The sequence below is a fragment of the Tachypleus tridentatus genome, chromosome 13 (genome assembly GCF_004210375.1).
Source record: "Tachypleus tridentatus isolate NWPU-2018 chromosome 13, ASM421037v1, whole genome shotgun sequence".
NCBI lineage: Eukaryota > Metazoa > Arthropoda > Merostomata > Xiphosura > Limulidae > Tachypleus > Tachypleus tridentatus.
The window spans coordinates 111,751,384-111,890,778 of record NC_134837.1 but is presented as its reverse complement, the minus strand read 5'-3'; the positions used below and the strand labels follow the sequence as shown (position 1 = coordinate 111,890,778).

The 139,395-nt window shown below is 32.2% G+C and overlaps 3 protein-coding genes and 1 long non-coding RNA gene across 9 annotated transcripts; 1 reads left to right on the top strand and 3 right to left on the bottom strand.

Annotated features, from left to right (window-relative positions):
• Nucleotides 1-25,337: 25,337 nt before the first annotated feature.
• Nucleotides 25,338-75,117, bottom strand: LOC143237577 (uncharacterized). Of its 3 annotated transcripts, XM_076476998.1 has the most exons (8): nt 74,701-75,117; nt 71,172-71,296; nt 69,218-69,861; nt 40,691-40,850; nt 29,896-29,963; nt 27,996-29,711; nt 27,125-27,556; nt 25,338-25,742 (listed from the first exon to the last, which is right to left on the bottom strand). In XM_076476998.1, the coding sequence occupies exons 7-8, from the start codon at nt 27,281-27,283 to the stop codon at nt 25,383-25,385; spliced, it is 519 nt and encodes a 172-aa protein (XP_076333113.1). In that variant the 5' UTR covers nt 27,284-27,556; nt 27,996-29,711; nt 29,896-29,963; nt 40,691-40,850; nt 69,218-69,861; nt 71,172-71,296; nt 74,701-75,117; the 3' UTR covers nt 25,338-25,382. The 3 variants fall into 3 exon arrangements, with proteins under 3 accessions (XP_076333113.1, XP_076333114.1, XP_076333115.1); XM_076476999.1 differs by lacking the exons at nt 69,218-69,861; nt 71,172-71,296; XM_076477000.1 differs by lacking the exons at nt 69,218-69,861; nt 71,172-71,296; nt 74,701-75,117 and adding an exon at nt 51,371-52,190.
• LOC143237579 (uncharacterized) lies at nt 31,535-55,761 on the top strand. Of its 4 annotated transcripts, XR_013020146.1 has the most exons (7): nt 31,535-31,717; nt 34,762-34,863; nt 39,187-39,266; nt 44,329-44,464; nt 47,509-48,180; nt 51,222-51,257; nt 52,183-55,761. It is a non-coding gene; the product is annotated as an uncharacterized LOC143237579 (long non-coding RNA). The 4 variants fall into 4 exon arrangements; XR_013020148.1 differs by lacking the exons at nt 31,535-31,717; nt 34,762-34,863; nt 39,187-39,266; nt 44,329-44,464 and having other exon boundaries at nt 46,788-48,180; XR_013020149.1 differs by lacking the exons at nt 31,535-31,717; nt 34,762-34,863; nt 39,187-39,266; nt 44,329-44,464; nt 47,509-48,180 and adding an exon at nt 49,890-50,266.
• LOC143236243 (protein FAM200C-like) lies at nt 63,569-65,545 on the bottom strand. Its single transcript, XM_076474521.1, has one exon. It carries the CDS (start codon nt 64,946-64,948, stop codon nt 63,569-63,571), a length of 1,380 nt encoding a protein of 459 aa, XP_076330636.1. The 5' UTR covers nt 64,949-65,545.
• Nucleotides 75,118-116,466: 41,349 nt separating the features above from the next.
• LOC143236688 (uncharacterized) lies at nt 116,467-120,701 on the bottom strand. Its single transcript, XM_076475100.1, has 2 exons — nt 120,473-120,701; nt 116,467-116,605 (listed from the first exon to the last, which is right to left on the bottom strand). The coding sequence occupies exons 1-2, from the start codon at nt 120,681-120,683 to the stop codon at nt 116,580-116,582; spliced, it is 237 nt and encodes a 78-aa protein (XP_076331215.1). The 5' UTR covers nt 120,684-120,701; the 3' UTR covers nt 116,467-116,579.
• Between the last annotated feature and the right edge of the window lie 18,694 nt (nt 120,702-139,395).

Genomic DNA, 139,395 nt, shown 5'->3' with positions numbered 1-139,395 from the left:
GTCTACTCATGAACATATAGTTAAATTATTTAATACGTCACTAAAAGTCACATAAAACTATACGATATCTATCTGCTATAACCGTCTCTAACTCTACAGAAGAACGACTAGAGTGAAGGCAGCTAGTCATCACCACCTACCGCCAACGCTTGGGCTACTTTTTTACCAACGAATACTGGGATTGACCGTCACATAATCGAGTCTCATGCTCGAAAGGGCGAGTATATTTGGTGGGACGGGGATTCGAGCCCGCGACCTTTATATTGCAAGTCAGTGACCAAACGACCTGGTCATGCCGGGCCTGGTTTAATAGAAATACTTCTGTTGCAAATTATTCCGCAATGGCTGACGTTGTCACTGCTTATAATCGTTTATTACCTTGTTAACAAGTAAAATATCAGAAAAAATAGAAACAGAATTAAATATGAGAACATAAAATGTGGAACATAAATGTGTCAGAGAGGAAAGGGTATAAACGGTACAACGATATAAATGTATTCTAGTGACAATATCTCAAGACAAGTAGTGTTTATTATGACAGCGTATTGTTCAGTCTGATGATAAAAAGAGAATTGTTTAGTTTCAAATCACCAACAGAGAGCGGGTGAACAATGATCGACGTATTTTTATATTTATTTTCAATTGTATTTACAACTGGAAAATGGTAGGATGGTGAAGCATATTTTTTGTTTTTTATTACCAAGTCGTTTACTTCTGTTATGTGTTTCTGTTTAACATTAATTCCACCAACCTTTAAACTTTGGTCACCTTCTTCCATCATCCCAGTGCACGCACTCTGTGTTTTATTATCTCATCCGGGTTACGAACTATACAGAGACGTGTTATATATATAGAAGGCACTAAAATGAAGTCACACAATGAATGCTTGTTTGTTTGTTTGTTTTGAATTTCGCACAAAGCTACACGAGGGCTATCTGCGCTAATCATCCCTAATTTACCAGTGGGAAGGCAGCTAGTTACCACCACCCACCGCCAACTCTTGGACTACTCTTATTTCAACGAATAGTGGGATTGCCCGTCACATTATAATGACCCTTCGACTGAAAGGGCGAGCAAATTTGATACGACGAGGATTCGAACCCGGGATCCTCACGAGTCAAGCGCCCTAACCAACTGGCCATGGCGTTCTTATTCTTTAGGGTCAGTATCTTTCACACGTTAATACATTTTTAACTCTATGAGGTTTTATTTCAATACATTTCAACAATTTCCAAACATTGTTTCACCCTAAAAATAGAACGGTACTTTTCTTACCATCATATTAAATATTAATATGAATAATTTAAAAATACAGGATTTTTAGAATAATACGAAATATTTTAATTTCACATACCGAAATACGCATGTCCGCTTGCATTCGGTCTACCAGTAGTTAAGACTGTATTTAATAAATTCCTCAGATAAGTTAACACTGACTTTTGTACGTTTTTTGTTTTCGTTTATTGAGGACAAAGTTTACCGTACGTTATACTATCGACAGGTAATCTTATATTATTTTACTATCTTACGTTAGACCTTTTTAAAAATAAATTAATATATCATACAAAATGTATACTAAATTATATTTACACTCGTGTACAATAAAATAGAAATATTGCTGGTAAAACTATAAGGTATTTAAACTCTGATATGTTTGTAAAAAAAAAAAATCAGTAAAACGTAATCAGGAACACAATATTTTAAATGTTACATTTCAGGTATATTTTGAAGTACAATAATTATAAAATAATCAGTGATGTCGAGAAAACCCACTTGTAGAGAAATTTATATGCAAAAAACGGCTCGTTTGGGTTGAGAAAATATTTTACATAGAAGAGCGAACAACGTTTCGACCTTCTTCGGTCATCGTCAGGTTCACAAAGAAAGAGGTAACTGACCGGAAGCTGACCACATGTTTGAAAGGGGTTGTGCAATTGAGTGTCGGAACGTAGAGAGAGGTGTTAGATGTTTGAATATATAATTTTATTTATTTTATTATATTAATATAGGTATAAAGGCGTTCCCTTATATTGGTTTATTTTGGGTTTAAGTTGTTATATAAGTAAGGCTTCTTTAATTTTGCGTTTGTTTATGTTTGTTTCTTTATTTAGTATTTGAGTGTTTTCTATGGTTATGTTGTGTTTATTTGACTTGCAGTGTTCGAAAACGTGTGAAGGTGACTTTTTATGTTCTTTGAATCTGGTTTCCATTTTTCTACTTGTTTCTCCAATATAGAAGTCGTGGCAGTTATCACATTGTATTTTATAAACAATGTTGGTGTGGTGTTTGTCAGTGTAGTTTTTACATAGTATAGACCTCAGTTTTGTGCCTGGTTTTTTGAATAAATTTGGTATTAACTGGAATGTCATATTTTATTACTAGTTTTTGCCAAATGTTGGTTATTTGTCTGCTGATGTCAGGAATATATGGTATACAGCAGTATATGGTTTCGTGATTTTGTGATTCGTGAGATATATTTACTTTTGTTGGTTGATTTTGCTTTCTGTCTAGGTGTGTGCGTATAATGTTTTCTACGGTTTGTGGAGGAAACTTATTGATGTTGATGAAGTATTGTTTTATTTTGTCTAATTCATTGTTAATTTTATCTGGTGAGCATAGTTTTATGGCTGTGTTTATTTGGTTTCTTAGTATGTTGAGTTTTTGTTTTGTTTCATGTGCTGAGTCCCAAGGAATGTATAGTCCAGTATGGGTGATTTTTCGGTGGATTTCTGTTTTGAATTGTGTGTCGGTTCTTGTAATTTTGAGGTTAAGAAATGATATTTGATTGCTTTCGTCCTGTTCACATGTGAAGTTAATGTTGGGATGTATAGAGTTAATGTGATTGAAAAAATTAAGTATGTGTTCTGTAGATTTGAATCCCGCAACCGTGTCATCTACATATCTGTACCAGTATAGTGGTGGATGTAATGCTGTGTTAATTGCTTGTGTTTCAACTTGTGTCATAAAAATATATGCTAAAACTGGTGATACTGGGTTGCCCATGCTTAGGCCATTTGTTTGTATATAGTTTTGGTTGTTTTTGGTTGTTTCTTTGTTTTTGTTTTTTGTAGAAAGTATCACAAGTCTCCTGGCTAGATCTTCTAAACATGTTTTGATTTCTAAGGTTGGAGTGTACCTAGTTGCTATTGCGAAGTTGAGTCCTTTGTTAAGTAGATGTATCTCGTCTGTGTTTAATTGTCGGTCGGATCTGTTAATTATGAGTTTATCAACGGTTTGTCATGTTAATGTCTTTTCTGTTGTTTGCATCTTAGTTTTTCTGGTTTTTTGTTGTGGCAGATCTTTTTGTCTCTGTCGTTCTTAGTATTGATTTGGTTTATGTTTCGTTGTATAAGTCCGTAAATCTCTGGATTAATGCAGCATGCCAGTTGATGGTCTAGGTTCATTTTTTGTTTTTGTAAGTCATGTAGTTCTTTGTATTTCGTGTTCAACATGGCTTTAAGTAGTTTTTTCTGTAAATTTTGAATAATGTTTGTGTATTTATTAAAATTTTTTGAAAGTTTTACATTTACAAAATTAGGTGTTAGTTGTCCCTTTCTACATTGTTGAATGAAATAGATGTCATTTCTTCTATTGATAATTCTTTGGTTTAAATTTCTTAGTTTCTTAACGATCGTGTGAGCGTGTACTGTTAGTAGTGGTGTACTGTATGCTAGTTCAGACATAATGATAACAGGTAAGTACAAATACACTGAGAAAAACACAAAGACTTACACTTCTCGTACAATCGCCGTGATGAAATAATAATCAGTGATGTCGGGAAACTCACTTGTAGAGAAATATATATGCAAAAACGGCTCGTTTGGGTTGAGAAAATATTCCTACCTACGTAAAACCGACTCACGCACACCACAAATATACGGCATCCCCAAACTTCATAAACCAGATTGTCCATTACGACCAATAATCTCCACATATGAATCGATTAATTACAATCTTGGTAAATACATAGCATGGGCATTCTCCAAATATGTAACATCAGCCAGCTCATTCATCAAAGACTCTTTTAATTTCAAGTCTAATCTAAATCAACTTAATCATAAAGCCTTAATGGCCAGTTTCGATGTTATATCCCTCTTTACAGAAGTTCCAACCACTGAAGCTTGCAAGATAGCCTTAGAACTCTATAACTGAGACCCTAACCCAACCATAGAAATTCCCAGTAACCAGTTAGCAACCCTAATAGAATTCACCACGATAAAGACAAACTTCATGTTCAACAACCAAAACTATATACAAACAAATGGCCTAAGCATGGGCAACCCAGTATCACCAGTTCTAGCCAATATTTTTATGACACAAGTTGAAACACAAGCAATTAACACAGCATTACATCCACCACTATACTGGTACAGATATGTAGATGACACTGTTGCGGGTTTCAAATCTACAGAACACATACTTAATTTTTTCAATCACATTAACTCTATACATCCCAACATTAACTTCACATGTGAACAGGAAGAAAGCAATCAAATATCATTTCTTAACCTCAAAATTACAAGAACCGACACACAATTCAAAACAGAAATCCACCGAAAAATCACCCATACTGGACTATACATTCCTTGGGACTCAGCACATGAAACAAAACAAAAACTCAACATACTAAGAAACCAAATAAACACAGCCATAAAACTATGCTCACCAGATAAAATTAACAATGAATTAGACAAAATAAAACAATACTTCATCAACATCAATAAGTTTCCTCCACAAACCGTAGAAAACATTATACGCACACACCTAGACAGAAAGCAAAATCAACCAACAAAAGTAAATATATATCACGAATCAAAAAATCACGAAACCATATACTGCTGTATACCATATATTCCTGACATCAGCAGACAAATAACCAACATTTGGCAAAAACTAGTAACAAAATATGACATTCCAGTTAATACCAAATTTATTCAAAAACCAGGCACAAAACTGAGGTCTATACTATGTAAAAACTACACTGACAAACACCACACCAACATTGTTTATAAAATACAATGTGATAACTGCCACGACTTCTATATTGGAGAAGCAAATAGAAAAATGGAAATCAGATTCAAAGAACGTAAAAGTCACCTTCACACGTTTACGAACACTGCAAGTCAAATAAACACAACATAACCATAGAAAACACTCAAATACTAAATAAAGAAAGAAACATAAACAAACGCAAAATTAAAGAAGCCTTACTTATACAACAACTTAAACCCAAAATAAACCAATATAAGGGAACGCCTTCATACCTATATTAATATAATAAAATAAATAAAATTATATATTCAAACATCTAACACCGCCCTCTACGTTCCGACACTCAGTTGCACAACCCCTTTCAAACATGTGGTCAGCTTCCGGTCAGTTACCTCTTTCTTTGTGAACCTGACGATGATCGAAGAAGGTCGAAACGTTGTTCGCTCTTCTATGTAAAATATTTTCTCAACCCAAACGAGCCGTTTTTGCATATATAATTATAAAATAAACATATACTGAAACTTATCATATGTTTTATTGGTCCTTTCTTTCTCCAAAACTAGTTCAACATAAATATGTCACTTCCACAAGTGAGACATCAAAATTAACAACCTACAAAATTCCCCAAATAAAGAACAGCTACAAAAACGAACTTGTAACATAAATACAAAGAATGCAACAGTAACTGGACAATTTTAAATATGAGAGACGTGAAGTACGACTGTAACATTCTCAGAAATATACATTATATTTACGAAATTCACACAGCAAATTCAATATTGTCTCAAGGACTACAACAATGGTAAAAGTGAAAAAAAATTAAATCCATTCGTGTCAATTAGATAATCCGTTGTGACTGAATATTGTTCTAAAGATAAATTATTTAAGCACAGCAGAGGCAATAGGTTTAATTCTGTGAGAATTTTGTGGGTAGAAGTAAAACGTGGCTTCATTTCCCTATTCTAAGTATGATATGGAGTTACATTCAAACATAATTTATTCCAACTTTTATAAATTACAAATTCATGAAAAAGAAATGTTTCAAAATCTTCATTAATTAATTTATAGGTACATATACGAATCATATTAACAGAATGAACTAGGTTACAAATTTTCATCAGTATAAGGTCCCTTACTGAAAATGTAATTTAATATCACTCTATCACCATACATAATTATGATACAGAATTTTTACTGCAGCAGTTACACACTTGAAAAAATAATTTCTTTTACACCTTGTACTGCATATTACTGTATTTTTTGTCATACTACACATGTGGCTTCATCAGTGTAACACACTGTGACATGAACAGAGAAAACGATTTTTTTTTTTTTTTACGCAATTCATTTATGCACTATGAATTAAATAATTAAACAGGCGGGTGCAGTAAGTTAACTATAGGTAAATGCATCATTAAGATTAAATCTGTTAAAGAAGACAGAAAACAAATATTCAATGGATCAATATTTGATTGAATTTATTTGAATACAAGAATGTATATGATAATAATAATAAAGTACTATGTACTGGAAAATATAATATACTGAACTTGTATCGACCAGATACTGGAATGTGTATGATACAGATTTCACCTGTTAACTTTGTGAGGTTCATGTGTATCTCTTAATTATCAATCATTTTCTCCCACCCCATAAGAAATGGCTTGAGAAAATATATAAATAGATTATAACTTACATGGATGAAATAATTATATTATTGTATGCTTAAACAATGCAACATGTAACGTAGATATTAATTTACAAACAGCTTAAAATTTACAACAAAAACCCTTTTTCTGACATTTGTAATAGAAGATATGATCTACATGTATACTACCTTTAATAAACCAATAATAGCAATAATAAAAGTTTTTGGACTAAATCTTCAAATATAAATTTAAAATAAATACATTTCTTTATCACCATACTTTTCTTACATTTTCTAAGACCCAATGAATACCTAAACTTTAACATCATATTAAAGACATTTCAATTTCATTTAAATGTGTACTCATATCTTAACTTACCTTTATATATATTACCATTTTAAGATATTAGAATGATACTGAATAGGCTTCAACCACTACTTATAAACAGATGTGCAAAAAAATATTACACATAAATATTCATACACAACAAGCAATGCTTAAGATAAATACATGTAAAAACTGTTATATAACAAACAACATTCTTCTGGTCACATTTTAAAGTGTTTTTTTTTTCTCAATTAAAAATAACAACTTATAAAACTGTGCGTTTACACCTGGTAATACAGCAGGACGTGCATGCCTGGCTCACTACTTTACTGATACCTCCGAAGACCACACATGCCTTGCTAGCAACTTCACAGATATCTCTGAACAACATACTTGCCCAGTTTACTACATTACTGATACGTCTGAACAACATACACGCCTGGTTGACTACATTACTGATACATCTGAACAATATACAACTTTAAATAAAAATAATAATTATAAATCTGTACGAACAGTTTTACTCGGATATAATTTAGACCTGATAATTTTGTAAGATTTATTCAGCGTGAGTCACAAAGAAGTGAGAAACCAATCCCGACTTTGGTGTTTGTTTAAATGTGAAGTCTGATGATATTCCCCAATATACAATTCACCTATTGTTTTTAACCCTTAATCTCAGAGCCTATGGATTTGTTTTTAACAATAGACAATTTACCTGTTGTTTTTAAACTCCTATTCCTAAATCCTATTGTTGTATTTGTTAACTAATTATCATTTCTTGACATACTAAATATCAAGCCTCGTTTTTCGTACAATTTTCTTAGTGGTGTACTTTCTACAGACTTTTTATCTTACCATTTTATGATATTACAGAATTCGATCTCAACAACAATCAGTGAAGGTCAGCTTTAAAAGTAGCTGTAGACAATATTTGAATGTGATTGGACAGAGAACATTATATACTACTTGTTTTTTGTTTTATATACATCGTGAACAGTCTCCTGTTTATCGTATAATTTTCTCCCGCTGAGTTCGAAAAAACGAACGAAGTGAAAGTTCAACATGAACTATTTAAATAACGAAAGAACAGGTATGAATAATGTTGACAACAAACAGAATATTCTACACTAACTTGTTATGAATTAATAACACTATCATTCACATTTTAAAATGTGACGTAACGGTCTGTTATTGTTGAGTGTTTTTTTTTATAGAACAATACACCACATGGTTTGTTTGTTTGTTTTGGAATTTCGCACAAAACTACTCGAGGGCTATTTGTGCTAGCCGTCCCTAATTTAGTAGTGCAAGACTAGAGGGAAGGCAGCTAGTCATCACCACCCACCGCCAACTCTTGGGCTACTCTTTTACCAACGAATAGTGGGATTGACCGTCACATTATACGCCCCCACAGCTGGGAGGGCGAGCATGTTTAGCGCGACGCGGGCGCGAACCCGCGACCCTCGGATTACGAGTCACACGCCTTACGCACTTGGCCATGCCAGGCCAACACCACATGGAACATCAAACATAGAAAATTAAAACCCTTTTTGACAAACTTACTCTAGAGTAACACAAAATCTCACAATTTGTTTTTATCACTAGTAGTAAATTGGGTATCCTTTCATCTATATTATTTGTTTCTTAGTAGTATCTATTTGTGTAATTTAATGATAAAACATTTTATGGTTTTTCTATTTCACATAATACGACTGTATAATACATATATATTTATATTCATATACACATATATAAACCTAAAGACGACATGTATGACTTTTCACATCTCAAACTTTTTGTTCTGATATACACACCAACAAACTGTTATACGCGTAATCGCGAAGAACAAACCTTTATTCATACTCTCAGTATAATTTGTTAAATAAATTTAAAGGAGAAATTGTCTTTTTTTGTAACTCAACTTTGAACATCTTCTGTTTTTCCCACTGCTATCCCTCACTTATCTGTTTTATATTTCTGTCTTCATTTTCATTCTGGCCTGGCATGGCCAAGCGCGTAAGGCGTGCGACTCGTAATTCGCGGGTTCGCGCCCGCGTCGCGCTAAACATGCTCGCCCTCCCAGCCGTGGGGGTGTATAATGTGACGGTCAATCCCACTATTCGTTGGTAAAAGAGTAGCCCAAGAGTTGGCGGTGGGTGGTGATGACTAGCTGCCTTCCCTCTAGTCTTACACTGCTAAATTAGGGACGGCTAGCACAGATAGCCCTCGAGTAGCTTTGTGCGAAATTCCAAAACAATCATTTTCATTCTCTTTCGCTTACGTCATATTTTTACAACAATTGATTGACAAGTATTGCTACGCTTTTAACCAATACAAACTGAGAAAGACAACAATATAATGGAACTATATTATTATTGAATATTTGCATACAGTAAATAAGGGGACAAGATATTAAAGTAGGAACTGAACTGTGCAAATGAAAAGCACAATTTTGTGGTCGAATTTACCTTGCATTTCATGGGTACTTTGGCTAGTACTATTTGTAGGAATAAAGTTTTGTATAATAATTTAAATGTGTATTCACATAGGATCATTCTATAAATCTGAATTAAATTATTGAAATGAAAAAACAAAAGATAGACAGCATGTGGGTAACGTTGACGTTACTCTATAATCTGTGAGAGGCTCAGTAATTAGGGTTAGCAAACATTAGGCTGTTTCAGATAGCGCCGTGCTGGAAAATTTAGAAAAAGTGAACATTTTCTAAGAAAAAAAAAATTCTTTTTACGGTAAGTATAGCAAGGGAAAATTGTTCGGACCGTATTGATAGAAACGGTCATTTTCTATCTGTTAAACGTGCTACTGTTTATTGAAAAAACAAGTTTTTTCTTTTAAACCCCATTTCTTAAAACTATAAATTGCATCAATAAAGATACAATCAAACCTTCAGGTTTAGTCCTAGTGAAAGCTGGGTTCTTATCACAAGTAGAGTACTTAACATTCTATCTATGATAAACAAAGGAATGTTATACGTATCGTATTTTTATAATTATCTGAAGCTAGAATACCAAAAGTGATAATTTTTAAACAGATTTTTGTTTGTGTCGCCATTTGATAGATGTGCCGTAATGTATTTATTGTTTCGGTAGACAGATACAGATATAAACGTCATATTATAGTAAGATTAGAAATTATGACGTAAATTTATATATTGGATTTACCAAAAATATATATCTTCAACATTATATCGTGCTACAATTGTTAATACATAGCTTGTACCATCTTGTTGTATTATTAATTAACTTTGCTTTTTGTTCGTGATTTTAGTTAAGTTTGATAATTATAATTGTATAACCCACAACAGCAACTTCATATAATGTGATGGTTCACTCAGTGTCATATTATCATTACTAAAATGTTTACGACATTTCTAATTTTAAGTTCTCTCAGCTGTGTTTGGAACATTTTCCACGTTCGGTGACACTCAGTTAAGTGGCATTGATAATGTGGCAGAGTTTACAACAATAAGCAATATTTTTAACAGATAGTTATTCTAGTTAAAATAACAATTTTAGGAAGGACTAATTTACACTGATTATTTATGTTATAATTATATAGGTTAACAATCCGGTCACTAGGATGAAACTAGAATTGAATACTGTTAGTCAGTTAATTCAATCTCAAATTTTGGACATGTTCACGTCGAACAATTTGTCTTCATTCCATTGGTTCCACGTGTTTAGTACATCGGTGTAATCAACTCTGTTAACAATGATCATAAGGTTAGTAGAGTACACATTGAACTGTTTCAATAAGTTATCTGTTCTGTCGATGTTTCATTCGAAGTTCTTGATCCAACGTTTGCGCCACCAAACATGCTTTCACTTTATGACGTGTAACTGGGCGGTATATTGTTGCGGACAATCCAATTATTTCCTTGTAAAAGAGTGGTTGGTGAGTGGTGATCACTAGGTACCTTTCCTCTTTTCTTTCTCTGCTAAATTACCGATGGCCATAGCAGATAGCCCTCGTGAAGCATTTAGTCAAATTCAAGCAAACCAATAGTCTCTTTAGATAAATCTGATAAGCTAACGAATTTTTCAAAGTTTGATTCCGTTCATTAAAATGGAAAAACTTTGGAATGATCTATCGAAGTTTGCATTCTGAAAGGAAGCAAATTTCAAGGTTGACTTGTTAACTTTAATGCCCCATTTTTCAGGGTCACAGCATACAGGAAACAGTTTATTTACATATGTTCATATCAAGACATTAGCAATCAGTGTATCGAAGGAAAGCGATGTTTAACGATTAATAGTATAATTATATTGAAGGTGGAAAAACAGTTTCATATAACAGCAAGGACAGAAATAAAGTTTTCGGAATTCTACAGATTACATCTTCATCTCTGTCCCCTGTTTATGGGAAGGCCCGGCATAGCCAAGCGTGTTAAGGCGTGCGACTCGTAATCTAAGGGTCGCGGGTTCGCATCCCGGTCGCGCCAAACATGCTCGCCCTTTCAGCCGTGGGGGCGTTATAATGTGACGGTCAATCCCACTATTCGTTGGTAAAAGAGTAGCCCAAGAGTTGGCGAGGGGTGGTGATGACTAGCTGTCTTCCCTCTAGTCTTACACTGCTAAATTAGGGACGGCTAGCACAGATAGCCCTGGAGTAGCTTTGTGCGAAATTAAAAAACAAACAAACAAAACCTGTTTATGGTGGTTTTTTCTCGCGCTGAGTTTGAAAAAGCGAATGAAGTCAAAGTTCAACATTAACTATTTAAATGACAGTATAACAGGTATGAATAATGTTGACAACAAACAGAATATTCTACACTAACTTGTTATGAATTAATAACACTATCATTAACATATCAACATGTGACGTAACGATATGATATTGTTGAGTGGCTCTTAGCAGAACATTTTCTTTACAAACATGGAACATCAAACATAGAAAACCAAAAATCCATTTACACATTCACTTTACTTATATTTTATTCTAAGTTATAGTTATTCTTACTTGCATTATCTGGATTTAGAGCCTTTGGAATATTTGTGGCATGTTTGAAAAGCTGACCAATTGAGTTCAGTTCAGCTGCTCAGCACACAGTTATCCTGCCTGTTCCTAATCCTTCGGGCCCGGCATGGCCAGGCGGGTTAAGGCGTTCGACTCGTAATCCGGGGGTCGTGGGTTTGAATCCTGGTCGCACCAAACATGCTCGCCCTTTCAGCCGTGGGGGCGTTATAATCTTTCGATCAAAACCACTATTCGTTGGTAAAAGAGTTGGCGGTGGGTGGTGATGAATAGCTGCCTTCCCTCTAGTCTTACACTGCTAAATTAGGAACGGCTAGCGCAAATAGGCCTCGAGTTGCTTTGCGCGAAATTCAAAAACAACAAAACAAACCTGATCCTTCACTGTATACCTCCTTACCTTTTGTCTCACCAGAACACTACAAATATGAATTTTCAATAACCAGAAGTCCCACCAGAGAACTACAAACATGGATTATCAGTAAGCAGAAGTCTCACCAAAGTCATACCAAATCACGAGTTATCAACAACGAGAAGTCTCACCAGAACACGACGAACATAATTTTTCAGTAACCAAATGTGTCACCACAACACGACAAACATGAGTTATCAGTAACAAGAAATCTCAGCATAAGACTACAAACATGAGTTTTCAGTAACCAGAATTCTCACCAGAACTATTTAAACATGAGTTATCAGTAACAAGAAGTATCACGAGAACACTATGTACATCAGTTTTCAGCAACGAGAAGTCTCAGCAGCATGCTAAAACAGTGATAAAACAGTCAGTGAAATTGAAGAACAATAGTGTTGACACAAAGAGACAAACGTTACACCAACAGTGTTGTAACACACAGTGAAATTGAAGAACAACAGTGTGAAAAGAGTCAGTAAAAAGTGAAGATCAACAATGTTGAAACACTCAGTGAAAGTGAAGACAAATAGCGTCGAAGCAGAAGTGAAAGTGAAGACCAACAATATGAAAACAGTCAGTGGAAGTAAACACCATTTGTGTTGAAATGGAAGCGAAAGTGAAGACTAACAGTGTGAAACAGGCAGTCAAACTAAAGACCAATATCGTCGAAACACACCATAACTCAAATAATGAGAATTTAAGATGGTAAATGAATATTAATTATTGTTTTATAATCACAATCCAGTATTATGTAAATTTCGATTGCTTGGTATAAAAGTTGTGTATTCCACGAACTCTACAGTAAAAGTGGTTGATGTGAAAGAGAACGAACCAACAGGGATGTTCGCTGGAATTTAAAAATGATCATTGCCAGGGGGACGCGAGATATATACTCATAGGATTATATATATATATAAATTATACTAACCCATGCACATACATCATATGCATAAGACGAAAACAACGTCACACTCACAAAAAGTATCAAAGTTAATGTGTAGTCCCTGGCGCTGAAGAAACATTCTAAATGAATACAAAATAATAAAAAAGGATGGATTTCATTCACGAAAACGTACTGCTAAAGTTAGGTTTTGTAATGAAATAACGTTAAATTCGTGAATAAATGAAAGCTCATAGATTATTTAGAGATGAAAGAGATTTATATGAACTATTACTTAACATGCTGCTTATATATAAGAAACAAACATGTCCCTTTTTTATCATTTATTTGACACATTAAGAAATCAACCGTAGAACAATTACTTAAATCAAATACGAGTTGGAACCTGTAGGTTGCAGTTTCGTAATCCATCATGGAAGCCGATGGAAGGCTATCACCATGGAAGGCCAATGACGGTGGAAGACGTTTACTACTTTTAAAGGTAAGAAGTCTTGGGGTGTTAGGATTCAAGTACCTTTGCATTAAATTTAACAAACGAATAACTGCCCTGTTTAAAGTTACCTTAATTAAATTCTTGCTGATCGCTTAATATAAATTCAATAATAATATATATGTTCATGAGTTTGTTGTTGTTTTTGTATTAAACACAAAGCTACACAATAGGCTATCTGTGCTCTGCCTACCACGGGTATCGAAACCCAGTCTTTAACGTTGTAAGTTCGCAGACATACCGCTGAGCCACTGGGGGGGCATGTTCATGAGAAAACAAAATCCAAAAAGTAACGAATACTGGTTTTAACGTGGTACACAAACCTAACTTTACGAGTCACCTGTTATGTATTTCCATTACGATATTAAAGTTTTCGCTTTAGTATAAATAAACAAGTAAAGAACTCAAAAACCGTGAAAATAAAATCATATCCTCAAAACCATGTTGAAAGTTAGGAATTCAAAATCATAATGAAACTTTCAAATAAAAATTAAAACTTTCAGTTTAATTTGTAAAAAAATGTCCTGCAGAGGCTTCCGTATCTCTCAGTTTTTTTAAAAAGAAAAAGTGCTTACGCATGAAGAAATGTTCAATATGAATAGCTATCACGTGCGCTACGAAAAACTCGTCGTTTACCCAGAGCAAGAGCTAATTATAACGAAATATATTTCACCCACCCACAGAGGCTTCATCTTACATCGCCTGTAGAAAAACATCTCCAGATGTAGGTCATCAAGATAATGATGCATAAGTCTTGTTAAGCAGGTTGAGACTGCAAAGTGACCTGGAATTTATATTTAAAAAAAACAAAACGTCTTCATGAGTCTGACGTCATGCTTCCGTCTTTTCTACTTCCGCGTTCATAACTTTTAATATATAGAACGACATATTGTCGTATCAATATTGACAGAAATGTAAGTGGATTGTATCGGTATTTTGCTGATATTGATAGAAAGTTAGAAAGAAGAAATAAAAGAAACAGTGAAAGTATGCTGTTAGTTATCAACTTCACCGATAGCCAAATGTGTCATTTAACAAACAACACAACTTTCATCATTAAGAAAGCCTTACCACAGGGAGTACTGTATATACTGAACTGAACTGGGTGACCACAAAAAAAAAGATTTAAAAATAAATAAAACGAACAAAAAATGGCAAAAATCTGTTGTTAACTAAAATTTAACAATAAATTCCGGATGTTACTTTTTTCTATTTTTGAGAAAGCCGAACAGCATCAAACCAAAATAAATGCCTTACGTAAACGTGCTGAAAAACATTTCTGACCATCTGCCATTAAAAGTAAACAGTAAAAATCAGGGTTAGACTCCAACAAACGATAGTAAGTAGACTATAGATTTATCTCTCGTAGGGAGAAAAGAAGGAAACATGAGCTTTATAAAACAAACAAACAAATAACAACAGCACAGAAAACTGAGTTAATTCTAGGATTAACAAAGTGTTTTACTGGAAACAATAAAATGGTTACTTTGGCATTTGCCTTCAGGCTAATTTTATTTTTTCTGGAAACTTCGATTCCCACCAGTGAATTCAGCAGATAGTCCGAGGTGGCTTTGTTATAAGAAAACACCCACTCACTCACTCACACACTCACACACACACACACATTTATAAGTAAAAACAATGTTACTGATGAAACATCCGTACATGAAGTGGTTAGGAACAGAAGTTAATTTGTTTATATTATGTCCTCGATTTTATTTACAGTTAGACAGAAATATAATGTCGTCAAAACTCGTCTCATTCTGCAAGGTTTATATTTGTTTACACATGCATACATACATATTATAATCTGAAATTGTAACCCTTCCTTTTAATGATGAATGATTAAAAACACACACATGTGTGTGAATAATTCTTACCCAGGATTTACGAACAATCCAGTTAAGTGAAGTTTATTAATGACGCTTTTGTTTATTAATATTTTATTATCAAAACAGATAACTTCAAAGAAAGGGGTGAAGGCTGGGAAGAAGAGAATTGGGTTGGACAACTGCCAGCTTGCCATTTGCGTTTCATTCCAAAAGCCCGTTAACCTTGAACGCTAATATTAGCTTTAATCAACTTATTCAACTGCTCGAGGGGTAATAAAGTACACTTGTGAAGCTTAGAAAATGGGTGAAGACTAAATGATAACTGGTATAAGTTATTAATAACACTAAAAAGTGTAAAATGTTTAAAAATTTAAAGCGGTATAGAAGACGACTAAAGTACAGACGGTAATAAGCTCGAAAACTTGCACTTTATAATACTAAGTAGAAGCGGGTCAATTACGATAGACAAACAGTACAGGAAACGTGCAACACTGTCCAGCACAGGCCAAGACTAAAGGGTAATTAGTACAAATAACCTGTATCATGTAACAGAAACACCTTAATTTTGAAGAATAAATAGTGTAAAAACTTGCAGTACAGTCCGGAGTAAATAAGATATCAAATATAAAAACTACAGGAAGCTTATGAAGCTAAGTGAATACAAAAATCTAAATAATAACTGTTATAACTGACTTATTCATTGTTGTTACCCGCACAGCTATTTATTTGTGTATCAGAACAAAGTTTTTAACTTTATAATACCTCAGACTTTCAGCTGAGCTACCAGGGGCTGATTCACTTCTAAGTATTGAAACAAGTAACGTTCATAAAAGCGTTCTGTTTGTTTTGTTTTTGAATTTCGCACAAAGCTACTCGAGGGCTATTTGTGCTAGCCATTTCTAATTTAGCAGTGTAAGACTAGAGGGAAGGCAGCTAGTCATCACCAACCACCTCCAACCCTTGGGCTACTCTTTTATCAACGAATAATGGGATTGACCGTGACATAATAACGCCCTCACGGCTGAAAAGGCGAGCATGTTTGGCGCGACGGGGATGCGAACCCGCGACCCTCAGATTACGAGTCGCACAAAAACAAATGCGTTCTAACAAGTAGTTTATAACATTAAATGAGCGAGTAAGACTAAACTATTATCATCACAGATGACTTTAGCGTAACTACAAAAGAGTGACCCCCACATAGAAAGTAATTGGATCCTCTATTTTTATTTTCACATAATTATAGTTGTGATTCTGGCTGATTGATATCGCTAACCTAATGAAGTAGTGCGAACACTAGTTCAATGAAATTAAATTGTATCTTCACACTTTCTGGAAAATTCTTAAGAAAAAAAACCCAACAAACATTAATTATATATTTTTCTAAGTTCTCCTGTTTTGTTTAACTCTCTATAACAAAAATTAACTTCTATTAAATAGTATGAAAGTAATTAATGAAAAGTCCACATGTTTCAAATTTCACCTTCTCCACAAAATCAGTTAAAGCACGGAAAGTGTTTAGTTTAATCAAAACTGAAATTCATAAAGTTTGAACATTCTTAATGGGTAACTGAAAATAATTCAGTTTTCTAAATTCGAAGCATAGTTAACTTTCGAATATGAAAACATATTATTGGTAAACCATATATGGTAAACAAAATACAGTATAAACGTTTATGTTAACACCGTTAGACGAAGTTATTTCATTTGCTTTTATATACCATGATTTCACGTGATTAATTACTGTCCGTTAGTTATTTCTTCCAAATTATGATGTATTGTTTGTTTTTGATTTCGCACAAAACTACACGGTTATTATTAATAGTAGTTACGAATGATGATTTACATACAAGAGTTTTACAGACTTATAAAGAATACTGAGTTTTATATCTGGTCTAGAACTGAATCTTTTATCGACGTTCATAGAGAACGAATCAACTCTTTGTTGATACACCTGTACACTTCTCTTGACGGCAAGCTGAGCTTGAAACTTGTTTTCTTTTTAATTTTGCACATATTTAGCAGTCGCTAATTTAGCAGTGTAAGACTAGAAGGAAGGCAAATAGTCATCACCACCCATCGTCAACTTTTGGACTACTCTTTCACCAATAAATAGTGGGACTGAGGGAAACGTTATAACGTCCCCACAGCTGAAAGGGCGAGCATGTTTGATGCGACGGGGATTTGAAGCTTGAAGCACACGTAAGTTTCATCGGTGACAATATTTAACGTTGTTTTAGAAATTCTAACGTGGGAAATTTACTGAAGTTAAACAGTTTCTAAGGTTCGAAATTTGTAAACGTTTCTGATCAGTTTCTGTAGTTTTCCAGTTAATAAGCGTTAATCACAATTACAGCTTCCGAGGCTTATTGTATACTGACTGTAGCTGACCGACAATAATCTTCTACTATCTCTCGGTTAGCTGCTATTATACGATTAACACGAGATTCTTGAATGTTTCAAAATGAGCTACTGTTTTCATGAAACAAATATCGTTGATGCTTATTCTAAAGAATATTGTAAAAAATTAAAGAATATCCAGGATTTGCGCGATCCACACCCATCAATATACGTCACATGCAAAAAAGAAAACTATACTGAAACAAGCGTAAGTATTAAATTAAAAATATAAAGTTAAATCCATTATAATTTCCTTCCCATTTTGATATCTCTATGTTGTCATACAAACTTTTAATTATCTCATTCTTCGCCATTACCACCGGTCTCTTCCCTCCATTTTACTTTTTGTACGCCATTCTTGAATAGCCACCATTCCTCATCTTTTGTTCCTTGAAGGCTTTTTTTCTACTTGATAGTTTGCTGTTCATTTTCGTTCCACCACCATACATCCCGCTGTTTGGGTCCGTTTGTTTTCAGCTCTTTCTGTATATCTCTTCATTACTCCTTCCACACCTTAATATTCTCGACTCCTTTCCTCTTTTCCTAATTCTTATTCTTTGTTATGTACATTCGATGTTGTTAGAATACTGTTACTCCTGGTATCACTTAACATTCAACGTTTTTTTCTGTCCTCCATTCGGACTATGATGTAACCAATCTGAGTCTGGTACTGGTACCTTCTGTAAGTGATAAGGTATCACTCCCATTCGAAATCCGGTATTTGTCAGGAACACATTTCACTTCCTGTCATTTTTAGTCATATCTCTCCTTACATGTTTTTTATTCCATATATTCTCTTATCGTGTGTCCCACTTTTTATCTTATCCAGTTATGCTTCCACCATCAACATCCCACTTTCTGGCATCCCTACATTTATATCCTGTGTTTTTCTTCAACTTCTCGACGGAGCATTCTATCTGCAGACGATAACCAGACACTAAGTTCTTCAACCAATTCTCAGTTGCCACCTTCACGCGCATGAATCGGTCCGTCGTTTTATCTACTCGACCACTTCCATCTTAAATTATTATCTAGTTCAATTCCAACATTGCTCTTACCTTTTGATCATCCGAGTATAACAGCTTTTAGCTTTCACTTATGTTTTTTGTACTCTGTTTTTTCCACTTCATGTCTTTAATACACGTAATCTCTACCTTTCTTCTTTCTAGTACATCTGTTGGTTCTCTGCTTCTCCCAGTCATTCTGTCGACATTCCATGTTACTATCCTTAGTTTCCAGATCTCTACTTTAACCACTTTCGGTTCAGCGGTATCCGTATTTTTCATACCCGCCTGAGGAATAGGGGGCAGCATCGACTAGAGGAGGATATCCTAACTCTCTGGCATACCACGTGATTCTTATCCATATTTGTTTTATAATGTTCCAAGGTGCCAGTCTTGATGACAAACACCATCTTTTCTCAACTGGACTTGGAACCGACTATGGAGAAGTTATAAATAAAATGTATTATTCCTTATTTCGAAAACTAGAGCACCAGAAAAGGAAAGAAATGCCAATGCAATACAGGACTAGCAGATACATGTTTCTTCAGAATGTTTAAAATGGTGCTGTTTGGTTGTACCAGAGACTGTTTTTACATCACAAAGATATGTTTTGTACATATATGGATGCAAGACGGTGCGATTTCCCCCTTCACACCTACTCCCATTTTACCAACGTTACGTAGCTCCTTTACTTTTTATTGTAAGCTCACTTGCATTTAAAAGTATCAAAAGTTCAAATACACAGACTAATCTTTCAATCACAAGGAAAAGTTTTATAGAACAATTTGATCCTCTGGAAATTTCAATTGGTTAGTTGAAAACACGTTCCAAGAACAAATAAATATAATAAGGATCCCCAAACCAGTAAGATAAATCTGTACTGACATGATTGTGACTGGAGAAAAACCAAGACAGTAGTCAACTTTAAAACAGGTCCAACAACTAAGCCTGAACTGAGATCGAAAAATGAAACTAGATATTTCGACCCTCCCTTTCACACGGTAAGTTAAAGAACAACAAGTGTTTTTCTTACTGAACCCTCTCTTTACTGAAGTCCAAAAGTGATTAGAATAATAAAGGAACAGGTGGTTACTTGTACTAGAACAACAAAGCAACAAGTGACTTTTGACACTTGTTTCCTTACTTTACAACCAAAATCATGAAAACTAAAAGTACGATGACAACTAATCAATTACTGTGAATTATAACTTTATTTTTTAATATTTTAATTTTTGTACATTAGAGGTTGTTTTCTCTACTTTTTACATGAATAGTGATTGGTGAATTCTAGAAATGTCATGAAAGTTTAGGCTACTGTAGAATCTGAAAACTTCCTGTATTACGTAAAATCTGTCCAACGATAGAACACATTTCAACGCAATGAATAATTCATATTATTATAAAAGAAATTAAGTAACACCGAATGCCAACTGATGACATACTGATGGGCAAATTATTGTTAATTTTGAATTTTTATAAACCACAGAACGTGCCATGAAGTCATTTGAATTAATAGTTTAGATCTCTAACGTTTGGTTTGTTTTGAATTTCGCGCAAAGCTACACGAGGACTGTCTGCGCTAGCCGTTTCTAATTTAGCAATGTAAGACAAGAGGGAAAGCAGCTAGTCATCACCACCCACCGCCAACTATTGGGCTGCTCTTTTACCAAACACTTTTTTTAACCAATGCAGTCAAAATCAAATATTACAAGTTATTAGTCTTACATAGTCTGTACCAGCATGATTAAAAAACAATTCTTATCCCCAAGAGTTTAAATGTTATTAGAAATTAAATGTTTGATAATGCTACTATGTAGCTCAGCTTAGTGTAATATTTCGAGTTGTTAAAATGTCTAAAGAAGTTTTTTACAAATAAATAATTAAAGTATAACAAATTTCAGATTCTTTTTTAGTTTCATCTAAAAATAGATTCTGTGTAGTTCAGTCAGTCATTTACGATTGCATTGTTTTATTAACTGTGTAAAAAACTATAGTGTAATGACTATTATTTTGGATTATTTGTATTTATCTCTAAATCTTTGGTCATATTATCTATACTTTATTGTATATTAATGAAAAGGAAAAAAATATTGTCAAATATAATGGTGACTTAACCATGTTATAAGCTCCATTGGAAGCTAAAAAACAACAACAACATTATCTGAGTGACCTAGCCCAAATTCACGTCCTTTCTACAGCAGAAACAGTAAAGCTAAATAATTCCTTAGTTGATGAAAAGTAAATTTCAACTTTTTTTACATGTGGTATAAATCGTAAAAAACCTCATAAGACGAGTCGTGAATACGTGTCTAAATTTACAGTGAAAGTTTTAGGACTTATCTGGTCGGGAGTTTCTGTTGTTGTTGCAAAAGATTATACTTGTAATACTTTTATTCTTTTCCTTAACTTTCATGGTTCGAGAATATTTTCTGACACGGATTTTTATTTTTTTATGGTTTGAATCTGCCGGATTCTTCCCGATCTAAGTATTTTTTCTCACAAATTTGTGTCAAGTAAAATTAAAAAGAAACAAAACAAGTAAAAATAAAGAGATTTAAGAAAACAATGACCTAGTAATACGTAACAGTTGAAGTTCGAGGTGTATGTCTGGGAATTCAACATTTCCATGAAGTCCCAGTGTGAACAATTCTTAAGTTTTGTTGTCATCAGATCATGTACTTCTCGTATAAATAATAATACAAATAAAACCTCTGAAAAGCAAAACAACTACATCATCATTTTGTTTCTGTACACTAATCTAATAAATTTAGGGCCAAATCTATTTGAAGGCTAGTTTCGGAATGTCATGCCAGTCTAGAAATATGTTCTCATTAGGAGCTTCTACCTACTCACAACTAGTACTTTCAGATGTGCGACTTTATGGGCTTGGATACTCATATCTATTTCTAATGGTTTTCGCTCTCGTTCTTGTCTCAGAATTACAAACAAATATTAAATTTGTTAAATGTGTTTCTACAGATGTGCGGATCCTACTTCCAGTGATACCTCTCTTGGTAAGATATATCCTTACAGGTACCAAACAATATTCAATAAAATATAAACAAGCTGAGAAAAGTGAAATTTTGAGACTAAATATAAAATTTTGAAGCTCTTGTCAGATAAGATATAGAATCGACTTCCATGTAATTCAGAGTGATATTACTTGAGGTTTCTCTGCAAAACGCCTATTTTATTTATTTAAAGTATAATTACTTATGAATCCCCTGCAAAGCGCCTGTTTTATTTATTTGGAGTGACATTACCACTTATGGCTCCTCTGCAAGACGCATATTTTATTTTTTTCGGATTTACATTTATTATTATTCCCCTGCAAAGCGCTTGTTTTACTTATTTGGAAGGTAGTGGATTTAGCGTTACACGTTTATTTTAATACATACATTTGTTCGGTTTCATGAGTGTGACGTATATTGTTGAATGTGTATTGCGCAATTCCTACCTGTTCTCTAAATTTGTAAAAGATATTTGTTTTACGAACATGCTAGCGTGTTAGAACATTGTTGTATAGCGTGTTAGAATCTCGCGTGATTCGTATAAAAGCAGCTAGCCTAGAAACTGTAACAAAATATTATTGGTCAGCTACAGATCAGCCTCGAAAGCTATAATTGTGATTAACGCTTATTAATTGGAAATCTATAGAATTTGATCAGGAACTTTACAGATTTAGAAAGATACAAATTTTTTAACTTCACTAAATTAAATTCGGACGTTTTCATTTCTACGAGGACATTAAATATCTCGTCGGTAAAAAGCAAATTTATAAATGGTATGAGATTAACCAAGCTAACTAGCTAATTAATTGGATCGGCGTGCATTAGATCGTCAATAAAAATATTCAGTTTTAGACTGGATATAAGACTCAGTATTTTCTCTAAGTTTGTAAAACTCTTGTATATAAACAATCGTTTGTAACAACTATTAGTAATCACTGTTATTATAAAGTGTATTGTTGTTTGTATAGTAAAATATATTTGTATTAATAAATAAAATTACATATATTAATATTGTTGGCAAATGTCATAATTTTGATGCTTATTAACATTTAGTTAACTTCTAAACTAAAATTAAAATTTTCGACTGTTTGAAATATCAATACGTACATAATAAACCCGAGACAAATTATAATACGTAACAGGAGTGGCATTACTTATGGTTCCCCTGAAAAGTGTCCATTTTATTTATTTGGAGAAATATTCTTGTGGTTCTCCTGCAAAGCGCCTGTTTTGTTTATTCGTCGTTATTTTCTTCATCTAAAATTGCATCTGTCTCAAGTAACGCAATATTGTTAGGAGAGTGACAAGGCAAGTGAGAAGTATTTTTGCGAAATATTGAGACAACCATGTTAATCTGTTTGTTTGTTTGTTTTGGAATTTCGCACAAAGTTACTCGAGGGCTATCTGTGCTAGCCGTCCCTAATTTAGCAGTGTAAGACTAGAGGGAAGGCAGCTAGTCATCACCACCCACCGCCAACTCTTGGGCTACTCTTTTACCAACGAAAAGTGGGATTGACCGTCACTTTATAACGCCCCCACGGCTGGGAGGGCGAGCATGTTTGGCGCGACGCGGGCGCGAACCTCAGATTACGAAGCGCACGCCTTAACGCGCTAGGTCATGCCAGGTCCGTGTTAATCTCAATTGATTATTGTTTTTACATGACATACTTTGTTTCGATGCGAGTTGTGTTACAGATTTTTAATCGTGTCTGATGTTTTTGTCAAAAAGTAACTTTTGGGACATAGCTTATACACCGGTCGCAGGAACGAACCCAGTTGCCGAAAACTGGAGTGTAGAAATCTGATGATCAATCTTTATATTCGATGATAAAGAGTAACTTGAGAGTTGGTGACGGATAGTGTTAACTACCTACCATCCTATATAATTTATCACTTTAAAATTAAGGACAACTAATGCAACAACCCTCAAGTAGCTTTGCACAAAATTCACCAGGCAGAGAGTGCATGTTAAGTACTTATAACTAAAAACGAACAAGTGGTTGAAGAAATATTGTGTTGTGTTTTATCATGTTAAGTACTATTCTATGTTAATTAAGTCTTTTCTACATTACTGCGTTTCTAATTTGCAGTCATTTATTTCAGTTAAACAAAGTATTTTTTTTAAATATTAAACCAGAATAGCAAAATATCTTATCATCTATAAATGGATTAATTAACTAAATTATTCAGAACATCTGCTATAGATCTTAGCTCTCCTTCGAATGTTCACCTTTCATCTGGCGCTTATTTTACGGATTTACAGTGTAAATATCTGGGTTCAATTTCTTGAGAGGGCAGATTACAGAAAGTTCATTGCAAAACTTCGTGCTTCAACAATCACAAAAACTCCTTCTGGAACTTTCTGAACGACCCCCAGAAGTACAGCGGTATGTCTGCGCACTTACAATTCCAAAGAAACTGGGTTTCAATATTTGTGATGGGCAGAGCACACACAGCCCATTGTATAGGTTTACGCTGAACTTCAAACACACCTGAAAATACAAAACAAAAATAGCTTATGTTGCTGCCATCTGTACGCGAATACTCCCACTAAATATGATATGTGAAATTTGTGTTCAACCTAAAATTGCGCTAGAAGTCATGTAAATAAAATATACATTGGTGATTTGAATAGTTACATCTGTGAAATTGTCACAAAATCCTCCTAAAATCGCAATAAGGAAATATCTGAAGTGAGGTGCGTATTGTTTTCAAATGGAAGTTAAAATCTCTAAAGCGAACTTTACACATCACTTAGAATTAAGTAGAAACCCATATGTTTTACCCACTCAAAGTAACGTACAGTTATAAATAGATAATGACTAATATCATAGTACAGTAACATGACAATTCATCGTTTCTTTCAACTGCTCTGGTCACCCAGCTATTATTACGGTTCCACCTGAGTAGCACGTGTATTATTATTCTCTGTTCTTATTGTATTATTTAATTACATAAAAACATTATTGATTGTATCAATACCTTTAGTACATCAAAAAGTGAGCTTAAGTTTCATGACAGTTGACAACAAAAAAGAGAAGACCCAGGTGAATATTATATTCTTTGTTTTTCATGTTTTATTTATTATTTATATCACTGAGTAAAATGTAAAAAATAGTAACTTATAAAATAAGGTAGAGTAATTCTTTATAATATGGTGTGGTTGAGTGCAGCTCATGGATTATTTAATTTTTGGGTTTTGGTTTCAGTTTCGGAGCTCTTGTAAAAACAATCATGTGAGGGTGATCAGTAATGTCGAGAAAACCCACTTGTAGAGAAATATATATGTAAAAACGGTTCGTTTGGTTTGAGAAAATATTTTACATAGAAGAGCGAACAACGTTTCGACCTTCCATGTAAAATATTTTCTCAACCCAAACGAGCCGTTTTTGCATATATATTAATCTTGTGAGGGATGTCAACATATTTAACTTTATTATTATTTTTAGTTTCATGTCCAATAAGATTATGTTTGCTTTGACAACGTTTTAATTGGCACATGGGTGTTGGTTTCGGAGCTCTCCTAATAATAAATTTGTTTCGGTTTTCAACATTTTCAATAGCAATAAAAACGTGTCTCTGGTAATGTTCTGGTTTACTGCCAAGTTTTACAGTGATAATTTTATCAGTATTGTAGACAAGTCCAGTAGACGGAGGCCTGATGTTGCTTGGCACCTCCATCTGGTTACGTTCATCGTCTTTTACTTCTTTTGAAGCTGGTGTTTTTGCCTGAAGATGTAAATCATAATTAGTGAGGCAACACTCATCAATTGAAAAAAATGTTTTAATAACAATAATCAGTTAATAAACATTTTAAAAATATATAATTTATTCTTTATGTAGCAATAATTTTACTATATGAGTAAAACTAAATAAATGTTTATTAGAAAATTGTAAATTATGAAATTGATTTCAGATATCTGATAAACGTTTTTTCGAAACTACGAAATATAACTCAAGCATTGTCCCAAATAGTGAGGAAGGTAATATAGAGCAGACATTACCTTTAAATAATGTTTTACATTTATGTTTTGTATGTTCACAAATACTAACTTGTTAAAACAAGATAAAACTACTGTTATAAACAAATGTTAGTTATTCTCCTCATTTCATTGTTTTATAAATTAAACATGAAAAGTTACGTAATGTGAACTACAAATGATTATAAAGAGAAAGATTTTTCAAACTGTCTTATCATAGTTGTAACACTAAAGTAAATCACACAGTTTATAGTACTTTAAAATATTCAATAATCTTAGTAAAGTCCAAAAGAAGACAATTGGATATTTCACTAAATGTGTGTCAGACCAATGAAAGTTGGCTGACTATAAAAACAAACACTGTTGTAAAATGTATCAGTGTTATTAACAAGATATGGTGGAATCACTTGTAACAAAATGGTACAAATACATTGGTACTAAACTAAGAATAATAAAATTCACATTTTAAGTAAGTTTCCGTGATGTAACGATTCGCCGCAATTATGTGATAACTGTTAAAAACAGAATCAGATGTTCGTAGTTACAACAGAACGTCATTTCATTGTACATACGGTTAAAATACTCAAGAAACTTGGAAATTTTAAAAAAGGGGTATATTATAGTTATAGTATGACACAAAATAACTCGTTTTAATACCAGTAGTTTTTCTGCCTCAGGCTCTTAACAATATTTATTGTAAGCATGCAACATCGATATCATATTGGTCACACAGTTTGATATAGTATACATTACATTAAAGTGAAATGTTTTTAACTCTAAAAATATGAATTCATTTCTACCAAATATTAATCAAAAACGTAAGATGAATGAGAAATCAATTGAATTTTGAACCAGATACAGATAATAAGATGTCAGATATTCACAGAAATTAAATATGAGAATAGTTGTAATTATTTTATAACAGTAATTTTGCATTAACAGTAATAATGTACTATTAATTCCATTATATTTCAGTTGCTCAGTGCAATATATATATTTATGTAGGTATAAATAAACTTATATGAAGTGAAAGTTTAAAATTAAGAGCACATCCTTGTTATCAATGGTTATACACTTATGCTGTATAATACTGAGTACTATAAAGAAAAAGAACTTTAAACGTATACGAACCGTTGTCAGTGAATCAGATTTTAATGTTTCTTCAGGTTTTTCATCATTCACGATTATCCTAACGCGTGTCTTTGATTTAGTTTTATCAAAACCTGAAGCAGGCTTGCACACGTTTTCCGCTTTTTCTGTTTTCTTTTCTACTGGGCACTTTTCATTCATTGTCTGCGAGATGGTTGGTTCTGTTTAATTTTGCTTTAACATATTATTTTCTCTTTTGTTATACCTATTTGTTGGGGCCTTCTCACATTCAGGCATCATTGAAACAGCTTCCAAAATGTCTAATTCACTAGGGGTGATCTTTTCAGTTACAAGCGCCTGGTCTTCTAGCTTTGTATAGGCAAAAACTCCACAAGACCCGAGGACGCGGTTTTTCACGGCTTTTCATTCGCCCCTCGGGCTTTTTCATTCACATTGCAGAAGCAACAAAGAACGCTAAACAATAATAAAATAATAATAATAATAAGTAAAAGAGGAATAAAAACGCGATTTTTTTCTTTCAGTTTTCTATATAAACAACTAATAAAGATTAACTCTAAATAGTTTTCTTTTTTGTTGTTTTTGTCATAAGCAAACAGATCTACAAAAACACTTGATAAATTACCATATAGAAGTTTGGTTAGAAGTGTTAACTATAACTGAAAAGTTATTTTGACCTCACTTGTAAGGTTAATTAAACATATTCAGCTTTACTAGGTTCATATTGGTGTTTTCACATATTAAGTACCAAAGGGGCACTGAACACAATTGACATTTTCAAATATCCAACCCTTTTATTCAATTAAAAGATAATTGGGTATTGAGGTCAGATGCTCTCTCACCCCTGTTCCACATACTTTAATTGTCAAGAACTGGAAGATAACATGTAACGTACCACAAAGCAATAAGACAAATCGAAATTAGTGTTAACTCTTCTATCCACCAAGGATATCTTACAACTGTAGGTTTTGAGGCCTAGGGGAAAGTAACCTTGAGAACCACTTTAGTTGGATCTTAAGAGAGAGAGTTGTTTTTAAAACCGTTTTACACATTGTATCGATTACATAAAACCGAAAAAAAAACTTCAAATGTAATTCAATAAGAAAGTGTATAATTCTTTAAACTAAAAATAATCTTGATTTAACATATTAAAATTTTTAATTAAATAAATATGATATTTCTTACATTTATAATATATTTTTATATCAAACATTGATAACAACCTTTACAATTTGCCAACTGTATATATACGTATTTTCTTTACAGGCTAAACAGATACTTAGCAAAGAAAAATAACGCCTGTTATATTATTTGAGCTCCTTACTAGTAGACAAGTAGTACAGTTATGTAATAACAACAACTATATAGTTATATAACATAAAATCAGTCAGGTTTTCCAACATATTTAAATTATTAGACAATATAGCAAGAAACCTACTGGTTTTCCCTTCCAAACACACGTGATACAAGAAAAATCTCGACATTTTCTTTACGATAATTTACATATTATACAACACAGTATAACACAGTGAGTTAAATTAACTTTGATTCACTTAAATTGTAAGAATATATAACACAAATTAAACAAACCGTCTTTCCATTGACTACTCAATAAAGCCAGTTTGTTTGATCGCTATTCACTTACCGTATTAAGTTTTATAATTAGTTTCTTCACTTATTATGGTACATAATTCTTTTTTGATATCGAATCGTATCCACTGAATGGTAGTTTTTGCGTTTTTATAACATTATTAAAAACAGTAATTTTTACAAATTTCTCTTTACTGTAAATTTCCCAGATAAAGAACGATACCATTTCGACCACAAACACTGAACGTCGCACGTCACTGCTCATGAAGTTTTTCGCTTACTTGGTAACAATTCTTTCTAATAGTTTTGTTCAGACCTTACGAGACGGTGCTAACGTTTTGATAATCCAATGTTATTATAATCTTATATTAAAACATTTGTTTTGTATTTGGACAAATTACTTTCTTTTATTACAAAAACGACATTATGTACATAAAATAAACATATTAAACATAGATTTAAGTTATGTTTTGGGACATACACTGTTTTAGTTAAATATCTTTCGGTCTTTTTAGTAATAATGTGACGCACACAGATGTGCTATCGAGACACCGTTATATTTGTTTTTCAATTTCGCGGATAGCTGAACGACGGCTTTCAGCGCTAGCCGTTCCTAATTTTGAAATGATATACTGGAGGTAAGACAGCTATTCAATTCTATTTGTCGTAAATGTTTGAGCCCATCTTTAAAAACGAGCAGTAGGATTTCTCAGTAAAAGCAAAGCTTTTTAATGCATTAAGAACTATAAAAGTTATAAAGAAATGTCTTACTATAACAATTTGTTTGAATAAAAATAAACATTTTTAAAATGTTAAGGAAACAACAAAAGAAAACTTTAAAACCCTTTTGTTCCATAACTTTTACAAAGATCTTTATTATAAGCTCCTTCTTCATCAGTAATTTCGTCTTCAGGACAAGCTACACAGGCATCAGCAGCAAAAGATGTCATATAAGTCCCTCCTGGGCACGGCAGGCAGTAAGTTTGGAATCCATTGTCATAGTGACCAGAAGGACATGGACCTAAAAGCGTTAAAAGTACATTGCTAAGCATTTATTTACCCGGTGTTAATTTTTATTGTTCTAACAACGTCTTTAGTGTCAAAAAATGTATTTGTTGAACTAAAATTCCATATTTTTAAAAGTCTTTCATATATTTGTGTTTAATGTGAACAGTTTAAAGTAATTGAGTATCATATATACTTACAACACCTGTCAGCATCTCTTCGGTATTCTCGAGTGTACGGTAGTTGACGTTCTCGGCTGGAACATACACTGGAGAAAACAACAGAGAGTTAATATTTTTATTACCACGTTTTGTGTCACCGTTTGAATTTCAAGGTTTTTCACAATGAGCACGGCGCACTAGTTATAATATTAATTATAACTCACTCTGTAAAATAACAACATAAATGTTACTTTTCGTGGGAAAAATAAAACGTGTCAAAACAGTTTCTTAACAGAAGACTTTTGTTTCTTTATGTACTTCCTGATGGAGTTAACTAATGAAACTAATCACACAAACTTGGAAGTTTATGAACTTACACACGATCTTTTTTTATATTATGTTATATCTGTTGGTACATTTGATTTCTGTTGGTGTTTCCCCTGCAAAATTCTTATTTGCCACAGTTAAACGTGAAACTGTTGTCACTGTTCATGTTAATATCAGTTATGAAAATACAGGTTCTTTTGGGAATATTACGTTGGTAAAATGTATCAATATATAATTTTGAGTCTCTTGCAAACGACAAAATATTAAATAATATCCTTATAATGCAGAACATGCATGAAATGTATTCCGAGTAAATTTTCCATTTGAAGTTAATATAAAAGCAAATACTTAATTTTTTTGTGGATTTATCAAGATAAACAATATTGCGATCTAACACCTTTTCCTGTAAATATTGTTTATTCCGAATACGTTCTTAAAAACTACGTAGATATGGTTTTTATCTTTATGTTTATACATGTCTGTACAATAGAATGCCAACTGAGAAACTTAGCATAGTGCTGGAGTGGCAGAAGTTGTTAGCAATGCCAGTAATAAATGACACAATATGATTGATGGAGGGTGGTCACATGATCACCACATGTCCTAAAATGGTGAGAAAATAAAGGAGTAGAAAAGACTGGTGCACTGAAAGTAAACATTTTTATAGCAATGCTTAAAGGGCAAACCAGGACTGAGATAGCTTTGGGTGAGAGGAAGTAATGTTGTTTTGGAAAAAGACATCAGTAGAAAAAGATGTTGCAATGGTCTAGAGTAATTTGCCACTACAACCAGAATAGAACAAAAAAATAATAATAATACTTTGACAATCACAGAAATCCAAAGGGTGACTTTTAAATTACTGAAATACAAAGTTGATAACTTACCACACAGTAAATGAATATGTGTGAGGCTAGGACTTGAAATTAATGTTTATGAACAATACAATATATAAATTCAGAATAATAAATATTTCAATGAATAAATGAATCAGGAGTATTGTTTTGGAATTTCGCACAAAGTTACTCGAGGGCTATCTGTGCTAGCCGTCCCTAATTTAGCAGTGTAAGACTAGAGGGAAGGCAGCTAGTCATCACCACCCACCGCAAACTCTTGGGCTACTTTTTTACCAACGAATAGTGGGATTGACCGTCACATTATAACGCCTCCACGGCTGGGAGGGCGAGCATGTTTAGCGCGATGCGGGCGCGAACCCGCGACCCTCGGATTACGAGTCGCACGCCTTACTCGCTAGGCCATGCCGGGCCAAATCAGGAGTAAAAAGCAACAACAAACTTAATCACAAAATCACTAACAACATTTAGTAATAATCAGTAATAATATTCTTCATCAATATCTTGTGAATGCTCAATCTAAGATTTTCATTCACTTGTTACATCACAAGATTACAAACCATGTGACTGTAATTTTCATAATGTACAACATTTATGATATCTGTACATCACCACCAGGGAAAACTGATGCCAGTTTCATATTACATGCATGTGTACTCAAATTAAACATGATCATTTAGAAGGTAAGCTATTATTTTAATGCAATTAAAAATTCAGAGATAAGCTAGACATAGAAGGAATAATAAATGAATGCTAACAAATCCGTAACCAAATATAAAAACATAATTTATTATCTCACAGTGTTGATGTAGCCTCTTTCTTGTAACTTTATTATACAAGTTACATGGTTTTAATTTTGTCACGTAAATAACAGTGTTAAAAAAAAAGTCATGACAAATTCACCAAGTCATCTCCAGAAACCACCAAATGTAAATGTTATAAAATTCATATTAAATTATCCCATTCACTTTTCACATTTTTTAAATAAATTCTCTCAATATGATCCAGGTCATTATGACCAATCATGTGACTGTTTTTACTAATGTAAAATATTTTTTGATTTAATGCATCCAACTTTCAATATAGTGTGTATACATTCACAACTTCTGTAGTCAAAACTAATTTTATGTTGTGCCTTGCCTGATGGCAGGGAGAATCTTATTCATTTTGCTCCTTCCTCTTGATCTGAAAGGCACTACAAGTAGTAAATAATACAACAAATAAATATATGAAACACAATGATATATCAAATTATTATGGCTCTTTGAAAACAGTCCATCTAGTTACACTTTAATTCAGACTGCTGAGATTTAATTAAAATATAAAAGTTTGTATATCTTACATTAGATGTAATACAATTATGGTAAGGTACTCATGATGACTCAATCTTATTCTTATTTTATTAATCCATATTCACAATGTTAAAACTTTAAGAAAACATAATTTTTTATACCAAGCAATTATAGCTATATTATATTCTCTGAGTACATGTATCTTGCTGGTCAACAGCAATGCCATCCCTCTACAAACTTATCCATCACACAACCTGTTATTTCAACATACAGAAAACTGCCAAAAGGTGACAGTATCAGCAGGTTTTAGGAATGCTTCCTGTAAAGAAAGAGACTTAGAGTGACAGGAATCACTCAAAGCTTTAATTTCATCCAAATTAGAAAAAAAACCTTGAAAGCTTCACTGTATGAAATTATCCATTTTTAATTAGATGGAGGAGTATTGGGTGAACAACTCTTCTGCTTGCAACCACATTGCTTTTTTGTAGTAGGTCTCTTCACCTCCTTGTAACCTGGAGTTATTTATGCATATCTCTGTCAGTAAAAGCAGATTCAAGTGACAAAGAGTGTGAATGAATAATTGTTCTGCATCTGGTTAAGTAATGTTGTTTACAATACAAAAATGTTGTATCTCTTTCACCTACATAAGGCAAGAATGGAAAAGAGGGATAAGAAACACCATGATGCAGTGAGGGTCAAGTTGACAACTGTATGTATCAAGGTCTTTGCAACCACAACAGGCACACAACAAAGAATTATGACAAGATTATAACTTTGTATGTTCACACCTTTGACACTGGAAACATCTGAGAACGTCAGGAACATATGACTATATTTTCTAGTAGTAGAAATATCCTCTCATGATAGAAGCATGATGATGTGGTGATGTAAATGTAAAACTTAGAACACTGGTCAGTTACATAATTCTGTCCTCAAAAGTGGAGATGTGTCGTAAAGCAGAAATTCCTTTGCTAAAGAAACCAGTGAGTATCTCCAACTCTAAAATGCTTTTTAATAGCTCTCTCAACAATAACTCCTCATGAAGAATTCAAAATAGCATGGGGGATAACCTCAATAGGAATTTTGACTTCACAAAGAGTTTGCTAAGATGTGGCGTAAATGTTTCAATCACGATGTCTCCAGAACTTAACTTCTTGTCTGACTTGAGAGGGACAGCAAATCCCTCTAATCTGTTCTTAACAAAAACATGTGACATTTGCCCTAAGGATTTGACAGTATAGGAATGTAAACTTAGAAACATAGGTACAGGAATTGACTTTGCTGGTGACTGTAGAACAGAGGTTTCTGTAAGTAGTCACTTACCAAATAAGGAAAGGAAAAATATTCTGTGCCCTCTGACACTATCAACCCTGGAGTCTCATGAAGGAACATATTACAATACCAACAAGGACACTATAACAATGCCAGGGATTCATGAGCACTGTACCCAAACACCAGCATCAGACAATGTCTACAACACCTACTCAGAATCCCCAACTCTGGAACTCAGTTGACTCTAGACCAAAAGGACTAGGCAACTGACCCTAGTAGGGCCACACATCTAAAAGAATTCAAGGCCAAAGTGATGTGTTGCAGTGCTCCAGATACTATTCATCAACCAGGATTCTTTCCCCTCTTCACAGGTCTCCATACTCTGCACACACATGGGCTGATGTTCAGATCCCAAAGGAGGTAAACTAAAAATAAATAACCTTCACTAGAAGTCTCCAAACCACATAGAAGAATCCATCTTGAGAGATTTCCTATTTCAATTTCATTTTGTAACCTTGGTCAACTGATAATGCTATCATGACTGTTATTCTGTTTTTATGAACTGTATCACAACTCTAAATGTCTAATTTAATTTTTTAACTTCTTAAACCTATTACATATGTGGCATAACAAACATACCTATAATAAACTTTACAGTCATATTAAACCCTACAAGACATTTTATTTAACTGAAATTTTCTACAGCATATTTCTAAAAGAATAAACACTAAGTATGCAAAATAATAATAGAGAAATATTAACATTGTATAAATTACTTAACAATTAATGTAGTGAAATGTCTTGAAATTTCTAATAACTTCCAGCACAATGTTCAATATTCTATTACATCTTCCACTATCAGTTAATTTAATACTGAGTTTTCCAGCTAAACTTAAAACTTTGAGGTAAGTTCACATTAGCACAGATCAGAGATCACAACTTTTCTTAATGTAACTCTTAGAAAACAAAAATTATAAACATTAATAACAATAAAATTAGCTTCAAGTACTTATTTATAAATATTTACATTTTTATATTGCTATTACAACTCAAAGCCTTCTTCTTTTAACATAAAATATAAACAATAAATTTGCATATTCCCTGATAATTGTTACAAAATCCCTCATTTTTAGATTATTTATATAGTCCTTTTCAATCCTCAGGCTAACAATCTTCAACCTGTATCTAAGTGAGGGCAGTAGCAGTCTCCAGTGCATATCATGGAGTCCTTCTATACCAAATGTTCCAGCATAAAGTTGGCAACTGTAAGAACTGTTAAAACTGCATAAACACATTGCATCTTTAACAAGTTTCTGATTTGATCAGCATAAGAGGGATGTAATTTTTGTCTTATAACTAGCATAAACAAGTAAATGGTAATATAAAAATACTGTAAGTGCATAACATTGCACTTCATGCTACAACAATCTGAATGAAAATGTAATGACTGAAGTATGTATTCAGGCAATATAATTAAATATAGAACATCATCTACTGACCAGTTTCAACAACAATCATGCACAGTGTAAATGTTTAATATACAACTTCAACCCTTCTATAATTGTAATTTAAATGTTATGCAGTCTGTTTGCACCCTAACAGTATCTATAAAAGTTAGTTGTGGAGAAAATAATTCAACCTACCCTATAAACTAACCTTTGAAGCTTCAGAACTTGATTAAAATAAACTATAAGTAAAATTTGAAAAGTCTCGATGAAAAACGATCTTCCTAGTTATAAAGTTTAGCATATTCTGCTATAATATTACATATGCAGCTAATTATGGTTGTTTACTACATACTACTGGATCTTTAGACATAATTATAAAAAAATTTGAGTGATGTCAAGATAAACAAAATGAAAAAAATCTCTATTTTTCTAATGACTTGTAACAAGTTCCTTGTTATATATATTTGAACTGCTACGTTTCTAGTCATCAAAACACAATGCATGATAACACTACTGCTGAAGTAATTCAGTAAAAAATATGTACTAGATAGTTTCTCACAAACAGTACACATCAAATGAAAATAAGCTCCAGATTAGTTGTGAAGGCAATAATTTTTAATAATTTAAATACAAAATACACAAGAGTACATATATCAATACACAAAATAATATTTGCACAAGAACTAATATTAAATTCTTAAAAAATTGAATTTCTCTATATTAGTCTATTAAGTTGTAGTGACATGATCAGCATCATTTATGAGCAACCTCAATGGTTCATGTGAAAAGTATCACTCACAACATGGTCTTCAGAAAGATCATAAGACCATGCTGTGTAAAAGAGATTACAATATACATATAAATAAAGCCAAGGAAGATCAAGATTTTAAATTTTGAAAGCAAATTTTCTGAAAAGACAATTTCACCAACTATACAAATAAAAATGTTTGTTGTGATTAATTTTTATAGTACCAAGCTAACAGGATTATGAATATTCATCTCTTCAGTTATTTTCATAATGTATTTTATCTTGTTAAAGTGAAAATTTATGTTAGTATTTTCCTACACTGAAAATGTATTTCTGATAGATACCTCCTTACACAAACCAGCTTTTCCTGACTAGTACTGCTCTCTACTGGCTCAAATTTTCAAGACATATCACTAGCCCTGCAGCTCCTGCTTATGCATACTTAATGCACATGATCATGCAGCAGCTCTCTGAATCTGCACTCATTAATCACTTCAAGATCGATCAGAAGACCTACACCATATATCATTGGAAGTGGGGAGGCAGGGTAGGAAATCCTAGCTTCCCATATGATATCTTACCTCCTGCCACAAAATAGCTAAAATCCCACACTGAACTGGTGAAAGTCTAATACAGAAACAGGATGCCCCTAAAGAAAGTGCTCAAAAAGACCAGAAGGCATGAAATGAAAAGCGAAAACAATGCACCTCAGTGGGAGATCACACCACACCTGATTCAGGTATACTCTTCACTCTTTAATGACACTACTGTGAACTTAAAAGTTTGAAACATGAAGGAATCCCAGAACATGTATAATCAATGAATGGGACTCCTGGGTGTTGAGTGACTAGGATGCAACAAACCATAGTGGTAATTCAATCTCAAGCAACACCAGACAGTATCTGGAATGCTATATCAGATTTGCAGTAGGTAGAGGAATGCCTACCTTTTCTCCTTGAAATGGAAATTGATAAAGAAGTTGAGCTTCCACATGAGAATCCATCATCACTTGCATGATATCCAACCCAACCAACACCAGGTTTATTTAAAACTGGCACCCAGCAGATTGCATGAAGGTGGAAAGCTCAGGCAAGATGGCATAAACCTGATAGGAACAAGTATAGCACTTTTGGTCTGCAGTACAAGGAAGATAACTGGTTGTAAACAAGTGAGAAAATATGCAGTATCCAGCTACAAACAACACAAGATCTGCCAGGAACTGACATCCAGCCAATGGTAGGAAAAGGAACCACAAAGGTGAGGTGCATCTCCAATCCAAAACCTGTTGGCTACTGGCATTCATCATTCACTCTACGGTAAGAGGAAGGAAACAAGCCAGCACACAAGAACTTACTTTGCTGTACCATTTCCAACCCTAGATCCAGCAATAGTTAGGAGAAACATCTCAGTCTGAGAGGCAAACTGCAATTATAGATGTTTGATATATACATGACATGGTGGAATGCTTCAATTAAAATCTGGTGGCATCTGGGATTGATCATCAGTTTCAAAGTAGGAAAGACATCAAGATACAGAAAAAAAAAATAGATATATAGAAAAAAATATAACACAGTGCAACAATAAAAAGCAGATGCAATCTTAAAATGTACATCAGGTCAGTACTAGGAAGTTCCACATGCCATCAAAACATGCATAATGCCACCCCTCTACTCTCAAATAAATGGTGTGATTCATCACAGGAGGACAGGCCTCCATGATACAACACTCAGGAACTGGTAAGAGCTCTCATACTCCACTATAATAAAGCTTGAAAAAATGAGCATTGGAAACTCAAGAGGACCAAGTAACTGGAAACAGTGTAACAAGCGGCCTTAAAATTCTATATTGAAAAGCAGAGCTACCACGTTGATAGGGTATATCAACAAAGACTTGGAGGCATCTGGAATTCTAAATCAGGTCTGCAGTAGGAAAGACTACAATGTAACTGACAACCAGTATTGTCACAGGATGAAGAGTGCTTTCCAAAACTAACGTATACAGGTCAGACTCCACTTGCCACAGAGTGAAATCCATAATATAAAAACAAAAATATCCCTGAAAAGTCACACATTTTTGAAAAACTGGTAAAATACCAAAATGCAAAACTTGAACAAAGTGTAAAGAAAACGGAAGTCGCTAGAATAACTGAAAATACAGACAAATCTGTGAGCAAAAAATAGCATGTATGTGCAGTACTACTTCTAATTAAGAAGTGATTTGGTGCACATGTTGAAAGGGTGTTGGTTACAATAGGAGTTATTTCAAGCTTACATTAGTGAAAAGCTGCTCCATGATCATTTGAATATGAATACTCAGAAGCAGGATATTAAAGGATAATAGCATATGTTAAACAATTGTGCTGATAGAGAGTAATACTAGTCAAGAAAAGCTATTTTGTGAGTGAAGGTAAGATATCTTATCAAAATAGTATATTCTTCTCACTGTTTATGACCAAAATACAGTTGATATAATACTATTTTTATATAAATAAATATACCTATTTTAACATCTACACTTGTTTCCATACAGCACTACATAGTTTACAAACAAAAACGTTACATAGCTAGTATATGTAATTGAATTACTGTTACCTACGAGCAAATACTGTACAGTTGTAAAGTTTTACTGTAGTAATGAAATTAATTTAAAACTACTCATTTATAGTTTTGGTATATAAAATAAAGGCTACTGAGAAATAAAGACAATATATAAATTAGCTATGATTGTTCAATTAATACACTAAATCTCCTGGCTAAAGAGCTATAAATACAGAATATTAAAGAACATACACTGAAATAATGAAATAATTTATAAATAACCACACAGCTACTGCTGCATATAAAGAAGGTGGTAGTTCTATATTTGCAATGTCACAGATGTCCAATGAATTACAGTGGCAGATTACTTGAAACCATATTTGAGCTCATTAGCTTTATTAATTGTATTTTGAGATAAGGTAAGAAATAGACAACAACATTATACAATGCTACATTAAAGATATGTTCAAAATATCAAAGCACATTGCTGTTACATTAAATAAGGTTCAGAATGATGAATACAATATTGGTGAAGCCACAGAAGTATGGAATGATTTGGACAGTAAGATGCTTGACAGTTATGCAAAGGAAAAATTGAAAAATGTAAATGGAGCTCTTATATTCATTACCTAGTCAATATCTTGCAACTAACTAACAAGGGAAACAACTGAGCTTCAAAGAGAAGAAAATAACAAGTGAGAAATTTCCAAATGTTGTTGCAACAATTTTAAAATATAAGGTAAAATTTTCACCCTTTCTGAAACAAGTTTCATAAACCACCACTGCAGTTTAATCACTTTGTACAATGGAAGTCCCAAAACCAGATCTTATATGTTTCTATTTGCAATTTTGCAGGTGCAGCTTATAACCATAACTTCTCTGGTGCATTAGTGTTTTCATCATTTGGAATGATCCATTTAAAGTGAGAAACCAGGGTAAGGGAAGTAATCTTCACTTATAAATATTGCAATAAAAAGCCAATAAAAAAAGGATGCATAAAATTTTTTGTTTAAATAATGGTAAAACTGTTCTAATTTTTATGGTGAAATAAAACTCATTATAAATGAATTCATTTCCATTTGCTTACTTGTAAAACAGTAGTTACATTTATGCAGACTTCTGTATTACACACGCATGAAATTTCGGTAAAATTAAAAAATTAAAACTACCACATCTCGAAAATGTAACAAGACCTACTGATTGAAATGACAGGTTGCTTTGTTTTTACTAAATGTAACATGATGTAATGAAGAAAACTTTTTATGTATGTTCTTAAAAACAAAAAAAGCCACGCAAATGGTTTATTAAAAAGGTATCTCTGCAGGATAGTTTGGTTCTTTAGAAAGAAAACTGGCAAGATGGAAGAAAGCAGAGGGTTGTTACAAATGGAGTTCAGTCAAATTGGAATAATGTAACGAGTGGGATACTTAAAGGCTTAAGGTTATGGCACTCACTTTTTTGGATTTTTATAAATGACAAAGATGAAGGAAGTTAACAGATTAATTAAATTAACTGATGATACTTCAGTTTTCCATGTTGCTGGATGTGAGTAGAGTACTACTGCCTTATAAAAGTATTTGGAGAATTTGATGAGTTGAGAAAATAAATGGCAAATGACTTTTAATTTTAACAAATGTACAGTAATTCCTGCAAGATATCACAACTTGAATTATAATTACATTTGTGACAGGATTACTCTTCATTGTGTTAAGGAAGAAACAGATCTAGGTATTCTGGTTGATCAGTATGAAGTCGTTTTAGTTATGTGCCATTCCTAGTGGCAAGGCAAAATAGGATTTTAGGTACTGCGTGATTTCATCACCATCTTCAATAGTCACTCTGTTGACTCCTTTAAAGGATTGTAATATAAACTTAAATTTTGTTGCACACAATTCCACTTTAAACCTTATAAGTTAAGATCAAGGCAAAACAAGTTATGAACCAGTGTTTAAAAGAGCTTTACCTAACAAGTGTTTGACCACTGATAGTGAAACTGTTTGCACCGTGGCCTAAAATTCTAGAGCTGTATGGTCACTAATACTATACACTGTACTGGTAGAATGAAGTACCCTCACCAATGTTTCTCCAACAAAACCAGTGTCAATTTTCCTTGCTTCAAAATGATTGCTATTCTTTTCTATCTCTGCACCAAGCAAATTCATAAGTGTTTGCTTGCATCTTTTAAATTGTTTTGTTTATAAAATCTCCTTAAGATTGTTATTATAAGCTTCTCTGTATCTTGTGCTAAAATTAAAGTATAACTCTGTTTAATATATAATTAAGTGTTCTAAAGGCTTGGCAACAGAAATGAAACAAGCAAGCTTAGCATGAAGCAGTTTATCTCAACAGGCCAACTTACCTGTTTCTCCTAGATTCAGTTACAGATATGTAAAGTTAACTGCTGGAAGCATGTCTATTGCACTTTCAACAACAGCAACACTGTCAAGCCACTGATAACAGCAAAAGGACTTTTGGATATAGTCCACTTCCTGTAACCATGGTGAAACTGTTTCTTCTCACTGGAATGTCAAGGAAGAAGGTATGAAGACTATGAAGACTGATAATTCAGTGGTATGTTGATGGCTCATAAAATGAAAATAAAAAAAAACATGTTTTGATGCCTACAATTGGAAAAGAATGCATACTGTGTAACTTTGTGCATTAATTAAAAGTCAAAAACTAATGCGATTACATTGACATTGTATCAGTCAGTAATAACCCAATGAGATTAATAATGCAAATATGACTAACTAATTCACAAAACATAACAAAACGATTCCTTTTGACAACCGAGATGTTCATTTTCAACAGAGGTAATAAAATGTTTCCGGTGTCTTTTACCTTCAAGTTCAAGTTGGTCCAATAGGGTCAACATTCTCTAACAGTTATGAAATATAAAATTAAAAGCTGATTAGAAGAAGAAGAAAAAAACCAAAATAAAGTTCCATTGCAAACTAATTTCAATGCTCTCACTTTTTTTGTATATTTTTAAATATTTCTTTGGATTTTCAATTTTGTTCAAATTTAATTTTGTGTGAAAACATGTGATGCTAAGGCCAGTTTTTCAAACACATTTGAATGGCAGTAGCCTTCTCCAAGAGTTTGGTTAGCACAATAGAATGTATCCTTGTGTGTGTAGTGTACATGGAATATTTAAACCAAAATGTGGACTTTCTCTTCTATACAAATAATCTAGCTTTAGCCTAGATTGAAATATGTTAAATGCAAGTAATCAAAACTTTATAAAATCATGTGTTTATAAAAAAAAAAGAAAAGAGAGAGAGACAGAGGACCTTTAAGAACTTTCAGAATATTAGCTTGATCATTTGACCTCTTCTTAACTCCAGTGGGTCAGCAGTAAGTATGAAGGCTTATAACACTAAAATTTTAGTTTTAATGCCTGTGGTGAACATGAAATGAATAATCTGTTGGAGAGATTTGTGCTTAACCACAAATAAACACTCCACTCTCTCATCCTGGATATGCTCCTGTTCTTGTTCCTTTAACTGAAAAGGATTGTTTTGTTTGACCAACATAAGCATAATTACAAGAAAAGGAATGAAATAAATAGCCAATTTGTTATAAGCTTATACTTGACCTTTTCCTTTGCTATGTTCATTTTTATGTTTGTTCATTGGATTTTAATTTGTTTCAATGTTATTCCATTTTAAACACCCTATTTCTGATTTGTTATTAAGGAACACTGTGGAATCTTTATATAACAATCACTGCTTAATTCCTCTGCAGTTATTTGCCCTATTTATTACTATTCAGTTTTAATTTTTGCAAAACAGCAATATTTTTGGAGTACTTCAATTTATCATGGGGAAATGTATATACAGGCGGACACTTTTGGTTTACAATAGTGTTGTTTATAACTTGCCATATGACTACATGCAACTAAAATACTGGAAAAAATAAAGTGTGGTTATAACATTTTTAAAAAGAAGTGTATGCCTGAATGAACTGAATTTAATTTTTCATGACAATATTCAATATCATAGTCTCTAGACTCTACATATAAGGATGCCCAAAGTACTCAAAAGGCATATTACACATACATGTCAAAAGTCAACAATGAAAATAGTTTTATTTTAAAAGATGATTGTCATTTACTTTCATTTATTTCTTTACCCAACAACATTGAAAAGAAACGTGTTGTATTCCTTTCAAATACTTAAGTAATCAACATTATTTTGTTTCCTGTGGTTGACTCTTAGTATCATAAAAGTAGTTTTGCAATATACCTTTTGTTTTACTTTACGTGACATAAACCTGGTTATATTTTATCTCCAACATTTAATAAACAAACCATTATCACATGTGGACGTCTTTTTAATTTATGATTACTCAAGTCTATCTTGCAGTCAACATCACTGCTCTTTCATTTGGAGTCTACTGGTTGTTTGTAAGTAAATACTGATATGAATGTTGTAGCCAAAAACTAGTTTAATGCAAAGAATACTCAAGTAAAACTTTCAGCCAGAAATTATCTTACCATCTTTTAATTATTTAGACATATTTGCTGCATAATCACTTAAAAGTGTAATGACTAATTTATTATCAACTTATATATGAATATTAGAAATGATATTTTGGTTACAAATTGCAAAAAATCTAATTTGGAAAGGATGGGACAAAAACTATCAGTTCTGAGCTGAGCATCTGAGTTGTTTGAAGACACTGATAAAGTGTGGAAAATGTTTAAGTATTCAAGATAAACATATTCATTAAAAAAAGACATATCTGATGATTATGATATGGCCAAATTATTAAATTCTGCTTTATGGGCAGTTTGATAAAAGATGATTTATAACAAAGTTTGGAATTTTCTTGAATATAGCAAAAATTGACCATGAAGTTACAAATTTTCCATGTAAGAACTTTTTTTTTTTATCTTCTATATTATGGCAACAAAATATGCTCCATCTGTGACATTTAAAATGTCTAAGGTGAACATTATCAGTATTTTGATATAAATACATTATCTTTAGACAAGGACACCCTGTAAAAACACTTTTCAGCAATTCAATGACAAGGCCTTATGTCAATTGTTATTCCCAAAAACTATTATATATCAATTATTATCCCAAAAACCATTATAAAAAATTTGCTCTGTCATGAAAAATATATAAGTACACTATTTAAAGGCTGTTACATAAATGGGCTGTTCACATTTTACTGTGCTGTACTACTGCTGCTACAAAAGCATTAAACTTACAGTTCATGTTACATCAAGAAGAGAAAAATGGATAACCTTCATTATCTATATCTTCTCTATGGCACACTATGGCTCCCATACTTATGGATCTCAAAAGAGATAGGAAGGCCCAGCAGGTGGCCTGATGCTATGTGTTTATCAAAATTTAACAAATTTGTTATAATTGAGGTTTATGTTAAGTAACCATGTAGAAAGTGTAAATATATTTACAAAACAGACACTTGATAAGAACAATATTTCTTGTAGGTGTTGTAAGTTTGGCTATTAACATTTTTATCATCACATTTAAAATATTAAGGAAAAGTAAGAAATTTGTGGTTGCATAACTGTCTTATTTTACTTTATTAAAATAAAAAAATAAACAATAAAAATAATATAGGAAGGTGGATATTGTGTAGACTAAAGATTTAATCAAGCATAGAGATAAAAGTTTCTGACTTTTCAAACAAATATTATTATGAGAAGTTTTAAACAAGTTTGTGGCTCTAATGGAATGTAATTGAATTTTTACATTTACCCATTTATGAATTTTTAATAATAACATCCTTGTTTTGAAAGTAGAACACTAGATAAATACAAGGAAAATATCAGCTTGAAAAACAGATTGTATTCAATATGATTTTTACAAGTTACATTCTGCTATCTTCTACTGTATAATAATTATTCTACTACATTACTTAGCACAGTAGTTATTACTGATAAACATTTATTAAAATATATAAATTAAATAGTCAAAATGTTAGTTGCTGAATAGTAAAATCTCATGCTCTTTCCAGAAGCAAAAGAATAAAAGAATTTGACCATGAACCAAGAAAATTTCAAACATTTGCACCATGTTGATGATGAAGATGAAATTAACTCAAGTTGGCATTTGATACAGAAACACTTATTATGAGAAAATGACTTTTAGAGGTTAGTAAAAGAACTTGATAAAAAATAAGCAACATTTTTATGCCATGCTTATTTTCTCTGTCAACACCAAACGTTATCCTGTATTTTTTTCAGGTATTAATTTATCAAATATTTAATTTAAAATTATTACCACAGACCTAATCAAGAGGTATAAGTATCTACTTTAGTTTTATGAAGAGAAAATTGAAAAGAATAATTACACTGTTGATTTGGAATGGACATTCAGTAACACAATAATTCCAGAAAACATTATGATGCAGTAATATAACTGGATGAAATGTACCAATTACAAAACCAATACCAGCTAGCTGGAAAAAAAAAAAGTTATTCAAAGGTGCACAGTGGACAGAACAACTTTTGACAATGGTTTCTTGGGAATAAATACTGACATCAGAACTTGCCAGTTAATTGTTGAAAATTTTTTTTATCAATGTTTTTAATCAAAACTAATGTATTTACATTAAAATATTAGGAACTTTTGCTTTTGACATTTCAAATGTTACAGATGGAGCAAATTTCATGACCATAATCTAAAATAATGCATTGCATAAAAGACTGCAATGTCAATATCATCATCAACCAATTTTTGTTACATGAAATAAAATTATAAACTTTGTCATATGATGGTACATAACATCTCTTACCAGACTTTCCACAAAGCATAATTCAATAATGCAACTATGTTTTTTTGAAGTTAAGCACAAAGCAACACAGTGGGCTAACTGTGCTCTGCTAACCAGTGGTATCAAAACCCAAATTGCAGAGTTGTAAATCTGCATACATATCACTGCACCACTAGAGTGTGGCAGATATCTCCTAATAGGTCCTACTTCCATCCCTACATTTGTTTACCCTTAATGTATTGAAATAAATCCTCATTGTTAATTTTTTTGCATATTCAGCTAACCCATTTTCTTTCATACATCCTCTTTTATACTTGGGCCTGCTATGGCCAGTTGGTCAGGGAGCTTGATTTGCAATCTTAAGGTTGCTGGTTTTAATCTCTGTTCCACCAAATATATTTGTCCTTTCATCAATGAAGGCATTATAATGTGAAAGTCAAACTCACTATTCAATGACAAAAGAGTAGCCCAAGAGTTGGCAGTGGGTGGATATGACAACTAGTGCAACTAGACCTCTTGTAGCTTTAAGTGAAATTTCAAATAAAATGAACCAATCTTTGATATCTTCCTCTTCTGTTTGATCAATTATCTTCATCTGCAATTTGTAACCATTTCTGATTTCTATATTCAAGTTGCTAACCAATTAATTTTTACACACTAAGTACTTATGTTTCAATAATCGAAAAAAAAAAGAAAAACAGTAATTTTGATTAGTTAATTACCATTACGAGTTGTGATACACATACATGAATCCATACAACCTTAATTAATTTATCATGATGGGAAATCATAATGACAATATTTAAAATACTAGAAACAACTAAAAACAGTAATGAATGGAAACACTAAGTCTGATTAGTTGATTAATGACATTATACTTTTGATTAAACAATTTAATTACCCAGCTCTACTGATAAGATAATTTCAGGCTGAAAGTTTCACTTCAATATTCTCTGTATGAAACCAGTTTTTAACTGTAAAGTTCAAATCCATATTTTCTTACAAACAACCAGTAAGCTTCAAATGAAAGGGTATTGATGTTGATTACAAGATACACCCATGAGATCATAGTTTAAAAACAGGTCTGTGTGTGATGATGGTTTGTTTGTTAATTGTTGGGGATAAAATATAATCAGATTTATGTCATGTGAAATAAAACAAAAACCTGTATTTTGCAAAACAACTTCCATATTGCCAAGAGTCAACCTTGGAAAATAAATTATGTTGATCATCTAGCTAATCAAAACTACTGTTACATTGAAATAAACTTCTATTACATGTTATAACTTTCAATAGCCTGAAACTGAGTAAAATGATAAGTTAGAAGATAAATAAATGTCAATATGTATCCAATCTATGACACTTTCCAAGAATGATACAGTGTTTCTTTTTAAAAACAAATATATTTGAAAACCAAACAATGATACAATTTACAATAATGGATATTACATACAGTGATCTATGTACAAGAGTTTTAAGAACTTACAAACAATACTGAGTCTTTTATCTAGACTCGAACTTCCCTGATATCTCACTGAGGATTCATGACAAGTGAATTAATTTTGAGTTGACATAGAAACAATTCACTTAATTCTGTTCTTTTTTCTTCATCAACCACACATCAAATTATCCACCTCGGAAGTTATATAATGATTTTGTAAAAATACAATTGTCCAACACGAATCCACTGAAGTCAAATGGTTTGTAATTTTCCAAATCTGTAAATGTCCCTAGTCAGTTATCTGAAGTTAATAAGCATTATAACAATTGGTTATAGCTTTCAGGGTTTTCAGCATACCAACTATAACAAACCCACGATATATACTGTCTTATGGAACATTGTATTCCTTGTATATAATTATAGCTGTGAGGGGATTCTCAAGTTTAGCTTATGCATCAACACAGATGATACACCATTGTTTACATTCACACACATATATTGTTTATTTTAAGTTCAAAAAATTTCTACGGTGTTGGTGGATATGCAGGAATTTTGCAATTTAACAGTACAAATTATGTGCATTTCTAAATATAAATTTAACTTAAACATCAATATTAAGTAGATATGTGATGATAAATTCATCACACTTAAGAGAGCAAAACCACATGAAAAGAATGTTAGGAAACAAAACTTTTTTCTAATGAAGGTGTTGTAATATATATTATAACATTTGTCATTTATTACCATACTTATGCACTGACAGTACAAAAGAAGTCACTAATTGGTATATTTTGCTGATTAACACACCAGCTAACAACAGTTGCTTACTGACATATTTGTTGGAATTAAATTAACCTCAATATTTTGTTTCCTCATGTAGAAAGACGTTTGTGTTTAAAAACAACTCACTGTGATAAAACTTGCTATACCTTTTTGTAAGGAAACAGACAACTGACAGGTTGTTGTCATGATTTTTACAGAATACCTGAGGAACTGGAGAGCAGAGCATAATGGATGAGATAGGCTTATGAGACCATAAAAACATGTTCATATGTGACAACAGACTGTTTGTTAAATGTAGAAGATAAAATATAATCAGATTTATATCAAATAAAACAAAACGTGTTGCAAAACAACTTCCACGTTGCCAAGAGTCAGCTGCAAGAAAGAAAAGAATGTTGATTGTGTAACTAATCAGAACTACGATTACATTGAAACAAACCAGTCACATAAAAGTGATAAACTGCAACAGGAATAAATTTATGGAACAGAAATTCTCTAATTAAAGTATTGTAATAGATATTATAATGTTTGTCATTGATTATTATACTTATGTACTGACAGTATGAGAAGCCACGACAGGTAGATTTTGCGATTGGTACACCATCTAACAACAGCTGCTTTCTGACATATTTGGTTGACATTAAATTAACTTCAATATTTTGGTTCCATTTGTAAAAAGATTTATGTGTTTACAAATATCTAACTATGATGAAATTCGTTCTACCTTCTTGTGCACAAATAAACAAGTGACATGTTTTCTTGACTTTTACACAACACCAGAAGAACTGAAGAAGAGACCACAATGGATCTGGATGACTTGACATGAATGTTGGCAGGCATCTAACACTGTCTTCTCTTTTTTATTAAAGGTAAAATGAATCCAATTATCAAGGATAGTAGATGGTATTTTTACTTTTAGTAAAGTGCTCCAGGGATTTAAGAAAAATGTATAATAATTGCTCATGTGGAATAATAAACATTTTTTAAACCATAATTTGAAGCAAAATAAGATTTAGCTTAAGTTGGGAAATAATTAAATAGCTTAATTGTGAATAACTTTTAGACTGAAAATCAGGAGACAGGATAAAACTCTGACCAGAACTTGGACCTTGGATTGTTATTTAAGTGAACAATAATCAGTGATGTCGAGAAACCCACTTACGCCATTTGTTTGTATATAGTTTTGGTTGTTGAACATGAAGTTTGTGTTTATCGTGGTGAATTCTATTAGGGTTGCTAACTAGTTACTGGGAATTTCTATGGTTGGGTTCGGGTCTCGGATATAGAGTTCTAAGGCTATCTTGCAGGCTCCAGTGGTTGGAACTTCTGTAAAGAGGGATATAACATCGAAACTGGCCATTAAGGCTTTATGATTAAGTTGATTTAGATTAGACTTGAAAGTAAAAGAGTCTTTGATGAATGAGCTGGCTGATGTTACATATTTGGAGAATGCCCATGCTATGTATTTACCAAGATTGTAAATACTATATACAAACAAATGGCCTAAGCATGGGCAACCCAGTATCACCAGTTCTAGCCAATATTTTTATGACACAAGTTGAAACACAAGCAATTAACACAGCATTACATCCACCACTATACTGGTACAGATATGTAGATGACACGGTTGCGGGATTCAAATCTGCAGAACACATACTTAATTTTTTCAATCACATTAACTCTATACATCCCAACATTAACTTCACATGTGAACAGGAAGAAAGCAATCAAATATCATTTCTTAACCTCAAAATTACAAGAACCGACACACAATTCAAAACAGAAATCCACCGAAAAATCACCCATGCTGGACTATACATTTCTTGGGACTCAGCACATGAAACAAAACAAAAACTCAACATACTAAGAAACCAAATAAACACAGCCACAAAACTATGCTCACCAGATAAAATTAACGATGAATTAGACAAAATAAAACAATACTTCATCAACATCAATAAGTTTCCCCCACAAACCGTAGAAAACATCATACGCACACACCTAGACAGAAAGCAAAATCAACCAACTAAAGTAAATATATCTCACGAATCAAAAAATCACGAAACCATATACTGCTGTATACCATATATTCCTGACATCAGCAAACAAATAACCAACATTTGGCAAAAATTAGTAACAAAATATGACATTCCAGTTAATACCAAATTTATTCAAAAACCAGGCACAAAACTGAGGTCTATACTATGTAAAAACTACACTGACAAATACTACACCAACATTATTTACAAAATACAATGTGATAACTGCCACGACTTCTATATTGGAGAAACAAGTAGAAAAATGGAAACCAGATTCAAAGAACATAAAAAGTCACCTTCACAAGTTTTCGAACACTGCAAGTCAAATAAACACAAGATAACCATAGAAAACACTCAAATACTAAATAAAGAAACAAACATAAACAAACGCAAAATTAAAGAAGCCTTACTTATACAACAACTTAAACCCAAAATAAGCCAATATAAAGGAATGCCTTTATACCTATATTAATATAATAAAATAAATAAAATTATATATTCAAACATCTAACACCGCCCTCTACATTCCGACACTCAGTTACACAACCCCTTTCAAACATGTGGTCAGCTTCCGGTCAGTTACCTCTTTCTTTGTGAACCTGACGATGATCGAAGAAGGTCGAAACGTTGTTCGCTCTTCTACGTAAAATATTTTCTCAACCCAAACGAGCCGTTTTTGCATATAAATTAAGTGAACAGTACTGATATGGAACTATGACTGAACAAAAGGATCTTGTTACATAAATGGATAAGTACCTGAAGTTGTTGAAGCAGTGCTCTGTTGCCAATAGTAAAGCTTATACGAATTTAGAGTGTGTGTGTGTGTGTTGATTTGAAGTCACGCTTGGAATGCTTTGTACAGATTGATGACCTTATTTAAAATTATACTGACCTGTTGAAAACAGTCCAGAGAAAGGTTACACAGATGATTTTATAGAAATAGGTTAAAATATATTTTATTGTGAGAAGAGTAAGAAGCCATTTTATTGAAGTTTATACGATTATCTGGGTGATTAATCAAAGCCCTCTAATTCCATTGTGATATATTCTAAACGTAATTCTAAAACAGGTCACAAGTTTAAGGTTTAGAAAAGACAGGCTAGGCCCTGATAAAACATTTATGTTTAATGGTAATTTAACTAATGGAATAAGCTGCCATTGACAATAATAGAGACTACCATTTTTGAAGAGTTTGAGTGTTTTGTGTGTTTTTCTTATAGCAAAGCCACATCGGGCTATCTGCTCAGCCCACCGAGGGGAATCGAACCCCTGATTTTAGCGTTGTAAATCCGGAGACATACCGCTGTACTAGCGGGGTGCTTTGAGACTGGAATCTGTGATTTACGTTAAAAAATAGTTTAATTTCTTTAATGTTTAAATGTTGTAATTTCTTTAGCAGAGTCAAAGTAAGATCACTATTTCTGACCATAACCAATGCTGTAATAATGACATTAAATGTTTTTTCATTGCCAGTTATCAAACATTAGTTTTTATGTGACTTTCATAATTAATCATATCAATCTTATTTTATGAAAGTGAATTTAAAAAGTAATATTTTGATTTACAAAGTTATTATTACAATTGACTATCTTTTACTATGTGCTTTTTAGTAGTTGAAATTAATAAATAAGTAAACTATCAAAAGATATTCATAAAATGAAAAACTTAACATGATATCCAAGGTTTTCTACCATTCTCTTATCCTAATTATAATTCAAAGTGTAAAAGCAAAGAAGTGAAACAAATTTGGACAAGCATAAGACAATTTAATTTTTTTATGATTTTGATAAATGTTTTTTTCCTACTGTATTCATTTTGAACTTCATTTACTTTGTATTTATTACTTTTTTTTATTTGTTATTAAATTTTAGGTAGAATATGCTGCCATACTGTGTCCAAATGTTATGGTAAGAAATTTAGGATATTACAGTAAAGTTATGAAGAATTAACCTCTTAAAACATAATAAAAAATAATTGTTATATTTACTATATTATATTTATAAATGATAAAATTTAACACCTGAATATTAAGTTTAATCCAGAAAATTATCTCCTTCTCTATTATTCATCATCCACTTAATTTGTGTTGTTAACTTTGTTTGATCATCTGAATTATCCTGGAGTTTATGGTCACGAAATGTCCAAAAGTAAAATAAACAAGAAAATAAACACAGAATATCAAAATAAAATGTAAAAGAAGTTATTCCTTATTGTTAAAAAGTAATAAAACTGATAAAATTATCAAAGAAGTTAACCCTTATTATTTAGATAAAAAATACAATGACAAGATTACCATAAATTTATCTTTAACTTTATTTTCAGCTTAGAAACACTGCTTTATCTGTTTTATCCATACCAAACTTCATTTGTTTTACATTTTACTTAGATGTTGTTATCAATATACAAATGAAAAATGTAGAAGAAAAAAGAAAGGAGAAAACTGTTAATATTTAAAATAAAGCTATATATGAATTATTATTCATAAATTAGCGCTCGTAACTTCGATTAATGATTCCACTATGAAACAAAAGTTTTACTTTTTCTTGTTCCTGGGTAGAAAGTGTTATTTCCCAATTGCTTTTGCCTAATGTAAATGAAAAAGACATATTTATCTCTTCAAACTTTGCTGTTGTGACCTGGGTAATGAAATTTTCAAATTTACCCATTTTCCAGAACATTTCAGGTAGATTCACTGCTGAGTCGCTGATAGAGAATTTTCTCCAACTTACTAGAATTTTCTAGAATGTTGTAGAACTTACAAGAATTTTCTAGAACTTTCCATAGTAATGTACATATAGTGGCTCACCACTCACCATTTCAATTTACTTCTAGCTGCCTAAGTGAACGCACACAGACCTATATCATTTTATCTGATGTTATCTTTGCCTTTGGGACAGCAGGAACACCGCAGCTCACTACAACAGAAAGCACTGGCCACAACGGACAGAATTCTCTGTGGGGAGGCACAAGGTCAAGTGTGAGACAACCAGAAGGTGTTGTTCCCACCATTACACATAAAATTGGGGCTTATGAAACAATTTGTCACAGCTCTTGATAAGGAGTCAGCAGCCTTCAAGTATCTTCGAGACTTCTTCCCTAAACTGTCTGAAGCAAAGGTCAAAGCTGAAGATTTCGTTGGAACACAAATACAGAAGATCCTGCAGTGCACAGAATTCCCCCAAGAAGCTTAGTATGAAGGGAAAACAAGCTTGGGGCAGCTTTGTCGCAGTGGTTTGAGGCTTCTTAGGCAATCACAAGGCCGAAAATTCGGTGGAACTGGTTTAGGCTCTGGTAAAATGTGCTGCAGGATGTCCCTGAAAGTCCATATCCTTTACATGCCAATAAAGTTTTCACGAAGCAAATAACATCTCTATCTTGTCATGTAAACATTTGTTTTCCTAGTAAGGAAAACATATACAAGCTTGTTATCCAGAGCTGTGACGTCACAATAACAACATCTGTATATTTTGAATATGTTAGAGAAGTAGTTGATTTGTTTAATGTTTATATAAAACATTTATTTACTATTAAAAGGAGTACAGCATGTAATGATTTTAACGTTGCATTACTTTTAATTGTAAAGGTGGGTTACGGCGTTCGACACGTAATCTAAGAGTCGCGGGTTCGAATCACCGTCGCACTAAACATGCTCGCCCTTCCAGCTGTGGGGGGCATTATAATGTCACGGTCAATCCCACTATCCGTTGGTAAAAGAGTAGCCCAAGAACAGGTGGTGGGTGGTGATGACTAGTTTTCCAGACTTCCCTCTAATCTTACACTGCTAAAGTTGAAACGGCTAGCGTAAATAGCTCTCGAGTAGCTTTAATAATAGTCCATATTGAGAATGATACATAACACATACAACAGCAACCAGTCTCACAGTGTTGACCACTGACATTTCTTTTACACCATAGCTCTGTGACTGATTTTAGTCTACCTTATCGGGCCTTTCAGAAGACACTTTAATGGACTGTTTGGTTTGGTTTGGTTTGAATTTTGCGCAAAGTTACATAAGGGTCATTTGCACTAGCCGTCTCTAATGGACTGTACGTACGAGTCATGTCATGACCTGGTAGTAAGAGCACTCCAATCGCAACTTAGAATCCTGCCACTATAATGCTCCACCTTTCTGCTCTTGAGGGCATTATAGTGTAATGGTCAGTTCCACTTTGCTATGGTAAAGACAGCACAAGAGCTTACAATTCCAAAATTAGGGATAGATAGCTCATATATCCCTCGAGTAAATCTAATAAACAATGCTCTACCATACGAACTCGGTCAGAATCTTGAACAAGAGGTCTTAGAGGACTTGTTTTAGCAAAACCAATACAGTTATAAAACTCACTTGTGTAGTGATAAAATGTTATCACTGAATAGTGTCCCCCTAAAAACGTATTTCATCGCTTCTCAGTATAAACAAATGACGTTAAATTAGTTGCAAAGAAAACAGAAAGATCGTCAATATTACCTGTTCTAAAATAGAGGACAAAAAAAGTTAAATACGTAATGATTGAAAATATCAAGTTTGTAATAAAATATAAATTAAGAATTTCTATCATTCTTCTCACCGACTAGGCCCCCATGGTGTGATTAGTTTCCTGACTGTTTATTAGTCCTTAGTTTCACGGCTTACTCTTTTTTTCAGGGCTTGGAGTTTCAACTGTATGTTATAAGCAATTAATTAACCAAGAAATTCAAAAGCTAAAGATCCACATGCGATTCTGTGCGTAGATTTAAAAAAAGTAAAATGTGCTTAAATATCCTTTGTTTTCAATGGACGTCCACAGTAATTCTATTTAGGGTTCATTCACAAGTGTGAATTGTAACAATATAATATACTCTGAACCTCCGAGTTAACCTTTCCCAATTTAACTGGAGTACTGTATTGTTTTTTTAAACCCATATATCAGAGTGAATAAAAGGAGGAAAAAGAAAGAGATTAACACATTCTCACCTTAATTTACAGACTAACCTGTTGTCAAAATTAGTTTGTATATACAGTTTTAATACTTCACGGTAATAAATGTCCAGCAGATGTCTGTCTGGTTTATGTTTTAAAACGTTAGACAAATAATTAATATGTTTTAGTTTAGTTAATTATGCAGATAGCTCTCACTTCATATGTTAATATCTTAAATATATTTCCTTACAAGTACATATTTTGGCATTCAGCTGCCACCCACACTGAGGCAACGAAACTGAAGAGGAAAGGTTGGAAAAAAATTGGTTTTGATTTTGTTTTTTGAATTTTGTTTCAAAGCTACACGAGAGCTATCTGCGCTAGCTGTCCCTAATTTATCAGTGTAAGACTAGATAGACGGCAGCTAGTAATCACCATCCACCGCCAACTCTTGGGCTACTCTTACTAACAAACAGTAAGATAAAATTATATAGACGTGTGTTGGTATAATATTTATAATATACCATACTTTCATTATCCTAATCGTGATACTTTTTAAGTTATGAAGAAAAAACTACTCACGACGCAGGGGGTATGAACACTTTCTGTCGTAACTGTACATGTGTTCATCTTAAACATTGCTTGTTGTGTATGAATAGTTGTCTAATATCTTTTGCACATCTGTTTATAAGCAGTGGTTGATGCCTATTCAGTATCATTCTAATATCTTAAAATGGTAATATATATAAAGATAATTTAAGATATGATTACAAATTTAAATGAAATTGAAATGTCTTTCATATGATGTTAAGATTTAGTTTTCATTCGATCCTAGAAAATGTTAAATATGTATGGTAATGAAGAAATGTATTTTTCTTAAAATTTATACTTGAAGATTTAGTCAAAGAACTTTTATTATTGCTATTATTGGTTTATTAAAGGTAGTATACATGTAGATCATATCTTCTATTGCAAATGTTGTAAATTTGTTGTAAACTAATATCTACGCTACATATTACATTGTTTAAGCATACAATAATATAATTATTTCATTCATGTAAGTTATAATCTATTTATATATTTTCTCAAGCCATTTCTTATGTGGTAGGTGAAAATGATTGATAATTAAGAGATACACATGAACCTCACAAAGTTAACAGGTGAAATCTGTATCATACACATTCCAGTGTCCGGTCGATACAAGTTCAGTATATTATATTTTCCAGTACATAGTACTTTATTATTATTATCATATACATTCTTGTATTCAAATAAATTCAATCAAATATTGATCCATTGAATATTTGTTTTCTGTCTTCTTTAACAGATTTAATCTTAATGATGCATTTACCTATAGTTAACTTTCTTCACCCGCCTGTTTAATTATTTATTTCACAGTGCATAAATGCTGTTGTTGTTTGTTGTTGTTGTTGTTTTGAATTAAGCACAAAGCTACACAAAGGGCTATCTGTGCTCTGCCCACCACGGGTATCGAAACCCGGTTTTTTAGCGCTGTAAGTCCGCAGACAGCATAAATGCAATTACGAAAAGAATAATGCAGTACCGTAGTAATAACAAACTTCTGATCAAAGCAAGTTAAGTACATAGAACTATTCCAAAGTGCTCTTAAATCTAAAAAACAACAACATCGTTTTCTCTGTTCATGTCACAGTGTGTTACACTGATGAAGCCACATGTGTAGTATGACAAAAAATGCAGTAATATGCAGTACAAGGTGTAAAAGAAATTACATTTTAAGTGTGAATAGTAACATTTCTTTCTCTATTTGTGATTCAGTTAAAGTAAATGATACAAGGTTGTATTAAGTTTCACTTAGAAACATCTGACGGACTCACAGAAAATGGAATATATTTTTTATTTGCATTCAAACAGAGGTGATTAACATTATTCAGATATTATGTTTGGTGATTTGGAAACACAGCTCGAATTCCTTCCATCAGATATTTCAAATAATCACATAATTAACAACTAACCAAAATGTGTATACTTTAATGGTATTTGTTAAGTTACCAGTACAGTGGGGACCTGCAGCTAGATTTTGTTAAAGTGGGGTGGGGAATCCAGTCACAAAACAAAGAACTCTTGTCAGTTGTAGGTTAATAACAATCATACAAAGAATAATAAGTAGGATGTCTCTTACTTTTCATATTAAACTTTTTGCTGTTGTTTTGATTACCGTAGTGGTTTCCAACACAGACAAACATTTTGAACATCTTTAAATCGTAGAGGTTATTAACTAACCGACAAATAAGTTATGCTTCTAGAATCATTACTTTTTATATTGGTTTGAAAAAACTGACTTTTCTTGGACATTAATGGAATTGCATATAAGTATTCAGACCAGTGAAACAACTTCTGTAGTGCAAATTCTGAAATAGAATTATGTATGGTGATAGTATGATATTAAATTACATTTTCAGTAAGGGTCACTTGTACTGATGAAAATTTGTAACCTAGTTCATTCTGTTAATATGATTCGTATATGTACCTGTAAATTAATTAATGAAGATTTTGAAAAGTTTCTTTTTCATGAATTTGTATTTTACGAAAGTTGCAATAAGTCATGCTTGAATGTAAATCCATATCATACTTACAATAGGGAAATGAAGCCATGTTTTATTTCTATCCACAAAATTCTCACAGAATTAAAAAACAATTGGAGGCCTTCTGTAAAGAATGGAAGAAAATACCAGTCGAGTACTGTCAAACGATCATGGAGGGCTATGAGGAGAGATTGCGCCAAGTAATTCACCTGAAAGGCTACAACTGACCATTAAAGTAGACGCACGAACACTTTCTGCCCCTCCTATGTTTGGTTATTTTTTTATAAACAGTTTATTTGTCGTTCAAATTACATAAAAATTTATGTAGATGTGTGTTAGTATAATATTTATAATATAATACACTTTCATTATCCTAATCGTGATACTTTTTGAATTATGAGGGAAAAAACTACTCATGACGCAGGGGTACTAACACTTTCTGTAGTAAAATATGTATGTAAAAACGGCTCGTTTGGGTTGAGAAAATTTTTACATAGAGGAGCAAACAATGTTTCGACCTTCTTCGGTCTTTGTCAGGTTTACAAAACGATGACCGAAGAAAGTCAAAACGTTGTTCGCTCCTCTACGTAAAAAATTCTCATCCCAAACGAGCCGTTTTTACATATATATTTTTCTGTACAAGTGGGTTTTCTCTATATCACTGACTTTCTGTCGCAACTGTATTTACCTACAAACCTGACTGTTCGGCATTTTCAAGAAGAGTTAAATATTGTCAAGAAAAACGGCTGTAACCCCTTTTAATGAAACCATTGATAGGCTGAATTGAAAAAAATAATGAATTGAGTTAAAAAAAAACCTTCTGACCATGCATTGTACACTGACCTTCATCTAGAAAAAAGCTGAATGCAAAGAAACCTGGTAAAACCTCATCTCGCTGAAAGTACCGAATCATTAGAACATCAGTTTCAAAATAAACGATACAGGCTCGATCCCGGGTAATCACCAGCATTGTAAGTTTATAAAGTTGCCACTGACCCACCACAAGATTTGTTTGTAGAATGTTCCCTTATTTAAAAACACACGCACACAAAAGATAGAATTATTCACTTTGTATAGACCAGATGACATGAAACAACTAAATAAATAAACAAAAATGCCAAATATACCTTGACACGACAGTAACAAAGACAAGTGCACTGCCGTCTAACGTTAATAAACTTTAATTTGTCTTCATATAAGTCATCGGGTTTAGTTTCTCAGATCAGAAATGGAAACTTGAAACACGCGCATTATGATAAGCCAACAGTTCATTAACTCATCTTTTGCTTAGCGATGCTAATAATTATTTCATGTGTTTGTTCATAGATGACACTGTATAACGTATTTCAAAATATGGATTGTATTCGGAATAGATAAATATATTTAGTTTTTCATAAGAAGGGTGAAACGTTTCTTCTCTCTAATTGCAACAAATTATTTTAAACATGTTTGTTCATAGATGACACTGTATAACAGGTATTTGTGACTGTATACTGTAAAATCCAAAGAAAATATCGATTTTAATCTCATCGAAAATAAACTAAAGACAATCCAATTAATATTTAGAATAAAAATAAATTACTGAGTATGTCTATTATAGTGAGTTGGGAATGTGGTTATAAAGAACTCGTAAATTTAACACTTTAATTATCAACAGAATGGTATATAGGGAATAAACACGAAATCATAATTCAGGGTAAGTGATGCTATAACAAAAATGTTATCTTAAACAAATTTGAGATCATTTTGATGAGGGCCAGACGGTCAAGGCACTCGATCCACATTCTGAGGGTCGCGAGTTCGAATCCCCGTCACACCAAACATTGTCCCATTTTAACTCTGAGGGCGTTATAATGTATCCTTCAATTCCGCTATTCGTTGCTAAAAGAGTAGCCTAAAAGTTGGCGGTTGGTGGTGATGACTAACTGCCTTTCCTCTAGTCTTACACTGCTAAATTAGGGACGGCTAGCACAGATAGCCCTCGAGTAGCTTTGTGCGAAATTCCAAAACAATTCATTGAGTTGAAATGTGTTCTATCGTTGGGCAGATTTTGCGTAATACAGGAAGTTTTCAGATTCTATAGTAGCCAAAACTTTCATGACATTTCTAGAATTCACCAATCACTATTCATATATAAAGAAGAGAAAACAACCTTTTAAGGACAAAAATTAAAATATTAAAAGATAGAGTTATAATTCACAGTAATTGATTAGTTGTTATCGTACTTTTAGTCTTCATAAATTTTGGTGGTAAAGTAAGGAAACAAGTGTCAAAAGTCACTTGTTGCTTTGTTGTTCTAGTACAAGTAACCACCTGTTCCTTTATTATTCCAATCACTCTGGACTTCAGTAAAGAGAGGGTTCAGTAAGAAAAACACTTGGTGTTCTTTATCTTACCGTGAGAGGGGGAGGGTCGAAATATCTAGTTTCATTTTTCGATCTCAGTTCAGGCTTAGTTGTTGGACCTGTTTTAATGTTGACTACTGTCTTGGCTTTTCTCCAGTCACAAACATGTCAGTGCAGATTTATTAGCTAATCTTACTGGTTTGGGGTACTTACCTTATTGTATTTATTTGTTCTTGGAACGTGTTTTCAACTAACCAATTGAAATTTCCAGAGGATCAAATTGTTCTATAAAACTTTTCCTTGTGATTGAAAGATTAGTCAGTGTATTTGAACTTTTGATACTTTTAAATGCAAATGAGCTTACAATAAAAAGTAAAGGAGCTACGTAACGTTGGTAAAATGGGAGTAGGTGTGAAGGGGGAAATCGCACCGTCTTGCATCCATATATGTACAAAACATATCTTTGTGATGTAAAAACAGTCTCTGGTACAACCAAACAGCACCATTTTAAACATTCTGAAGAAACATGTCTCTGCTAGTGCTGTATTGCTTTGGCATTTCTTTCCTTTTCTGGTGCTCTAGTTTTCGAAATAAGGAATAATACATTTTATTTATAACTTCTCCATAGTCGGTTCCAAGTCCAGTTGAGAAAAGATGGTGTTTGTCATCAAGGCTGGCAACTTGGACACAAAAGCATTATAAAACAAATATGGATAAGAATCACGTGGTATGTCAGAGAGTTAGGATATCCCCCTCTAGTCGATGCTGCCCCCAGGCGGGTGTGAGAAAAAACGGATACCTCTGAACCGAAAGTGGTTAAAGAAGAGATCTGGAAACTAAGGATAGTAACATGGAATGTCGACAGAATGACTGGGAGAAGCAGAGAACCAACAGATGTACTAGAAAGAAGAAAGGTAAAGATTACGTGTATTAAAGACATGAAGTGGAAAGAACAGAGTACAAAAAAAAACATAAGTGAAAGCTAAGAGCTGTTATACTCGGGATGATCAAAAGGTAAGAGCAATGTTGGAATTGAATTAGATAATAATTTAAGATGGAAGTGGTCGAGTAGATAAAACGTTGGATCGATTCATGTGCGTGAAGGTGGCAACCGAGGATGGGTTGAAGAACTTAGTGTCTGGTTATGGTCTGCAGATAAAATGCTCCGTCGAGAAGTTGAAGAAAAACTAGAGGATATAATTGTAGGGATGCCAGAAAGTGGAATGTTGATGGTGGGAGCATATTTGGGTAAGAAAAAAAAGTGGAACACACGAGAAGAGAATATATGGAATAAAAAACATGTAAGGAGAGATATGACTAAAAATGACAGGAAGTGAAATGTGTTCCTGACAAATACCGGATTCCGAATGAGAGTGATACCTTATCACTTACATAAGGTACCAGTACCAGACTCAGATTGGTTACATCATAGTCCGAATGGAGAACAGAAAAATACGTTGAATGTTAACTGATACCAGGAGTACCAGTATTCTACCAACATCGAATGCACATAATGAAGAGTATAAATTAGGAAAAGAGGGAAGAAGTCGAGAATATTAAGGTGTGGAAGGAGTAATGAAGAAATATACAGAAAGAGTTGAAAACAAACAGACCTGAACAGCGGGATGTATGGTGGTGGAACGAAAATGAACAGCAAACTATCAAGTTGAAGAAAAGCCTTCAAGGAACAGAAGATGAGGAATGATGTCTGTTCAAGAATGGCGTACAAAAAGTAAAATGGAGGGAAGAGACCGGTGGTAATGGCGAAGAATGAGATAATTAAAAGTTTGTATGACAACATGGATATCAAAATGGGAAGGAAATTATAATGGATATAACTTTATATTTTTAATTTAATACTTACGCTTTTTTCAGTATAGTTTTCTTTTTTGCATGTGACGTATATTGATGGGTGTGGATCGCGCAAATCCTGGATATTCTTTAATTTTTTATAATATTCTTTAGAATAAGCATCAACGATATTTGTTTCATGAAAACACTAGCTCATTTTGAAACATTCAAGAATCTCGTGTTAATCGTATAATAGCAGCTAACCGAGAGATAGTAGAAGATTATTATGAGTCAGCTACAGTCAGTATACAATAAGCCTCGGAAGCTGTAATTGTGATTAACGCTTATTAACTGGAAAACTACAGAAGCTGACCAGGAACGTTTACAGATTTCAAACCTTAGAAACTGTTTAACTTCAGTAAATTTCGCACGTTAGAATTTCTAAAAGAACGTTAAATATTGTCACTGATGAAACTTACGTGTGCTTCAAACTTCAAATCCCCGTCGCATCAAACATGCTCGCCCTTTCAGCTGTGGGGACGTTATGACGTGGCCCTCAGTCCCACTATTTATTGGCGAAAAAGTAGTCCAAGAGTTGACGATGGGTGGTGATGACTATTTGCCTTCCTTTAATGTCTTACACTGCTAAATTAGGGACGGTTAGTGCAGATATCCCTGGTGTAGCTATGTGGAAAATTAAAACAAAACCAACAAGTTTCAAGCTCAGCTTGCCGTCAAGAGAAGTGTACAGGTGTATCAACAAAGAGTTGATTCGTTCTCTATGATTCAGTTCTAGACCAGATATAAAACTCAGTATTCTTTATAAGTCTGTAAAACTCTTGTATGTAAATCATCATTTGTAACTACTATTAATAATAACCGTGTAGTTTTGTGCGAAATTCAAAAAACAAACATCATAATTTTGAAGAAATAACCAACGGACAGTACAATGTAATTATGTACGTGAAATCATGGTATATCAAAGCAAAAAGAACAAACAAAACAAAACAAAAAACAACTTCGTCTGAAGGTGTTAACATAAACGTTTATATTTTGTTTACCATATATGGATTACCAATAATATGTTTTCATTTTCGAAAGTTAACTATTTTTCGAATTTTGAAAACTGAATTATTTTCAGCACCCATTAAGAATGTTCAAACTTTATGAATTTCAGTTTTGATTAAACTAAACACTTTCCGTGCTTTAATTGATTTTGTGGAGAAGGTGAAATTTGAAACATGTGGACTTTTCATTAATTACTTTCATACTATTTAATAGAAGTTAATTTTTGTTATAGAGAGTTAAACAAAATAGGGAGAACTTAGAAAAATATATAATTAATGTTTGCTGGTTTTTTTTTTAAGAATTTTCCAGAAAGTGCGAAGATACAATTTAATTTCATTGAACTAAAGGGTGTTCGCTTCATTAGGTTAGCGATATCAATCAGCCAAAATCATAACTATAATTATGTGAAAATAAAAATAGAGGATCCAATTACTTTCTATGTGGGGGTCACTCTTTTGTAGTTACGCTAAGGTTATCTGTGGTGATAATAGTTTAGTCTTAGTCGCTCATTTAATGTTATAAACTACTTGTTAGAACGCATTTAGGAACATTACTTGTTTCAATACTTAGAAGTGAATCAGCCCCTGGTGGCTCAGCAGAAAGTCTGAGGTATTATGAAGTTTAAAACTTTGTTCGGAAACACAAATAGCTTTGTGGATAATAACAAATGAATAAGTCAGATATAACAGTTATTATTTAGATTTTCGTATTCACTGAGCTTCATGAGCTTCCTGCAGTTGTTATATTTGATATTTCATTTATCATGATAATGTAGGAAAATTTTAAATTTCGATAAACCACAATAATTATTGAATGATAAACTTATGACAATCGGTTCTACTTAAATGGGAGATTGCGTGAAAAATGAATTTGTAATAATAGATCAGTGGTTCTTAACCTTTTTCAGTGTTTGCACCCCTTTCAAATCAGTAATCATTTCTCGCACCCCTTGGAAACTTAAATATAAAAAAAGCTAAAAATACAAAGTTGATGTAATCAAAAATTTTTTTTAATCTTCATACATACAGCATACCTTTTTTCAAGACAAAAATTCAGGGTACATAATGAAAAATTAATTTCAATTTTGTTAATGATGTTTTTATTTAGCCTGTAATGCACAGTAAACTTAATGACTTCGTTGCTGCTGTTTTTTCTCTATGATGGCATCAAATCTTGGCGTCTTTGTACTGAGTGCCACTCGCACGTCATGTTCAGAATTCAGCCGATTTCTGCATTTTGTTTGGATGTGAAGTAGACAAGAAAATCCTTGTTCACACAAGTAAGTAGTTGCAAATGGTACCAGCACTTCAAGAGCTTTCTTCGCTAATGCAGGGTATGCTTCCAGCTGAGAAGCCCAGAAGTGTTCCAGCTGACTATTGGTGAACTCCATTTGGATTTCACGATTGTGTCTAAGGTCGATGAGATATTCCTTAATGCCGCTGACATCTTCCAAATTCTGCATGAAATTATTCAGGATCCAGTTGTCATAGGTTTGCAGCTCTCCACACGAGAAGTAACCCTCAAATGAAGTACGCAGCATCTGCATATGTTCAACAACTTTGCAACAAAGTCTGGATGCAGGGTAGAATTTTCTGTGACTGTCTCTTCCAGGCAGGGAAATTTGCCAAATTCCCCATCTTCACACGCTTTATCCACAAGACAAGTTTTTCTTTGAATGCAGCCAATTTCGCGCTTGCAGTCACAATGTTGAGTCCCCTTCCTTGCAGAGAAAGATTGAGTTCATTGAGAGCTAAAAACACATCAGCCAAATAGGCAAGCATCTGAACAAAACTAGGTTCTTTGAAATATATAGCCAGTTCTTGTACCCTTTCACGGAGAAACTGATGAATTTCTCCTCTCAGTTCAAACACACGAAACAGCACACGACCACGTGACAACCACCTCACTTCAGTGTGGTACAAAAGAACAGTGTGTTCCTGACCCATTTCCTCACAAAGTGACTGAAACAATCGATGATTCAAAGCTCGGCTGCGAATAAAGTTTACAACCTTGACACAAATATCCAGAGTTTTCTTGAGATCTGGGGGCAATGTCTTTGCTGCAAGAGAGTGACGATGAAGAAAGCAGTGAGTGATTTTCAGATTAGGAACTTCTTTCCTCATTAATGCAGCAAACCCAGAACGATTGCCCAACATTGCTGGTGCACCATCTGTACATATTGAACCAATTTTGTCAACGTGAAGTTCGTTTCTTGAGAAAAATTCTTGTATTTTATTAAGCACGTCTATAGCTTGTGCAGTTGTTTTTAAGGACTGACAGAAAAGGAAACTTTCTTCCACTTTTTTCTCCTTCACGTAACGAACTACTGCCAATAGCTGACAACAGTTGGATACATCTGTTGATTCATCCACTTGTAGGCTAATCTTAACTGGACTAGCCTTGATGTCAGCTACAACTTGTTCCAGGATGTCAACACTCATGTCGATGATTCGGTTATGGATTACATCATTTGACAAAGACACTTGTTGGAGTTTCTTCTCAGCTTCCTTGCCGAGAACAATCTTTGCCATTTCAAGGGCACATGGCTTGATCAGTTCCTCACCAATTGTATGGGGTTTCTTTGATTTAGCAATCTGGTATGCAACTTCATAAGAAGCACGCAGTAAAGGTCTCTCTGTTGGCGAAAATCCATAAGTCGGCAATGTTCCAACCTGATCAAACCTAGCTCTTTTGACCCTTAATGTCACAATGTCATTTCCTGCATCCCTGCCACCATGTTTGTTCATGAAATGTTCATCAAGCTTTGATGGCTTCAAGTTCGCATTGGAGAAGAGTGTGCTGCACAGGATACACTGTGGACGTTGTGTCCCATCCTTCTCTGTAGTACAGGTGAAACCAAACTTGACATATTCGTCATTCCACTTTCGTTTCTTCGACATACTGCAGACAAATCTGGAAAAGAAACACATTCATGTGTAGGTGTTTTCTTTTTTTTTTATGAATTATCTCTAAAATATGTGATGGAGAGACTGAAATACCTGGTTTAATCAGTAGATTTGTAGGCATGACAATACATTCTATGAAAATATTGTAACGGCTACACTGCTACAGTGATGATGTATGTTATGTAAACAACCCATCGCTCATTTAAATAAATGTGTAGAAAGCAAAATCTGAAATAATACATAACCAATCTTCCACCCTGCTGTTATGCATCAGAAAAAACAACAACATTGAAACAGGGAGACCATAACTCACGTGTTGATGGCACGGATGGGTGGTGTGGACTGAGACGTGATGATAACCTCCCTCTCTCTCCGTGTTGCGCACGTGTCCTGTACGCGTCCCTTCCTCGTCTATCCAAATGACATACCCGTTTGTTTACCCTGTATTGGAATCTGATGCAACTTTACCACTTCATTAGGAAATCAGGTTTAGGTTTAACCTTATCTCGGAACACTGCTGAAGCAAAAATGTTTCTTCTTAGGAGAAATATAAAGCATACTCTTATGTAAAAATATAGATTTGCTTTAATTATTCATGGGCATCCTCGCACCCCTTGGGAATCATCTTCGCACCCCCTAGGGGTGCGGGCACCCCCTGGTTAAGAACCCCTGTAATAGATGAACCTCTGCAACACAGCCGAGTGATTATAGGTGGAACTCTGTAATTTAGGTTAGTGATTTTATGGTAGCAAATTCTGTACTGTATACAATGGCTTTAAGAACCTTTTGAATCAACCAATAAAATATATATTTTGTGTAACTAGCAAAATTGCTCATTATAATAGAGGATATGGCCAATTAAAAATGCATTAGGCCTGCATGTAACAATTTTTCTTTCAATTTCACTTATGGTGAAAAAGAAATGTTTAACATATATATAAAAATATCTGCCACTACAGTTTAAATCAAATAATAAAGAACTTAATAATAAAAATAATTATTGCAATTGTCCTAACTCTTTAGAAAGCTATCATTTTTTAAAACATAAATGTCTTTTAATATTGCTCATACAGTCTCTGTTCATAAGCTTAACTTGATTCTAGATAAAATCAGCCATAGTGATATGAAAAAATGGGATAACAAATTAAAGTGTTAAAAATGAAAAGATGTTTTGTGTAAAAAAACTGGTGTCCAACTGCATCTCTGAAAAAAATGTCTACAGAATTGCTGTATTTGTTTCTTGAAGTGTTTTTTTTTGTGCCTAGAAAGTTTTCTGTTGATGATTCAATATATAGATAAATTTCACCATACCAAAATTAAAAAGAACAAGAAAAAAGTGAGGAAGAACAGAATAATTACATAATGAAGTCATGAGAATAATATATGCACAAGTAAATTTCAAAATGATGCATTTCAGTTATTACCTACAGTAGTTCTCAAAGTTTGTACTCAATTACTTTTAGGTATACTAATGGAGCTGTGATTAAACTTTTATTTAACTTTACTTTCATTAAATAAGTACCAAGTACATCATTTGTACCAAATATAAGCAGAAACAGTTCTGTTACTGTTGTTAACTTTTAATTACACTTCAGTAAAAAATATGAAGGCACAAACTTCTAAAGCTAGTGTTGAAAAGTTTGAGAGATATGGCTTATGAAGACATAATGCTAGAAATTGGGCTACAAACTGTTGAATATGAAATTTCACAAAAGGTATAAGCTTTTAATACAAGTTACAAATCCATGCTAAATAAAATACAAATTTTTAAATCAAGACAATTATCTTCACAGATAATTAGTTGGTTTACTAATTCCTTGGAATGTAATACAGCTTTAAATTTAACTTCTTCACAAACATATAACATTGCAAACTAAATTACTGTACATTGCAACTTAAAACTAATTATGAATGAAACTTGCTTTATTAACAGGTTATTACAAAAAAATTATAATTTTGTTCACATATTATAACGAAAAATTTATAGGTCAGGATCAGGGATAAGTAGTTGTATTTTTAAAAAGTATATTGAATATAGATGTCTGTTTGATCGCTTGTTTGTTTTTGAATTTCGCGCAAAGCTACTCGAAGGTTATCTGTACTAGCTGTCTTTAATTTAGCAGTATAAGATTAGGAGAAAGGCAGCTAGTCATCACCACCCACTGCCAACTCTTGCTCTACTCTTACCAACGAATAGTGGGTTTCACCCTCACATTATGAGTCAAAGACCTTAACCCACCTGACCATGCCGGCTTAAGTCTATTTGAAATAAACGCCAAATAATACCAGGGAGTTATAAGATCTTAATATTACACTCTATCATATGCATATTAAGTTAGCATTTAAGTCTATTTAAAATAAATACAAAATAACAGTGTTCAATTAAGGTCTGAAAAAGTTATTTATAAAGTATTTTAAATAATATTTAAATATCATTGCAAATAATATGCATAGTTCCTGTTATTTAGATTCCATACAGTTGAAATAAAATATATATTTTATTTCTACCTATGAAATGAAAAATTATTTAAGAAATCAGAGAATCACTACCTTCTTCTATTTACTTAAATAACATAAAGGACGATAGCATTTACTGCCATCATTGGTCTTGAAAACTAACTATCTTGAGAGCTTTTGAGAGTTTTTATACTTTTAAATTTTGATAATAGATGTACAAAAAAAATTGTTATGAAGTTATTTATTAAGCTTTCTAAACAAAATATTTGTGTTTTGTTTTGTCAACGGTCTTCAGTTTAATTATAGAAGAACTGTATTTCTTTTTATACCTTTTTTCTAAAATAATACTGAGGTAACTTATATCTTTTCAAGACACACATACTTGTAATAGGAAAATTCTGTGGTGCTAAACCTATATATTTATAGTGTGCAAAGTAAATTCTGACAAGAAAAACTTTCTTTATATTAATTACATGCCATCTAGGTCCAGCACAGCCAGGTAATTAAGACACTCGAGTTGTAATCTGAGGGTCCTACCAAACATATTCACCCTTACAGCAGTGGGGGGAGTTATACAGTGACAGACAATCCCACTATTCGTTGGTAAAAGAGTAGCCCAAGAGTTGGCAGTGGGTGGAGATGGATAGCTGCCTTCTCTCTAGTCTGACACTGCTAAATTAGGGACGGCTAGCACGGATAGCACTCATTTAGCTTTGCACAAAAATCCAAAACTCACGTCATCTAGCGATGGTAATAATAACGTGTAAGAAAGAGTGAAAATGTGTTCTATTTGGTCATGAATTTTCATGCTTATGTTAAGTTCTTTAAATTATGAAAGCTATAAAATACAAGTACAAAGAAAACGAAGAACCTGAAAAAATATTTTTTGGGGAATTTCAAAAAACATAAAATTATGTGTTCCTTTTGAACAAAGTAGTTGACTTATTGCTGCAGGTTATGATTATACCCACTGAAGATGATACTGAACAAAATAGTTGATTAACCATTGTAACTAATGATCTTTCTCAAGATTCCTCCCTTCTGAATAAAATAGTTAAATTTCCACTCAAAATGGTGATCTATATCCAGACTAGTTATTTATTCTTCTCCAGTTTCATTACTTTTGAACAGAACAGTTGATTTACAACTGTAGGTAGTGAAATATCTCACATATGTAGCTGGTAAACAATCTATTTATCTTACTACTGCAAGTACTGAGCTTTCTTTAGATTCATTACACTGAATAAAACATTTCATATACCACGGGAAATAGCAATCAGTCCCTAGAATTATTCCAACTAAGCAAAACAGCTGACTTACTTTAGCAGGAAGTGATCTCTCCAGAGTTGTTGCTACTAAACAAAATAGTTGATTTACCTCTGAAAATAGTGATTTCTCCCTGGACTCTTCCATTCTGAACAAAATGTTTCATATACCACAACAGGTCATTATCTTTTTCACTCTAAGATTCATAGAGAACAAAAACTTTCACCTACCACTTCTTGTAGCAAACAGTCTAATGACTTTTTTTACACAACAAAATAGTTCACTTACTAAAGCAAGTAGTGATTTGTCTCTAGAAAATTGTTCATTTAACACTGCAGGTAGTGATTCAAGACTTCTCGTTCTCAACCACATGCTCATCCCGCGAGTACAGTGATAAGTCTACGGATTTACAACACTAAAATCAGCAGTTCGATTCCCCTCGGTGGGCTCAGCAGATAGCTTTGCTGTACGAAAAATACAAACACACACACTCAACCATATACTTGATTTTCCACTGAAGGTAGTGATCTGTCTCCAGTCTTGTTTCAATGATATAAATAGTTGGCTTACCATTTCCAGTACTGAGCTTTCTTTGGATTTGTTTCTGCTGAAGAAATTATGTATTTGCCATTGAAAATAGTAACCTGTCTTTAAAATTATTCTATCTTAGCAAATCAGTTGATTTACTGTAGGAGGTGGTGATTTCTCTCCAGACTTATTTCTTCTGTGGCCTGGCATGGCCTAGCACGTTAAGGCGTGCGCTTCGTAATCTGAGGGTCACGGGTTCGCACCCCAGATCTTGCCAAAACATGCTCGCCCTCCCAGCCGTGGGGGCGTTATAATGTGACGGTCAATCCCACTATTCGTTGGTAAAAGAGTAGCCCAAGAGTTGGTGGTGGGTGGTGATGACTAGCTGCCTTCCCTCTAGTCTTACACTGCTAAATTAGGGACGGCTAGCACAGATAGCCCTCGAGTAGCTTTGTGCGAAATTCCAAAACAAACAAACAAAATTTCTTCTGAACAAAATAGTTTATTTTCCATTGGAACTACCGATCATTCTCAAAACTATTCTTTCTAAACATAATAGTTGTATTTCCACTTGAAGTGATGATCTACCTCCAGACTTGTTATTTATTTTTTTACAGTTCCATTACTTCTGAAAAACTAGTTGACTTAGTACTGCAGGTAGGGATTTATCTCCAGGTTTGTTCCTTCTGAAAAAAAATAAACTAGTTGACTTAACACTGCAGGTAATGATTTTTCTTTAGACTCGTTACTTCTAAACCAAAATAACTGACCTATTGCTGCAGGAAGTTATCTATCTCCACCACTGTTACTTTTGAACAAAGTAGTTGAATTTCCACTTCAAGTAATGATCTATCTCCAATCTCGTTGCTTCTTCACAAATAGTTTACTTACCACTCTAGATAGACATCTGTCTCTAGGCTCGTTTCTTCTCAACAAAACTATTGACACTCTACTGTAAGTAATAATCTATTTCCAGCATTCTTGGTAATGCACAAAATGACTGACTTTCAACTGAAATTAATGTGACTCGTTGCTACTGAACAAAATAATTGACTTGCCACTTAAAGTAATGATCAGTATCTAGGTTCATTCCTAGTGAACAAAATTGTTAACTTATCACAACAGGTAGTGATCTCTCTCTGCATTCCTTCCTAAAGAAGAGAATATTTCACTTCCCATTAAATAAGTGATCTATCTGCAGTATCTTTGGCAATGAATGACAAAGTTTACTTACCACTGCAAGTTGTGATCTGTCTCTAGGTTTTTTCCTACTGAACAAAACAGAAGATTTACTACTGGAAATAGTGATCTTTCAACAGACTTGTTACTTCTGAACAACATTGTTGATTTACCTCTGCAGATAGTGAATTGACTCCAGATGTGTTCCTTTTGAATAAAATAGCTGACTTACTGCTGCAGGTAGTAATCTATCTCCACTGTCGTTCCCACTGAACAAAATAGTTAATTTATCAATGAAGCTAATGATGTGTCTCAAGACTCATTTCTTCTGCACAGAATTATTGAACTTTATCTCGAAGAAAATATTTTACTTACCATTGCAAGTATTGATCTTTCTCTGGTTTTCTTCCCACTGAAAAAAAATATTTTACTTACCAGTGCAAATAATGATCTGTCTTCAATATTGTTCCAACATAACAAAACAGTTGACTTACCATGGCAGGAAGTGATTTCTCTCCAGTTTTGCTACTGAACAAAATAGTTGACTTACAACTGAAAATAATGATCTGTCTCGAGATTCTTCTTGTATGAACAAAATATTTCATATACCACAGCAAGCAGTAATCGTTTTCATTCTCATTCATACTGAAACAAATATTTAAGTTACTGCTTTAAATACTGACCCCTGTCCAGTTGGCTTACCATTGAAGGTAGTGATTTGTTAGAATACTTCATTCAGAACAAATTAGTTTACTGTTTATTACATGTAATGATCTGTTTCGATACTTGTTACTATTGGACAAAATAGATAACTTACCAGAGAAGGTAGTTACTTGTCTCCAGACTCGTTTCTTTTCACCAAATTTATCTTGACACTGTTAGTGATATTTCTCCACGTTTGTTGAAGAAAATGTTTCTCTTTCCACTGCAGCATCTTTCCAACTGAACAAAACACTATACTTAGCACTATTAGTCTGTGTTCACAATACAGTTCCACTAAGCAGTCTTATACACACAAATGCATAATCCTAATTTTACATGCAAAACTTTTAAAATAGAGCTACGTTTGTATCTATGACTCAGTTAGTCTAGCACTGTTTCGACTTTTAACTTTTTTATTTATGGCGTTCGGAGGGGAGAGGTACTCAGGGCTAGGTCCATCACGTATTAAGTAACTCCAGCATGCTCACCAGTTCATTTGTATTAATTAATATTTGTCTTATAATATTGAAGCGAGTTATCCGGGAATCTGTTTAAAAGAATTGGCATGTTTGAATAGTTGTGTAGAAACACCAAGTTTGATGATCGTGGGACTGTATATGCTTTCGTTAAAATACAATGTTGTATTTGCTGTAGTTTGTTGATGTGTGTTTTTGATACATTTATCCATGCTACACAAACATATTCTATGACTGGTGTTATGTATGTTCTGTAAAGTTTTAATATGTTTACTATTGAATCTTCTTTTTATCATCCAAATTCCGAAGGTAACTCGCCAAATTCTGGTTTTTATGTTATTAATGTGTGGTATCCAGTTTAATTTTGAATCAAAGTAACCCCGATGAATTTTTCTGATATTTTTACCTGTAAGAGAGTCACATCTCGATATAACTGTAATATTAATTTGTTTTCTTTTTGTACGATTTTGTAAATAATATGACTTGTATTTTGTGCGCATTTATTTTAATTCTTCACTTACTGCAGTTAAAATTCTATATTGTTTAGTAGTGGCTATTTGTTGCTGTTATTGGTTTTTCGGCACTCTTCCAGACTGCAACATCACCTGTGAATTGTAAGAGAAAAGTGTGATTTGGGTCTTTGAGACGCTTGTCACTGACACGCCCCCTATAAAAACGCTCCTAGTAAAACAACTCCAACTGATATTGTATCTTTGTTAATCTAAAGATGACCTAAGAAGGTCGAAACGTTGTTCTCTGTTTTATTAGTAAAAGTATTAATTCTCACACCAGCCGTCCTGAGATACATTTTTACTTCAAGTGGGTTACTCGTCATCACGAATTACTCCTACTGATATTGCCGTCTGGTAACAGTTTGTGAAACCATGACACACGTGACCTCCTAGACTCCCTGATGTATTAGGCCACATGAACGCATTAACAGTTTCGACAAATTAACGACGTAGATGGTTTGAGAAAAGTGGTTTTACTTCTTTACCTAATAAACAAGGATATATTTGACTTGGTATAGACGTCAGGCAGAATGGTATTAAAGGATAAAAAGAAAAGGTACTTTATAAAATTTCATATCAGTCTATGTTTATATATACATATATTTGAGCATTACATAAAAGTTGGATACAGGAGGTTTGTACCTACTTCTTAACTTTCAAAATTTAAGGACAGTAAATGTTAAACTAAATTTCAATATTACCAAATCTGTAGTAGACGAAGGCAGAAATAACTTAATTTTTTCATCCGTAAATAAACCGAACATGACATAATATCAACAGGTAATAAAAAAGGCAACTAAAGATATAACATGTTAATAAAGTTCAGAACTGGGATTATTTTGGTGAAATTAAAATATAATATTAATTAAACTTTAACCTTCGAGATGAACTCATGAGTGTTACCGGAGTTGTTTGTTTATTACATTTGTTTATCAAATAGTTCGCTTTTTAAATTATAGATATTTTAAATGTTTTGAAACAATGACGTGTTTTCTTAGCGTTTTCAAATTTCCCTTTATTAGTTTTAACCATTCAGCTGAAGAAAAAAGGAAAGCTTGAACAATAAAGTTAGTATAATAGTTGTGGTGGTTAAAGCGCAGATAACCCATTGAACACACACAAAAGGTTTACTTTTGTTTGTTTGTTTTTGAATTTCGCACATAGCTACTCGAGGGCTATCTGTGCTAGCCGTCCCTAATTTAGCAGTGTAAGACTAGAGGGAAGGCAGCTAGTTATCACCACCCACCGCCAACTCTTGGGCTACTCTTTTACCAACGAATAGTGGGATTTACCGTAACATTTATAACATTATAAAGTGTTTTTGAATTCCGCGCAAAACTACACGAGGGCTATCTGCGCTAGCCATCCCTAATTTAGCAGTGTAAGACTAGAGGGAAGGCAGCTAGTCATCACCACCCACAGCTGACTCTTGGGCTACTCTTTTATCAACGAATAGTGGGATTGACCGTCACGTCATAACACCCCCACGGCTGAAAGGGCGAGCATGTTTGGTGTGATGGGGATTCGAACCTGCGACCCTCAGATTACGAGTCGAATGTCTTAACACACCTGGCTATGCCGGGTCTTTAATTACCAAAATTTGCGTTTTTCATATAGCAAAGCTACAAAGGGATATCCACTGTACCTACTGAGGGGAAATCGAACCATTAACTTTAGCATTGTAAATCCTTATTTATCATTAATTATGAAAATACATTGAGTTGAAACCTCCTGTGACTTACGATACAATAGATAAAGAGCAAGATAAGCCATCAACTATATTTTTCAGATATTGTTTACACCTTACAGGATTTCCAATTTATGAGCTTTCACGAAGAAAAGTAGTTAATAATTTGTTATGAGCCTGAAGTGTCATATCAGGTCAAAAATTCCCCTAGTGGCCCAGCAACATGTCTGCGTGCTTCCAATGCTAGAAACCGGATTTCGATATCCGTGATGGGCAGAGCATAGATAGCCCATGATGTAGTTTTATGCTAAATTCCAAACAAACAGTGCAAAATATTATTTCTTATGTCAACAATACTTGAACTACGAACCATCTTATACTTTATTTTAGCATGCGTACAACCTAGTGAAAACTACCAATGTCCTGAAGGACTCACACTGAGACATAGCCTGTGTTGTAAGTTGTGCTTTCCTTTAAAGCGTTTATATGTGTGATCAGTATTTGTGAATTTTAATTTTTAAATAAATCGAAAAAGGAAAAACTGTTTTGAACAAACTAAGCAGTAAATTAGTTATTATATACTTCATCCATTATTTTATTTTTAATTGCCAAAGTTAACATTGTTTACATTTCAAGCTTTTTTCTTAGATCCAAGTTAACCAGGAACGGAGGAAGAAACATACGTTCCTTCTTCAAGGAAAAGTAAGTTATGCTACATATAAGATTACGTAAAACGTACCTTTAATGTGAGACAATATGTGTGGAAAGGTTGGTGACAAAATGTCGTGATGGAAAAATATTACTGTGACGATGTTTGTGTTGACACGTGCTGTTCTTTCTTCCCATTAAATTTCTTCAATTCCTTATAAATGAAGGTAAGAAATGTAGTAATGTGTGAAGACCCGATTTCTTGTAATATTCCAGTACATTGTGGACATTATTTTCTATTCTAAATAATAAATCTCTTACCATTTCACCACTCATAGCAACTTAGGTAAAACATGATTCACCAAACCACGTATGCCATTCCCAGTAATTCACTGTTCACAGTTTGAGCTCTTCTGTTGTCTGAAGTAAGTTTCTGGACCAGTGATTGTATGCCATAAGTATTTTCTTCCTCCTAGTATTGTTGTATTATTCAAACCTTGACTATTTTAGAAAAACTGGTTGACTAGAGCAGAGTTTTAGATTTGTTTACAACAAAATGACCGTCCATACACTTTACCTTTGAATTGTTACCGAGTTTTCCAATATATTCTCTTTCATTTGTAGTTCATTCAGACACTAATTACAGATTGCTTTGAATAGTGAAACATATAAACAGTATTCAGTTTACAAATTGCTAGTAAGTCAGTGTCGACAATCATACGTCCTTGGAAGTCTGATAACTCGTTACTTTTGCCTTTTGTCTTGTTAGGAATATATATATATATATGATGTAATGGTGGTCAGTCACGTGACGGATCAAATGATCATCCTGATTTGATATGAAAACACAGTAAGTGTATTTGGTTGTCATAAGATATGATAAGTAAATATCTTTACTTGGATTATCAAGGAAGAAAGTAAATCTGAAGTGATACTTTACACTTCTTTACCCGTACTGTTTTATCCATGTGCATTAAACTTATACGTGTTTGAATAAAGAGAGGAACTTCTTCGATTCCAGTAACTCAGAACGCTGTGGTTATCTTGTTATTTTCACTGTAAGTATACCAAATGAAACGTAGCCTCCTCCAATATTATCATATAACAAAAACAAATTGCACTTAACTAACTTTCTTAACTTGTTTTTTCCATTTCAGCACCATCCATGTTAGAACATCCGATTCCATTGATAACTGCTGCAGTAGGAATACCACTTTTGTTAATTTCTTTAAGGCAAGAACAAAACAGTATTTTTTTATGTTTTGTTGAATAGATCTTAATATAATTTCTATGTTATTAATAGTTGAACCATGTGTGTATATACTTAATAATGAATTTAAAGGGGCTGAGAAATATTAGTTACTTTCTTTTAACTAGAATGATAAATAATCAAAAGGTTACAAACGCTTGCATTAATAAGAAATATATAAGGGAAATTAGCATCATTAGTTTACAATAAAGTGTATTTTAAGTGTGAAGATTCACTTAAAGCTTAAATTGTGGATCACTTTTTACAATACTACAAGTTGTTCTGATGAAAAACATTCCTTGTAAGTATGTTATTGTTCAACCTGTTTTTTATATGTAAATACCATAAGGTACTGTGTGTGTCAGTAGAAATACTTGAAATTGAAACGTGTAAAATATGGGTAACCTAAACTATTACAATTCGAGTACTTGGAAAACACTTGAGATAAATATAAAAGGCATTTTCATTCAAAAAAGTTCTTTAACTAATTAATGATTTCCAGTTTATTTCAATATGATCTTAAAATTGAAATTTATTAGCGAGCATAATAATTATTAAATTATCCCTCTTAAGCTATAACATTTTATTCTGAAACCACCTATTTTATTGTTATATGCTCATATACTTACTGACGTTCCACTGGGAGAGAACGTCCCTGTGGCTGTCGTTGTTAAATATTATTATTTCTAGATTATAATTACATTCCATTTTTAATTAACATAACACTGATGTACAAATAAGAGTCAAATTAAATCATCTATGTTATTTATTAGCGCTTTTCTTTTGTAGTGTCATTATTTGGAAATGCAATTGTTGTGGATGTAAAACAGTAAAATCAGTGAACACAGAAGACCATGCAAATAAAGATGGCAGAAAAAAATTAAATATTCACTTATAGCACAAAAATATGAAGATCAGTCTATTAATAGAAACGAGAGAAGAAAATGTAAAAGTGTAAAAGAGAAGAGGGCAAAAAAAGTTTGGAATTTTCATCTTCCTGAAGTAAGTATTGTGATAACGGGAAATGTCATCACATTTCATACCGAGTGTCTGGGACTTACAATGCTAGAAACCGGCTATCGATAGCCGTGGTGGGTAGAGCACAAATAGACGAACATAACAAGAATGTAATATACCTTCAGTCACATATGTTTACTTACTTTCTGTACATTTTTTGCTGGTGTTCTGCATGAAGTTTAGACACCGTTATAAATATAATGTATTAAGGCTATAAACTTTACACTCTAATCTTCCACCTTATAAGAACGTTTCAATTTAATGGTGCGGTATCGATTTTTAGAAGGAAATTGTAGTCGGTTTAAATGGATACTTGATAACTAGCTTCTCGAGACGTTGTGTGTAGATATATACATATAATACAGGTTTCTTCTTTATCATTGCAGCCATCTCAAAACATTTTCGAAATTATTGTACTCTATTGACTCTGTTTATGAGTCATGTGTTTTCACAGTTATTGCGCTATTGACACAGTTACGGATGAATCTTAACTTGGTATAGGTATACAACAACAACTTTATGCCATGCCGCTTAGCAACAACAATATAACCTGATATTGCTGTTAATCTATGTACTGAAAGTATAAAGTGAAATGTATGAACAACAACAAAATTGTAAAAATTACATATTTTCTACTGTATTAACATTGGGGAAGATATATGAAAGATGCTTCTAATATGGCCATTTTAAAACGGTTCCACTTGGATAGAAGCTGTTTCAAATTATGGTTCTAAGCCCGCTACGGGGAAAGGAAGGCGTTTTATCAGTATTTTATCTCATGGTTTTCATTGATCTAGTCACATATAAGGGAGACAATTCTTCATGTCGTTAGATAACTTTTCATTAATTATGAATTTACGTAAATTCCGTCCAGGAATATACTTGCGCTAGTATATAATAATATTTTCTTCATTACCATTCAAGCCGTCTCCAAACCTTTAATAAATGTTTGTTCTATAGATTTGTACTGCATGACTCTGTTTATGAGTCATTACCTCGTAAAGTTGAGTCGTACTAATTTCATTTAGTAGTAGAGAGACATATATACGTATGATGTATAATATGAGGACTTCCATCCTTCATATACTATACTTGATAATTTAGTATTGTTTTGTTTGTTTTTTGAATTTCGCACAAAGCTACTCGAGGGCTTTCTGTGCTAGCCGTCCCTAATTTAGTAGTGTAAGACTAGAGGGAAGGCTGCTAGTCATCACCACCCCTCGCCAACTCTTGGATTATTCTTTTGCCAACGAATAGTGGGATTGACAAGAACATTATAATGTTCCCATGGCTGAAAGGGCGAGCATTTTCGGTGTGACGGGGATTCGAACCCACGACCTTCGGATTACGAGCCGAGCGCCTTAACCACCTGGCCATGCCGGGACATTTATATTTGCTTATTTTCTTTTGCTGTTTAACAAACCGGCATTAGCCAAATTTTCTTTGCTTGGATAACTGTAGAACTTTGATGTATCTTATCTGATGTTCAAACACCCCTTTCGTCATGCCAAAACTTTAAACAGCAGAAATTATCTAACAAGTTTACATTCATGCTAGCTAGAAACTTTCTAATTAAAAACACTGGACTCATTTACGCACCACATAGAGTTAAAAATGTATTTTATTTTACTTTTTATGAAGCATCATTATTATCGTGTTTGTATTCTTCTTGCGCTTTTGTTCAAATCGATAATGATGAATTTCGCAGCGCCATCTCGATGTTAAACTGCTTCCAAACAAATATTAAAATATTCGAATTTTAAATACAAAGACACCCATAGATAAAGGACATCTGGTGGAGCCCAGTAATAAGACCGAATACTTATAACTCTAAAAGTCTGTATTAATGCTCTTGGTGAGTAGACACAGATAGTCCGTTTTGAAGTTTTCTGATAAAAAAAAACAACAACAAAAACAACGTAGAGTGAAATTCTCGATAATTGCAGCAACTAAATTAAAATATATATCACGCAACTTATCATTCTCAAAAGTATAATTTTTTTATTTCAATTTATTTTTTAGTTTGATTATTTTTGAAATTCTCAAATTTCTAATAACGCTTGTTAGTATTAATTTGCATTTTGTTTTGTTTAGTACTAGAGAAATATGATACTTTCTACAGAGTTTTTCCCCGAAGTAAAGTTGTAAATATTGCGATATGCATAAGATAAACATTCCCTTCCCTTTTTGCTTATTAAAAATCAATTTATAGAGTCAATTAGTTTACTCAAAATTTAGATATTTCAATAAAAGTCTTGTTCGAAAACGTATTTGAATTGATATCCACTAAATTGATATAGCCCAGTTATCGGTAGTTTCATTGTATAACTTTCCAAGAGGTAATTTCTATATAATGATAACTAACATCAACCTGTCTTGATTCTTGTCATTTTTAGAAAGAAACAAAGGCGAATGTTTTTACCAATAAGAATGACATCCAAAATAGTAATGCCTCAAATAAAATAACAAACATGTATACGAGTCTTGAAGGATCACATACAAAATATTTTATACCAACACAGCCTCACAAATATCAACTAATTAACCCATATGTGTCAGAAACTCTATTAATTGAAAAGAAGAAGGTACCTTCACATTATAGGCGTTGCAACAAATTTAAGAAATATAAATCGATGAGACCACCTTACTTCAAAGAACTGCAGGATTTGTTTCACGAAATGAAATCATCAGAATCAGAGTGTTCCGAGGACTAGAGTACATAGAAAAATTGAGAAAAGTAAGCTCTTGAAACATATTTAGATCCACAAGAAGATTTTGACTAGTGTTTAACTGAATTAGGATACATGCTATAATGTAATATAGAAACTGTACTCTAAATTTTGAAGGTAACTGATGACGTAGAACCCACATTGTGGTTGAAAACACTGACTGATGACGTAGAAACCACATTGTGGTTGGAAACATTGACTGTCAGTTTTAACCTCCACTCGCCAGTCTCACATGAAGAAATTCAAAAGCAATAAAATAATCAAAATCAATTGAAATTAGGAGAGCGAGATGTGGGTGTTAAAGCCCATAACGTCCCACATCTATATCACCCTTTACTACGAGCAAACAATTGTGGGAAAGTGACTGCTCTCCAAAGTAAAGAAGAAGAAATCAAAATAATAATATATCACAACTTGGGGGTAAGTAAGATAAACTTACCTCCTGAAATTGGCATTCCAGCCCCAACTATGAAAGTAAGGAACTAATTAGTAGCCTAGCAGACAAGTAATATTAGAGTGAAGGTACCCAACCAGTTATTCAAAATAACTAATATAACTCTAAACCACCATCCACTGTATTGTTTGTTTGTTTTGAATTTCGCACAAAGCTACTCGAGGGCTATCTGTGCTAGCCGTCCCTGATTTAGCAGTGTAAGACTAGAGGGAAGGCAGCTAGTCATCACCACCCACAGCCAACTATTGGGCTACTCTTTTACCAACGAATAGTGGAATTGACCGTCGCATTATAACGCCTCCACGGCTGAAAGGGCGAGCATGTTTGGCGCGACGGAAAAATACTTATGAGAAAGTTTCAGTAAAATTTCCTTGAACTTTACTTCTTTATATTTATATAACACATTCTTATATTCATCAAATAATATTTTTAATAATTTTATTTAGAGTTTCTTTATTTAATTCATTAAATATTAATTTTTGCATCAATAATTCAACATTAATAATAAAATGGAATTTTTATAAAATCATTCTAATTGTGAAGTTAAAATGCTTATAACAGAAGAATAGGGTACACGACTATTGAAAAGGGTAAACCATATATTTCAAAAGCAAAATATTTTTCCTTAAAATATTTTAGATTGATATAATTATCAATTATTTTGATTTCTAAATCTAAATAATGTGCCTCGTAAGATACTGACGTATTTTCAATTTCTAATTCTACTGTACAAATAGTGTTAATAACATCATTTATCTCAGGATTTTTTGCACTAATTAAATCATATCTGTAAGTTAAACGAAAATGCCTGGATTTAGGTAATGTTCAATAAACATTTTCTCATAAAAATAACTATATAAGTTTGCAATACAAGTAGAATAGTTAGCGTCCAATGAAACTCCTATTACTTGTTTGAATTCCTGGTTATTGAAAAACATATAATTATTATAAATACCGAAACTTAATATATCTTTTATGCTTTTGGAATTAAAATTTCTTTCTTCCGATACTATGAAAGAATAACACAATTGTTCAATTAATTAATTTATAATGGAAATTGAAGCTTTTAACAGAATTGTTAACAATGTAGTAAAGTCAATTGTTGGACCATTCTTTACTTGTACAACATAACTTGACCATTCTAACCACTCACTGTTGTATATACTTACAAAAACATCACTTGACCCTTCCAACCCTTTCCGTTGTTTCAATTAACAATAACGTTTTATACCTAGAAAATGAGAACCAAACGACAGAAAGATTAAAGGTAAACAAAACCATAACGCTATCTTCAAACCTATTTCTAATAATAGAACAATGCATTACAACAATAATTTAAGTGGACAAAGTCAAATCCCCTAGTGACCCAGTGTTATGTCTGTGGAATTAAAACGATGGAATCCAGGTTTCAACAGTCAAACGAAACAAAGTCAAATAAAACTTAAATGAACGTCGTAGTTGTAATTGGCATAAAATAATGATACATTAAATATATTTTTATTCATAAATACTTTGAGTTAGTAATTGACTATTGTAGAGAAATTTTGTTGTTAAGCACAAAACTACACAACGCGCTCTGACCATTACATGTATCGAAACCTGCTTTATAGCGTTGTAAATTCTGCAGACATACCACTGTGCTGCTAGGGAATGTGTGTCGAAAAACAAGTAACTTTTTTTAGATGCAAACAGTGAAACTATTAATCATTTTTCCCCATTTTTGTTGATGTTTAAAGTATATGATTACTTTTCGATGCTAAATGTATATAATTACCATAGTTTCAATGTTGATGATACAATAGAACTACAGTTCTTTTAAAATCAGACAGTTGATTCCTTGCACCATTCGTTACATTAATTAAACGAGTTAAACTGTATTAAGTTTGGGAACTCGCAACAGTCAAATCAATTAAGGAATCGGCGCATTGACGTAGCAAGGTAGCTATAGAAGTAATTAAGATAAAGGAGACACGTTAAGGCCTTTGTGAATCATGACAGGATCTTAAAGTTCCACGGCGAGAGTGAATATTTTATACTAGTTATAAAAACACATAAAAAAGAAATATTTATTTTTGCTAGTAAAGGTCTTTGTATTATTTGCACCAATAGCAACACATTAATGACACTTAGTTAAAGGTTTAAATTGCTCATACTCGGTGATGAAGTGAGTAATTATCTGGTCTGGTGGAAACCAGTCTCTCACGTGAGGTTCTAAAAGTAGTAAATGCTTAGAACTGAATCATGTAATAATGCCAACTGGTTTTGTTGCACTTGGTTGAACAAGGTACAAGAATGACCTTTTAGAATAACGTGGCTACTGCACGTAACACAATCATATTCCTGTTACACCCTTGTGCAAATTAATTGAAACAAATGGTCATTTTACAATATTTTCAGCATGGTGGCCGGTGTAGGCTCGTTGAACCCGCTGATTTCCTTTAATAGTCATTTTTTCACACAGACGGCGTAATTAGCTGTGTTTTGCAGTACGGTCGATCTATTTTTGGGATATATGACGAAATTTTTAGGAATATTACGCCATTCGAAATTGCGTTAGACTTTCCTCAAAAATGAGGCTATTTGTTTTACTGCTAATCAGTCGTCTTTCAACCGTCATACACAATGGACGTGACTCCAAGAAAGAGTACAAAGATTGTGACACTGCACGAGCACACCGGAATGACTTACAGGGAAATCGCGGACGTTGTTGGTGTTAGACCGTCAGCCGTGTGATCAAGGCCAAGGTGAGTACCGGATCTATCAGTCTGAAACATAAAGATGTGGCTGAAAAAGGAAAACAACGCCAAGAGTAGAGCTGTGACGATTACACGATTAACCGGTTACTGCTCTTAACCGGTTACAGATTTCCTAACCGGTTAATCTAATATTTTTTCCGAGAAAAGTAAACGAGGGAAAACAATACGATTATCGACATTTGCGCGTAAATATTCCATTATTTGACCTTGACATTGGTATGTAGGTCTATCGCGATTTTACGAACTGCTTGCCTTTTTGTTTGGTTGAATTTTCGTTGTTGTTGTTGTTGAAAGCCTTTAGTTTTTGTTAACGTTCGGTGCGGCCGTCACGCGCAAATTCCTAGGGCTGTGACGATTAACCGGTTACAAAAGTCCGTAATCGTCGCAGCCCTAGCCAAGAGACGACGCGTACGTGGTTAGGGAGTGTGTGAAAGATCCACAGAAAAGAAGTGACGCCATAAAAAGAGATTTGGAGGTCAAAGGAATAAAAGTCAACTTTTCAACGGTTCGTCGTAGGCTTCTTGATGTCGGTCGAAGGGCAAGGACACCAGTCAAAAAACAACTTCTTATCAACTCAATGACGAAACAACGGTATCAATGGGGTCTGAAATACAAGAACTGGACGCAAGAACAGCGGAGGAAAGTGTTATTCAGTGACGAGACTCATTTCTTCGTACAGGGTCAAAGAAATCTGCATGTTCGCAGATCTACAGGTGAGAAACTTCGAGAATCTCGCATCAGTCAGTTCGTAAAACATCCTTTGAAGTAGTAGTTTTGGGGCTTTTTCAGCTACTATGGCGTCGGAGCCTTACATATCGTAGAAGGTATAATGCGAGGACCACAGTACATCGAAGTTTTGCAGAAAATAGTCGTTCCAGAATTGAAAAAGAGATTTCCAGATGGATCTGGCATTTTTCAGCAAGATCTGGCTCCGTACCACACATCGAAACTTGTGAAGAATTTTATGACTACAACGCGAATAAAGGTGCTGGACTGGCCTGAAAACTCTCTGGACTTAATTCCTATTGAAAATCTTTGAGCGATTTGTAAAGAAAGACTTCGGGCAAAAGACTAATACGCAAGATAAGTTAATTGAGGCCATAATTGAGGTGTGGTGCCGCGGTCCAAAAATTAGTAAAGATTGTAGTCAACTCGTGGACTCGATACCAAAGCGGATTAATGATCTTCTGAAAAATAAAGGCGGTCATATCATGTATTAAATTGTGAGTAATTTTTGGATTCTCAGAAATAAAACGCAAAAAATTGAAAAAATCGTAATTTTCCGTCTTATTTCAATTAATTTGCACAAGGGTGTACATACGTGCAATGTGCAGTCAAGTCCTGGCCTTCTAGTTGACCGAAAACCCATACAAAGGGCTGTCGGACAGTCATTGTGACTGACGTAGTTACAAACATACACGAATGTAATACAAGTATTTTCTTTCGGAGAATGAAATTGTCATGAATATTTGATTATCTACTGTCTCTACTGAGGGGAATTTATCCCCTTATTTTAGAAATTTAAACCTAAAGATATACTGCTATGTCATCGGAGGACATCATTAATATTAATACTAGAACCACAAGAGATTCGATAACAGGAATAATTTTTGATACAGATCAAATAATCCTGCCTAAAACAATAGCCCACAGTTATTATTATATATATTTAGGCTAGTACTGAAATATAGCATTAATATATAAACTTTTGTTAATTTGTGAACAACTTGAAATTTAATAACCGTGTTTGTCCTTATGTTTTACCATTTTACTGTAAATCAAGATCAGTAGTTAACTGATATGAAAATAAACTTTTGTTGTAAACTATGAGTGTTGCCTCATTTTAACACATTAATTACATATTTATCATCAACACATTATATTTCCGAAACTGTAAGTATATATAGCAGCCTGTAGGTGGTGCCTGTTTCATGAAAAATGTGATTATTTGGACAGAATCATGCATTAAAATATATTTACTGGTATATGATCTATAAAATATAAATGTAAATATATCGTAAGGTTACAATTCAAGCGTTGCCCCGGTAAACAATTAGATATAGATTCTAGGCCTAATGACCCGACATAACATGATAGTTAGAGCGTTCAATTCGTAATATGAGGGGAATGGATTCGAATCCCCGTCACATCAAACATGTTCGTCCTTTCAGCCGTGGTGGCGTTATAATGTGACGATTAATCCCAATATTCTTTAGTAAAGATTAACCCAAGAGTTGGTGATGGGTGGTGAAACCCAGCTGTCTTCTCTCTAGTCTTAAACAATTAAATTAGAGACGGCTAGTGTGGATAGCTCTCATGTAGCTTTGGACGAAATTTCCCCAAACAAACAATAACACTAATATATCTGGTAAACGTTACTAAACAATTTAACAAATAACTAGTTTCTCTTTAAGTATATAACAATATCTACCCACATTAAATATTTCTAACCAAGTAAAGGTGGTTATATAGAACTCATGTGTGTCCAGTTTAACAGTTTTTGTACCAGATCTTTAACTTCGATTATGAAAACTAATGCGTCTGACTACGTGCACCCAGCCTGTTACAAGGCATCTAAACTTTGTGTGCTTTCAAAAGTAAACACTGAAAATTAGGTAACTGAAAATATCTGGGTATTATGTGTTGGGTATATCCATAACTGTTTCTATGAAAAAAGACTGATGAAACAGCAGCTAAATCTGTGGACAGAGCTGACATTTATCCTGTACTGACAGTTCATTTAAATCTCAGTCAAGGCAGTGAACAAAATGTTTTCCTGCACACAAAAAACGTTACAAAATTCCATTTGCTCCAAAAATAGAAAGTAACTTCCTAGGGTTTAAACCAATCATTGTATCTGCCATTGAAGATGATGAAGGTTATGTTTTCATCCCAGTGTGTTTATTTCTGTGTGTGTTTCTCAGCACGATTTATCATAAACAGCTGAATGGATATGGACGAAATTTGATATACTTTGGGTCAAGGTTACAACCATATCCGTTAACATGGGGACAGATTTTTTATACTATTTTTGCTTTATAACTCAGTCCAAGGTGATCGAATTCTGATGAAACATGAAGGACATATGTAGAATATTATTCCTCATTGTTTTGCCACACTGGTTTGAGTCTGTTGATAAGCACGGACATACAAAGATATTTTCTTATTTTATGAGGGTCGAATTTGATCAATTTGGCAAAACATCTTTCCTAATCTCTCTATAGATGTCGCACTTGTAACCGGCAAAATTCAAGAGCTATGACGCTTTTAAAATACGAAAATCCGCTAAATCGACTGCTGTTGGCTACTAGGGTTGAAAGGTGTACCTTAGTCATCGAAAACTATGTGAAAATCCAAAAGAGTTGACGCCGTTTTCGCTACCCCACTTACAAGTCAAATTAAAAAGTTTGGACAACGAAGTGAAGAGGTTGGTGAGTAAGCACCTTAAGACTGATCAAACACCTCCTGAAAAACATTCAAACACAATGACATTTAGAAAACCATTGAAAAACACGGCTATTCATTAAAACTTCGTAAAATTATCAAACCATATGTAAAATAGAGTCCTGATTATATAATTTTATATCGCTATCAATTTACCTGTGTAACATTTGAGTTCATTTAACTACTTTAAAAGTAATTATTTAAGGCTGGTAATTTTAGCATGAGTAAACCATTATTAGTACGCATGCGTAAGCTATTATGCATTTAACCACTACTAAACTATATGGCGCTTTACGTATTTACTCTTAGCCTCCGTCATATACCAGTATTGTTCATTATAATATGGAATGTTTACTTTCCAGTAGTCTTTCTTCAAATTTACAAAGAATGGCTAACTAACTTCATTTTAACTTTGTGTATATTAGAAAATCCTATATGTTATGTAAAAATGCAAAATTCTTTTCGATATGGGGCTTACACTGGCCTACTGTTTGTTCGGAATCGAATTGTAAAAATGCAGCAAAGAACACATGACAACCTCGTTACAGAATGACAGAAAAGAAGTCACAACGGCAACTTCGTATTTACAAAATGATTCAATTGGCTGATCAGTCGGTTGTTTAGCATGCAACTGCACAATCGATATTGAAATTCGATTTTTTGCATTGTTAGTCTGCTAACTTCTTGTTGAGCCACTGGGGCAGAGGGGGGGGGACAAAATGATTCGAACACCACTTGTAATGATGGCCCTTTGATGCTGATTTTAGATATTTTATGGCAACAAACACACTAAGTTAGCATTGGATCAAAGAACTCTATCCTATCAAAGGTCTAAATCCACGATTAACCATCAATCAAATAGTTATTCAGTCCGCTTTCTCTACGAATCCAAGTTACAGGCTAGGAATATGTTTATAAATTGAAAACTTAGTAATAGTATATTTAGACTGGTTGTTGTTTGTTGTTGCTGTTTTGAATTAAGCACAAAGCTACACCACTGGTATCGAAACCCGGTTTTTAGCGTTGTAAGTCTGCAGACATACCCTGAGCCATTGGGGGATATTAATATTGGAAGAATATGATAATGTTTGTTCTGTAAATTGGTTTTGATGTAAAACTCAAAAATAAAATTCCTACCGAGGCTGGAAAAAATATAATATTGCTAGAACTGTGATATAGAACTGAGAGAAAATATTGCTACTGTGGCCGTAAAGGGATAATAATGTTGGAATTGTAGTGTAGAACTGCTACACAGAAGATTTTTACTGAAAATGGAAAAACATAATATTATTAAAACTGAAATGTAAAACTGTTTGGTTTGTTGTGAAATTCGCGCAAAGTAACAAGTGGGTTATCTTTGTTAACTCGTGCCGCTAGAGCTGTTTGACATGTGCACCGTTGAAATCAATCAATCTTTGGCCCATGTTGCGTTGTTATGGTTGCGCGGCCTTTTATAATTAAATGTTTTAAATATTTCAGATTATGAAAGAACTACGTACTTGATGAAAAAACTTATTTTGTAACAGAATTCTCCTACCGCGTTTACGATCTGCCACAGAACCAGTTTCAAACGCAAAACAAATCTTAGCAATCAAAGACCTTATAGCATACCCACATCACGCTATCTGCTATGTCCACTGATTTTAGCATTATCAATATGAAGACTTATCCTGTTTCACTGGGAGGCAGTCAATCCGAGAAAAATATATCTTATTAAAAATGTTTCGTTTTATGAGAAAATTTTATGAAAGAAAGAAAGAAATAACAATAGAAAAAGAGGACTTATTTTGTCGACCAAATGAAAGTAACAGTTTAAAGATGTTATTTTTTCATGTTGGTATTCTATTCATGCATTATTTTATTGTATCATGCCGAATAAATTGCATTGAATAAAATCCCTTTGAAACTTCGTATAGAAACGACAACTGTCAAAAAACGCTCACCTCGGTAGAGGTCTCTTCTTGCCCTCAGTAAAATGACAAGACACAGTGGAATCCAGCTGGAAAATCTACACAACTACTTAGCGAATTTGGGCGCTCTATACTGTGCTGCATGCACCCATTGCTTGAAAACCAAAACATTTTTGCCAACTGCGCAACAGTTGAATTGTTTCAATGAGCACCTGCTAGTTATTATACAAACATCTGTTAGTTAAACATAAACATAATTTTAAAATAATCGTAGTAAAGATGGCACTTGACCAACATTTAGCACATTATCGTAGACTGAGGTAGAGGATGACTTGTAGTAATGAGGAAGAATTGGAACAAAATAACTCTAAAACCAACTAATTCAAAATCTCAGCAATAATTTAAAATATATACAGCAGTTATAACAAAGTTGAAAATTTCGGACATTAAACTTGTTGACAGTATCATCTCATCTATGTTACGTTCAGTAATGTAAGTTATATCCATAGTAAGTCGTGGCAACTTCTCTTGTCTCCTGTTAAAACGACAAAAAGTATTTATTTATGACAATTTATATAGAAAACATACCTAATTTTACTAAAAGTCTGCTGCGAAAAGTTACATAAGAGATTGAAAATGCTAAGTAATAATTACTTATACAACATGTAATAAATGGTAGAAAATTACAACAAATTCTTATACTTGTAAAACACGATAAAATATGTTAAATAATTGTAAATGTGTATACGGTCTTGATTAAAGAGCGTTTTTCATAATGAATCTTTTTGCCTGTGAAACATAACATTGATCTTTTGTTTAAGTAGATTCAACTTTGGTCATAAATTTAATAGTACAATGTCGAATGTTTTTTACAGCAATCATTACAAGTAATATTTGTTGACAAACGCATATTTGAATGGCATGCTGTTATATTATGACATTTTGTCGAAGAAAAAGTAAATAGCAGATGAAAAAATCATGAAAAAGTTAAAAAGTATTGTTTCAATGGGCGATTCCTATAAAAATATACTATGATAAAACAGATTGGCCAAGGGTAAGTTTAAATGTAATATGTACACCAGGAGCTTTTTCTACATTTAAAACTTAAAGAAAAGTGTGTTAAATTCTATATGGTAGACACTCTTTGGTTTGAGATTCTGCATGCGAGTTATTCAGAAGACTGAAACCAAAGAATAAGCACTTAACATTTTGTGAAAAGTTGCAAAAGAATGATATAGTGATTTAAATATAAATTTGTACTAAGTAGTAAAATATTAGAGATAAAAAGATCATTTCTGGAACAAAACACTAATTAATAAGCAGGTATTACTTTAAGTATATTACTTCAATAATCAGTTAACTGTTTTTTGTATGCTGATATTTTGTTTATTTTTTGTTTTACGTTCATTAGTTTTTAAAAACTTTTCAACTAAGTAAGTATATGACATTAAACTGATCACTTTGAATGATATACTAAGTAAGTATATGACATTAAACTGATCACTTTGAATGATATACTAAGTAAGTATATGACATTAAACTGATCAATTTTACATCCCAATTTCTTTCCTTCGCTTTCAAATAATTTCATACAGAGGAAACCAAAGTTCTGGATTATTAACCTGCTGTATTTTCAAACAAGGGTTAAGTGACTCTCATACACTGGCTACTGAAGTGTGGAGAAAGATGTCTTTACACTTTCTGCATAATAATTCCAACTTTGAGAGCATTTCACTTCCTCCTTGGGTAGAAGAAAAAAATAGCAGAGTTGTAAACATGTTAGTAGAAATGAGAAATTTACTAGCTCAAACTGAAAACTACCAGTTTATTTATTTTATTAGTATGATGCATCATTAGTACATATTGCAAATGTATACGTATTTTATTCATTGCAATGAATTTTTTCCGTATATTACCTCCTTTCACTTAAATAGCATTTGTTTATTTTTGAACTTCGCGCAAAGCTACTCGAGGGCTATCTGCACTAGCCGTCCCTAATTTTGCAGTGTAAGACTAGAGGGAAGGCAGCTAGTCATCACCACCCACTACCAACTCTTGGGCTACTCTTTTACCAACGAATAGTGTGATTGACCATCACTTATAATGCCCCCACGACTGAAAGGGTGAGCACGTTTGGTGCGACCGGGATTCGATCCCGCAACCTTCGGATTACGAATCGAACGCCAATGTTACCAATTTGAGTAATACACCTCTTACAAAACACATTTTCATTCGTAACAGGTGGTGTCACCCGTCGTTGGATTTATCTACGATTATTTGCTAAGAGATGGGTACTGTATGGGCCAACTACCTCCACCTTCTCCTGAACTATACCTCGCTTCCCCAAAACCTATTTGGTTTAACGAAGATTTTGATTGCATTTTTCTAACGCTCAATTTTGCCGTACATTCTTATGCCCCATCTATGGAATCAGCTAGCCCTTAATGACATATTAAGACATGATTTCTCAGGTTTGTGGTTTTAATATGCTTACTCGATTTCTTATTATCCCTGTTATCCTTATCATTATTATTTACTCTTCCTATCTTCTCTGGATATATGATATTTTTAGTAGAGCATTTTACTTCCCAATTGGTTGAGAGTGCCAGCATGTCTTTCCTTTCATGGGTTACCAATCACATTGCTTTTCTCAATTTGGGGCACTCCATGATTTTCTGCAGTGTTTACATCACAGCAGGTTTTCACACACTCGTCTTAACTTTACTACATTCTGACTGTATTTATCTACAATACATCATCTTTCCCAGGCTATGTATGCACCAAAATCTTGAGGGTTCATTAAGTGACGGCCTCATCTGTCATCCTTGACTTACAAACGTGGTTTCTCTGTTGTTGGGATCTTCTGGGTTTCAGTGTGGCCTTATCCCAGGGAAGTTTGCCACCAATTTATCCCGGAGAATTACATCTTGCCCCTCTCTTTAGTGGTATGTATCAACCATGTTCCTGACACTTTGAAATCACGTGAGAAATTATTTACCATTTATACCTTTGTAAATTGTTTGTTGTAGTAAAACCATGACAAGCCCCTGTTCCCATTTCCCGGTTTAGTCCTCATCAATGCTTATCTGTTCTTTCTTCCAGAGGTTCTGTATTTCATCATTTTATTTCATGTAGATTGGCACAACGTTAAGAGTATTGGTGACTAATCACTGAAATGTGGTTTGATTGTGAGAATTTGTTCCCCTGTGATGATCTTTTGTCACAGATGAGTGAGATTTTTGGATTCTATCAGATGGATCTTTACTACAATCTCTTTCCCCACTTCCTCTGTCAAAGGTACCTATTTCCCTCTTTCAGCCTCAGGACCCTATCACCTACAGGCCATTGAACCTATGACTTATCTCAGGCTTATTCCACGCTGTTTGTTTTCTCCAACAAAAATAAAGGCTGGTGGCCTGTCATAGATTTGTTTCACCTAAATCAACTTCTCAGTCTCCCTCGTTTTATCATGAAATTGTTTCTTACTCTCAAGTCGGTTTCTACTCCAGATATATGAATGAACAAGACGGAGGTCGCGAATACTTTCTTACTTATTCCAGTAGCTTTGCAGTCATGACCATATCTTTCGTTTGCCCATCAAGGGATGAGTTATCAATCTTACAAGCTCCCTTTCAGGCTTTGTTTGACCCTGTATATTTCTGTTAAATATTTTGATCTTTTTCTCATCATCGCCATGCTCTTGGGATGCATTTTCATTATTATATGGATAACCGGCTACTATTAACTCATTCTGAACAGGAGTCTACCCATCATAAACTTCAGTTGCTCCAGAAGACGACAGCTCGAGTGGACTGGTTAATGAAATTTAGCTTCCGATGTGCTTTGCTTTTGGGGATGTGGTCTTCCTTGGCTACCATGGTCCCATTTAGTCAGGCTCATATGTGAGCTTTTCATAATTAGTAGACTTGTGCATGGGATCCTATGCAGGATCTTACTACCCTTCCTCCTACTGTAGTCAAAGAACTACTTTGGTGGTTGTCCAGGATCAACACATCGGCAGGAGGCTTTAAAGTGTTGTTTTGCAGCTGAAGATACTTATTGTATCAACACTCTGCAGCTTCAAGCTGTATGTCACACTTCAGATCATTTTCTCCATCTGGCCAGACATTGTCTGGTCATGATTCATTCCAGCAACTCCACAGTGGTTACATTAGTAAGTCACCAACGTGGCACCCATTGCTAATCCCTATGCTTTTATGTTTTGTAACTCATTTTCTGCATCCACATGCACGATATTCATATCATTGTGTATCATGTTCTGGGTGTTTCAATATTGTAATAGATTATCTTTCCCATCCAGACAAAATGTATCAATCCTCTTGTCTTTCAGTGGCTTTGACTTCAGTGGGGTACTCCTTACATCGATACCTTTACCATATCATTCTACCATAAGCTATATCGTTTTTGGTCTCTGGTTCCTCATTCTTTTGCCCTGGCTATTAATGCTTTCAGTCAGGATTGGGTCAACAGATATCTATATGTTAATAATCCCATCCAACTTCTTCATCGAATGATTTCATTTATCCATACCACTCCATATCAAGTCCTTCTGATTGATCCTTAGTGGCTGGCTCATCTGTGATTTCTTTTAATTATCCTTTATAGTTTCATATCTGGAATGTTCCTCTTGCCTTTCATCCATTAAAGTTTATCAACGTAAATGGAATGTTTTTGTTCATTGGTCTCTGGACCAGATGTTCCACCTGATTGGTCTGCTGTTCCTCATGTTGTTGAGTTTCTTGCTTGGCTTTTTGATCAAGGATCTTCTGTCTCTTTGGTTTTCAATTATCAGGTGGCTTTGCCCCACACTTTCTCTTTTTTCCCAATATATTCATATTGATATGTTCCTTCCAGATTCATTGTCCTCTGTTGCAGGCTGCTCCACTGGACTGAGATGCTAATGTGGTCCTCCATTGCCTCTCTCTGTCTCCATTCAAACCGGTTTCCACCTGTTCCTTGTTTTACATTTCTTTCCCTTAATATTTATTTCCTTCTCCTCTTAACCTGTAGACTTTGTCGGCCTAATTTATTTGTCAGCACTGTTTGATGTACTCTTTATCATCTAGCTTCTCCTTCAAAAGAATCATTATTTCCTTCCACAATACACAGTGGCTTGGTGGAGAGGAATAACACACTAACTGACCATCCTTCCATTTCTCATCTTTATCAACGTCTTATGTAGAAATAGTTCTATTTCCTGTATGTGTTCTTCAATGTTTTATTGTCCACACAACTTCCATCTGTGGTCCTCGCTCCCCTCTCTCTTTGTCCCTTGGGAACCATCCTCTGTTTGTGATATTTCTCCTTCCACCTTCACCAGTTGAGTTTGAGCTTTTAATTCAATTGGTTTATTCCACTCTTTTGTTGTCCACCCACACTTTGTTCCAAATGTATTTTCATACAATTTGACATCTTATCTTTTCTTTGGTATTTCATCTTTGTCATCCTCTGGAGGAAGTTCTTCAATTGGGCATGTGGACTACTACTAATATATTCGTTTTTCATTATTTCATTGTATCCTCGTTTTATCCTCTTTGGGCTATTGTCTTCCATCATTAGCTTTTTTGCAAATTTCCATATAACATTGAGAATTTAGGTTACTTTTATCATTTTTTAATCTTTTAGGGGGTCTTATTTCCATTTTGATGGTAATTACTCATTGTTTGTATACCGCTTGGTTGGAAATTGTGCCTAATTAAAACCCACACCGCTCAGTCATGTTGACTTGCTTATTATATTTCATAGCTACATTTAGGGAAGGGATGTTGAAAGTTTTCTTCACAATGGAATTTTTCATAAATATTCTTGTCCTGGACCATATCAGCCATGTACTACATAAGAAAAGAAGAAATGGTTGTCCATCCTTATCATACCTTGTACTAAACAAGTCAATTTGGTCTGCTTCTAAACATAGGGTGTTGGAGTCACCCATTGTATTGTTTTAGATGTTGTCGTTACTCCAGTCTCTCCTCCATGTTTTACCCTATTGGTTTTCTTCTAGTGGAGTTTAAGAGCCCTTATCTCTTTCCACTTCCAAGCTACTGTGGTGGTAGGCCATAGAGGCATCGTCTTTAATAGTTTAATGACATAAGAAATCCACAGGAAAATACCATTCAGTGCAGAGTAGGGTTTTAGTGTTCTACTGGTGTAGATGACGTGATCTTCTCTACATTAAAGTAGACAGAAACAAAAGGATTAGACATAAAAGTGTAGTTTACACCTTAGATTGGAATCTCTCACCTTACTTCCACGTATATGTCAGTTGCCAGTGGCCAGGTATTGGATTTGGAGTATAATCAATCAACATCAGTCCTCACACATGTATTATGGATGTCTGTATTCCTCATTCAATTATATTCCATCTGTGTCATGGATTACAGTGAAGGCACTTGTGATTGTTATAATTCCATCTTTTCTTCTCCCTCTTAATGTTATTTCACTTTCTGGGTTTGAGATGAAGACAGTATGCTCCTCATCCTATACCTGCATGGATTTCAGTTCCCAATATCATGGTTTTAGATGTAGTTGCCTTGCTGAGTGTGGCCTGTCGTGCCCTAACCACTTTACTCTTGGGAGCAGATCTATATTTTTCTCACACACCACTTGGGAGTGCCCCTCTGTTTTTCATCCATGTGTACCATACCTTTCTGGGATGGACGAAGACTATAACTTGTTGAGATGTGGTGTGGTCTCTCACATCTGTTCTTTGAACCTTATTCTCTTGTGTCCAGGTGTGTCCTTTTCATACTTTCAAAGAATGCTTCTATTACTTCCTTGCACCAGTCCCTTCACCTCTTGAATGTGGGATCATAGCCATTTATGTGAATGCAGGTATAATTTTCATATACTAAATATCAATTTCTGATATACACCTACACATTCCACATTTCCTTCTCATTGAAAACCGATGTTTCCAATTTCAGGCAAAATTCCAAGTGATAGTCTGGTTGAATTGAATAGAGAAAATCGAATGTGTAACCAGAATATGTGGCACTCTCACTGTTGAGGGTTGCCTCTTGATAATTTTCAAGAACACACACTGGAATGTTTTTTTTTTAGTTATGCACAAAGCTAGCCATCCCTAATTTAACAGTGTGATACCAGAGGGGAGGCAGCTAATTATCACCACTCACTGCTAACTCTTTGGCTACTCTTTTACCAACGAATAGTGGGATTGACCATCATATAATAATGCCCCCATGATTGAAAGGGAGAGCATCTTCGGTGTGATTGGGATTTGAACCTGCAAACCTCAGATTACAAGTCGGATCCCTAACCACCAGAGTCATTTCTATTGGAAGGGAGGCAGAAAACTTTTGTTATGCATGAAAAAATGTTTTGCAAATAAAGGGCAACAATGAATAACAATAGCTATTTATATGGAAGGAGGTAAGTATGGTATGGAAATACATTTTGTGTGCAGAAAATTATAACTTTCATAACATTATTACACTATGTGTAATGTAGAGAAAAAATGTATGTGCTGGTTAACCAGTCTGTAGAATGATATTCTTCATGTATTGATAATGTGACCTAAATCAAGAATTATATAAATGTTCAATATTAGCAACATCTTCCCAATTTCTGACCTACCAAGGAATAAAGAAAATAGAGTTTCAAGTGGCAGTTTGATCCATCTCACACAAATATAGCTACTTCATTTTACATCAACAACAGTTTGTGTTAAAAAATAACTATTTTAGTCCCAGCAAAAATAGTTGCATAGTTCAGAAAGTTAAAATTTTAAAACTGAATAATTGCACAGTTTGATTAAAAGATAGTATTTGGCAAATTACGAAGAATAAAATAGCAGTGTAGAAAGACATCATTGTGTTATGAAATTTTAAAGTACATTTGATCACACACAAATTTACAAGATTTATAGAACAGAATAATCAATAGTGACATTTATATTATTGTGCTTAAAAGCATACATTTACCCCAATGGATTATTTCACTCATGAATGCTTAGCTGAAAAGATTCTTAACTCATCACATTACTAGTACTTTTCAGTTGTAACAGCTGAAAGCTCTTTCAAAAAGTTACTGATGTTATTTTAAAAAGCAGTGCTTACATGTGTCAATATAACCTGCTGTTTATTTTTTATTGATACTTTATAGTAGTCTTCATATAATGAGATATTTAATAATGTATGATGTTGCATTTCCTGTATAATAAGATAAGCATACAGTTTTATCACCTTACAAATACTTTAAATAGGTGATATTTCATTGTTCATTTGTTTTTTAAAGTACAATTCTTTTATCACCAGAATCTGGTAATGTCTTTATGTGCCAATATATTACAGATTTTAATGATATTTCTTTTAATGTTTCAGTGATTCAGCAGCTGGAAATAAAGCCACAGAAACCTGGACTGTGTTGAAAGTTGCTGTTAAGCAGATTTATCTGACGCAGCAACCTAATACAGAAGAGTTTATCACTGAATTTCTAGTACTGCGTGAAATGAAACATCCAAACATAGTGAACTACTTGCACAGTTATCTTGTAGAAGACGAACTCTGTGTCGGTGTTCTTAGTGTTACATATCTCTTCATTCTATTTTATTTTTAATTCTATTGTTATAAAGTGTACATTAACATACTATCTTTATTAAATTAAGTACAAAAATGTCGAGTAACACTAGGTGTTTAAGAATAATTTCAAATATCAATCTCACAGGTCTATGTTTTAAAATTGTGGTTATAAATAATACATTATAATTTTACTGTGACTATAGGTTGTAGCCACATTCGATTTTCATACGATAATTACTAATTCATTCTATATATGTATGACTTTGAAATAACTTCATACTTAAATATAAGGTATAATGTACTGTAGATGACTTGGTGTCAATTGTATAATGTTCAATAATGATTTAGTATCAGTTGTAGATTGTATCTATATCGCAATCACTGTCAGTAGTATAATGTCCTATAAAATGACTAAGTGTCAGTTGTATAATATACTATAAATGATTTAACTTAGGTGTAAATTGTTACTATGAATGATAAAGTGCCAGTTATATTATGCACCTATGAATACTTTAGTGTCAGTTGTATAATGTATCTATAAATGATTAAGTGTTACTTGCAAAAAATATCTACAAATGAATTAGTGTCAGTTGTATGATGTACCTAAGTATCTCTTGTATAATGACCTATAAATAATTTAATTTCAGTCATACATTTTATCTATATATGAAATAGTTTCAGTTGTATAATATACAAATAAATGATTTATTGACAGTTGTATAATGCATGTATAAATGAATTAGTGTCATTTGTATAATGTATATGTAAATGATTAAGTGTTAAATACATAATATATCTACATATGATTTAGTGTCATTTGTATAATCTTCTTTAAATGATTTAGTGTGAGTTGTATAATGTGCTATAAATGATTTTGAATAAGATGTATGAAGTAACTGAATGATTTAGTGTCAGTGGTATAATGCACTGATGAATGATTTAATGTAAGTTTATAATGGATCTAAAAAGGATTTAGTGTCAGGTGTATAATTTGGGGTCAGTTGTGTAAGGTGCTATAAATGACTCATAGTAAGATGTAAAAAGTAACTATGAATGATTTAGTGTCAGTGGTACAATGTACCAATGAATGATTTAGTGTCTGTTTATAATGAATGTATAAACAATTTAGTATCAGTTGTATAATGTCCTATAAATTATTTGTTTTCAATTGTATAATTTATCTATAAATGATTTAGAACCATTTAGATAATGTCATTATGAATGATTTAGTGTCAATGGTACAATGTACCATGAATGATTTAGTGACAGCTGTACAATAAACCTATAAATGATTTATTGTTAGCTCTATAATACATGTATAAACATATTATACCAATTGTATCATTTGATATAAATGATTTACTCTAAGTTGTATAATATTATGTATAAAGGATTTAGTGTGAGTTGTATATTGTGCTATAAATGATTTGTTCTCATTTGTATAGTGTATCTATCTATAAACAAATTTGTGTGATGTTTATAATGTACCTACAAATGTCTAAGTGTCAGTTGTTTAATGTACTGATGAATGATTTAGCGTGAGTTGTATAATGTGTCATAAATGATTTATTTTCAGTTTTATAATGTATTGGGTTGAGGAATAATTCGTGAGATTTTTTTCAAGTTAAACAAATATATTCATAAATGAACCGCTTTCGCAAAATATTTCATGTCATTTGGTAGATAATTTTTTGCTCTAATAGATGGTGTGTTTGATTTTCATATGTCTTTAATTTTTGCTTTCATTTTCAGCTCATTAAATGGACTGTCAAGTGGACAAAATCGAGCATTTACACACCATCTGCTTTCGCATTTAATTTCTTGCAATTTCGTTTAAAACAATGCATACTATATACCTAGGTATTACATGAAATAAAGTATCATAATAAATGTTTTGGGTGTAATGTGTTCATGCATTGAAGTATTGTATAGTCTTGCATGTAATGCTTGAATGAAATTATTTAAAAACGTTCACGAATTATTCCTCAACCTAATACATAGAAATGACTTAGTGTCGTATGTACAATGTACTGCAAGTGATTTAGTGTCAGTTGTATATTGTACTTATAAACGATTTATTGTTATCTGTGTAATATATTTACAAATAAATTAATGTCGTCTGTACAATGTACTGCAAATTATTTATTGACAATTGTATAATGTACTATAAATGATTTTTGTCAGTTTAATAAAACAATTAATGATTTAGTCTCAGTTGTAAAATGTACTATAAATGACTTACAGCAAGTAATAAAGTAATTATGAAAGATTTAGTATAATGTACCGATAAATGATTTAGTTTTTGTTTATAATTTATCTATTAATGACTTAATGTCAGTTGTATACTGTATCTATTAATGATTTATTGTCAGTTGTATACTGTATCTATTAATGATTTAATGCCAGTTGGGCAAGGTGCTATAAATGATTTATTGTCAGTGGTTTATTTTACCAAATAATAATTTAGTGTCAGACTTAGTGTCACCTATGAATGATTTGTATCACTTGCATTATGTAATATAAATGATTTAATGTCAGTAACATAAAATATCTATAAATGATTTAGTATCATTTGTATAATGTACCTATAAATGATTTAGTATCATTTGTATAATGTACCTATAAATGATTTAGTGTTAATTGTATAATGCATATATAAATGATTTAGTGTTAGTTGTATAATGCATATATAAATGATAGTGTTGTTTCTATAACATACTGTAAATGATTTACAATCAGTTATATAATGCAATTATGAATGATTTAGCATCAGTTGCATAAAGTACCATGAATGATTCAGTGTCAGTTGTATAATACACCTTTAAATGATTTACTGTCAGCTGTATAATGTATGCATGAATGAATTAGTGTCAGTTGTATAATGTGCCCATGAATGACTAAGTGTCAGTTGTTTAATGAACCAATTACTGATTTAGTGTCAGTTTTACAATTTACTGCCAATCATTTAGTGTCACTTGCTTGTGTATATAAATGATTGAGTGCCAGTTGTAAATATGCTAGTGTTTTAGTGTCAGTTTTACAATTTACTGCCGATGATTCAGTGACATTGTTTTAATGTATATATAAATGATATAGAGTTATTAGTATAATATACAGTAACTTATTTTGAATCAGTTTTATAATGTAACTATAAATGGCTTGTATCAGTTCAATAATGTATTATAAATGATTAATTGTCAGATGTATAATGTATCTATAAATAATTTTGTGTAAGTTGCATAATGTACAATGAATGATTTAGTTAGCTTTATAATGCACCTACAATTGATTTAGTGTCGTTTATACAGTGTACAACAAATGATTTAGTGTTAGTTGTTTAATACATATTTGAATGATATAGCATCATTTGTAAAATGTACTAGATATTATTTGAATCAGTTATATAAAGCAATTATGAATGATTTAGTGTTAGTTATATAATGTAAGATAAGTGATTTAAAATCAGTTATATAATGTAATTATTACTGATTTAGTATTAGTTGTATAATGTATTATAAATGATTTAGAATCAGTTGTATAATGTACCATTAATCATTTAGAATTAGTTGTATAATATACCTATAAATGATTTATTGTCAGCTGTATAATGTACGCATAAATGAATTAGTGTCAGTTGTATAATGTACCCATAAATGAGTAAGTGCCAGTTGTTTAATGTACCAATTAATGATTTAGTGCCAGTTTTACAATTTATTTACAATGATTTAGTGTGGGTTTTGAAACATACTGCCAATCATTTAGTGTCATTTGTGTAATGTACCATAATTGATTTATTCTCAGTTGCGTAGTGTATCTATAAATGATTTAGTGTCAGTTGTATAATGTGCAAAAATGACTCGTTTTCAGTTGTATAATGTATTATGCAAATTAGTGTTACTTATACACCTATGAATGATTTTTATCAGTTGCATAATGTACGTTGAAAGATTTAGAATCAGCTTTATAATGTTATTATTAATTATTTAATGTCAGTTGTATAATGTATGTATAAATGACATAAAGTTAGTTCTATAAAGTACTACAAAAGATTTTGAATCAGCTTTATAATGTAAATATGAATCATTTGCATGAGTTGAATAATGTACTGTGAATGATTTGTTGTCAGATGTATAATATATCTATAAATGATTTAGTGTAAGTTGCATAATGTACCATGAGATTTAGTGTTAGTTCTATAATGTACTGTAAAGGATTTAGTGTGTCTATACAATGCACTGCAAATCATTTGGTGATAGTTGTATAATGCATATATGAACGATTGATATAGTGTTGTTTATATGATGTACGATAAATTATTTAGAAGCAGTTATATAATGTATATATAAATGATATAGTCATTTGTAAGATGCACTATAAATGATTTAGAATCAGTTATATAATACAATTATGAATTATTTAGTGTCAGTTGTAAAATGTACTGTAAATGATTTAGAGTAAGTTGTATAATGTGCCCATAAATGGCTAAGTGTCAGTTGTTTGAAGTACCAATTTTACAATTTACTGCCAATGATTTAGGGTGGGCTTTAAAATTTACTGCCAATCATTTAGTTACACTTGTATAATGTATATAAAAATGATTGACAGTTAATTGTATAATGTGCTACAGATGACTTATTTTCAATTGCATGATACTATGTAACAAAACTTTTTCTTGTTCCTGGGCAGAATGTGTTATTTCCCAATTGCTTATGTTTAAAGTAAATGGAAAAGACTCATTTTTCTCTTCATACTTTGCTTTTGTGACCTGGGAGTGTAAAACAAGAACATGATGGGAGACTATATTTGGAGGCTGATACGTGAAAGTGATTTACATTATAGTTACAAATCTCCAAAAACTACTCACTTCTAAATATTTTTGTGCATTTTTGTATAACTTGAGTATAAATACATGTAAATCTTGATTCAGGCCTTATGTAAATGAAAATGTACAAATTTGCTTGTTTTTACATAGAAAATAAGTTAATTACTAAATTTCATTATCTAGGTCACAAAAGCAAGTTTGAAGGGAATAATGCCATTTTTGTACTTTTACAACATAAGCAATTAAGAAATAACACATACTATCCCACAATACAGCTAAAGAGAGAAAGTAATTTCTGTTTTGCCCGCGTTATAGGAGTAACAGCCAGCCCCATTATTCAGTTCTAAGAATTGGGTAAAGTTTCTCATAGTAGTGAGTGCTGCTGAGTGGTTGGTCAATTGGTTAGAATTGGGAATGTTAAGGTGATTCTGGCTTGCTATTTGGCCTTTCTGAGCATCAATTGAAAATAAAGGTACACAACGTTCTCCACAAAGCCACTTGTCCTCAGGGTGTACACCCATACAGTGTAAATATCTTAAGAAAGAAACCAGATGCACACAAACCTGTGTATGCTAGAGTGCTCCAAACATATGTGACAATGGAAAGGTACCCAATACTTACAGTGATACACATCAGGAGTTGGAATCCAATGATATCTCTAATAATAACGATACATATACATTATAATTCTAAAATGTTTATTCAAATATCTTGTAGGTGGGGTCAGAAAAAATTACACTTCACTCGCTTTTCAGAGATAGAGATTGTTTAACAAATAACATTACGTGTTATGCTTCTGGTTTTTGTAGCTTGTAAATCTCTTAGACTACTCATCTAGCTGCGTAGACACAAAACTAAGGATTAGGGGAGGGAAAAGATTATTGTGGTGGTATATTTGTGTGTTGAATGCCTTACATTCTCTTCTTTTTATGTAAACTCTTTGATAGATAATAAGTCAATAAATTCACTTACCACACATACTCCACCAACCCATGGTCCTGTGAAGTATTTGGTTAATAATAAATCCCTGGGCGATAATGCATCTACAGTCATTTATTTCCAATTCTTGAACTGTAAAATAAAAAAAATAATATTTCAATAATACAATGTACTTGCTAAAAATCGGACGGGGTAAAGGTTTTACTAACTGATTGCTCATTTTTAATGAAATTTGAATCATATATGAATGATGTGTTCAAATGTATAAGAATTTTGAACGTTTACACATAAATGTACTTGATTTATTTTGAATCAGTAACTTTTCCTGATTTCTTACTACGTTTCTGTTTAGATGTGTGTCTTTAAATGTGTGGCGACTAAGACACAACATTCAGTTTCCTGAATTCTGTTTCTAACACAAACTTTCGTGACTTTCTGGTGTATTCCAGGCCACTAGAATTAAAATATCTGAGGATTCTTTGAATTGCTTACAAAAATCTGTCTCAGAATGGGTGATATGGGTATTAACACTTTTACTGATAAAGCAGAGAACAACGTTTCGACCTTCTTAGGTTTTGTTAACCTGATGATGACCAAAGTGAAAGTGTTAATACTAATACCAGCCGTCCTGGGATACATTTTTATTTCAAGTGGGTTTCTCGTCATCATGAACTGTTTTCAGTTTCTCCTTAACTCTTAACACCAACACCAGACATTTATAACTTTTGGACTAAATTTAACAACATTTTGACAGAATCTCATGTTAAATTTTTTTGAATCATAATGACACAGCAGTATGTCTGCGTATTTACAATGCTAAATATCTGGTTTCGATATGCGTGGTGGGCAAATCAGAGTTAAACAATTGTGTAGTGTTGTGCTTAACTTCAAAAATAAATAACTTGATTAAGTTTTGTCGGCATTTTAAATATCTAGCAATAAGAGGGTAGAAGAAACTGTGAAAAATCAGTAGAATCCTTGTACCCTGGGATCTTTTCAGTTGATACAGCTTTTTTTTTTTTAATTTGATTTTGTTCTGGCTGGTTTTTGAGTTAAAACAACAAATTATATAATTAGTCAGAAGTTTGGATTTGCTGTTTTTAATGCAGTCCTTCCTCACGATTTTACTTATTTAACTTCATTAAATAGCACAGCCAGGTGATTAAAGCGCTCAACTCATAATCTGAAAGTCACGGGTTCGAATCACCATCACAACAAAGATATTTGCCCTTTCAACTGTGGGGGCATTATAATGTGCCAGTCAATCCAACTAATCGTTGGTAAAACAGTAGCCTAAGAGTTGACGGTGGGTGGTGATGACTATCTGCCTTCCCTCTAGTCTAATACCACTAAATTAGGGATAGCTAGCAGAGATAACCCTCTTGTAGCTTTTCGCAAAATCCAAAAACAAATAAACAATCAGCTCTAAAGAGCTTTCGTCTTGGAAGTAGTGGAATTATAGAACTACGGGGGACCACCGCAGCACTTCTGTAGTTTTCTGGAGTTGAAAAATGTGGAGATATTTTATCATGTGGAAAGATATACAGAATTTAGATAATATACCAATACCACTTTTTACAACTCATATGCTAGGTGAAAAGTTTAAACAAATTTAAATTTCCAAAATGCAGAACATGTGTCTATAAGCAATTCGAATATTGGTAATTTATTAGGATTAAGTTGAAGCTTCAACATAGAACATTTCACCGCTACGCCACTGTTTCGGAATAGTCTTTCATCTGCAATGCAAGATATATTTAAAGTTCAGGTAACTGTCCAATGTCTTGGATCCATCAGAAAAGTTTATAACATTTAGCGTGTCCAGTTGCTGTTTCAGTCTCAATACTGGCTTGTTGGATTTTATCGTTACTGTTGGTACGAAAAATATAAAGTTCGTGAATTGGTTTTTCAGGCTTCGAAGATAGTTTGAATAAAAACCTTTTTCACTCCGTAAACAAATAATTAAAATAATAATTAATAGTTGTGACATGTTTTATTAATCTCATCAGACTTTCAACAGAAGGTCAGTAGTATTAAATCTGTCCAGTTCCGTGTCAAAAGTCTCTTTGATTCATAAAACATGATGAATGACAGCGGTTCTATTTAAGTAGCTCGACTGTTACTAGAGTGTGAATACATTTTTTTAGATGAGTAATAACTTTCTACACTTCTACATACATTCATGAAATGTGTGTTCCTTAATTCGATCCTCTAGTCTTCTTGTAGTTAATTATATATATATATATATATACATATGTATTCTAGAACTCCCAAAAAATGTCTACAGGTAAATAATGTTTGAGCAGTTTGACTGACCTATTCTATCTTTGAAAACAAACAGTTTGACCTTCATAGGTCATCTTCAAGTTACCTCTCTATATCAATAAGTGTTAATACCCATATCAAATGTTCTGAGATACATTTTTATCTTGGTTATCACTTTTCTTAGAAAATCATTCTTGTTTAAATAGCGTATGATGTTGTTTACCTCCAAACTAGTTCTATATTACTGTCTACGACTCTGTGTACAAAGATTTTAATACTGTTGTCTTTAAATTTATTTGGCATAAAACTTTTACTCTTGAAATATAAACCCGAAAAAAAGTTCATTGTAGATTCCAGTTCCAAACTTCCCACCTTTTGTGATAATTAGGGTGATCAAAAAGATTAATAACAATTTTTCATTTTTCTATAGTAAATTTAATATTAGTATTTTGTTTAAATAATAAAGAAATATGGTTTTCATTCTCAAAGATAGAAAATGTATCAAACACATATTTTCATACAATGGTCGAATTCTCTAGGACATTCTTCTAACCAAATCTTTTCATGATAACATACATTGGGCTAACAGGAAACCACATTAACTCTATCTGTTTGTTCTCATTAGCTTCCATTAAATAAAAATGTAGTTCATTTCTTGCTATTTTACACAAATACCTGTCTGCGTTAAAATTACCTTCGTTATTATGAGCCAAGTTTACACATAATACAATGTCTCATTCAATGATACAGTACTAAACAGCCATTGTACATCAAAACTGGTAACTACTACAGATGATCGCAAGTTAAGTCTTTGATAATAAGAATAATAAAATGTTAATATTAAAATCAAAACTGTATTTCAAGATATACTTATTACATACAAATTCCTTTAACCCTTAAACGGGAACCATCATCAATAGATGAAGCTACCTACAACATTCCTGCTGTTTAAGAGTTACAACATTGCTCAAAAAGTTGGTAAGTTTACAGGTATAACCTACAATATTCGATAGTATAGATCCAATTCGACAATTTAGTTTGTGTGTTTTTAGTAATTCGTAAAGAATATCCAGCACGTGAACAGCTGGTCTTATTTCTTTGTATAATTGCTTATTTATAATAGTATATATTTCATAACTTCAATAAACATCTACTTAGCTACAAGACACTATATTTATTTAGATCTTTTTTCAAGAATGCAACATATCTTTAATACTTTCAAGAACCTTACTGTCAATTCCTTTTTATTTAAAATTACAGTTTCATTACCTTTATCAGGCTTAGTGATTACAATATATTTATGCTTACTTAACTTCCTTAATACCCTTCTTTCCAACAAGCTAATATTCTATGGTTTAGGGTTAAAAGTATACATATGTAAAACATTCAAACTAACACTACAGGGCGGCCCGTAAGTCCCTACCCATCCATATATCTTATGTATCCAGTGTATCTGTGTGCTGTCCCTCATTCTTGCTCCCTGCATAATATTAAGCGACGATTATGTCACAATACGCTCTTCAAGTGTAAATGGGCTTATATCGGCCATATTTCTCTGAAAAAAAAAGAAATTTATAATACATGCGTGATTGAATATAACATATGGATGGATAGGGACTTACTGGCCACCCTGTAGATATGAGTATGCATGTATTATCAAAGTTAATTTGTGGCGATGCTTTATTTACCTAATACTTCAGATCCTTTGGTTCATTTCCAATTCGATCATTTTTGAGTGGTAAGAGCAAATCTTAACCTGTGATATAATACTTTTCTACGCTACTTGAAGTGTAATTTATTAGATATATACTAACATATTCACTATTTCCTGATAATGATTTACTTTTTTACGAACACTTTACTGTGCAACTTAGTTTATCCACAAGTAAAATATCTCATCAGAAGAAAAAATATTTTGTGTTTAAAGACAGGAAATGCAAGATATGTGGAAGAATTAAACATTTTAAACGTGTTAGATTGTAATATTACTCTGGTAACAATAATTTAAGATAACTTAAACCGAAAAAAACGACTGTTTTACGAATCAAAGATACTTTGGTCATTAAACTTTAATCCTTGCATTACAAGTATGATGAAGTACGTATGCCACGACTTTTTTTTGTAGAGTTATATTCAAAATGTCATTAAACTACTTTATTACACACATATATACTTATTAACAAATCTATTTAACTTCTTAAAGCTGTACTGTTTTATTTCTACAGCGATGGTATGATATGTGTAACCATTTTTAAAAGGTAGCTCTGTACCACAGTGATCAAATTTTCCTCTATAATAATATACTATTTTGGATTAATCAAATCAATACTGACCATATAATTGTAAAGTAATACAAACATTTCGATGTTAAAATGATTGGTATAAAGCAAAATTACATTAACAGACAAGGCTGTTTATCTTCATATGTCATGACAGTAATATTGACCTAGTGCTAAGTGCCTCTTTCGTTGCTGCTACTCATGTTACTCTGCTACATATATTATTGGTGCTGCTACCTCATCCTTTGAACACCAAGATAAGTCATGCAACCAGCTTGGCAAGTATCAGTCATTTATCTTCAACAGAAACAAAGCCAGCAATGTCAGGACATAACACAGAACTGCTTTTGCAAATATTTTTGCAGTATGCATTGTTACAAAAGTAAAATTTAAAACTTGGCAACATCTAAATATTTTTTATTTATAAATCCTCATCAAAATATGATTGGCACAGAATCGTCTCAGGTGGCTATGGTAATAATAACTACAAGAGCTTTGTATGTCACCCTTTAACAAAATGCTTTAGCTGACTTACCTCCAATACGAAATTCTTGTTGAAAGGAAATCCTTCATTTTAATCCTTCTCTCTAAATCTCTTTTTAAATGATGTCATTTTATTTACAAGTTACATGTTTCAGACTAAGCCAATTCCTATAATAATGCTGCTTTTTAAATTTGAAAGTTAATACAATTTCTTTTTTAAACTTAAACCATACCTTACCTGTTACTGTCAAATCAGTGGTAATAGTATAACTAGTACCAATAGTAATAGGCCTAACAGTAACACTAGTGTTATGGGTTATAAATGTTTTCAGACAAGACCCAGAACTTGAACACTTTTGAATAGTTCACTATTCTTCTTAAGCAGAATGAAGGGTTATGTTTGAGATGGAGCAGATTTGGCAGCATTTTAGGCTTCATACAAGCCCCAAAAGGACTTAAGGAACAACCTGAGGCACTCAGAAACAGCCCTTCTTTAAACAGAATATTAAAGTTGTGTGGCAGTTATGAAACGCTTTGGATAATTATTGACATTTACAGGGTCTCTACTTGCCTCAGTTGGAAAAGGTGACATAACAAAACCATCAATACATTTTTTGTGTATTGAACCTCCACTCAGAGTCTTTTGCATTCTGTAAATGTCACAACAAAGGATTAAGCTGGACATCATCTCACTCTTATAAATTCTGACTTTTTAAATAGCATCAGTGTTACCAAGGATTTTGTAGATGATTTCTAAAATACTCAGAGCTTTCTGTGCAAATATTACTATATTGATGTAACACTTATATCAAACTATAGCAATATAATATTTAATTAAAACTTACCACTACACTGTACTTTGTATACAAATTGCACTTTTATGTTCATTATGGAGTACAAATTTATACAATGTGCACAAATACAATTTCCTTACTTTTCTGAGGGCAAAGAATTTTTACAACAAATAATCATATCAGAGGGCAGCTCTAGTCTTGTTTTTTACGTTTATTAGAAAGATAAAGGTAAAAAACATAAACATACCTGTAAAGATTTGATTTTGTTTGTGAACAGTAACAGATTCTAGGTTAACTTGCTCATTTATTGTATATACAAAAGTAGGATCATGCTGCAAAAGTGTCAATATTTCAAATCTGACTCATCAACATGTAAATCATGTGTGTTAATGCAGGAATCTGAACACACATTTCACTTCTTGAAGTATGCTTTAATCAAAGTATTGGTTCTGGCTCATTATCATTAGGGTTTTCATAAATTGTGCACACAGGCACCAGTGACAGGGAATTGTACACAATTTTCACAGGCACAACATAGTTTGGAGTGTCAAACTGCAAGTATGTCAAACAGTAACTGTTCAGAATGCCAGTACTGTATGTTAACAAAAAAAGACTTGCAATTGTGACATCTGTCAAGCATTGTTGCTATTACTGTAAAGAAGAGAGTCCACAATTCAAGTGTACCATGTGGCATTTCAAAACCTTTAAAGTATGATTGTAAATTTGATAAAAATACTACAAGAGTACAACTTTTGTTGTACACTATCAATCAGGCCAACAGCATGAAAATGACAATGGATTACCTGGGCAGAAATGTAAAACCACGTTCCATCTGTTAACTGTTCAGATCCTGGCTGCTGTGCACTACTAGAAAGTATTACAAGAGCAATCATATTGAACCACACATGCAAAACAATCCTACTCTTCCAAAGGCACCACAAATGAACAGTTTGAAAATTTAGACATATCAACTAAAGACTCAGACATAATTTACACTTTACTCAAAATACAGCAAAATGAAGCACAAATATCACAAACTGGCAAATTTATGGACAAATAGGAGTACATTATAACATGTTGTACTGCCATAATTAAACATGGTAGCAATATATGATATAACTAGTAGTTCCTCAAGCTCTAAGACAGAAGATATTTCAAATTTTGTATGATTCAAGACTGTAGAACACTTGTGAGTTTAAAGAATGTGTGTTTCTCAGGCTGTATTTGCATAAAGACATTGAACACTTACAACTTATGATCATTACGAAACTAAGAAATTTAAACCAAAGAATTATCAATAGAAGAAATGACATCTATTTCATTCAACAATGTAGAAAGGGACAACTAACCCCTAACTTTGTAAAGGTAAAACTATCAAAAATTTTTTATAAATATACAAACATTATCCAAAATTTACAGAAAAAACTACTTAAAGCCATGTTGAACACAAAACACAAAAACTACATGACTTACAGAAACATAAAATGAACCTAGACCATCAACTGGCATGCTGCATTAAACCAGATATTTACGGACTTATACAACGAAACATAAACCAAATCAACACTAAAAATGACAGAGATAAAAAGATCTGCTAGAACAAAAAACTAGAAAAACTAAGATGCAAACAACAGAAAAGACATTAACACGACAAACCGTTGATTAACCTCATAATTAACAGATCCGACCGACAATTAAACATAGACGAAATACATCTACTTAACAAAGGAGTCAACTTTGCAATAGCAACTAGGTACATTCCAACCTTAGAAGTCAAAACATGTTTAGAAGATCTAACCAGGAGACTTGTGATACTTTCTACAGAAAACAAAAACAAAAAAACAACCAACAGAAAGAAGACAACTTACACAACTTTATTGACATCCAACAGCCAAACTTCCCAGGAAAAATTAAAAATTTATATTTTCCAGAAACACCTAAAAACAACATCTAAAACGATTTTTTCAAAGAATTTTTTCACAAAACCATCAACATAATTTCACAAAACAGAAAACTAAAAAACAATCTTACAAAAAGAGACATTAATTCCATTAAAAACCTAAAACAAGTAAAAAACAAAAATTCTAAAAGCAGATAAAGGTAACGCTATAGTCATAATGAACACGAATACATCCAAAAAATGAAGAACATCCTATCAGACATGAACACATTTAAACCAATACAAATCTAACAAAGACACATGAAATGCAACTAAACAAAATACTACTAAAAATGAAAAAAGTCAAACACAATTGCACAAACACTTTATTCCTACCCATGTAAAACTGACTCACACACACCACAAATATATGGCATCCCCAAACCTCATAAACCAGATTCTCCATTTCAACCAATAATGTCCACAAATGAATGATTTAATTACAATCTTGGTAAATACATAGCATGGGCATTCTCCAAATATGTAACATCAGCCAGCTCATTTGTCAAAGACTCTTTTAAATTCAAGTCTAATCTAAATCAACTTAATCATAAAGCCTTAATGGCTAGTTTCAATGTTATATCCAGCTCTACAGAAGTTCCAACCACTGAAGCCTGCAAGATAGCCTTAGAACTCTATATCCGAGACCCTAACCCATCTATAGACATTTCCAGCAACCAATTAGCAACCCTCATAGAATTCACCAGGATGAAGACAAACTTCATGTTCAACAACCAAAACTATATTCAAACAAATGGCCTAAGCATGGGCAACCCAGTATCACCAGTTCTAGCCAATATTTTTATGACACAAGTTGAAACACAAGCAATTAACACAGCATTACATCCACCACTATACTGGTACAGATATGTAGATGACATGGTTGCAGGATTCAGATCTACAGAACACACACTTAATTTTTTCAATCACATTAACTCTATATATCCCAACATTAACTTCACATGTGAACAGGAAGAAAGCAATCAAATATCATTTCTTAACCTCAAAATTACAAGAACCGACACACAATTTAAAACAGAAATCCACTGAAAAATTACCCATACTGAACTATACATTCCTTGGGACTCAGCACATGAAACAAAGCAAAAAACTCAACATTCCAAGAAACCAAATAAACAAAGCCATAAAACTATGTTCAACAGATAAAATTAACAATGAATTACACGCAATATAAAACAATACTTCATCAACATCAATGAGTTTCCTCCACAAACCGTAGAAAACATTATACGCACATACCTAGACAGAAAGCAAAATCAACCAACAAAAGTAAATATATCTCACACATCAAAAAATCGTGAAACCATATACTGCTGCATACCATATATTCCTGACATCAGCAGAAAAATAACCAACATTTGGCAAAAACTAGTAACAAAATATGACATTCCAGTTAATACCAAATTTATTCAAAAACCAGGCACAAAACTGAGGTCTATACTATGTAAAAACTACACTGACAAACACCACACCAATATTATTTATAAAATACAATGTGATAACTGCCATGACTTCTATATTGGAGAAACAAATAGAAAAATGGAATACAAATTCAAAAAACATAAAAAGTCACCTTCACACGTTTTCGAACACTCCAAATCAAATAAACACAACATAACCATAGAAAACACTCAAATACTAAATAAAGAAACAAACATAAACAAATGCAAAATTAAAGAAGCCTTACTTATACAACAACTTAAACCCAAAATAAACCAATACAAAGGAACACCTTTATACCTATATTAAAAATAATATAAAATTATATATTCAAATATCTAACACCACCCTCTACATTCCAACACTCAGTTGCACAACCCCTTTCTTTTTTTTTGAACCTGACAATGACTGAAGGTCAAAACGTTGTTTGCTCCTCTACGTAAAATATTTTGTCAACCCAAATGAGCCATTTTTACATATACATTTTAACTTTCTTCATATTTCAAACCAATTTTCAAAACTATTAAATATTTTGTGTAAACAAAAAATACTGTTTATATAGTTAAAAGTAAATTAAATAATAAATAAAACTAATCAAAAAAGATGTGCATTCCTCGTAAACATGATCAGTTTGTGTGCAATACAAATTATTTTTCAGTTAGCTAGTACTCTAGTTAGTAACCATTACAGATTTCTCATTCCTAGGAAATAAATTAATTTCAGAGCAATTAAAATCAATATATTTGTTGGAATCAGGGTTTATACACCAGCATAAGACAAGAAATTGAAGGACTTTTTAAAAGTTCTTAAAATACCAACAGAAGGATCTTGATGAAATTACTTACGATTAAAAATTGTTATAGTAGTCAACAAGAGTCCTTCACTAAAAAGGTTTTAAAAATTAATAATTACATTCCAGCAACTAAGCTTTAAGTATCACTAGACTATATTCTTGTTTGAAACTGATACTGGACCCAACAACCAATATTAGCAATGCATAATCTTGAAAATATGATAACTTCATGGATGCAAGTCCTGCTAGATATGTTTTAACTTTAAGATGTGAGGAAGTGAGTGCTAATAACATTGACACTCATGTGCTAAAGTGAAATATGCAAACATACAGGTAACAGCAATCACTGATGAAAATAAAGGATACAGTTTACATTAAAAGTTTCTACAAAATCTATGACATTTTTGTTTTTAATAATACTCAGTAGTGGAGATTTCCTACTAATAAATTGCAAAAGAACCAATAATTTATTTACTACTAGTTGTTGAAATCAAGGATCTTAAAAAATAAATAATGATGTCACATTGTTAACTGACACAACAGGATATAGTACATAATGAAAAAAGGAAATAAAAAAAAATGTTCCAAGTAATGCAAGTGTAATCTGTTGTTGTTTGCTCCTTTTTGTTTTAAAGTTGCTTAGTACTGAGCAATAAATATATGAATATCTCATTGTATGCAAATGTTATCATTCAATCCTACAGTTATTAAGGTCAATAAAATGCATACATTTATCATTTGTAGGCAAACACAGATTGTTTTTGGTAGAAAATGTAAACTGAGATTAGCAATGATGATTTCACTTTAAGTAAAATTATTTAATAAATTTCTAGACTTTTGATTGCAATCGTTATTGCAAAAATAATATGATACATAATGGAAGTGTTGTCATAATTAAGAAAATAAAAAAAAATAAAAAAAGAATTATAAAACTGAAAATGTGTATTTTCAGTTATAAGTCTCTTATAATAAAATCTCTTTACTATTACTTTAGACAGTCTGATTAGAAATTAAAATTTCATGAATGGAAGAATATTCATATGCATTTGTTACAATATTAAAGTACCATACATACATATACAGATGTATAGAAGCCCATAAATAGGTAAACTGTTCATAATGTAAGAGGTATAGTAGGATAACTGTTAATTATATTGGATAAGGCATTGTGGGCCTACTTTGTGACAATATCACTAAGATCATTCAAGATTATGCCTCTAAAAATATCTATTTATATGCTTCATGTACCCAGAATGTCAACAACAATGGTGTAAACAGTAACAACTGAACTATCTGAGTACAAAAATTACCAAAACCACTTCAATAAGAGTTACTCAAGTCCTTATGCCTGTTAAATGAATAGACTATTTGTTAACTGCACTTGACATACAACCAAACTGTGTTTTCATTGGCATTTGATTTTAACAAAAGGTAAGAAGGTATAAGAACAGCCGATGTACAGACTCACAGATTGACATAACTACTACACAACATCTGCTGCATGTTTTAAAGTGTAACAGGTGGTGTGTTGCTAAATATTAAGATATGAGATAGAGATGCATTTTTTACACTTCATACTTAAGTAACAATGACAAACAGCTTTGTTAAAGTATATTAAAAATTTTTCCCCATAGATTGCATGAACAAAATTTATTATTAAAAAATTAATATTTAATTAGTTAGGTTCTCACAATCATTCCTTATCAGTCATTTGGCTGCAGTGTATTTTGGTATAATGTAGGTAGGAGAGTTGAATAATCACTATTTATAGGTTATAAACAAATACAATTATTAAAGACTAAAGCTTGAGTATTTGTGCTTTCCTCATCAGCAGTTTGGATAAAATCCTACTTTGAGTTTTTAATGCATTAGAATACAAAGAATGAGGATGACTACATCATATTGAATTACATATCACTTGATAATCTGTGAAGTCAACATCAAGAGTATACTTTACCACAAATTTAGACTGGGAGTATTTCTCACCACATTATTCACCTCAAAATTATGTTTAAAGATGAAAAGTGGTAAGTTTTCAAATACTGAAGCCAACTACCTCAGTCAGTTATTTAATGATTTTTAATTGATGTTCACTATTCAGAACAAAACAGTTTTTAAATATTGTTCTTATTCACTAAGTACACTGAAATAACTCAAAGTATAGAAACTACCAAACTGAATCCATAGTATTATGTAAAGAGATATAACTTTCTAGAAGTTGTGGTTCTTGTTTTATTTCTCCTGTCAATGAATATATTTTTTCCTTGGATTTGATGTGTTTTACCAGTTGTTGTTTTTTTTAATCAGATTCCTTTTACAGTCATAAATAGTAATAGTGCTAATTTTAAAAGAAATGGTGTACACAAGTGGTGATTGGCTGTAGTGCTAAGTCAACTGATTCACAGTGCTTTACAAATTTCCATAGTGAAGGTTATGTAATTGCATCCATTTAAATTGAAAATACCTGCATTGCAATGATGAGTAATGCCAAATGGCCTGTGAGGAGTGATGCACAATACTGGTAAAGAGAGAAAGAATGAGGCAAGATTCTTTTGTTGCTTCAAGCAGAAATTCAGTAAACCATTAACAAAAAATTGAACCTGTTTTCTAAAAGATAGGATATTGCAACTCTTATAAAATACATATTCTACAAAATAAAAAAGATATGAACCATTAAGTACATGTGTAGAGACACAGTCACAAACTTTGTGATTCCTACTCATTCATTTGTAAAATAATTATACAGTTTAAAAACAATGAGTTGTTCATTTCATCACAGCACTTAATGCTCAGATTTCCATAATTTCAAGAGATAAGAGTAAAGGCTCCAACATGTATGATATTATGGATCCACTATGTTTTGTTTATGGCATTACTTTAATTACCAACACCCAAACTTTCGTTCATACTTTTGTTCACCAACAACTCACCATTTCGAAGAAATAAAACAACCCCACGTTCCAAGTACACTACTGCACTCTCTACACTTCAGAAAATTATAAACTAACATGTGATAACAGATCAATTAACTACATAATGTAATTAACAGTGGTTATACATGCTTGAAGGTATTTTTTTTATCAATGTTGAAGCATTAAAAAACTGTTTTGAAATTAATAATTTATCTTTAGTAAAACACACATAAATACATTAATTAAATATAAGCCTTGCAAATGTGAAGGTTTAAACAGACTTCTGTCTTCAAAAATATATCATATAATCACAATACATCACCAGTGCATTACAAATTCCAGATTGATTACTCTTTCATTCTTATCAACATGCCTCATGTCTACATCTTAAAATGACAATATACAATATTCAGAATATTATTAATTATGTGTGTGTATACATATATGCAAAATTATGCCATTTTAGAAAAAAAAAAAAAAACTGTCCAGAAGGAAAGAAATCAATTCTTAAAGGGCAATGAAACAAGTGCCTAACATTTCTTTCTTTCAAAAGACATATAAAATACCAGCTTACTTATTATGTTTTTTTCATAAGCCTGTAAATATCAAACTGGTAATCTCCTTCTCCCATAAATTGAGTTTGATCATTGGTTAGATCAGTAAAGGCTGTGCAACCATCTGGAAAGCAAAGAACATAATTTCAAGCTCATGGAAAACAGTTATGCAATTAGGAAAATAATTCAAATCAAACAGAGAAATAACATGAAACATTGCTCATTTATTTTTATTTTATAAGCAACCTACAAAATTACCAAAATTAACATATCGTTGCTTAACTATGTGTCTCCATTACACAGAATATATATTTTAAATTTATGAGTGGCACATTTTCTAAGCTACATAAAACATATGTGACTTAGAAAACTTGCCATTTAGGATTTACTAAAAAAAGGTATACTTTTATTAAAATATATGAACAATGTTTACAAAGTGATAAATATTTAAAGGTGTTATGGAGAAAAAATATCAAAGTCCTAAGATAGAATGTGGAAATATGAATTTTGTTTATATAAAAAATGCATTAGTTTTTTTTTTTTTTAAATTTCAAGCAAAGCTACTCAAGGGCTATCTGCACTAGCCGTCCATAATTTAGCAATGCAAGACTAGAAGGAAGGCAGCTAGTCATCGCCACTCACCACCAACTCTTGGTCTACTCTTTCACCAACAAATAGTGGGATTGACCATCACATTGTAATGCCTCCACGGCTGAAAAGGTATGTTTGGTGTGACTGGGATTCTAACCCACAACCCTCAGATTTCTAGTTGAACGCCTTAATCCACCTGGCAGTGCTGAGCCATAAAAAGCATTAGAAATAAACTGTATATACCAGATACCCTACATACATGTACATATTTGGCAGCCTGAAACAGAAAAAATCCTGTATTGTAACAAAACATGGAGATTATTCTCAATATAACTAAATTAAAATAATTTCCTACCTGAAAAATCCTGAACCAAATATAAAAGATGTTTAGGAAATATTTTACTGTTTTTAAGCTATTTGTGTGACACTTTATTTTAAATATTGTATTGTAACATTTAGAAAAGTTTTCTACCTCCAGTATTTAACTAAATCACAAAACTACTAACACCTTTATGTACTCTTTAAAGTCTAAATAAAACAATGAAGCATGCAAACAAAAAAATCTGACAATGCATTATACGACTTTCAATGTATTCCTGGGTTTCTTAAATTTTAATTTGTGTTCTAACTTATATAAAATATTTGAGATTATTTGAAAAATGCACACTTTTATTAGGATATATGAACAATGTTTATGAAGTGATAAATATTTAAAGGTGTAATGGAGAAAAAAGATATCAAAATCCTAAGATAGGATGTGCAAATATGAATTTTGTTTATATAAAAAGGCATTAGAAATAAACCGTATATACCAGATACTTACATATATCATTCACATATATGTACATATTTGGCAATTTGAAATAAAAAAAACATGTAACAAAACAAATACAAAACACAGAGACTGTTTTCACTGTAAACTGATAACTGAGTTATACGTTAATTATCTCTAACTAGGGGTTACTGCTAAACTGAAAATTATACTAGTCTCATTTTTATCAATCAGCAACAACAAAGTGCTTACTCTATTGAATTTATGTTGCAATTATCTCTCATGGTTTTTATTGAATATTCATACAGAAATAACAAGAAAAGGTGTGTAGTAAACACAATATAATAGTGCCAAAATGCCAGGTGCTAAATGACAAAAACACTAAAACCAAAAAATATTCAAGTTTTCATTATGTATGTTTATTTCTAGAATTAATACTCCTTATGTATAAAACCAATCTAGAGCATTGTTCCTATAACAAATGGTTCTAAATATGTGGTATAAGTTATTCAGATAAAGAAGTTTAATAATCAAAATTTTCTTTACAAACACATTCTACACTCACCTCTTCTAACTTAAAGATTGCCCATATATTACTTAACAAAGGTCTTAACACTCCACTCATCTTTTTAATCACCAAGACATTCTACTTAAACTAATTAAATTAATTTATTAGATAATTGTAAAGATTAGCCTATATTAAAAAACTTAGAATTTAACACATTTGGATTTGTCTAGTCAAGATACGGGGTTAACCTACATATATAGTTGAGCACATTGCATTAAAATAACCTTGAATATAAATCAGAAATTCACATAATGACCACAATCAATATAAAGTCACAGTATAATGGCATTTTCCAGAATTAAATTTTCTACTGTTTGCCATTTAAAAAGTATCTTGATGCCACCAAAAACTGACAACTTTGGGAAGAGTACAAAGCAACCTTTCCTGATATAAGATATTAATACAATCAGATCATAAATATGTGCTCACATCAAGTGTCTTGAATTTATACAATAGAGATATTCCTTGTGCTTAATGATATTGAAAAAAACAATGAAAAATGATTAAACTAGGGCAACAATAACCACCGTGAAAGAGACTACAGGTTATGCCGCAGCCATAGTAAGTAGTATGGAATCTTTTTACAGGTGAAAATCCACAAATAAATAGGTCAATGTCACAACCCTTCCATGTGGACCCAGGTAATAGTTTGTAACCTAATGAAGGATCTCTACCTGAAAACAATAACAACTAGAGGGGCACTCAGTACAGTGCATACCTCTGCCAAGTAGCATTGATTACAATCAGACTTCAAAAAATAAGAAAACCTGTCTTATGTTCATCATTATTAATGGGCATGGTCCATTTATGGCAGAACAATTTGAAATAATATTACACACAAAGTTTCATCAAAATCCAATCTTTTTATAGTTGAGTTACAGAACAAAAATAATGTGAAATATTGATTCCCAATATTGATGTTTTGAATTTCTGTGACCTTCCAAAAACTAACAACTTTTATGTTTGGTCATAGTCCAAATGTATACCAACTGTCATCCAAATCAATTCAGTTGTTTATGAGAAATCTTGCACACAAACACACACACACATAGGGGTGTAAACATAACCTTTGGTGGTAGAGGTGACAAATATAAGGTTTCCATTCATACCTCCCATTCAATCATCATATACCTCAAACAGTTGCTGAAAAGTGAAATGCACATTCATAAGGTTCAATACAAGTTATAAAGGAAAAGTTAACACATTTACTAAATTTCTGTGAAACTGCAGTGTTAAAATAGCCACTGGTAACCATCATCTTCATACTTTAGATGGATTATGGAAACAATACAAGGAGGAGAGGTGTGCTTTGTGTACTACAGCCTTAAGACAACCCCTTTTAAAACTTGTTTAAGCAAGAGAAATATGCATTACAGATTTATTATGTTCTTGTTGTGCTTTATTAGTTTTTATATTTTACATAAGGAATGTAATAAAGGAAAATGAAAATATCATGGTAGGTAATACATTATAGCAACAAAGCTCAAACATTGATTAGAATTTTTCTTTTCAGAAATTATTAAACAATCTCTCACTTCCATTTAAATAAACATGTCTTACCATATCACAATATTTAACTTATATAAAGCATTTTTAGACTTAGGTTTTGTATGCTATTTCTTAAAGTGAAATAAAGAGTTTCAAGTTCTTTTCATAACTACACACATAATTTCCAGGACAAAAAACTAAGGTTATGCTATGATACACAAACATTAGGAACAAATAGGTCTAAAAATTGTGATAAAAACCATAAAACTGCAGGTATTTTTATACACAGTCCTTTTACTTTGTTCATGTTGAATTTCATCACTTAAACAGTAATATGAGAAAATAGCTATTTTAATCAATACATGAAAAAATAGAAGTTATATTTGAAAATGTAGATTTTTTAAAATAATGCATCACCAACTATTGTCTAACACCTGAAAACCAAGCAGGTGCAAAGATACTCAATACCTCCAAATCTCATAAAATAAAATTGTTATAAAAACACAACACCAAAACAGAAATATTTTATCTGGCCACATTTCGAACAATTGTTCTTCATAATTCTTGTGAACTGTTGAACATTTAGTAACAATGATAAATTTATTCTCTTATCAGCTTGCAAAATTACTCTGTACACTCTTCCAGATGTGTTACTCCAGTAAACCTACAATTATTGATAAAAATCATTTTAACAGCAGGTGACCGTTTTCTACAGTAATGATGATGTTGGAGTCTTATGCCTTTGTTTGTTCATTGTTAAAGACAAAGATACATTATGAACTATCTATGTTAGGAGTCTTAAGTGTTATATCTATAAACTACAAAGTTTTAAAATGCTCTATAACTAACCAAGGAAATTTGTTTTAAAGTCATTTAAACAGGTAAGTATTAATGTTAAAAACAATTGTACAGGCTGAAATACCACATTCAGATATAATATTTTATTAATATTAATAACAATTTATCTCAATGTGTAACTTCAACATTTTTATTTTTATAGTAAAAAATAATCAAATAGCCATAGCTCATGTTGGAAAATGCATAGTTAGTTAAAGTAACAGAATTTGAATTCTGGATATCCTGAAAGTAACCTAAATTTAAATACAAACATAAAATATTAGAATAATATCAATTTATTTTGTAAGATAAAATTTTTGACAATTATAACTCTCTTAAAATTCTGATAGTCTTTAGGAACTGAATTAAAAAATATGCCAGTTAGAAAATTATTAAACCTTTTATGATCATCTATCTATATCATTGCATATTCTTTAAACACAAAGATGTAATTTACATTTCCTCTTAAGACAGATTACCTTTAGTGAACCTAGAAAGTGTGAAGTTGATAATAGACACAAACACTCCACAAGCTGGGAAAGTAAGATTCTTTCCTTTGAAGGTAAATTCAAAGTTTTCTTTCTTGCTTCGTGCAACCAAAATATTACCCCAGTGAAGATCTCGATGTTCATACTGAAGAGCTTCTTCTGCAACTGCCAGAGCACAAACCACTTGTTTCAAGACACTCATTGCTTTTTCACCACTGGTGAACTGATAAAATAAAAACCTGTTGGTGTAAGCTTAGCTTTCTGTACTGAGATCATCTCTTACAAATAGATAACTTCTCAAATTATTTACTCTTTAAAGAACTGCTAGTGTAAGTACAAAAGATATGTAGTTTTTCATTTCCTTAGGTAAACATTTTTAGTCATTTTTATTGACACATTATTTCATACTCCTAAAGAGCAAAACTAGACAGCTATCTAGAGCCTTCACAACTGGCTCTCTGATTTTGTTAAACAATACGTATGTTAATTAGATATTAAACAATACATACCTAAACCAGATAAACTGATCAATCCCTTGTCAAACATGTTATCTCCATGTAACTCTGTAACATGTCTTGTATAGCAACATACACACCAGTCAATACCTACAAGTCAGAAGGACTTTATTAGTGACACTCAATAGACACTTCTCCAACAATCAGAACACAGCAAAAAACTGCATTTCTTACAAACAGAACCAGTCATCATAAATTACACTAAATACGAAAATCACAAATCACTTAACTGATAGTAATAAATTTATTAGTCATGAATAGTCTTGTAAACTGCTAATATCACAGGTTGTACCCACATGTATCATTATGTTTTTCCTTTTTAAAAGTAAACTGAAATATTTTTGAAAACAGTTTTTAATGTACCCAGTAGAAGACATTGTAATTCAGTCTGTTAAGTATAGGTGACAAAGTACTCTACCTCACTTATATGATCAGAGCTAGTCTTACACAAATGATCTTGCTGTTTTCAAAAATCTTTGTGCAGTTGGGTTAATAAATGTAAAAGATGCAAGTCAGTACTGCAGTTTGTGTGATTCAGTTACTCAATTGAATAAGAAACATAAATTATTCAGTATAAATGGATGACAGTAAAACTAGTATTATTTCCTAACAGTGAAGAAACTAGATGAAAAATATGATAATTTCAGTTGTACGCATTGCAGGAAAGTGCCAATTTTCAATGCTGGAATGTTGGTTATTCCTCATGATCAATTGCATAAAATACCCTCATAAAGTTAAAAACTGTATTTTAATAATGAAAATCTTCAAGTAGACCCATTTGTTCTAGTGTGTTAGCAAAAAAAAAAAAAAATGATTACTTCTGTTTATCCCACATACAAGGAAGATATTGACATGTTACTAGTTTGTCAGGGTCATACACTGTCTCAGAATTTCTAAGTGAGCATCAAAATCTAACTTAATATACCTAAAGTGCATAGTGATTAGTTATATTTTAGTGCATAAGTACCTAACTCTATAACGTTTCACCTCATAAACTGTACTGAGCACAGGATTAAGGAGTTAATTACAATGGCAGAAGCAGACATGCTGGATCATCAAGGTGATGATTGAAGTAATCTATGAAATGGGTCAGTTATGAATTTTATAACTAATGCACTAGTACTACTTCTACAGCAAACACATGCAATGGATAACAAAATATCTAAAGCTATGAATGAATATGATATAACCAATGTCTAGCATTTACTTTGAGAGAAATAGCATAGCACTATTTCACTTATACCTTGAAGCTTTTCAATAAAGTTGAACATGTACACCAAAACAGACTTAGTACAGAGATATCAAAACAGATTGATTCATGACGTAGGAAAATGCATGAGTTCAATATAAAAATTTAAGACAAAAATACAAAACCCCATAATTCAAGTAGTTTTAAAAGGTAGACCTTTCTTTATTAGGGGCAAATTGGGAATCATTTTTTTGATGCTTTTAGTAGTACCAGAAATACACTTGAACCTCATTGTGCTTTTTCTTACAAATTTCAGTTAAAAAACATTTGTCTGCAAGTTATAACAATTTCTGAAGGAGACGTGCCTACCTTAGACAAGGTGATTAATGATTAAATTATGTATGATGTTGTTATCCGAGTGACAGATATTAAAACAGTTGAACTTCTCACTAGCGTATTATTATCTAGGAAATACATAATCAAAGAATGAATCTGTTTTGTTTACCACCAACACTGAGAAGCAAATGACAGCTATGTCAGCAGATTTGATAGTTATCTGAAAACAAGAAAATCTGACAACCTTCATGATATGTAAGGGATTGTACTTAACCAATCCACATGATTGCAAGTATTATGAACTGAATATGTATGGGAAAGTTTCTCTCTCCAGAAAAGGATGCTGAATGGGGCATTTAAATTGGAGAAAGTCATAGTAACTGTATGTTATATTAATTATATAATCAGTGTGGCCTTGACTTCATAAACAGAAACAAGACCAGTGAGTCAAACCACTTTAACTTTCTCTACACAAGCTCAGATGAATTGATCAACCACACAACTACTATGTACTCCTTTAAAATCTTAAGTTTTAATAAAGTACGTGAATCTTAACAAAATTTAGCAGACATTTAGTGAACATTACAAGTCTTTCACATACAAAAAAAAATCAGATTTATCAGTGAAGAATTTTAAATAAAGATTTATCAGTGAATATAAATTCTTTTTTTGCCTAAAAGAAATGTAAAATGATTTTAATATTAAGTTTAAAAACACATATTTTATTTGCATAATGTCAAAAACCTCCTAAATTAAAGTAACTTCTCGGTAAAACTATATTTTTCTGTTACTTTCTATACCATAACTCTGTACAAGGTAGGTCAATTTTACCAACCTCATAATCACAACAAATAAATCAAAATAAATCTAAATTACCTTTTTTTTCCTTTCTAAAATGACTCCAGGTTGTAACATGAAATCACATTTGTTTATTCTTAGTAGCTTTAAACTTGTAACAGTATACATCTATTTATACTTAAATTTTATTGTCCTCTGAAATGTGTCTAACTACTATCCAAGCCATCATAAGCTGTTAACATGCAGCTCATGTCATGCTGTTGAGTTACATTACCCAAAAGCTACCCTAAGTTGCTCACATGAATGACTCACAAAAGATTTATATTATTGTAATTTATTTTACCTAATATAACCTTAACTAACATAAAGAGATTCCTATTTTTACAATTTAGTTACTTTTAAAATGATAAATAAAGAATAAACATGAAAAACAATAAATAAAGTAATTCGCTGTTGTTGTTTTCCTGTCAACTATCAATGACTCTTAACCCTACTTTTTTATATACTTATGGTAGTAGGGCACTAAATAATTTTTATTTAATAAAACAATGCACCAGAGGACATAGAATAGAAATTTGCAAAAAGCAGACAATTTTTCTTGCTTTCTAACTAGGCAACAAAAACAATTACAAATTCATCCAAGAAAGTTATGTTTGCCTTGGAAACAAAGTTTGTGTTAAAAGAAAAATTGACAATTCTCTGTAAAGAAAATAACTTAATATAATACATCATTTAAAAGATGAAAGCCATGACTTCTATTGGTTATAAATAATATTACAAATCTTGAAAGAGAGGATGTGGCAAGTGGAATGCAATTTCAACACAAGATTGAAAACTATAAAAATTATGATTTTATGAGCAATGATTGTATTATAGTGAGTAATTCACATTAAATTTCATACTTATTAGAAGAATAGTAAATAAATTAGAGATGGTTTGCCTAGAGAAAAAGTGAAAAAATGTCACACTTCTCGCATTAGGCGAAATTTAAGATGTTTTAAAATATTGTCTTATAAAATTAAGAACTTAAAACTTATATACTATTAACGTATAAATTACTAGCTATACTTTCATGTCATTCTAACTGGTACAACACAGACAGAAAAAAAGTTTAAATTTTGAATGAGGCAACAGCATGGCCAGGTGGTTAAGGCACTCAACTTGTAATCTGAGGATCATGGATTCGAATCCCCATCGCATCAAACATGCTCACTCTTTCAGCCATGGGGGAGTTATAATGTGATGGTCAATCGCACTATTCATTGGTAAAAGAGTAGCCCAAAAGTTGGTGGTGGCTGGTGATGACTAGCTGGCTTCCCTCTAGTCTTACACTGCTAAATTAATCGACTAGTGCATATAGCCCTCGTGTAGTTTTGTGCAAAATTCAAATAAACCAAACCAAATTTTTAATGTCACTAAAAACCTCATGATGTATCTGTGCAAAGAGGATTAATATGAAATATTAAAATTACTTATAGGTATGTGGAAAACATTCATCGGTCTTAATAAACTTTTTAACTAACTAGTCAGCTACCTTTTTGCACAAAGAACAATGCCTTTCTGGTGTAAGGTATAGTTTTTCTGATCATACTTTATTATATAACATATTCATGCATTACAATCTCAACATGGATAAGCTATTCTCAATTTGTTTAATTTCCACCTTTTTCACAAATATAAATCTAAAAGTATTTTATATTATCTTTCACAAACAGTAAATATCCACAAATCTATTTCTCATAGTTTTAAAGCTACTTAAAGAAATAATGTTTTATGACACCCAAGAAAATAAAGAAAATTTCAATAAATTGGGTATATTCAGATTTACCATTATACATTCCTTTTTAGCACCTACACTTGTTTCAATATAGTTTTCTTTTTTACATGTGATGTATACTGTTGGCCATGTATTGCACAAGTCCCACCTGTTCTTGAAATTTGTAGAAAATTCTCAAGAGTAAGATTTAATATTTATTTATGTTACGAAAACACTAGCATCTTCCAACTTTGGTAAATATTCTAGAAACTCACAATAAACTATATAAACCAAAATGCAAAGAGCAGGAAGAATATTATTAGTCAGTTAAAGTCAGTGTGATATAGGCCTCAGAAGCTATAACTGTGATTAACACCAATTAATCATAAAACTACAAAAGTGGAGACCAGGTGCACAGCAGATTTTGAACATTACAAATCATTCAATCTCAGCACATTAATTTGGGATATTATTTTTTCTACAAGGACATTAAATAGCATCCTTGGAAAAAGTCAGCTTGTAACCAGTGCAAGCCATCCAAGATAGCCAGCTAAAGTGATGTGTGACAGTCTCAACTTGGATTGAATTTGCTTATCATGGGCCTGGACTGTCGATAAAATATCGAGTTCTAGACCATATATAAAACTCAGTGTTGTTTCTAAAACTCTTGTACCTAAACCCTAATTTGTAATAACTGTAATTGTAATTTGTGTCATTTTTCTTTTTTGTATATTTTAATATATTTGTATCATAATAGAGAATAGTACATGTCAATCTTGTTGGCAAATATCATATTTTAATACATACTAACATTTAAATAACAACTAAATTCAAATTACTGATTATTGAGAGCAATAATACATAATGTATGTAACATAATAAATCAGAGACTTGTCTGAAATAAAAATATGTAAATATGTAACATTGTCAATTTAATTTCTTCTTAACAGACTAAAACTAAACAGCTTACTGTATTCATCACACTGTGCACTCACCAATGTTCTTAACTCTTTCTGCAACAGGTAGTTGCAAGAAAGTAAGAAACTTCCTAGTGTCGAGCCTGATTTCTGTGATGTTGTTCAGTAAAGCAAATAATGGTGCCAGAGGAAATACAACCACAAAATTGTGACAAATCCAAACTGCAACACTGGAGAAGGAGAACAAATTACAGAAACGTTTATTAATTAAACTGTACATTTAATGTTTGAGGAAGTTTTTATGATTTAGACAGTTAAATATAGTGTAAAGTTACTGTAATTAATGGACTACAATAACTATAATACATGTGGTGACTCCTTGGAAGTATCAAACTTTATTACAGAGAAAATCTAACCTTATGGAGTTGATTCAGGTCTAGAGGTGGTTGAATAAGAGATTTAATTTCTAGTTTGACATAAAAGTCAAGACAGAAACGTTAACATCAAAATCAAGTAGCATATTAATAATGTTTCGTTTAAAAAACAAACTAACTAAAACACAGACAAGGACCTTTAAAATTGCTGTTCCAAAAAAATACTAATCATTGAGGTGGTGTAGCTGTTTTACAGGTATTTAATAAATGTTTCCTCTATACATCATACTGTTCTGAAAAAAAGCTGAAATCCATAAAACTAAAAAAAAATTTCTTATTTGTTGTTAAATGCAAAGTTGTACAATATGAAATTTGACCCATAACCACAGCAGGAATCAAATGTTTAATCTTAGCATTATAACCCTTCAGGCTGAGCAATAAACACAATTCATATCCATTTCGACATAATCAAAAACATTCTAAATTCTGCTCCAACTACTTTTTTCACATACATTATCATCATATCACACATTTAATCTTTACTGTTAATTATACATTATATATCTAAAAGCATTTTAAACTGCATTGGAGGAACTTAAAATAATATATCATTCATTTCCATAGTAGTCAGTTACTCAGTTAACTAGAATTAGAATAACTTGATTTTAAGGCTCTTGAATGATGTACAAACTATGAGGTCATTGTTAAAGATTTAACATTTTTCACAGACATGGAAAAAGTAGCATTTTAACCTGTTCAAGTTTTTATGTAGAACATATGTATCTATTAATGTAATTATTTTCACATCATTATTTTAAACTTAAGCCTTACCCATTTCAAGATATTCACTAAAAAGACCCAATTCTTCTTGGTTTATCAAGTTGTAGTCACTCTCCCACTGAGTGGGTGCATGGTTTTCATGAACACACTCACCCTTTTTATGCACTGACCACTTCTTGTAAACCCGTAACAGCCATCTAGAAAAATACAAAAATATTTTTACCTAGTTTTAAAATAAAAATAGTTTTTGTTGTTGAAATGAATGTATATATAGTTTAATTTTACATACAATCTGACTTACTACATGTTTGACTGAACATTAATAAACTACGAATCTTGAACATATCAAAATCACTTTTTGAAAAAAAACTACAACACAGTTCTTATGTCTCAAAATGAGCCAACTGTCATAGAAAATGTTCTTACATGAAATTATTACAATAAATATCTATTTTAACTAAAAAACTCATGGAACACCCATTTCCACCACAGTGTTAATGAACTGCTTCCCTACCACAATTATAGCTAACTGCAAAGAGAGTTCAAACAAACACCCTCCTGTTCCACACTAGAAAGAAATGTAGAAAAACAGTTTCAAAATTACTGTGGCAATACCACTTTAAAAAATATTTCAGAAAGGACACAAGACTGAAAAGTACAATAAGTTATAAGTTAGTGAGCGAGAGAACTAATAAATGTTTCAAACCCAAAAATTTAAAGAATGTGTGCGACTAACATGAAAAACTTTGCAGAAATTGATTCTTCATAGTTTACGTTTCTCACGACAGGCTCAATTCCAGGAACTGACCTAACAATTATTCTATGCTTGTTATAGTATTACAATGTATTCACATCATTTGGCAGACTTTAAGTAAACATGAAAAGTTTTTTGCACACCAAAGATTATATTTTTTAATGGAGTATTTTTACTAAAAATGTATCTGTGAATACTTACATATGTATAGATATATAAACAGAGAATTTCTGTATTCTAGTCTGAGTGTTGATTTCCATGTTTAGATTAAAAATACTTTTCTTAGTCTCAAAAATTTCAAACGTTTTTGTGTAATATCTAAACCTGAAGCCTTGTTACTGGTGTAACCACTGAAGCAGTAAAGAATGACTGTCTGGAATGACTTCAAATTGTGATATTAAACTACTTATGTTTATACTAAATAGTTTTATGCTCATAATAGTGTGTGCATGTACATACATTGTTACATTTTATTGTTTTATTGCCTTTATAACCCCTGACTAATTACTATTCATGCCTTAATAAGTTGTAAATCATGCAACAAACATGCAGCTCTTGTTATGTTTTTGAATTCCATCATGCATGAGCTACTCATGAACATTTTTTAAAATATTATTATTAGTAGTAGTTTTTTGTTTGTGTGTTTTTTGGTGTGTTTTTTTAATTTTGTGCAAAGCTACACAAGGGCTATCTGCACTAGCTGTCCCTAATTTAGCAGTGCAAGACTAGGGGGAAGGCAGCTAGTCATCACCATCCACTGCCAACTCTTGGTCTACTTTTTCAACAACAAATAGTGGGATTGAATGTACCATTATAATGACCCCACGGCTGAAAAGGCAAGCATGTTTGGTGTGACGGGGATTTAAACTTGCCACCCTCAATTTACGAGTTGAGTGCCTTAACCACCTGGCCATGCCAGGCCTATTATTATAAGCAGTAACAGTAGTACTTATCTTACTTAATCTAACCTAACTGATCTAAAGAGACTCCTATTTTTAAACAATGCATTTCCCATGGCAATCAAGGTTAAATTGAAAGCAAAATATGGAATTATATTTACAGGAAACACTGCAATATGATAAATCACTTGACAGATGAAAACCATGGCTTTCTATTGGTTTTTAAGTAACACCGTACTGAGTGGCTCAAACACTTATTGATAATTTCTAATAAACAGGACGTCACAGGTGGGTGTGGCAAGATGGATTTGATTTCATGTCTCTGGAACCAAGTAATATCAAAGGCTATAAAAATTATAGTATGCCTAAGTGAAATTATATCATAATAAGTGATTTACATTAAATTTCATTTTATACTTCTTGGAGGGGTGGTAAATAAATTAGAGAAGAAAAGGCCTAGAGAGAAAATGTTACAATTCTTACACTAGAAAATTCTAGTTTTTCTATTTTAAATATTGCCTTCTGAAAGTAAAATCTTTAAACTTGTATACTATTAAAATATGGATTACGAGCTATGTTTTCAGGGTTTATTTATTAGTATATTATAAAAAGAAAATAGTTTAATCAACTTTTGTATGTAACTCACTAAAACCTTGAGGCATGCACAGGAAACGATGTCTACGGAGAAAGGGTTAATAATACTATTTTTTCCCAGCCAACAGGAAGTGTACTTTGAATAAAAATCAAGATTTCATGTTTTTTTACCATGAATTTATAACTTCAGGTCCCAAATACCAGTGCAAATACAGGACTTCTTATAGTTATTTGGTTGATTCCCATTATGTTATTGAGCAAAACATTGTCTAACCAGGTTTCAGATTGAGCATATACAGATTGATAAAGTAGGTTATAGATCAATGTTGTCTGCATTAAGTAGATTACCTCAAACAGTGCTGGTTAGTAAGGTCATGTGGGAGCTTATGTACATATATTAAAATGCCATTCAAATGTAGCTTGTTAGAACAAGTAAGAAGTTATTTAGGTAGGTTACTTTCTAATCCAAATTACATTTGTCTGTGTATAAATAAATAATTATTACTGACCTTGGATGTTATCTAAGCCTAGATCTATACTACTGTTAGTAGCAATAAAACAATGCAGGTGTCCTTATGATACTCAGACCTAAACACAGGTCTTAGCAACACTGAATGAGATATGCAAATTGGAAATAGTTTTACAATGCTTTATGTTTAGTGTCATTTCTACAACATAGTGACAATGCTGGATACTTATAATTTCTTTTGAATATGTCTAAGAGACAACTTAAAAAAAGAACATTGGAAAAGAAAATCATTAAAGCCTTAATTATAGAACATATTTAGTTTTATAGATACAGTATAGAATCAAATCCTATTTGCAAATTTCAACTTAAACTAAGAACAAACAACACAATTATTAGTAAAATATTCCTTTCAACGTTTCAGTTACTTTTTAACTTATTATTTAAATTCTTAAATTATAATATCCTTACGTATTTAGAAGTTAATTAAGTTAATAACCATTTTAGCCGATTGACCACCATTTTTGCATACAATCTTCACATGACTATATCAACTTTAAAGACACTTTACAACATTCATGTTTCGATATTACCAGGAGATATAAATGAAAGTCTGAAAATGGCAAGTTGTCTTAATTATTTTGGTGGTGAAAAAGTAAATAAAAAGGTAGGATTTTATAAATAATAAACTGCAAACAAAGAAAACAACAACATGTTATTTATTATGACTTAAAGATTACTGGGAAATTAAAAGCCTCTAGAAGCTTATTTTCTAAAGTTATCTAAAAATAAAAGTTAACATTTTACTTAAACTGAAAATTGTTTCCAATAATACTTACCATCCACCAACACTATAGCTAGAATCTCATATTGATAAAAGTGTAGGGGGCAGTGCAGGCATCATCCACACACAAAGCATTTGTATAGAACAGGAATGTACCAAGAGAAAAAATGGTACAAGAGTGTGGAATTTACACCCTACCTCTATAACAGATATGCTCTTCACTTGGAGCTTAGTTCCTATATCAAAGGCAGAACAGAATACGAGTAATCAGCAGGTAGGCCACCCCTGACCAGACAGCCAAGATTCTATGACTCAGGGTTGAAATTAAGAGGTTGTAGTACCTATATCCCATGTTGCTGGCTATGGTTATCAGACCACAATGTTATATGTATATATACTTTAGATACCAACCTGTAACCACAGAATGTTGCATTTGGCACCATCACAATAACGACAAGAAAGTAAGCAACACTTAACGAGTACAAAAAGTAATACCCAAGGCTAGGAATGATGGGATCCCGTATGCCATACTCAACAAAGGAACAGAACTCATCTGGTATGGAATTATGAACATTCGTTCTCAGTCCTTAACCAAGTGGGTAAGGTGTATTATTCTTAACCCTGGAATTATGTTGAACCTGCACTCAACCAAGGACTTACAATGGAATTGCTTTGGTTTCAAAATTATGATATAGTGAACCAACTTCCATGAATGATAACCAAAACTGGCACTGATCAAAGAGAAGGGTTTTGCACTCCCCAACTAGATAACTGTATGCAAAATATGAACCAAATTTATGAGTAGGTTCCTAGGAAGGCTGGAGCTACTCTTTCTGAAATATGAAAAAAAACATCTAGAAACCCAAGAAGGAGGACCCCTGACTTTGCCCTCTTTTCCAAGAGTGGTTGAACACACTCAAAAACTTTGGTGGAAAAGCCTCTTGTCTGCTACAGATTTTCAAGCTCCACTAATACATCCTGGTGTGCTAAAATGCACTGGGGAGTCCTGAAAAACAGAGCTCTAGAAACTGTCCAATAGGTGAATCAAGTTCCTTACATTTGTTTCAAAGCAAACCAATCACAATTTATTCAACATGAAGATTAGCAAGATCCTCTTTAGCTGTATTCATGAATGTCCATGAGTGGCAATCCATAATAAGATAATATCATCTGGTAGGTGCCTAAATGATCTTACAGGGCACCTCATTTTGACAGAACCTGTTGCATACTGGTGGTAGTAATTATAGTAAAAGTAGTTGCTGGTATGAAGTTGAAAAGAGAAAGCATACCTGCTTCAGAAGCACTCACCCCAGAATGGGATACCATGAAAAATAAAGGGACCCTGAAAATAAAAGAGTGTATGACTGAGGAAAATACTCATTTCTGGTAAAGGCCTAGCAGATGTGGTAAAAAAATATACAGGAAGTAGCAGAAAACCATCAGAAGAGGAATCGGCCAGATCATGTAAGCAACAAGATAGGAGAGTAATAGAAGTATTCCACATACCAGCCGGCACAATGGACCAAAGAACCACTGAACCGAGCAGCTAATGACACTGGATATTGAGAAATAGCTACAGTGTCAACAGATATTAAGTATGTTTTGGAATTATTATACAGTACTATGAATAAACTGTGTACAAAAAAAAATATTTAAATAATAGTTTAACAGCTGAACTTTTATATAACAAAAAAAACTGACAATGTTATACATACTTCCTCTTGTCGATATCCAAACAATGAATTGTAATGTCCTGGATACTCAACAAACCTGTTGCATCAAAAGATAAATTTTAACATAAACAACTTTCTTCACATGTAACATAAAGATAAAAATAAAATCTAAAAGAGTCAAATCTGTATTGATGAACTATTAACACTTTCTTGATTGTCCTTTTTCATTTTTAAGTCTCCTAAAATCTCAAAGGTAAAATCAGAAGTTTGTGGGTAATTATGCACAAAGCTACACAATGGGTTATCTGTACTCTGCCCACCACCAGTATCAAAACCTAGTTTCTACCAATGTAAGTTTGCAGACATACTGCTGTGTCATTGGGGTAAGAAGTATAAGTTTAGGACATTTTAAAAAAATAAAGAATTCTATGTCATTTCAATAAGTTATTATTAAAATTTCCATGACCATTTAATTCACTGTAAACACAATCAATGGAAAAAACATTTTAGTTTGTTATATTTAGACTTGTACATCAATAAATTATATTATTCAGCTAAAACATTAATTTTATCTGCAATATTTATAAATAAAGAGCCCTCATAATGCTAAGTTATTTATAAATGAACAAAAAATAATGTGCTTCAATATTTGATTAGTTACCTATAATCTGAATTTGAAAGGGAATACCCTTTTTTATGGTGTTACAAGTTTTTTTTATTGTTTAAGACATTTTTCTTACATATGAATTGTAATAATATCTTTGTATTAAAAACTAAAAACCAACAAAAGTAGAAACAAATGAACACATAAAGGTAAATACAACAGTTTAGCACATTGCTTCAACAACTTAATCTACTTCAACCTACACATACAGATATTAAAATGTTTCAAAAATCACGTTACATGTGATTTTTAAACACTTCTATGAACAGTAATAAGTTAGTCTACAAAACAACTTGAAAGATTAGTTTTTATAACTATGTATTATCAGCTGTCTTTTAGTACCATTTATAAGTTAGTCTACAAAACAACTTGAAAGATTAGTTTTTATAACTATGTATTATCAGCTGTCTTTTAGTACCATTTATAAGTTAGTCTACAAAACAACTTGAAAGATTAGTTTTTATAACTATGTATTATCAGCTGTCTTTTAGTACCATTTATAAGTTAGTCTACAAAACAACTTGAAAGATTAGTTTTTATAACTATGTATTATCAGCTGTCTTTTAGTACCATTTATAAGTTAGTCTACAAAACAACTTGAAAGATTAGTTTTATAACTATGTATTATCAGCTGTCTTTTAGTACCATTTATAAGTTAGTCTACAAAACAACTTGAAAGATTAGTTTTATAACTATGTATTATCAGCTGTCTTTTAGTACCATTTATAAGTTAGTCTACAAAACAACTTGAAAGATTAGTTTTATAACTATGTATTATCAGCTGTCTTTTAGTACCATTTATAAGTTAGTCTACAAAACAACTTGAAAGATTAGTTTTATAACTATGTATTATCAGCTGTCTTTAGTACCATTTATAAGTTAGTCTACAAAACAACTTGAAAGATTAGTTTTATAACTATGTATTATCAGCTGTCTTTTAGTACCATTTATAAGTTAGTCTACAAAACAACTTGAAAGATTAGTTTTATAACTATGTATTATCAGCTGTCTTTTAGTACCATTTATAAGTTAGTCTACAAAACAACTTGAAAGATTAGTTTTATAACTATGTATTATCAGCTGTCTTTTAGTACCATTTATAAGTTAGTCTACAAAACAACTTGAAAGATTAGTTTTATAACTATGTATTATCAGCTGTCTTTTAGTACCATTTATAAGTTAGTCTACAAAACAACTTGAAAGATTAGTTTTATAACTATGTATTATCAGCTGTCTTTTAGTACCATTTATAAGTTAGTCTACAAAACAACTTGAAAGATTAGTTTTATAACTATGTATTATCAGCTGTCTTTTAGTACCATTTATAAGTTAGTCTACAAAACAACTTGAAAGATTAGTTTTATAACTATGTATTATCAGCTGTCTTTTAGTACCATTTATAAGTTAGTCTACAAAACAACTTGAAAGATTAGTTTTATAACTATGTATTATCAGCTGTCTTTTAGTACCATTTATAAGTTAGTCTACAAAACAACTTGAAAGATTAGTTTTATAACTATGTATTATCAGCTGTCTTTAGTACCATTTATAAGTTAGTCTACAAAACAACTTGAAAGATTAGTTTTATAACTATGTATTATCAGCTGTCTTTTAGTACCATTTATAAGTTAGTCTACAAAACAACTTGAAAGATTAGTTTTATAACTATGTATTATCAGCTGTCTTTAGTACCATTTATAAGTTAGTCTACAAAACAACTTGAAAGATTAGTTTTATAACTATGTATTATCAGCTGTCTTTAGTACCATTTATAAGTTAGTCTACAAAACAACTTGAAAGATTAGTTTTATAACTATGTATTATCAGCTGTCTTTAGTACCATTTATAAGTTAGTCTACAAAACAACTTGAAAGATTAGTTTTTATAACTATGTATTATCAGCTGTCTTTTAGTACCATTTATAAGTTAGTCTACAAAACAACTTGAAAGATTAGTTTTTATAACTATGTATTATCAGCTGTCTTTTAGTACCATTTATAAGTTAGTCTACAAAACAACTTGAAAGATTAGTTTTATAACTATGTATTATCAGCTGTCTTTTAGTACCATTTATAAGTTAGTCTACAAAACAACTTGAAAGATTAGTTTTATAACTATGTATTATCAGCTGTCTTTTAGTACCATTTATAAGTTAGTCTACAAAACAACTTGAAAGATTAGTTTTATAACTATGTATTATCAGCTGTCTTTTAGTACCATTTATAAGTTAGTCTACAAAACAACTTGAAAGATTTGTTTTATAACTATGTATTATCAGCTGTCTTTTAGTACCATTTATAAGTTAGTCTACAAAACAACTTGAAAGATTAGTTTTATAACTATGTATTATCAGCTGTCTTTTAGTACCATTTATAAGTTAGTCTACAAAACAACTTGAAAGATTTGTTTTTATAACTATGTATTATCAGCTGTCTTTTAGTACCATTTATAAGTTAGTCTACAAAACAACTTGAAAGATTTGTTTTTATAACTATGTATTATCAGCTGTCTTTTAGTACCATTTATAAGTTAGTCTACAAAACAACTTGAAAGATTAGTTTTTATAACTATGTATTATCAGCTGTCTTTTAGTACCATTTATTAGTTAGTCTACAAAACAACTTGAAAGATTAGTTTTATAACTATGTATTATCAGCTGTCTTTTAGTACCATTTATAAGTTAGTCTACAAAACAACTTGAAAGATTAGTTTTATAACTATGTATTATCAGCTGTCTTTTAGTACCATTTATTAGTTAGTCTACAAAACAACTTGAAAGATTAGTTTTATAACTATGTATTATCAGCTGTCTTTTAGTACCATTTATAAGTTAGTCTACAAAACAACTTGAAAGATTAGTTTTTATAACTATGTATTATCAGCTGTCTTTTAGTACCATTTATAAGTTAGTCTACAAAACAACTTGAAAGATTAGTTTTTATAACTATGTATTATCAGCTGTCTTTAGTACCATTTATAAGTTAGTCTACAAAACAACTTGAAAGATTAGTTTTTATAACTATGTATTATCAGCTGTCTTTTAGTACCATTTATAAGTTAGTCTACAAAACAACTTGAAAGATTTGTTTTTATAACTATGTATTATCAGCTGTCTTTTAGTACCATTTATAAGTTAGTCTACAAAACAACTTGAAAGATTAGTTTTTATAACTATGTATTATCAGCTGTCTTTTAGTACCATTTATAAGTTAGTCTACAAAACAACTTGAAAGATTAGTTTTTATAACTATGCATTATCAGCTGTCTTTTAGTACCATTTATAAGTTAGTCTACAAAACAACTTGAAAGATTAGTTTTTATAACTATGTATTATCAGCTGTCTTTTAGTACCATTTATAAGTTAGTCTACAAAACAACTTGAAAGATTAGTTTTTATAACTATGTATTATCAGCTGTCTTTAGTACCATTTATAAGTTAGTCTACAAAACAACTTGAAAGATTAGTTTTATAACTATGTATTATCAGCTGTCTTTTAGTACCATTTATAAGTTAGTCTACAAAACAACTTGAAAGATTAGTTTTTATAACTATGTATTATCAGCTGTCTTTTAGTACCATTTATAAGTTAGTCTACAAAACAACTTGAAAGATTAGTTTTTATAACTATGTATTATCAGCTGTCTTTTAGTACCATTTATAAGTTAGTCTACAAAACAACTTGAAAGATTTGTTTTATAACTATGTATTATCAGCTGTCTTTAGTACCATTTATAAGTTAGTCTACAAAACAACTTGAAAGATTAGTTTTATAACTATGTATTATCAGCTGTCTTTAGTACCATTTATAAGTTAGTCTACAAAACAACTTGAAAGATTAGTTTTATAACTATGCATTATCAGCTGTCTTTTAGTACCATTTATAAGTTAGTCTACAAAACAACTTGAAAGATTAGTTTTTATAACTATGTATTATCAGCTGTCTTTTAGTACCATTTATAAGTTAGTCTACAAAACAACTTGAAAGATTAGTTTTTATAACTATGTATTATCAGCTGTCTACCATTTATTTTGTTTCTTTTTTTCATTTCATATTTTAACACAAATTACTCACCTTCCTTTAAAAAATGTAAAAAACTGATGACAAACTTCAACATGTACATCTTCAAACTATTTTCATAATCACTTTGAGTGCAATGTATTTCTATATACAATATTTCAGAACAGTATTTACTATTTTACAAAAAGAATATTAACATACAGAAAAAGGTTGACATAAATAAAACATGTTTGATAAACTACCTTAACACTAATGACAACCAATTGATAATACTATTAAACTAGTCATTTAACATCCATCATGTCAGAGGTTTTTAGAGCTCTTAGGTGAAACATTAAGTTCTATTCTTCAAATCAAATCTTTAGAGTATAAATATCTTTCTGTCTGAAAGTGAATTATTTCATATTTACAAAATTCATTATTTTCCATAATTATAAATATCATTCTACGTCTGGCTCAGGTCCAGCTTTTAGGTTACTCTGCTGCTGTCACATGGAGCAAAGATATTTCTGCAATGTAGTTTTGCACAATTAGAAATACTATGGTCAAATATTTTTGTATTGAGGGAGAGGAAGTCATAATTAAATACAAATCATAGGAATTGAAGACAAATTTTCCATTTTCTTCTTAATTTGTCCATGATCTATATAAATGTTAAGCCTTATCTTAGCCTCCACCATTTTGTTGTTGTTGTTGTCAGAAGTAAGATACCAATGACTGTTGATCAAGACACTTGTGGTCTAGATACACTAGTCATTATGAAATTAGCAAACACTAACTACTTCTCAAGCCAAATCATTAGGAAACACAAGTTAATCTTTAAATCAAAATGATTGACTTCATTCCATACTGTAACAAAAAAAGAGCTTTACATTCTAGTTTTACAGTGGAAATATCTTTTTATGGTAGTTTTTATACACATTTTTAGTAATCTTTGACAATTTTAAAATATATAACATGCAGTACTGAAGCCAATTTATGTAATATCTCTACAAAAACTGGCCACATTAACAAGAGATGTTTTATTATTTATTGTAACATGATTTTATCTCATATTTTTATTTCAAAATGGAATTCCATATTTTAAAATTTATTTTATTAGTAGCCTTCATACACAAGTTTATAAAATATTATGTTAAAACACACATATATCCTTAACATAAAATGCATGGGGTCGGTTTATTGGACAAATGCCATATTACACATGGAATGTTCACTATATTTCTGAATTTATTATGCATATCTACACAAGATGTTGCAAGTTGTTAGTAGAATGTACTAGTCTGTTGTATGCTAAATATCAAATACACTGGAAAAGTATTTCAAATCAAGAAAGGATGATAAAATTGAGGATGACAATCCGAGTTACATATTAACATGTTAATGTTTATGTAAAGACTAAAAATACTATATCCATGGCACTGTTTGCATATTGTGCTTGCATTGCTTTTAGAGCCTCTAAAATGTATATTTACAAGTTTTCCTTTTCAGTATCCCTGTACACTGTATATGATATTTACTGTTCTTCATCATGAACTGTCATTAAATCAAATACATAATACCAAATTAAAAGTTACAAATAATCATCTAACCTTAAAATTATCATAACTATATTTATATAAATACTATACAATGTTTCATGTATTTCTGCATATATATGTTGGCAAAGTGAACAGTTTTCACTATGGTGATCACAAGACTATATGGTATTACAACTAAATATACTTTACTGTGTTTCACACTGATCCACTAATTTATTTAACAAAACACTCAGACTTGATCAATAATAAAACTAAGACTGGTAAAGTGATAAAGTGTGCTGTTAGTGATGTTCAATATACTTATACATAATTACTTTCTAATGTCATTTTATTACATTCTGTAAAAACAGAAAAGTTATTTAAAAATTTAGATAACATGCATAATGTGGCATAAATTAATTTTTTAAATAAATAAGTTCTGTTTTGAAAAGTGTGCATAATTTGGATTTATTCACCAATAAAATGCATATGTTTTTTCAAGATCTATAAATTATTCTGATAAACTTTGTATGAGTGTAACAGTATTTATCTGGCACTAAAATAAATATGGATAAGAACTTTTGCAGTCAGATTCTGGTTAAATTTTGTTATTCAAAATGATGAACAAAACATACAAAATAACCTATGTTTATTTGGAATTGCCAAAATTAGAAACAAGTAAAACTTTCCCAATTCAGTAAGGAAGGTGGCTCTTCTTCTATAAATCTAGAAAAGATTAACAGTTAGTCAGTTGTTTCAGAAAGAACATCTACAATAGCCATCCCTAACTTTAAACTGATAAGACTATGAAATGGCACCTATTGCCAATTCTTTGGTTACTCTAATCAAATAACAGGATTTGACAATCACTTTTAC

Bases quoted from the DNA above. Each gene is read 5' to 3' on its own strand.
- LOC143237577 (XM_076476998.1), bottom strand. From the start codon at position 27,283: ATGAATGAAAAGTGCCCAGTAGAAAAGAAAACAGAAAAAGCGGAAAAC. The intron at 25,743-27,124 runs GTTCGTATACGT...TTACATCTTCAG, and splicing joins AATCTGATTCACTGACAACG to GCAAAAACACCAGCTTCAAA.
- LOC143236243 (XM_076474521.1), bottom strand. From the start codon at position 64,948: ATGTGTTTCTTTTCCAGATTTGTCTGCAGTATGTCGAAGAAACGAAAG.
- LOC143236688 (XM_076475100.1), bottom strand. From the start codon at position 120,683: ATGAGTGTCTTGAAACAAGTGGTTTGTGCTCTGGCAGTTGCAGAAGAA. The intron at 116,606-120,472 runs GTAATCTGTCTT...TTTCTGTTTCAG, and splicing joins ACTTTCTAGGTTCACTAAAG to GCTGCCAAATATGTACATGT.